The sequence below is a fragment of the Tyto alba genome, unplaced genomic scaffold, assembly GCF_018691265.1.
Source record: "Tyto alba isolate M040663 unplaced genomic scaffold, T.alba_DEE_v4.0 Super-Scaffold_14, whole genome shotgun sequence".
Taxonomy (NCBI): domain Eukaryota; kingdom Metazoa; phylum Chordata; class Aves; order Strigiformes; family Tytonidae; genus Tyto; species Tyto alba.
The window spans coordinates 24,271,447-24,394,972 of NW_024881276.1; the positions used below are offsets into that span (position 1 = coordinate 24,271,447).

Sequence of the window (123,526 nt, forward strand, 5' to 3'; positions counted from 1 at the left end):
CTCTAACTCAAGCAGAGGAGGAGTTGAGAAGAATGAGGACATTGTTTGGAATACTAATTATTTTAAATCAATTGGTATGCCTTTTATGACAAGTTTATGTAATGAAAAGTTCAACACTAACACTGCATTATAGGTGTATACAGACACACTCTTCTTAAAATAAACAAAGGTAGATGTCAGAAGGACTCAATTCAATGCAAGAGAGGCTACCCAGAAACCGGTAGTTTAAAGATGAGAGTTGAATAGAATTCACCTAATATATTTTTCCATTTCTGTTGTGTGAGTGCTGAATTGTGCAATTATGAAACTAAGTGCAACAAAACCTCAGTGAAGCAGTGGCCATGCTGGCAAACGCTCGTAGAAAGAAAACTTAAATTCCTTTATGAAATGACATGGTAGAGCATGCCAGGGACCCACATCCAAGTCAACAACTCATCAAGATGCAAGCAAGAGCTGTTTCGATGAGAAAAAGAAAGGCTTTTATCATGGCTGGCTGAAAAGATAAGGGGTAAATATTGCTCAGTACCTGTGCATCAAAAGCAGAGAGTCAATGAAACCACAATGCTTGATTGCAGACTAGATAAAAAAGACAAAGCTTTTTTGACAATGTAGAGTTTGGAAAGGAATGTTTAGAAACTTCAATTGGTAGTCTCTGTGTTCAGGTGTATAGGACACTAAATACATGAATGTCAGTCAAAACTAATTGTAAGAAGAGACATGGTGGTTTTGTGTTTGTTTGGGTTTTTTTTTTTTAATAATTTTCTTTTCCTAATGGAAAGAATCAAGCAAAGTCTCAAGTGCCTGCTTGAGCTAAGAAGAAAGAGTTCTTTCAGAAGCATAACCAAAATCCTTATTCTGAACAACTTAAAGTGAAACATTCATACAAAGAAATGCTTCTTGACAAGGATGTATGTTTTATCAGACAAAAGGTAGGTAGTCCTCCTAGAAAGGACTCCAATACCAGAACATTGCATTATCATAAGCAGCTAAGGCTTGGGAAAAGATGAAAGGTGGAATATTGAATGTTCCTGAGCTCTGACTATTGGTAAAGTGGCAGCTAGAAAGTCCTTACGTCATCTGAGCACGCTACAGTTAGCGTCATCAATAATTCCTTTTATTCCTCAGCTAGTCAAGAAACACAGCCCTCGACGTCTGAGTCATTGCTGCACATCCTGCCCGGCTTCAGCACTTCCTTATTCAAGGCAGGGGATCCTCGCAGCAGCATAGCTGAATCTCAGCACGTTCAGACAGGATACCAAGAGATTCCACATAGGTAAGAGATCAAGTTTTCTGCCTTGTACTAGGAAAGTGCTAAAACTGCAGTATGTGGGCTACAGCTATTTGGTTAAGGTCTTTTACAGTTGCTTCAGATGACGTGGACATGGGAAAAATGAAAAAGAAACAATACGGGTTTGGCGTTTTTCCTTTGTCGTAAGTGGCAGCTTGTTGAAGAAGAAAAATACAGATTGAGGAGTTTCCCAGTTAAAATGTTTTGGCTCCGTAACTCCACTTGCTTTTGCTGACTGCCAGCTGGGGTGCACTTAAACTGCAAAATGAGAAATGAGGCTAAGACTAAGTAAACCAAAAGGCATCTCCAACTAATTTATTCACTGAGTAGTTTTGTCTCTATTTCTACTCTTTATCTTTTTGATTTTCTTTAGTCCTTAAACCAACACACCAAAAGCTTTGAAGAATGAACACTAGGCTGAAAACAAATAATCACACTGCCTCAAAATGTCAGCTGAGTAAGAGAAAAGACAAGACATTCAGCATACTAGTCACACCAAAAATGAAACCCTAGGTAACTTTTCAGATTCTGAGTGGTCACCGTTTACAAACTGACAGCATGTAATAGCAGCTAAAAAACTCCATATGAGGAAGGCAAGGAGTCCCATTGTGCTGAGCAGCACACAGTCACAACATCAGCGCTGCACAGTACCCAAGGATTCAGTTTGCAGCTAGTGAAGAAATCAAGTGCAAGAGTGAATAGACAAGAAAGAGGGCAAGCAACTGCATAGGAGGATTTGCCCAAGTTGTGAGTCACCATCATTTATCTTACAAGTGTTTGTGGACTTTGAAAGAGAAGATAGCATGATACTGTTGCATAAGTAGGTTTCAGATGAACTTACTGTCTTTGTGTTTTGATGGAATGTTTATGTTAGGTGAATAAAAAAAACCCACAACACACAGCCACAAATGTATGTACCAGTCCCTACAGCAGGGCATTTCACAGAATCATTTGGGTTGGAAGGGACCTTAAAGATCATCTAGTTCCAACCCCCCTGCCATGGGCAGGGACACCTCCCACCAGACCAGGGTGCTCAAAGCCCCGTCCAGCCTGGCCTTGAACCCTTCCAGGGAGGGGGCAGCCACAGCTGCTCTGGGCAACCTGTGCCAGTGCCTCAACGCCCACACAGCAAATAATTTCTTCTTTCTATCTGATCTAGATCTACCTTCTCTTGGTTTAAAGTAATTATATTTCATCCTATCACTACACTTTTTGATAAAGATTCCTTCCCTAGCGTTCTTGTAGGTCCCCTTTATGTACTGGAAGGCCACTATAAGGTCTCTGCAGAGCCTTCTCTTCTCCAGGCTGAACAACCCCAACTCTCTCAGCCTGTCCTCACAGGGGAGGTGGCTCCAGCCACCTGATCATCTTCGTGGTCTCCTCTGGACTTGCTCCAACAGGTCCATGTCCTTCTTATGTTGAGGGCCTTAGAGCTGAACTCAGTACTCAGGTGGGGTCTCGCAAAAGCAGAGTAAAAGGGGAGAATCATCTCCCTGGACCTGCTGATCATGCTTCTTTTGATGCAGCCCTGGATATGGTTGGCTTTCTGGGCTGCAAATGTACATTGATAGGCCGTGTTGAGCGTCTCATCAACCAACACCCCCAAGTATTTTTATTCTTGACATCTTGTCCCTTCTTCACCAGGAACTGTGCCCACCAGGGTAATGCAGATAAAGAGGAAAATAGAAGAGACAGTAGAAGTGGAAAAGTACAAAGCAACTGATGTCATGAAACCACATTTCTCATACTTTTGTATGAACTTGGAAGTCAGGCCCCCCAAGAGCCAGCTCATGCCAATTTTGTCTTTTTGAAGTCTAAATTGACAGCAGTATTTCACCAGTTGACTAAAACTGAATCCTGAGTGAGCAGTGAAACCACACAGCAATAGATTTCAGTTCTCATGAAATCAAACAATTTGCTTTTGTTTTGAGTTCAATACAAGTATAAGCAATGTAAAGGCAGAGATCAGCACAGATTTTTTCCTTCTAGTGAATTTAATTATTTCTAGAAATGGAGAGGGATAGTAGGAAATTTTCATCTCAAAGCTGCCTTTATGTAATCCAGAGCAGGTTACTGACATATTTACCAATATGAGTACTACAAAAATGTCTCCAATACACTGTCTCCCCTTATGAGAATCCTAAAATAAGATTGCATGGATATACACACTACTTTCAAGAGACTGATCGTTTGGTGGAACAGTCATCACTTCCTGACAATTTGTCTGTGAGAGAAACTACTCCAGGTGGGGAAGAATATTTTACCCTTCAAAATAAAAAAAAGATAGATAGATAGATAGATAGATAGATAGACAGACAGACAGACAGACAGACAGATAGATATTAAAAAAAAAAAAATACAAACCAAAACGAAAAACACCACACACACAACCGTGCAGTTGACTCTTTAGGGGGGTTGCTGCTTTTTTCCCCACCTTATCGTTGTAGATGGCATCTACAACAGCTTCCTTCTAGCACATGACAGACATGGAACTGTTAGAGTAGGTGCAGAGGAGGACCACAAAAATGGTCAGTGATGACACATCCTTCCTCTGAAGATAAGGCTGAGAGGGTTGAGGTTATTCAGCATAGAGAAGTCCCCAGGGAGACCTGATTGAAGCTTTGAAATACTTAAAGGGCACTTATAAGATGGAAGGAGAATTTTACTACGACAAGGGGCAATGGTTTTAAACTGGAAGGGGGTAGATTTAGATTGGACATAAAGATGTTTATTATGAGAGCCATGAGACATTAGCACAGGTTGCCCAGAGAAGCTGTGGCTGCCCCCTCCCTGGAAGTATTCAAGGCCAGGTTGGATGGGGCTTTGAGCAGCCTGGTCTAGAGGGAGGTGTCCTGCCCATGGCAGGGGGGCTGGAACTAACTGATCTATAAGGGTCTCCTCTGACCCATTCTATGCTTCTATGATTAGTACTAAAGAATCCTGAAAGAGTTGATCTGGTTTCTGTCTATCACACTCCTAGTTACATTCCTTTTCTGAACTGTTACAGCCTTCCCTCCCACTCAGGATGAGAAGCCTATACAGCCAATTGGCCCTGTGGAAGCTGAGAATTCCTAAACATCCACAGAAGGTGGCAGTCCAGTGCAGGTGACTGGACACTGCAGGCACATGTCAGTGGACAGAGCTTTGTTTCAACAGGTGAGAGAAAGGAGGGGAGGAGAAGGAAAAAATGTCCTCTGAACAATGAGATACTTTTCTGCCACAGTCCATTAAATACGCATACACACACACACTGAATGTGAATATATACACTCAGTGAAATATCTCTCTGAACACTGACAATTTTAAGAGGCATGTGGAGATGTATATACACCACAGATGCACCTGCAGTCAGGTTTTTCAAAGCAACCTGAGCCTCCGAGACCTCCAGTCATTGATTTCAGTTCATGTCTGCCCATGTGTCTTTTAAAATGGCACCTTGGCATATCTTAACTGCACAGCAAGGTGTGGTGCAGAGGTGCCAGTGACAAGAGGGTCTGGAGACGTGCCCTCATCTCCACGTAGTGTGGTACCAGCATGAATTCCCTGTATTGATGGGGGATTTACTAATTGCAACTCCCCACCACACTTCACAGGGCTCTGCTGTGCCTGGACTGGGAGAGGAGCTCAGGCCAGCACAGCACAGGGCTGTGTGGACACCTGTGGCTGCTCAGCCCCGGCCCAGGGCATCTGTACCACCTATGGGACAGAGCAGAGGTATACCAGAACTCACTCTGCCTTGGGGTTTTAACTGGATTTATTGGTGGAGAGGTTGGTTTTGACGGTGGGGTTTGGGGTTTTGTTTTTGTTTTGGTATTTTTCTCTTTGTGTTTTTTCCTTCTTGTTTACATGGAGTACTAAACAAATAGAACTAGAGCCACCTTCAGCATCACTAAAAGGAATCTCCATTTTATGGCTGTAGCTAATTCCAGATTTGGTTGCTCTCTCAGCTGCCCTTCCCTCTACTGCCTCTGTATTTTCTTTTTTCTGAACTCTGATTCCAATTACCAGACTTCTCTATCAGTCCTTCTCTACACTAGTTGCTAAAGTCATCTGCAACAAAATAAAATAAACTGCAGGTATTAGGACAGCATCTTCAAGGAGGTGCCTAATAAGACTAAAGAAAGAAAGTGTATATCCCTTAGTCATTATCTGTTTCAAGATGCCCATCAAGTAAGGGAGGAGGAGTAAAAAAAGTTAAAAAAAAACCCAAACCAGAAATTGGAGAAAATATAATCTATTCTAGAAGGACTAGAATATGTATACAAGTCCTAAACTGCAGAAGTCTCTGTGTGCCTATCAGCCCCTAGGGATACAGATTGTTCAGAACAACTCTCTGACCAGCACAAACAGTTTAAGAACAATACATACATAGCCAGCTCAATGACTCCAAGCTAGAAAATATCCAGTCATGGAAGACTTGTAATAAGTTACATAATTTAACATACACAAACTCAAAGCAAGGAATGTGACCGCATTCTAAATTCAGTTAAAATTTCCTAACAGCCTAGAGCCAACTGTCTTAAAGCCATACTTTTTTTAATCCCCCCATCTGCGGGTTACCACTTTTTGGTTTTGCTTTTAAAGCAACCACAGAAAAAAAAAAAATTCCCTCATGCACAGCAGATGATCTCAACCCACCACAGCTTTTCTACTTGCAACATAACAGCAGCTTTAGTAACAGATACTATTTCAGTTCAACCAACATCTCAGTGTCCACCTCCTTACAGGTATGTGTGAGAGGGAAGGCTCTGAACCCATGTTTTCAGCCTTGCACTTAAACTCCAGCAAATGTTGCTCATATACTATTTGCTTTACCACATCCTCTGGACCCTTTACTCTTAGTGTAAGTGGAGGTAGTTCAGTTGTGCCTTTTCAGCAAGATGCTTGCTCTGTTAGTAGACAGAACCATGTGCAAGCAAGATTTCAAGAGCAGTAAAATGCCATTTGCACAGATCTACAAAGGCATCAAGACCTAACACTAAAACCTGCAGGATTCATATAGCAGTCTACCCCTGGAAAGCAGAATTATTCAACCCACCCAGGCACCTAGCCCACTTATAGAGCAGCAGGCATTAAGGCAGTATAACAGTGAGAACGCTCAGTAGCATCCTGAAAGACAGCACCTACAGTGGATGTAACCACAGGGACTCCACGTCATTTACAAGGATTCATTTCAAGTATTTTACTTTTGGTTACTGGAGTTACCAAAGTTTCACTCTGAATTCACTTTTGTGCTATAAACAGAATGCTGGTGACTGGTGTAACTCAGCTTTTGCCTGGTGTAGTTGAAGATGCAACTTTAATGAAGAGTGGGGAAAATGGAGAAAACAGGCAAATTATTCATCCAGAGAACACCAGGGTTTATTTAATTTTTAAAATTATTTCTACAATTTAGTTTTGCATGCAGGTATTTTCTTCTCATGCCTCCTCATGCATGTATTATTTTAATTCACTTACCATTTCCTTGCAAAGATGCTGGAAAGACTAGGCGCAACGAAATGAAGGAGACTTATTTGCTTTATTTCCACACACACACCAATTTATTCATAAAGTTAGCTAGTTGTAGAGTCCAAATGTATTTCTCAACTAAGTGTGTTTGAAGTATAATCTCTTCACCTCTGGCTTCCCAGATGTCATATCCTAACATCCAAGTTTTCCTGTGTTCTACATTGCCACGTGCTTAGGTTCTGAACCAGAAGGTTTCTGTAAAAGCAAATTTGCTTTCAGCTCCTTCCTCAGTAGTCTTGCCAGAGCAACGTCAGCTCTCTGACCGTGGTAACAGCTATCTGAGCTAAAGCCAAGGAGATCCTTGCCATCATTTCTGAAAAGAGGATTATTTTGACATGAGGAAAGAGCATCCAGAACTCCCTACATTTTCCTTGCTGAGGAAACCCAGCTTAAACTTGGTTGTTCTTTTTAAAGAGTAGACTTACAGGGTCTATAGGGAGTTGCTGCATTTTGCCTTCTGCATCCTTGCATGCATGCATACTGACTACTGTGTACATCTGCAGACTCTGCATGTTCCAGCTACCCAGATTTGGAGGAGCCAGAATTGTCTTTTTCTTTCCCTATTACTGCAAACAAAGAGTGCAAAAAATACTGAACTGACCCCAAAACACATTTGCCTTGCAGTTACTGTGTCTCTTGCACTAACCATGAACTCTTACTTTCTGAAAGGTGACAATTTCCTCTTGCCCAAATGCAGTTTACTACTATACAGAAAAGGACATCTCAAACAGCTATGATGAAGGAATCTGCCCACTAGCCAAATTTCCCCCTCCACCCACTAAAAATACACATTCAGGTCTTCTGGGGGGGGAAAGAGATTCCCAGAAGCATTTGTGAAACCCAAGAGGTGAGAGAAGATGCTCTACTGCATATACAGCAGGGGCCATTCCACAGGTAATTTACTCCCATGCACTCCTCACTCGATCACCCATAGCAATGTTTCTGCCTGCTCAGGCTGCAAGCTAAGATTTCCTCACCGCTGGCAGGATTATAGCTAGCAAGCATCACTGCGCCCAGGGGCGGCGAAGTGTTTGGCACAGGCTAGCCACACTAACTGCTGCCTACTCCAATTCCTACACTGCCACACACTGCTCATCTTTTCATAAAATGCACAGCAGTGTCTTAAAAGCTGACTCAGACATCTGCACATCCTGCAACAACTGCACTGGAGTTGTATTTCCAAGAGATTTTTAAAAGCGACACATGACCTTGTAGGAATCTGAGGCCTCTTTGTGCCAGGCTCTATAGAGTAGAAGCTATTAGAGCTTTTACTGTCTCCTATAGAAAAATTTACATTCTTTTAGAGTGATTTTTTTGTTTGTTTGAGATGAAGAAGGAATCCTTCCTGACAAGAGAGATTGCAACAACATGCAGTAGAGATGGTGGGAATGAGAGCTCTTTGGGGTACCCGTGTTGCGCAGCATCTCAGGTATTTTCTAAGTCCTCTGCTGGGAGAGGAGGAGAAAAAATATTTTAAAAACTTTGAGGCTAAAAGGTTTCCCTGGAAAGGTCTCCTCTGCAAGACAGGCTGGGAAATAGATGTGCCAAGCTAGAGTCAGGGGTCAGCATTGCTTCTGTGACAAACTCAGGTCCCTATACTATAACACTCATTTTACTACCTTCTCCCCCATTTCTTCACTCCTCCTAGAAGAATGAAGCAGAAAAGTGTGTGTTCATTTATATTAGAGCATCAGCATCCACCCAATAAGTATATTCTGGGGAAACCTAACTCCATAAACTGCTCTTGGGCCCACAGTTGGGTTTCATTAAGGCCAAGGACAGCAGCAGCGCCTTGTTGAACACAGACTCCTTTTATGGCACTAGAATGTGGCTGCACTACAGTCTGGATTGAAGCCTTAATATTCTTAAACCAAAAGCAAAATACTAATTAAAGAGCTAGCAGGGTGGTATGGCAGGTCTGGCTGAGGGGGGTCTTTGAATTTCCTCATGGGCAACTTTTGTCCACTAAGATTATCCTCCACATAATTAATTTCACCCTTTGAGTACTTCACTTCAGCTGCAAGTTTCATGTTGGTCATGCTATGAAGCCACTATATTAATTTACAGGTGTCTTCTGAATACTGCTTTCACAGCTGAAGTCAAACATCTTGATTCAGATGCAAAGTGACATGCACAAGCTGATCTAAGACAGTGCAACTCTGCTGGCTTGACGTGGTTGGCAGTGTGTCCCTACCTCACCCCACCTACAATTCTGTTCCATACCTCAGAAGGGAAAGAAGGATAAGTCAGAAGAGCCTTGATTAAAATTCAGTTTTATTGTCTTGGTTCCTATTTTCTCTAACTTTATTCTGTGTTGAGAGAGGCATAAAAAAGTTTCTAGCTAGAAATAGTCTTTGTGTCATCTCCACAGGGTTGTAAAATTTATTTCAGCTCCAATCCTCCTTGCATTTGCAGTCCATGGTACAGGAGATTTTTGGGGTGGAGCAGCTGGGAGAAATAGGGCACAAGTCATGGCTAAAACCACCATCAGCTCACTACCATCAAGGTGCAGATCAGAGACACCCCATGACCCACCCTGTTTAAGCCAGGGCAAGTATTTCATCCTGGGTGGCTCCAGAGCCTTGCGGGCTGTAAGGCTGCAAAGCCAACCCTCAGATATTTTGTCTCCTCTGAACAATTGCTTAGAAATAGGGTTGCTTCAGTTCCTAAGACCTGTGTTCTACTTCAGAGCTGCTCTAAGGAGTTCACTGTCCTTCTACAGCTGCCACTTTAACTTCATTTCTCAAATGACTGTTTATAGCTTGAATGAACGATTATGAAAGAACAACATGTACCACTCTTAGTTCAGTCCTTTAAATAAACAGTCTTAGAAGTGCCAAGGTCAGCTTTGGGGTCCTCAAAACCTGCAGTACTGTAAGATACGTAAATAATGAGGCTCTTCAAAACCCATCTGGTAGTAGGACAGGCATGTAAGGGCTTTGAAATGCAGGCATAAGATCAGCATGTTAACATCTAGAAAAGATTTCAGTGAGTGCTCAGAGGAAGTGCTTCAAAACTAGGCCATTTAAAGTTTACATAGTTTGAATGCTTCCTATGAATGATTTCTCCCTTGTCTTCAACCCATAAGCTTCTCTATTTAACAGTTATCAGTTAAAGCACGGTACCAATCACACCTAATTATTGCTAGTTAACTCTCTTACAAACATGTCAGCAAGGGGAAGAAAAAACCCAGCTTGTTCCACTACACATTCTCACGAACAATATTTGTGTTGACAAAAAGGACAGTTTCAATGTTTAATACCATTTAATTGTGTTCTAAAGATCCAAACAAAATATTTTGTTTGCCTTTATTATAGTGAGTCCTCAAGATGTTTGGCAGCTTGCAGTAAATTAAGTACAATGCCATATCGAATCAATTAGCATGTTGTATTTTTCTGAGGACATTGCATCCCTTTTCCTGTGAGAGTTCGATATGCAGTAGGTTGCACAGCAAGGCTTAAAGTACTCTTCTCCCCACTTCCCCAGCTGGAATTACAAGATGCAGTTTGGATAAGCAGTAGTAATCTCCACATTCACATTGAAGACCAATCAATTTAAGTTCTCATTGAATGCATCAACTGTTTTTACTAGTAAGCAAATAGAAATGGGAGAAGGAATCATGTCTTTCCAAATCAAAGTTTCTGTACAGTTTTGACTCCAAACCTAGTAATTTCTGAGACCCCAAGTCTTGTCATACCTTACCACAAATACTCAGAACTCGAGCTTTGGCCATCTCCAAAAGATGGGTTTTCATTACATGTTAGTGGCAAGAGAGAATGTGGATTCAGGCAGCCCAGCTGTGGGAAATCAGGGTGGCTCAGGGAGCACATCTCTTCCCAGAAGCTGTAGGAAAACTCACTCAGTTGCTTCATCTGTCAAGACTAAAAACAAGTGGAATATTACAGTGACAAAAATCCTTCTGGCTACAGCTTTGTTAGACATCTCCATAGAAGTATCTACTTCCTTAGAATCTGAAGATAAAACAGAAAATCAATCATTTTCTCTAGCAATAACAGTGGTGCATTGAAAAATACTGTGTTCTAAGAGGATTTGACTCTTAAGTACTTTGAAGCGTACAAGACTGGACAACCCTTCAATCCTAACAAAATACCCACAGCATACTACAAGGTGTCAGAGAACTTAGACAGATATGGTCTTGCCTCTATACGCTGCACATGGATAAATATTACTTTAAAGTATTTGGCCTATGATTTTAAATGTATCTTCTGCAAGAACTGAATAAAGGAAAGTAGTCTTTTTTTAAAAAAAAGTGTAACAGGAATTCTTAGTTAGAGTAATTCAAAGACAAATAGCTATCTCTCACATATACAGAAACACAATCCTTTCACCTGGTATTTTACACATCTTGCTCTCACTTATGGAAAGCAGGGCTAATCACTGGTGTTTACAGTTCTCAGAATGCATATATGACATGACAGAAAGCAAAGATCTTGTCTCTGATTTGGGTAAATGTGCACCTTAAGAGATTACTAAAGCAGAGACTATGAGAAGAGCTTGAGAGTAAACAGTTTTTAGGAATTATCACAACTAGTATGCCCAACATTTGTGTCATGGCTCTAGGATATGTGGACAAAGAAACATTTGAGAAGACTGGCCCTGCTACTCTATAGTCATAACCATCTGCTCAGTTATGGGTGGCCTCCAAATTATAATGGTTGTCTTGACGTTCTCAGAGAAGATATTCAAGGATGCAGAGTTGTAAGATGATATTATCAGAGATTTCCACTCACACACACCTTGATTTTTGTTATTGCTGGAACAAAAAGTGCATATTTGTGCACTTTATACTCCAAGGCACACCATGTGCCCAACTAGCAGTTTGCTGCTGTACAAAATACATACGTACTAGTATTTCCAAAATTAGTGGCACAGATTTAATCAATGTAAATCTCCAATCCACATATTCCTGGATTTCCAAAGAGCACTTATTATCTAGGTGATGAAAATCATCATCACTTGTTCACAACTCCAGCCAGGAGCTTGAAAGGTGCCAAAACAGATGCGCCACTGGCACTTGTTACTGTGCAGAAGAGCTTGGATCTTTGTTATGGCACTGTAGAGATCAGACCAGCTCCTCCAGCAACCCAGAGCTACTAGATCACAACCAGTGAAGCTGCAGCCTTTTCAGCCCTTGCAGAAGCAGCTATTGGGCCTGGATCATCCTAGGGGGAAAGACCCTGAGATGTGAGATGCCATTAGAAGGTATTTCACAAGTGTTAGTCAATGGAAGGGAAAGAGCAGGCATTCAAGGGAAATAAGTGTCTGTGGTGGGAGCAGGGAGATATCACACAAGGGGTGTTTCAGCTAGAGCACTGTCAAGACTTAACACTAGTGAAGCTATATGTTTTAGAAAGGAAAGAGCTCAGTCACCCTTGCCACTACAGAGCAACAGGAAGGAGGAAGCAATGGGAAGGGCTAAAGATTGCAGAGATGCCACCTCCATCTTCTACCACCCTCTCCCCAAAGAGCAGCTGCCTATTTTTCCATCTTGGTGGCTGCTGCTTCCTCAGACTGTAGCTGCACCTTGCAGACCAGTGCCCTAGGCAGCTGCCTCCTGTGCCTGAAGGAGGCTATTTGCACAACCAGGGGCTTAGTGCAGATCCCCATCATGCAGGACTAAATCCCTACAAAATTTCAGATGATTTTGATCAGTTCATTGCTTGCAAAGGTGTTTGACTGTACCTATAATTCCTGAGGCTGATAACCTAATTCTTTCACAAAGCTCACCTCAACGAGGAAAGGCAAGGCCTAGAGACCAAACTGGAGGTCACTGCAATGCACTGCTGAATTTGAAAGCCTTATTTGGGATGTGCATTTCACACCTTCAGCTTCCTGTTTGGGGGTAGTTGAAAAATTGTTGTAAATTTTAGGAATTATCACAACTAGTATGCCCAACATTTGTGTCATGGCTCTAGGATATGTGGACAAAGAAACATAGCTGTAAAGCTAAGTTTACCTAAACTTTCATAGGGGGTTTCCTATACTGAACGTGTAGAACCACAGAGAGGTCAGGCTGATCTTTCACAGTGTGAAAGCTTGTGGTTTTGCACAAGCTGCTCCCCTTTCTTTTCAAGTCATTACTTACCAACACGCTCAAAGCAGCATAAACATAAAAGTTCTGCTCAGCCTCTCTGTCACTGAGAAAGATTAAGTTTGGTGGACTCTTGACTACACAAGAAAGATGACAATAGCTACCCATGCACTGCTCTCCTAGCATAGCTGCACCCTGCCTATCCAGCTGGCAAGTTGCCTTTATGGCAGAGTTGTACAAAGGTGATCCAGTGACTCATTGCTAAGGTGCTTTGAGCCCAGGGCTGTATCTAAAGTGACCTCCACCACTACCCTCAAGATGACCCTATTGTCCATGACCAAGTGACCATCACATGCTATTACAACACAAGACATCTGGGTAGCATTCATTAGCTTGACATCGTCTGGTTGTTTTCAGATATTAATTCTCCAGATCATTTTCAGTTATGTCGTACTTCAAATTACAAGTGCTGTGCTCTCTGGTATTTAACACAGTAACTGGTGAAAGCGTTACATGGCTACAACTGAAGCAAGCTCCCTTTGAGGAAATTAAACAATTTGCTAGTAGAGCTCCATTATCATCGAACTATACCACCTTAGAAAAGCAAGCTAAAGACCACTTGGAAACCAGAAACTTTTAGGACTTATCACCCACATAGTTCTTGAGAGCTATAATCAATTTGCATATTGGGTTGTCATCTTTATTTAAGCTCAAAGACTGGCTTATCTTTTATGTTCTCTTACAATCCAGAAAGATCATTATCAGCCAATTGTATGAAGATGCAATTAACAGTTCACAACCTGGTTTCTTGAGAAAAGTAAGGCTTGTGTGTTCAAGCAAAGCACCTGCCTAATTCATCCCTGTTCTCTCCAGTATCCCTTGTAGCCGCTTTACAGGTCTTTCAAACATACAAAAAAGCAAAACAAAAACAACAAAAAACCCCTAACACACCCAGAGAAGATTCTGTTAGCACTGTTCTCAAGGCAAGAGAAAAGACAAAACCAAGACAGCTCTGTAAAGTCAGCTTTTGAAGAGTCCACAGAATTTGTGTTGGAGAACAAAAGCATTAACAGCAGGAGACATCAGAGGATCCATGCCAGAACTCATTTGCCTGTTCCATGCACTTTTGTGCAGTTTTCTTCCAGGAGTTATGGAACAACAGTTTGTTTTCCCTCAACACATCCATTCTACTAGGGAATACAATATCCAACTCAAAGCATTTCCAACTTGACTGCTGTTAACTCTGTTCTTCAGGCATCCTTTGTAATATCACCTGTATTGATGTTGTAGTAACATCAGCTGGACTTCCTAGCCTCACCATCCTAGTTAATTCTTACCTTGTGTTTAAGACAAACATGAGAGGTCCACTCCACAGCTCTTGCCCTAATAAAGAGTGCCCCACTGGATCATACAAGTCGAATCTAGTTCTTCATCTCCAGAAGTAACAACAGGAAACACTATTGAAGGACACCATGGGTGTCTCCAATACTTATTAGGCTTACACTGTGCTTGTGTTCCCCCAGCACCCACAATTCACGTAGTCATGCACAAAGAAAAGTTTACTGCCAACATGAGCTAATTATGAGCAAAGCCAGAGCAGGGACACAAACATTGCCCAAGTCATAATAACAATTAGTATTTGCTAACTTTAAGGATCAGAGGTGTGAGGGATACATACGTTAAATGTACCCGTTTTTCAGAATCACCTCCTATAGCTCTACCTCAGCCCTTTCCTAGCACTGGGTTGCCACTGCAGACTAGCCCAGGTCATCCTTAGCTACATCTTGTGTGCTTCTGAAGTTCTTTGACCTGTTGCATTGCCTCACCTCCATGGCCACATTGCGTGGCTAAATCATACCGCCATCTCTAGCACTACAGTCACCTCTGTGCTACAGGGGAGAAGAGAAACCATGTGGTCTAGCTCAACAGAAGTGGTTTCTCCAGATTTTCCTAGGCTTGAGACAGTGGTTTCTGCTGGCTTTTGCCTCTAAGAGCTCCAAACCTGTCTGGGGCAACGTTACTGACCCAAAACACACCAGAACTTATTGCTTGAAAATAGAAATTGAATCCAACAGAGTATGGGTACAAAAACTTAAGCTTGTTTTCTCACTGCCTCAGCTGTGATAGAGCTGTTAGAGTAACTGTGGAGAAGTGCATGAATTCTAACCCATTATCAGTTCAAAACTTGTTAGTGCATAATCCAGGAGCCAGACTGCTATTAAGCAGAATATTAAAAGAGAAAAAGAGGGAGGAAAAAGAAGAGATCAGTTGTGGCCTGTGAAGATGAGGGCTTGCAAGGCTGCCAGTGCTGATTTGTAATAGAAAAATGAAATCACAGAGAGACATTTCAGTAAGAAATGAGACAGAATAAAGAAATTGTGGCTTCCATCTTACACTGTTCCTCTGCATTCTTCCGGGGGAAGACCCTTCTACTGCAGAGTAGTCCACTGCAAGAAGGGGGAGAGAAATAATGGGAGGAGGCAGGTTTAGATTTTTCTGAAAAACATACCCCAGACAGAGCTGAGAGTCATCTTCCAGTTCTGGAAGAGCAGCACTTCAGCCAAGTATATCCCTCACCTAAAAATCTTTCACAAGAAACTCTGCTGAAGTCCTACAGTTTCCAACAGGAAAGTCAAGACACTGAACCACAACAGCAAAAGGGAAACACACACACATGCCCTCCTCCCACCAAGACACATGCACAGTGAACGATAACAAAACAGCTTGCAGTAGGTTCCCCACATACACCTAAATGAGAGAGCAGGCAACATGTGAAGATTAATCGTACACCTACAAGGCCATAGGAAGATTAGGGTACTGTTGTCAGAAAAAGGTAAGGGGGAGGATGTCACCTCTTTGTGTTATGGTTCTGAATAAAAACACATCTATAGGAAGCAAACAAGTTGTCTTTCAGAGTGTTTGGAAAAAAAAGGAGGTGGGTTTTTTTTCTTCCAAACCCCAAGCTTGCTACTTTGAAAAAAAGAGAGCACCTTCCTGTATGGTCATGATTACAGATGGGGGTAAAAATGTAATGCAATGCTATTGCACTGATTACAGAAAAAGCGCTTTTGCTGGTGAGACAAGAATGAGATACGATCCGATCATGATTACAAAGCTTGAGAGTTGGGCACTTCAGATTGTAGAAACATTTGGCTGAACTAGATCTGAACCAAGCATTAACAACAAAACCTGAAAGCTTCAAGAAGATTGAGAAACATCCCAGGGTAGAGGGCCTGCAGGAAATGCTTATGATTCCCACTCTTCTTTTTCCTACTTACACAAATTGGTTGTTCAAGATATTTCCTTCAGACAACACATACGTCTTCCACAGCTATCAAGCCAATAGTCTTCAGTCCTCTAACACATGGGCAAACTAACTTGGGCATCTCAACACAACTCTACGTTGTATATCTTCTGTATATCCCATTAACTCTATGTATGACTTTTCCGCTTGAAACAATTACTCACAACTTAGCAAAACAAGCATGAAGTTCTTACAGGCATTTTTAGGGGATCATATTTATGTCCATCTCTGAGGGACATTAACATTCTCATGCTTGTAACACAACCACACAACTAGAAACTTTCTGTTTTGATACTAGAACAGCTAGGTTTAAAAGACTGTGTAGGCTTCAGCTTTGTAAATATTTTCAAAAAGCAGTGGTTGTGAAGGCAACTCCATTGGGAGAAGGGGGTGGGTTTAAGCCTGCAATATTTGGCATCTGTCAGCCTTATTTTTGTCACTGGTTCAAGAATCCTTGAACCACTGGGACTTAATTTTTTTACTAGTACAAAGTAGTCCATGAGTACTTTGTGCTCCTCACTGGGTATCTATGGAGAAGGCCAAGATGGGCTCCTGAAGAAGGGAATAGCTCTTCCTTTTCTTAGCTATTTACATTCACTGCACTTATGTTTTTCCTTGCATAAGAAAAGGTGTCACCAGGATATGCAGAAATATCAGAGATATTTTGTTATGACACAGGTGGAACTGGGTACATGCTATGAATTATTCTCAGGGAAAGCTGTTCTATAAACAGTTCCTCTCTCCTCAGAAAGTTCTCAAACTGCAGCTGCAGGTCTGTTTTCAACAATTAAAAGAAAACAAACCACAAATAAACCCCAGACACCTTCACTTTTGCTTTAACAGAGCAATGCTACTAGAGAGACCAGCTCAGACAAGGACTAGCTCCTTTCGGTTCAGTAGCTCTGACATCAGTGAGTTAATATGGTTGATTGGCTCCAGAATTTGTTCCAGGACTATAAAAACTTCATGATAAACAGTTGCTTACAAGCATGTTCAAACAACTGCATTTTGTAGCTTCGTAGTAAAACCCAGGGTGTGATTCAGGTGGTTCCTCTCATTCGGAAGAGCCGTTGCCATGGAGTTTGTCTTCTAGGTGTACAAACACTCAGCAAGGTGCCCTGCACGGGGCTCAGTCAGTTCAGTCACAAATTATCATCATTCTCTAGGGAAGAGCCAAGACAAGTTACACCAGCCTTAGTTAACCTCCGTTTCTTTTTCTCCTCCTACTCTGGCATCCTGAGCTTCCATTTCCAGACCTGCCACTCCCAGTGTTTCTACATTCAATGCAGCAATTACAGCAGCGTTGGCTAGTAATTAGCCTCATTTACCTATGAGGTTCACCACTCTGTTGATGAATACTTGACTTCCTAGAGGACAATAATAAATATTTTCTGAACTTCCTAGTCCTTCCAACTTTCTTCCCTTTCTCACCTGTTACAAGTCAGGGAGGAGATGTAGTGTCTAGTAACAGATCTGATAGAAAAAAAGTAAACTGACTATTGTATCTTACTGGAATTGGGTATATGTATCACTAAGCATCATCTTGTCTCAAAGAACGGTGGTTTCTACAATATGCAAATTAAAAATAGCTAAAAGGAGAGAGGAATCACAGTCCAGAAAAGCAACTGGTAGTCCTTGATCCTGTTGCTGGCAACAGTTGCCAGCAAAAATAAGCATCTGCAGGCCAGGATTTTCCCTGCTTTCATAGTACTGAACTGAAAAGTAATTTTAGAGAATGGAAATTCTCTGACATTTCCTCCTAGACAAGGCATTGAAAAAAAGTAATAAGGACATTTTATTAACTATCCCATCAGCTCAAAGCAATCTCTTGAGCCTGCAATAGTTTCCCTTCTGCTTCCTAGGAAAGCACCCCAGAATTTCCCTTTCTCCCTCTTCCTTGTGACCAGGCTTTATCCACTACACAAATGTGAAAGTTCAAAAGGAGGGAGTTTTCCTCTTTCCTTCTTTGGACTGATGACATTTAACAAGGGGGTTTTATAATCCTGGCACGGTGTGAAAGATAACCGCTGACTGAGAAGAAAAAAACTGCACTTGTAAAATGGATAATATATTGAGCAAGACACAGCTAAAGCCATCACTACAAACACCTATGATACTATTACACTAAATGATGACAGTTTGTCAGTTAAAAAAAAAAAAAAAAAAAATCTTTTTTTTTTTGCATTGGAGCTTTACAAAATAAATAGCTCAATACTATTCTTATTTTGTGTTCAGTAACTCAATTATTGTCAAGTTATGTCCTCAAGTTTTATGGCCCTTCAGCTGAACTCTGTCAAGATCCTACAGATAGGATAGAGAGCAAAGATAAAAGGAATCACATTCATGAGCTTCTAGAGACTTATCACCTGTAAGTAGTGGAACAAATCAAAGATTGCTGAGGTAACATAGATGCTAGGCAGAGAGCCGAGGTCAGACCACACTCCAGCTTCAGCATTTGCAGGAAAGCAGGCCCAGCTTGAGACACAGACAAAATATGCTCTCGCTTAAATCGCCAAGAGCCCTGATGAACCAGCGGGCTGGTGCCTAGATGAAGCTGGGAAGCACGGGGCAGCTGCTGCTCCTGCAATGCCCACCCCTCTGTAGTGGGAGGCAGCACTCTGTGTCATCCACCTCTCTGCCAACCACTCACCCTGCTCTGCCCTTCCCATGATTTTGAGCAGCAATACCTATTTTATCCAGCTTTTCCAAGAGGCCTGAACCAGCTCTGTACATGTGCTGCAGAGTCTTCATAACAAAGGAAGGGTTCAAATAATCATGAGATTTCCAAAGTAGATGCAAGTTGAGGATTTTAGCCCCGTGAATGATGGAGCTGCAAATGCTTTGCAGAAATGTAATCTAGATGAAGACATTTCAGCATAGGTATGATTCTACAAGTAGCAGATTAACAATCACATGAGACAATCCAGTCCTTCAATGAGAAAGAATTATTTTACATAGGAAATCTCTAATCCAGATGGTAGAAAACCCTTTAAAACAAATCATAACTACAGTAGGAGAGAAAGACCATAAGACAGACTTAGAACAAGGAGAAATATGTCAGCCACTTCCATAATATGCAAGAACGTCCTATATATTTCAATCCATTTTGGTTTTTCTTGCCTGTATCTTGTTTATGAGGAACTACATACAGGAATTCATATCACTTGACATACCAGCTAAAGAAAAAAATAAAAAGTAAATGTTTAGGTACTTGAGAGGGCCAGAGGAAGTGCAGTGAGATAAAGTGATTTCACCCATCTTCTCTCCTACCTCAACACAGCTTACAAAGGTTTCTCCTCAGCTTATGGCCAGCAAGAACCTCACACACACTCACAGGCAGTGAAAGGGCTAACTAAGCCTTTTTGAGGTCATGGCAATAAGTAGGCAGCCACTGAGAGCCACTTTCACAGAAGTTAAGCTCTCTACTCCAAAGTGGTATTAGTAACCCAAACTGGATCATCTCTCTCTTCAAAACCAGTTCTCATTTTCATGACTAGGTTCAGATCATCCACTTTAGAAATATTAATATTGGTCAGTGTTCTATTAATCCAACAAAATTTTTTACTGACATCTATTAACTTAATAATGTCTCCAGAACTCCTCACATAAGTGAATCTAAGCATCAGATTAGCAGTTTGATTGTTCAACAGAGCGCTGCAGAATCAGATAATGCAGCTGATTTAAGGGTTAGTTTGAGCAGATGCCAGAGGAAAAAACCCACAGTGAAAAATTAAAAATTAAAGTCCTTATTTTCATGTTAACCTTTTACTCTACAATGCCTTTATCTTCAGAGGTTAAACAGTAAAACAAAGCATAATCCAGAATACTAGAAGCAGATATTCAGACAGGAACTGCCTCCGAAGTCAGAAAAAAATACACAACATTGATTCAGCTGAAGGAACCCTTTTCTCTTTCTGCATTGTCACTTGCGAGCTACTTCTTAAAGGCTACAGTTTTCTAAAAGACAAAACAAAAAACCCCCACACATCTATGCCTTTTTCATGTAACTGCAATCTCTTGGAAGACCAGCTCTTTATTTTGAGAATAATTTATTCATCAACAGCAAAAAAACATTTTGTTGGAATTGACAGATAAAGAGCAGTGGAGACTCTCAGAAGAGCAAAAAGGAATTGAGAAAAAAAGAGGAACTTGGAGCAGGGGGAGCTGTCAGAAAGTCATTACAAAAAGGAACAGTGAGTTTTTGGTTTCTCTTCAGAAGTTTCATAAAAGGGCATGAGACCACCACATACCATTAGTCACAGGGAGTCAGCCTCACCCAGTAAGCACAAGGCCAGGCAAAGGGTGTTATACACCACATGCTGCTTAGGCTGTATTTCCTGAGCTTGCAGCCAGACAGCGTCAAATCTGCAGCACTCGGAAACCCAGGAGGACTTTTGATATGTGAGACAGGGATCTATGGGACTGGGAACCCTTGCTGGGGATTTAGAGGGCAGAGATTTCTCCCTAAGTCAAGAGTCTTTCCAACAGAAAGCAAAGGAAGGGCAGCAGTGTTCTATTGAAAACCTAACTGCTAAATCTATCACAAAAGTTATGTTACATGGATGATAAAGCATGTTTTAAGAGAACGTGATGAGAGCCCACTACTGAAAATTACAGGCAGTTGCCATACTAAACTGCCCAACACAGACCTCACCCACAGCAGTGACATCATCCCTCTGGAATCTGCGCACAGGCATCTTTCTAGTCCCTGGATTGACCTTCACCCAAGGGAATCAAGCAGATGACAGATATTAAATTCCTCAAAAATGACAGCTGGAAAAAGGGATGACATGGGTCTTGACTACCTGAGAATTCAGTCAGACCAAACATAACATGAAACCACTAAATACCCACAGACTGTAGCATCATTTGATCAGTGTTGAATTCTGCTCACTTGCATACCAAGAGCATACTTCCTTCCTTCCGAAACTTGAAATGAAACATACCACATTTAGCATCAGTCTCCTGAGCCATCCAAACCCTTCCCGTTTTGCAAAGCCACATATTATTTCAGTTTAGTCTGACAGATATTTAGAAAGGTTATTCTGAAATCAAGAATAAAGTCTTCTTTCCTGAACATTACAGTTTATCAATTATGCTAGCTCATACGTACTCCCTGTTTTGGCCAGACATACCCAGAGTTTTGCTGTTTTCCTCGAAACCTTTTGGAAGATCTTTGTGTGTTTGGATTCTGGAAACTCTGATCAGATATAAACTGTAATTTCCATTCCCTCCACACATTTTATTTCTATAAATGTGGATGAATTCCCCCTTACCAAAAATATTTGTTCAGAGCCAGGAAAAGGTGTGTAAACTCCTGCTGTAGTAGTCTGTATGGGGCACAGCTTTCCACTGGGAGCAAAGTCATTCGTTCTTTATCCCTGAGGAAGAGTAACTTTTCAGATTAGATATGCACTTGGTAACCTTTCAGTCCCCAGAGCCTGACTATGGCCTAAGATAAGCCTTAAATAGGCAAATGGAAATTCCAGCAGCATGGGGAAACATAAGCAAGCCCAAAGACAGCAACCCCACCCACCACATGCCACCTCCACAGCGTAGGCGGTGTGACTGGAGCACTGGGAGGGAAGAGAGGGAGCATGAACAGAGTACACAACACTCAAGTGCACAACAGATAAGGACAAGTTCAGAGAGCATTAAACAGCTATAAACTTTACTAAAACAAACAAACATGAAAACCAGACCAGCCACCCTCACAAGTGTGTGAAGTTTGCTGCAGCACACCTTAAGATAAGGAGCCCAAGCCCAAGCCCGGCTGCCACCACAGCGCAATTTGCAGCCTGAAGCTCCGGACAGCCCCCTGGGAGGCAAAGGGCACTTCTTCCCACTGCCTTGACCTGAGAGGGTGAATCACACAGCAGTTCACTATGGTAACATTGACTGCCACTGTTCACAAATTCCCAGTAAAATGTTTTCAGATTAGGGTAATTTATTTCAAAATCTAAAATGCTAGAAGAGAAAGCTGTTGTCGTTTTTGGACACATGCCAGCATGTCCCTCATCAAGACCTCATAAATATCTTCCCTTGAACTAATTACAGGACAGGTCTCTAACTGATGCCTCATTTTGTTTACGGAATGCTTTCAGACAAGATCAGAAGTAATCACCCAGTTTCAGTATAGACTGTTGCATCATAAGAACTTTCTCTAAAAAGCCAGACCATAATTTCCGCTTGCAAGCTCATTCATCTTTCTACTACCTATTAGCTTTTACCTAAAGGTAAAAGGACTGTGTAGTTACGTGAGTGGAGAGCATTTAAAGAAATTACAGAAAACTGCCTTCATGTGGATAAGGAACAGTGAGGTGACATTTCTCTGCTCATGATTTCAAAGATCAGAGACAAAGGTCCTCCTGTCCTCCTACAAGCATCAGTAACAGTCAGCTTGCATAAATCTGTTCTCAAAAGCCAAAGGCATGCAAGGGAAAAGGGGGAAAACACTTGAAGAAACTATTGGTGACTAAGCTACAAAGCTTTGCCAGGTGCATAATGAACAATTTCCTTCTTGCCAGTGGCTTTCATTCATCTGCCAGGTGATTTTGGCTAACCCTTTCAAAATTACTAGTGTCTTCTCCAGCTGGTTCCTGTTTCAACTTGTATCCCCATTCATTCAGAGCCCAGTTGCATTACCTATGTTACTCAGACAGTACTGGAGGTTGGCAAATGAAGTGGAAGAGCTGGCAAGCAAATCAATCCCTTCACTATAACAGCCAAATTGTCATGTACACTTAGTTCACAATGACTTTTAAAGGAGTGTCACACTTGGTCACCTCACAGAAGTACCTCCTCCGTGTCAAAAGGGTTCCAGCTCAGCACCTCCCTCACTGCCCAGGCCAGCAACCTACTGCAGCCCATCATCCCATAACAGCATCTCACCATCCTTCTATAGATTTTCAGTTCCCAGGTCCTTTCTGGTCTAGATCCCAAACTGATCATTCTTTGCAGTGAAAGTTTACAGGTGCACCGTGGCTGCAAGCCACTGCTGGACTGAGCACTGAAACCACCTGTTTTTTCTGGCACCATAACCCGGCTGTTCAGCCTCCAGAACTGCTGTCCACTGTATGATCACAGGTGGGTCACGCTCCAGCTGTGCTATCCCTGGTGATCAAACAGCTGCCCACAGAATTCAGAGCAAGGTTTAAGGCAATAGGGAAAAAAAGCAACACAACAACAAAAAAAATTTTGCACACAACATGGGCCTCTGGCTCAGGAACAGTATCTCTACTCATAGCATTTTCCCCTGCTGCCAACCCAGGTGTCCTGACCAACAAAGCTGTTTACAGGGGAATGTCCCTAATATACTGCAGCAACACTATTTCCAGGGTTAACAGAACACATCTGGAAAATATAACTTTCTTAACTTATGAGTTTTAGTGCTCCAAGAGTGTAAAGCCTTCAACAGTAGCATTTAGACCCTTTCTCATACTTCCTGCATTAGAAAGAGACAACCTGAAACAATTTACTTTGGGATGCAAAAGTATTGCTATTCTACAGGCACTGAGAACATTGGGTTACTTGTCTACTTGATTAATTTTATTGCAGACTGAGCTAACATGTTCAGTAAACAGCCTCACACACATGACGCAAAAGTTGAATGACAGAGACATTGCCAAGAAGTTCAGAGTTTTGCAATTTAATCGTATGCTTTAATTATGTCACAAGCCTTAATTATTTCAGGTAGGTTAGTGTGTTTAAAAAGTTATTAATTAGTATTTTAATTCTTCAAGAAGTGATTCTTCATTGCAAAGCCTTACTCAGTTAATTGTTGTAACCTGTGAAAAGTAAGTCCTAAATAATTCCTTTGTCGTATTAAAATGAGTAGTACATGGATCAGCTTTTAAATTGGAAAAAAAAAAAATAAGAAAAAAGTATTTATTTGTTTTCCAAATTCCCATTTCATTTAAACTAGCACTTAAAAATAAGGAAAAAATAAAATATATGAACTACCAAGTAGAAACTATTTTAAATGCTGATCCATGTGGTGACTGAAACATCTTACACCAGCTGAACTACACAGATGGGAACAGATCTCCCCTTTAGTATACAATTCTTCTGGAGGCTGAGTGTAAATATTTTTCTTCTGAGTACAGTCAACTCAATCCAGAAAGAAATGTTATTTCAACTAAACAGCACTGGATTAAGCTAAATTAAGGGTCAAGTGCTCTGGCCAGACCAGTCTGAAGTGTTCCTGCTGTTAGATATTGCTTCCTAAAAGAAGACCTGCCTTGCTCCTTTTAGGTACAAGCTCAAACTTCAGTAGGGAAGTAACAAAAGCACGTGGATGGCAAGAGGGTTCAACATTCACATGCAATTTGGTATTTCAGGTCTGATCCCACTTCCCCCCTAGTCCAAGACTTTTGTACAGGCATATTTGAGAACCAGAAACCTCACAGGGACTCTGTAGGAGTAAGCCAGCCAAAGCCAGAGACACAAACCAGCTGGCTGAGCTGGAACAACCACCTTCATGCGGTTCTTGAGTCAGAATCAAAAATGACTGACATCACAACTAGGAACTCTGACTTTCATGTCATTCCTGTCTCCTGTTATTGTACCTTTACACAGACCTGTTCGCTGGCCACACCTACCAAATTTTTCATTCTTTCTGTGTAGGGAGATACCATAAGGACCTCCTTATTACCTCCAGAGAGAATGGGCATGGCCACAGTGCCACTGCAAAGCAGCAGCTGCTAGGCCACCCTCCTTCAGCCTGGAAGGAGACCTTGCTGCTGCCTAACAGCAAGTTGGCGTGGAGCCCTGGTCCCTCTAAGATCCACCTTGTTCTTGCCCCAGTGCCAGGCCAGAGTGCAGGACACGTATTTTTCTGGTATTTTTACAGAACAACCTTATGTGGAGTGGAACACATGTACAAAGCTGAGAGGAAGGCTAAACTCTAAGGGGCACCATGGAGAACTAGTTGGGCAGATAAGAGTGGCCATCAGTAACTCAGTTTCATTTACAAAAGGCAGGCAGGAAGGAAACACACATGGCATAAGTTCACTTTGTATAAATTTATACACTTGCTTGAAACAATAACCATTACAACAGGGAGGAAGACAACCACAGAAGTTCATCAATGCAGGATGTTTATCAACATGAAGGACACACTGGTTTTAATGTCAAAGCAGACAAAGATGGAAGATGGCCTGCACTGGGTAACATAAAGGGGGCGATAAACGAAGCATAACCAGGGCTTGGCCACAAGGAGAGAGGGAGAAACATAGAAATCCAGCTCTTGGGTCTTGCTCACCCCAGGAAGCAGCATTGCTCCAGGAGCAATAGGCAGAACAGCACCAGCACCTTCCCCAAAAAGAGCTGACTCAGCAAGACCACCACCTTGGCTAAACCATTACTTCCACCATCAGTATTATCTTTGGAGGACACTGGGGAGGAACAATCACTCAGATATTTGTACTCTTCAAGCTACAAGAATCTATGAGGATGGAGAGAGGAAGCCCAAAACCCACATTCTTTCTGCCACCTCCTGCTCTTTTTCCCCTCCTCTTTGAGAAAGTACCTGATCTAACAGTCTCCTCAAAGAAGCTCCTCTTTTAAGCATTTTCCTTATAGGGTTATTAACCATGTCTGTATTTTGTTGGTAGATATGCAGCTTGGGTGGTATTTGTTAATCTGAGGGATGGTGTCTACATCTCTTGATAAATACAATACCCATTAGGTCTCAGCTGGCTATAGAACAAGAATCCCTTCACTGGGTTGAAAGCTCAGGGCCAGTCAAGTGGATGGCTTCTGACTCATGTCCATCCTACACATGAAAATAAACACATCCTGTATATTGTAAGAGGGTATTCAGGGTGTAAATACACACTGTTGTATACATTCTCTGTACTACATACACAGAGTGAAAGAAAACAGACTTAACCACAGCAAATAAAGTACTAGTAAATAATCTGTCCCCTTCTGGAGAAATGCTTATGGCAACAAAAATTAGGAGCCTTTCACTGTTTTGCAGAGACATAAGTAGCACCTGGAGCACCTGGTGAAGCTCACGACAAGGAGGGATTCCTTAGGGCTGGGAAGGCACAAAAATGAAAAGGTAAGATATTCTTTTATTGTGCTGAGAAGCAGCTGAAATCTGGGAGCAGAGGGAATTTAATTTAATTGGCAATAGAAAATAATCTCAAGCGGAAACTATGACTACACATACACAATAAACTTTGTCCACATGAGACTGCAAGTGGGAAATGTGGGTCTGGTGTTTGTGACTGGTCCCCATCCCCTTACAACCATTGAGAAACCTCAGGCCTACAGGGAGGAGATACAATCCACACCAAGACTAGACAACAAAACAAGACAGGGTTTCTACCCCATCCAGCTTTGTATCCAAATTCTCTTCACAGAAGACGGAGTTGTGAAACAGGGCATAAATCATGACAGAGAAAAGGTCTTTGATCTCTGCTCTAGTATTCTAACAAAGCATTTGGTGTTTCTCTCTCTCACTTTCTTAGGGAGACTGCTCTCTGGATGGTTGCCTGCTTACTGTTTGCCTCTCTACCCAGAGGTAAATATACTTTAATACACATCTAGGAGTTTGTCGAAGTATTTATATGTGAATACACAAACTGAAAACTGAGAATCTTGGAGCAAAGCAAAACAAAACAAATACATCCTTTGCTTTGAATCTATTTCATCACAGTCCAAGGTTTGCAAGTACAGGTAATAACCTTCAGATAAACCTCTGTATCTGAAAGAAGCGGTTTCAAGGCTAAAAGTGTTTCAGGCCCACAAACCTTTACCTATAAAGTTTATCCTGCCCACATCCTTAAAAATAACCTACCATTTCCATAATGTTAACAATTACCTGGAATCTCATCCTTTACAACTCCCAACAGCCTTGCATACGTTTTTGTATTTAAACTCATTAAGTTGCTGGACTCGCTACAGGCATAACCAGGTAAGTGAAAGGACTTGAGCCCAGCAGCAGCCTCTCTCTCCCTGATTCTTTGCACATGCTCTGCCAAGTTCTAGCAGAATTGGGTTTCTGACATTATATAGATTAGATACACTCTTCCCTACAAAAGGAATGCACTAGTATGTGCTGGTGAGGGAGTTTTCCACAAGCTGCAGGGGCAACTCCCCTCAATTTCCTTATCTGGGGCTTAAATTCAGCAATATTAAGACCTTCATGTGTGGTCAAGTCTCCTCTGCTTGCCCAGAAATGCCTCACATTTATCAGGTGCTATAGTGGTTCAGAAGGTTAAGCTTTACTTGGAACTAGTCTCCCTCTCTCTTCTGGGAGCACAACTCACATTTTTAGGGAAAACTTTCACGTGGCTCCACAGAGAAGTGTGAAAAGCCTATTACCACTCAAGATGTGTTCTTTTAGTAGCTGGGTGCACCTGCAAGCATACACTCATCTGAGCAACTACCCTTTCACAGTTTTTTCCCCCTCTCTACAATAAAGGAATTCAATTTCAGTGTTTCTGATCAAGCCACTGGGATTGCAAACAGCCCCTACCCTCCCCAAAATATTTTTCCATGTAGGTAAGACATGAGCCTGTAAGGAATCACACAACACTACCTTGTCAGGGTAACACATTTCAATTCGAGTTCCTAAGTAGTCAGAAACACAAGAAAATCCCTGCTGCACTGTTCCTAACACTGGAACATTTTTCTGCTTAACTTCCACTATCAAAACTACTTCATTTACTGCCAGAATTGCATTAATATCACCAGAATTAACTTGGGAGACACTCAAGACCTTTCCACTTCCAGGCCCTTTTCCACAAAGCGTAAACTCTAGATTGCCCCCTAACATCCCATATTCCTCTGATACAAGCAATATATAATTAATAAATGAAGATGATTACCCTAGATCATCTTTAGGGGGAGGAAAAAAGGGAAAAACAAAAAAGCTCAATCTTTATGAGCTTCCCTGCACCACACTTCAGATTCTGAAGCAGCAGTGTTTTCTTGTTACAGAAATCTCACAGATTGGTTAAATTAGCACACTGAAATTCACCTTGATAGACTTAAACATTTGGGCAATATTTAAAACACACGATTAAAAAAAAAATCCACAAAATAAACTCATCTCACTTTACATTTGAGTCTTACGAGTGGAAGCTGTGTGCCAACACATGGTTTTTCCAAGGTAGAAAACCGCACCTCTCACACACAAAGCTTACCGGGCAGATCAGAGGAGCACCACTCGTCCTGCTTCGCACACCCCAGCAGCAGCGGCTGCCGCCGGGGCTCACTGCACAGCTGCTTCAGCCAGGACCCCTCCACTTCCACCCCTCCTGCTGCATCAGCAGCCTCAGTGAGACTCTCAACACAGCATCACTAGTCTTCAGCACAACTTTACTCCTCGAGACTAGGTTCCATAAAGGCACTTATTTGATTTGTACCCAGAAATCTGTTCTTCTCATCTACAAAAGACCTCATACAGCTGCAGGCTCTGTTAAATAACTCGTTACAGCCAGATTTCAGTCACCTGTTCTTGTCTCAGGCAACTTCAGCAGTGCCTCCTTTTTTGCCTCCTGATGCCCTGGTCTTACCAGCTGAAAGCAGCGTAGAGCAGTGGGGAGCTGAACGCTGTGGGTGTTCAAAGAATCATCACGTGTTACAGGGTTTATACACTGTATCATGCAGGAAAGGAATGGTTATGCTAGGCACTGCTGTCCTCCATCTTCAGAAAAAGAACAAAGAGCCAAAAAGCAAATAGATGCACTTATAAAACCAGTATCAAATGTAGAAGTGACTGCAAGCAGGAGATAGGACCAACATTCTTTCTCGCTCTTTTTCTCATCAAACAAATGCTTATTGTCCATTTTTCTAAGCAGAGCTACAACTGTTGTTAATTTCAGGACTATCTTTTCTTCATCCATGTGCAACACCATATGCTGCAAGCACTCTCTCTCCTAATAGCATCCTGTGGACACAACTCTTCCCACCAGAGAGCTCTTCTGGAGGCTCACATCTTCCAGAGCTTACAAAACACCCACAGCAGCCTCCGGCACACTCGCCTCCCCGCTGTGGTGAGGTGAGGCCGCCACGGTCAGCCGTAACCTCAGATGGCGTTCAGACATGGCCTGGCCTCAGAGAGACTCTGCTGAGCACAGCCCATCCCAGCTCCCCAGGCCCAAACAGCTCAGGGACCGGCCTCAGGCTGCTCCCACCCACCCTTCCTCAGCCGGGGGTGGCTCTTCTAGGTGTGCTGGGTCCAGCTAAGGGCCCTGCCCGGGTATGCCACTAATTGCAGGGCTGAGGCAGTCTCCTCGGGGAGTGTAGGGTCATATGTGCTATGGCAGTAAAGGTATAGTGGAGGCTGAGCTTTATTATAAATAAAATAAGACCTTGTTTGGAGGCTGTTGTAATTTAGGTTCCCCTCGAGAAGCAAAATCTGGTCAGTGACTGATACAGTCTGAAAATGGTTGAGCTCTCCACACAGTAAAGGGGAGTCTCCTTCCACCAATAACTATAAAGAGCACTGGGGATACGGTGCTTTTTCAGCTAAAATTTTACATTACTGGGCAAAAGTAGACTGGAATTTTCAGCTGAAAAATCTGAAAACCTAAGGAAAGCAGACGTTTGGTGATAGAGTTCTAACCAAAGATGCTTCCTTGGCTCTGTGATTTAGCTATGAGGCTAAATTATAATAATTATAATTCATAAGAATTATACTTTTCCTTCTGCTTTTATGTCTGTCTGTATAGACACAATGTGACACCAAACAAACCTCAAAACAGACAGTGATTAATATGGAAACAGAGGCCCAAGCATGTAACGAGCTGAGCCCTGGCTGATGTCTCTGACTTCAGGGGGGAACTGGGACTCTCTTTGGTTTTAGCCCAATATATGCACAGAGTTGATGCAGGCCTAGAACACAGGAATGACCACACTGTGACCAAAAACATTTCTTTCTTTATTTAGACTGATTACTTACCCCTTATGGTTCACAGAACTTTGGCCATGAAAACAGATTGAGTTGTTTCACAGTGAATTTTAGCTTTTCTTCTTGGCACAATTGCAGACTCATGCTGCTTTTGTTCTGCTCCCTGCTGCGGACGAGTTTTTTATCCAAATGAATTCATCTGCATTTTAATTTATAAAATAATTTTATGAAACCGTTTTGATCAAAGCATTAATTTAAGCCCACTTTCTGTCCTGAAAATGCCTAGTTGTCTATGCTTCATAAATGCAGAGAAGCCTTCTTCCATAGCTCAGTGTTCCCCCAGAAAACATAACACCACAAACCTAGTAAGAGTTGTCCTACATGATAGTGGCAGACTCATCCAACTTGTGCAAGTTTTAGTATACTTTCAACTAACTTGGAAGAATTTATAGAAATAATTCGTATCAAAGTTATTCAATGAACAGTGTGTATAAGTGAGATGCATCTGGCTTCCCGCCCTGCCTGTCTGCCTGTTTGTTCACCAGCAGGCTACCCTCACCCCTCTTCTTGCACATGCTGGAATTGGTTGGTAAGGTTGGTAGCATCTCTGCCCGACGTCCTGGCCACCCGTACAAAGTACCTGTCTCCCCGAGGCCTTGAAAAAGTCATTTACCTCAAGTGGGAACGACAGACCTTCTTTCTGGGGTACTGAGAGTATAACTATACCAAAGACTATGAGAGGCCACAGGACAGGTGTTAGCAAGCTAGACCTGCAGAAAAAAGCATTGTCAGACCCTCTGCAAGATGTCACAGGGGAAGGGAGATGGGGGCCTCTAGCACATTATTTACAAATCGGGAGCCATGATCTGATAGGCAAGCAATGGGAGTTGGGGGAGATCAAACTTATCTAGAACTTTTCTCCTGCTGATATAACACCCTTTTCATGCTTTTCCTTCTTCAGTCAGAATTCCTACAAAACCAAAACTTGCTTAATCATGTCTGCCCATCTTCACTTCCTTGCATCCCCTTTTCCTCTTGTGAACTGACCGACTATTTATAATCAAATCAGGCACTTGATCTCAAAGACTTAAGATCCCCAGAAGCTGGGAGAAAATTCACCAACTAAGGAGACAACTTCACGTAGCACCCACACGGACAAAGAGAAGGCAACCTGCATGCAGCAACATCTGTCCTGCTGCACCGCTGGCAGGGCACTGAGCAGACATGGCCCTTAGTCCTGGCATAGCACATAGTGCCTCCTGCCTGGCTGGGACCAGGAGGACACGGGCAGAAGAATGGAGAGGAAGAGATACCACAATGATGCAACGAAGCCAAATTACAGGAAACCTGGCGTCCCTAGCTCTGCTGCACACTGAGAAAGCTGTCTGTTTTTTATTCCAGGTCAACCAGACACAACATGCCATGCATTTGTTGGAGAAACTGTTGTTTTGCCTTGCACCACCACCTCTCCTGGAGAGCTGATCCTTTCCAATTCAATGCTCTACTGGCAGATAGACTCTGTCTTAGTGCACTTTTTTCACAATGGGCAGGATTCGCTGAAGTTGCAGGACAAACGCTACCATGGCAGAACTAGTCTTTTTTTGGACCAGATGAAGTATGGCAACCTTTCCTTAAAGCTCTCCAATGTCCAATTACCGGACACAGCTGTATACGACTGCATCTACAAACAGACTGGGGATCATCCCAACGAAACACAGAAATCTAAAATTAAACTCATTGTAACAGGTAAGATTCCTTTTTTAGTTCAGAGGGAGGGAGTTGAGGGCAGCATTTCTTGTTGACAAGCCATATAATATGGCCATCGACTGGCATGACTTCAATTTTTAAAGCAAAACTTCACTCAGTTTCATTGTGTTCCTTGCTTTTGCTGAAAAAATAAGTGAGAAGGAAAAAAACTCTGCATCTTTGTTAAGCTTCAGCACAGCATATCCACACAAGCAGCAGGACTCCTGAAGGCAAGTCGCCTGCCTCTTCCCCCTCCCTTTGCAGATCTTAATGAATAATGAGGTCTCCCCCGACTTTTAAGTATTTGGTTATTTATAGGTTCATACCATCCTGGATCCACCTTGTCCCAGAGGAACAGAATTTCATTGTTTGCACTTGGGTCTGTGAAGCAGGATTAGTTTCATCTCTGGCAGTTGGATCCAAAGTCCAGGCTATATACACTTTCAGATGAAAGACAGGCAGTTGATAATTTTCTTTTCCCTTGCAGCTGGAAAATCTGGATCTGGTGGCAAGACTGGACACATGCAACAAGAATTATTATTTTTCTTCCTTAGGAAAATGAGACCATCACACATATTTGAATAATGCCAAACTGAGCTAATGAGTTTGAACTACCTACAAGCATGGCCAGCAGAATGATGGGGCATTGGGTTTGACCAGATGACCAACTGAAAAAGCAAATTTTCTAAGGTGGCTTGCTTGAATAAATCAGCTGGAAACTTTTATTATGGTCAACCACACACATTTAATTCTGCTTAAAATAGAAAAATTACTTATTGTCAAGTAATATAAACCCTTTAATATTTTTGTTTTAATGCACATCATTCTCATGTGAAAAAGCATTTTAAAATGTACAGTGAAATACTGTTCAGAAAAAAAAAGTTCATAAAATTTCAAAGTGAAATGTTTCACAGTTTTCTAAATGAAAAAAAAAGGGATTTGAAAATGCACAATCAAAATGTTTTCATCATCTAATTTTTGGGAGCAGTAAGGTATCTTTTACTCTGATTTAATTCTATGATCATATTTAAACTTTCAATTTGTTTGACAAATCTATACTTTCTCAGAAAAAAACCACCAACCCTTAGATCAATTATCAGTACCATTTTTCTGTTCTACACTCAAACAAATAACTTTGATTATTTTTTTTTTTCCAGCTCCACCGAGCATAGAGGAGGCACCTTCCCCTTCTGGTAAGGCAATACTCCTTAACCTGCTAAGCGTTTAAGTGATTATCCAGTGCTTTCATTTGAATTTGCAAGATTGGTAAAATGTGCTGAATAGAGAAAGTCCAACAGACTTATGGTGCTTGTTCTCTCTTACTAAGTAACAAAATGCACTTGTCCCAGACAGGGAAAAATTTCTCCACCACTAAGACAGACCTAGACTGCAGAAAGAATACTACTGAAGTGTCAGCGGTTACTAGTCCATAAAGCTACTCACCATTATGGGCATCATAAAAATAAATAAAAATGAAGTAACATGGAAGCCATTTGGCTCTGGGAGTTAAGACCTTTGTAAATTACCTTGGTACGAACAAAAGATTTGGGGAGGTCCTTTTGGGTAAATAAGGTAATAAGTATTCTAAGAATACACGATTAATGACTCCACATACGCTCTTCTGGGAAGATTAAAGTAGATCTCATACAAAGGCAATTCTGAAGTACAGTGCAGATGCTAATGTCTAGGTTTAATCATTACAGAAAAGCAATTACATTAGGGTCATTTGTAAACACTTCTGGAGTGAATGCAGTACAAAAGGGCTATCCAGCTCTGACATGACACTGTCAGTAAATTATCCCATAAAAATCCTGATTGTAAACCAAATTATTCTTATTAGCTCTGCAAAATCTTACACTGGTATCAAACCTGTATCATTTTGTCATATAAAACCCAAGAGCTGCAATTTGTATTTTACTCAGTGTAACCAAAAGATATAATCCATTACGTAACAATAATTATATTACAGTTAACATGTTAAATTCAGCCACAGTATGACGTTACAGCCAGATTAAGCAGCAATAAACTCAAATAGAAACTACGGAAATGTTCCAGTGTTTTATCTAATGACCACGCAGAAAAAAATCAGCTTTGTACTTTATAAGTAATAAACAACTTGAAAATTTATAAGAAGTATCCTTTTTAGACCTAAGATAGCCTCACGAGCTGGCTAAAAGGTCTTTAAAAAACATGAAGTTAAATTCAAGATGGTATAATGTGCCTTCAGTGACACAGCACCGCATTATAACATTATAAAGGCAAACAGAACAGGAGCTAGAATATCTCTAGTTACCTTCCACAAGAAATAAGAAATTATTAAGGGTCAAACTTTTTAATGCAGTAGCAGTGGAAGCTTCTCAAAACCAACAGGTAATTAGCTGTATTTAAAGAAGATAGCTGTATATATGTTTGACTCAGACAAAATCTTTGACAGTTTTTCCTCAATATAAACTATTTCTTAACATGAAAAGGTATTTTAATTAAAAAAAAAAAAAAAAAAAAAAGCAATTGGGACAAGGGGGAGTGTTTCACCTTTGCTATAGAAGAACAAACTGAATCACACACTTTAGATACCTGAAGGTTCCTGTACTGCCGGAATTGGGGGGGCTTGGGGATGGAGAAAAGAACAAAAGCCTAAATTTTGAAACATAATTTTTTGAAAAAAGGAAAAATATTTCCTGTTGGCAACTTCTTTTAAAGAAAACCACCAGCCACAGCTCCCATTTTTTTTTAATTTTAAGCAATTTCTTAAGAAATGGAGGAAGAGAATCTGTTTTGTATTAGTTGTTATTTTGCAAGAGACTTAGAAAAGCTAAATGACCTGCTAGAACAAAGACACTGTATGCAGAAAGAGTTCTCACACTTCACAGTCATCTTAGCCAGATCAGCAGATATTTATTATTTTTATATAAAACAGAAACAGTTTTGATCTATTTCACTTCTTCTTAATTTATGTTTGTTTATTTGCTGGATTGATTATTTTTCCTAGTTATTTTAAAGAGCCTAATTTTACCATCACTCTGAGTTTCTTGTAAGACTCCTTCTGGGTCAACCGGAACTTGTTTTAAATTTTTTTGGGGAAAAATGAAAAGTTCCTAGAGGCCTGAAAGAGGTCATGAGAGGCCAGGAGACTTGCTATAATCCTATATTTCTTTCAACTTGTTAACAAGGAATACCTGATGTTTACTTGCTTTTTACATGTTAATGCCACATAACCCTTCTAGGAAGAGGGGGGGAAGCACCCCTACTAGCAGTAAGTTAACTGCACCAACATACTGAAAGCTGATACCACAGCAAAAGGAACAGCCTAGAATTGATGTATAAAACAATATACACCCTGATCTTCCCAGAGAAGGACTTGGACCTAAACACATACAGGAAAAATTTCTCTACTGCTTAAGCCAGGGGTTCAAAATCTTTTTTTCACTTGTGTATACATCCAGCATAGGTTGCAGGTACCATCTGTGGCAAGGGTAATCTGTGCCCTGCGTCCACACTGGGGCTTACGTACCAATAGTGGTACACAGTGCTGCTACCACCTCAGCGTCTGTGGCCTACACTTCTTAATAGTTACTACCATTATTTATGGACTTTTGATCACAAAGCCTACCTCAGGCCTTGAGTAGGGAAAATGATAATGTATTTTATACTCTTTTAGTTGTTGTTCTGCCACATTTTTAAGCAAGTATTCTCAGTCATCCAGAAAAGGAAGTCGTATTCATTGCTGCTAAGTCTCTGTGCCTTTTCAATGAAGGAGAAACAATGATGTCACAGTACCTCAAGACTGTTTTTTCTGGATGGTACACACACACACACGAAGAATTTTGAAAATGAGCCAAAATCTAAAAACAATCTTTCATCAATGCATTCATGTAAAATATGAACAAACTTCAAATACACTCCTTGTAAAGCCACCAGTTACATGCTGACTTTCTCTTTTTTTTCAGGACACAGTCAGATTTCCTCCAGAAGCCCTGCTGATGTGCCATATCTGGCAATGCTTCCCCTCTCTTTCCACCTCTTGGTCACACTCGGGGTTTGGCACTTGTAACTGGGGAAACCAACTTTCTCTTTGGAAAGTTCTCCTCACCAGAGGACCTCGCTGGGCAGAACACCTCTGTAGGGTTAGCATGACAACTGTTCCAGAATCACATGAAAGAAATACTGAAAACTGAAAGAAAAACTGAAATCGGACCTAGCACTAGGTGTTCATGTCCTGCATTTTGGTGTTTCAAAAAACCAAAGGCAGCAAATTCAGAGATGGCAAGTCTGCTTCTTCATTTGTTTCTTGGAGCTTAGTTTTAGTGCTGCCAGTATGAACATTTTATTTTGGATTTTGTGGTTTTGCGTTAATGACAGGATAAAAGACTCACAAAACTACAAGGTCACATTGCAATTGACCCTAGTGAGATCTTTCGCCTAGTATCTCACCTGCTGTCCTTCAATGGAATTGAAAGGAGAAGAGGCAATTAAATTCTGTGTCCGCTGAAAACTGGAAGTTGGAAGACATCCGCGTTTTGTGAAATATAAGGAAACCTTGTGAAACTTGAGCCTGTGGAACTTTAGCGACCATTTTTAACCTTAAGCGTCATAGGCTATCAGCAACAACTTTTTTTCCACAAGAAATGTAGTATTTCTTCAGCGGAAGGGTGAAGCTGACCGAGAAACATAATGCAAGTTCAGAAAACAACATAAAGGAAGGAAGTGATGTATTATTACAAAATCCACTTCTAATTAAGTCAAAAGCTTTAGACAGCTGAATTCAGTATTTTTTGTCATGAAACACAGCAAGGTAAAAATGATCATCCTGCAAAAGCTGGATTCTTGGGCTAGAACTGTGCAATAGGAAATTGTTACTGTGACAATGTTACTTCTTTAAAAACAGTATCTTTGGAGGAAAAAAGAACTAAAAACCTGTCAGAATAATTGTAACTGATACCTATGCAAATTAAATGGGCTTAGTTCTGGACACATTTGATTCAGGTAGCACAGATGTCCTGTGTAAAACTAAGATTGATAGGATCCTGTATACCAGCAACATCAAGAAAGTGCATAAGTTTTGTTTCAGGCCAGAGCTGCTGCAACCACCCTATTACAGAACCGAGAAGCATCCGGAGAACTGCTCACCCCGGCTGGTGAGCAGCGGTGACTGCAAGGCACTCCTCCTGGCTGAGCCCTCAGGCAGAGGGAAGTGACTCACAAGGATGCATATAAAGCCGTTTTGATTTGGAACAGTTCTACCCTCTTTCCAAAGAAAAGACAGGATTGTTTTTGCAAGGAAGGAAGCAGAATAAAATATAGCTTAAATGGTATCCGTTGAGGTAAAGGTGATAGTTACCTTTGACTTTCTTAACAAAGGGCCCTTTCCCCATGGTGGGGCAAAGAGACAAAACTCCAAGCACAGCCTGTGCTGCTGCTGTGGACAAGCTCGGTTGGTACTTAGGCTACCCTGGGTACAGAGCAGCTTAGCATAACTGCTGGGGTCCCACTTCACGGAAAGATTTAAATATAAGAATTGTACATACTGTGATTGTCTTTTTGTGTCCTACCTTCCAAATGTTTATCAGATTGCATGTATTTAAAAAAAAAAAGGTTGATTAAAACTTAAAAAAAAAAAAAAAAAAAAAAAAACTATGAGAGCAATTGCTTGGTCTCTAAGAGTTCTTAATTTGTATATTCCAGTTGTTCCTACAGTTAGCTAGGCTCCTGTACAATCAGAAAGCCCGAAACATGGAATTTGTACACGTCCGTCAGTCCCAAAAGTCTGAAATGCTTGCCCTCATCTCAAGGACCATATGACTTCTAAAAATCTAATAGCCACTTAAGCAGTCCTCTGCTTGTCAAAAGGTGTCAAGGCACGCGAACAACATGAGCGCCTTCAATCACAAGTGCAAGCTGTGTGACCATACAGCTGCAAAAATTTATTGGGCAAGCAAATGAATAATTGCTTAAATATCTTCATGTGGGCACGCAGGGCTAGAACTGAGCCTCGCTGCTGTGGAAAGGGTCAGCCCAGCTGTACATCTAAGAGCAGGCCCTGTGCTGGCCGACGCCTACAAGGAATGCCCAATTCCCTCAGTCATCTGCTTCTTTCACCCTCAGAAGCAATTCTCCCTCCTGATGCAAACTGTCATGAATCTCAGTAAGTACATGAGCAGATGAAAGTAGAGGAATGAAGGGTGGGGGGAAGAAGACTGGATGACCTCTAAATGTTGCTTACAACCCTACTGTTTTATGACTCAGATTTGCAGCAGCACTTGGGATGTTTAAATGTCCCTGTTTATTATATTTTCCCAGAGCTGTAGTTAATGCCATTCCCAGTAGTAATATACAACTGCCATTCTGTTTTCCTGGGAGACTGCAAGGCAAGATTTGAATGACTAGCTGACCTTGATTTGTCCTCCCTTGCCTGGGTGATGACACAGCAAGCACATGTCTTAAAGTTCACTCAGTGTGCAGACATGAGCAGCACATATTTCTTGTGTTTTCCAGATTTTCATTGCAAACAAGAAGGATAGTTTTTAAAATTAAGGAGTGCAGTAACAATTCACACATTTAGGAAGGAGGTATCTCCATTTCTCTCACTTGTAGTACTTTGGTGGCCCACACCTACGTATTTCATGTGGCAAGAGCATAGGCTGATAATCTGCTACATTAAAGAAATTCTTAAGAGATCCTTGTGCATTATTCTTGCAAAAGAACGGCTATAAAAGCAAGTTCATTTTTTCACGTTTGACAGTGACACTGGTAAAAGACAAAAAGTTAGATAAAACTACAAGATGAACAAACCAAGTTTACAGTGAGGCCAGTTTAACTGGTTAATGCTTTCTTCTGAGCTCCTTTCAGTTCCACACTATGCGGGAGAAATGGCCCACAGAGATCATCAGCAATAAATGAATGTAGTACACTTGATGCAGAATTTTCACCACTATTTCAGTTAAGCCTGAGGGCAGTCATTCACATAGCATGATAATCAGCAGTTGAACAAAGGATACAGAAAAATATTGAAAATAAGTGTGGAAGGTGATTATTTTTAAATATGCAGCACATAACCATACTGCTATGGGTAATGCAATCCTTACTGCAACTTCTGTTTCAACTTCTGGGATTGTCCTAGTTTAGACTCTTCTCTTTTCCTTTCCATCTCTTTCCACAGAGATTCTGACCACCATTGAAATGACCTTTGAAAAGATAACTAAACATCAGTTCCTTCTGACGGCTAAGGCTGACCCATACAACAAGCAAACTTCCCCTCAGCCCCTGCAAGCCCAGGTAAGGAGGAAGAAAAACAGATCAAACAAAAGACTCGAGCTCTGGAATGCAAGCTAACTCTCAATTATTTGCAGATGGAGGATTGTGTGAAAAATACGTACGTATACACACACGTAAGATACCACTACCTTGCAAACACACAGACCCTTCAAGAAACAGTGTGTTCCCTTTCAAGAGCATTTCTTGGCCTAATAAAAGCCCCTCCCCACAAACCTTGTTTTTAGGTCACCTTGGCTATAATAGCATTATTATTTAAAACAAACCAAAACAAATCAAAGATTAAACTCCAAAAACACAACAACAAACACCCCACTGTGCACTTTCATTACTTTATGCTACACTTTTCCTCATTTTTCAGTGATAATTATATCACAGGAAGGCGTTAGAGATTAATGGAAGAATATTTGATATTATACTTTCAGAGGGGTAAATAAGAAGTCACTGCGTTGAAGAAATGAATCTTGACAAGACAGCAGGACAAGTGCATTCATTGCGATGAAACTGGATTTCCTATTTATTTTTATTAAACAGGAAGGAGCATTTGTTTGATTCCCTTTATGCACCCAAAATGTCAACACAAAAACGTCCTACAGAAAACAACAGCTGGAATATTGTGCCTGGGTAAGTGAAAGCCTGCACGGAACATTGTTCACAAAGTGCCCCCTGCTGACATTTTATTCACCCAAAGCGTGTCTCTGTTGTAGCCACAAACTGAAGTGTAAAAACAGAAAGTGCATCTCAATCCCTAACTTGTTTCTGCTTTCAGAAGAAAAATGCACTGCTGTCAAATTTGTGAACACTGCAACAATCCACAGAGAAACATTCTGTAAATGTTTTTTGGGTCTAAGCATCAATGAGGGCAAAATAGTGCAGGCAGAAACACAACTGAGAGGTAACAACTCCTCCCCACACCCCACAAGTTAACCCCATCACATCGCTAGAAAGCCAGCACAAGCAGGAGGGGCATTTATTACCACTCCCTTTCAGCAGGACAAAGTTCTTAAATGATTTCTGAAGATGAAAACCGGCAGGATCCATAAGCCAGATATTGCATGCCTCCTTGTGGAGGCTTGAAGAATACACATTCTTTCCCTTCTTATTTCTGATCGTGTTTAACAAAACACATTAATCGTGAACTTCCATCCACTTGGCTGAAACTAGCAAACCCCTCAGCAGCTCCAAACAGCCCTGTGGAAGGAAGGGAAAAACCCAGCTTGGCAGATGAATGTCTCTATTAACCTCTAAACTCACGTGGAATTTCCCTCCAAATTTACACTGGCTGAAAGCCAAGATGACAATCTTACATATTCCACGAAAGTTAAAAGATCTTCTATTACTAAAAAAAATATTTTAAAATGTGTGTAACAAAGGTCTGTACTCAGCACATTATTGTGAAATCAGAATAATTAAAAAAAAAAAAAAAGGCAATTCTGGTGCATGATTCTTTCTCCCTTAAAAATGTTCTGACTGAGGGAAAAAAAGGCAAAAAGATGCTCCAAAATGTGGCTGTTTCTGAAAATAAAATTTTCTCTTTGATTTCCTCAGTGCATATCTGTCCCATCCCCGCTAGATGCCCAAGCTTCCAGCACTGACAACACTGTATGGGTAGATCACTTTTTGTAACCACCTTGAAAAACGTTTCAGGTGCTGAGAAGGAGCTGGTTCCTTAGTTGTTCCTGTTACAACTCACAGTCCTAGCCCTCAGTCAGTCACTGACATGGAGACCAGTATTTCAGAGTACTGCTGGTACTTTGCAGATGAGATATCATGTCAAATTAGGTGAGCTTTCCAACTTGCATAGTTGATTCTAAGCATGTGCTACTGTGGTAATCCAACCTGGAAGTCACCAGCTCAGGGATCCACATGATCACCACTGCATCTGCTTAGAAAGGTACACAGCAGATTATTAGTCATCTTTATTATTTGGGTATCTGGACTCAAGAAAGAATGTCAGAGGACTGTATAAAGAGGCAAAATCTGGATGATCTACCAACAAACTTGCAACAGCTTGTCACTACATGTTCATAGCAATTTTTTCAGAAAATCATCTTTTTTCTCAGGACACGTGAATCCAAGATTCAGAATCTAAAACAGCTTTATGTCACCACAGCTGCACTTAATAGGAACTGCAGGTATGAGAAACCCTAAATAAAAGATACAACCTGTTGTGGTGGTGGGAGCTAATGGAAAGATTTAACTCCAAGTCTCTGATGGGAAGAGCTGAGCTCAATTTAGTGGATTGCTCTTATAGCAGAGGAAGGTACCATTAACACCAGCAGCAGCTGTTCTCCCTCTGTTCCGGAGATTTCAATATCATTCCTGTTTTGTGATACTTTCTTATGTTAACAGATTACTTTAAAGTAATGCAGATGTAGGAAAGACACACATTTTCAAATGTCACTACATTTTATATGAATAATGACCTCCCATAGTCTGCTACGCATCTGTGTATAAAACTGGTACTAAAAACATCCATTTATGTACAAGCAAGGCTTATGGAGGAAAGGCTTTATTTGCACTGAATTACATAGTGGCAGTATTTGAAATTCTCTTTCTTACCAACTTGATACTGAAAAATTCCTAAAGAATTTGATGCACAAGCAAAAAAGTTTCAGAGTATGTCCAAAATCCACTTTATGACGCATGCCTGCTACCATGATGACTTGGTTTCTGTGTATCATTTCTTTGTACCTACACTGGAGTTTGTGATCTGCAAGAGATCACTATGAAATCTTCCAAGAAAATAGTGCCATCTTTGAAATACACATTCAGATCTTCAAAAGCCTAATGTGATTTTAATGACAACAAAATAAATTGCATACTAAGAGGCTCCAGAAGCAAAAACACTTCTACCATGAACACTGACTGAGCAAGATAAGCATGTTCACCACTCAAATTCAAGATTTATTCCCCCTCTTGCTCCCTCCAATAAAAAAAAAGTAATTCCACATCCTCAGCCAGTCTTCAGCCACAGACAGTATTTACCATACTCGAACCCAATCTACTGCTTGTAGATTTCATTTATTAAACACACAATTCTCCCTTAAAAATAAGGGTTCCCTTCAGCATGTCTGTCATGTAAAAGAAACTTTAATACAAGGTAGGGGGTGTTATTTTGTTTGTTTTAGTTTGAGGAATGTTACTTCTTGTAGAACAGAAAGTTGATAAATAACTTGAACGGGGGGAAGGAAACTCTGCTGGATTCTATATGGCAAAAATGTCTCAGACATGAAGAGAACAAAAAAGCAGAAAAACTGCTGGAATATATCAACCAGTATAACTTATCAGAGGCAGCTTTCAAACAAAAGTGAAGGGACAAGGATGAGATAATACCAGAAATTAATTTATTTATACATCATTATTCCAGACATTCAGTATTTCTTTGGAGAAAGCTTTAATACCCTAAAGCAGAGAAATTAGGGATAATTTGAGATTATTTTTTCCATCCACAGCTAGTCATGCAACTACTTTAACATGGACATTATCCTTAAAAATTGTGTGTCACATCAGCAGATATTTCCTCCTTCATTTCAAGACCTTTTTAGTTATAATGGGCCAATGGATGAATTTTTCAAAGTGCTAGCATTGTGACAGTTAAGATGTCTCCTGCTGCTGACTGATATTCAGAATGGCTCCTTTGTGAAAACAGGATTCTTTGAAATGGAAAACCAAAACATTAATTTGTAATTAATACCAAACTAAATTAAGAAGTGGAAGATGTCTATTCCCTTGACAGCAGATCCTGGCTTTTAGTTCAGATACCGGCCTGAGCACATAAACCTTGAACCACACACTAATTCCTCTCTACTCCCATTCTTCAGCCACTATATAGAGTGAGCGCCACTGCATGTGCTGTATCTCTACAACGCATCTGCCCTCAGCTTCTGAAAGGGCCTTTGGTCTCTTTTTGCCCCCCCCCCCCCCCGAAATGATTTGACACTGGTGCATTGGGAGGACTGGTTTCAGAATACATCCACACAGCTCTCTCCAGTTGAAAAAGCTCAAGAAAATGCTCTGTATCTCAGGCCAGACTGCTTGTAGGCCATAAGCCCTTCTGCAGGCCCCTCTCAGAAAGGGCATGGAAACCCTGCAGCTGGGAATCAATCAGCTTCATATCAGCGTTTACTAGAGTGTGAACAGGACAAGCAGGTGAAAATGTTTCCATTGATGTACATTATATTTGACACTAGACCCTAAATTTTAATATTTCGGGGGGGTGGGGAGGTGGGTTTTGTTCTGTTTCGGGCTTTTTTTTGGGTGCAGGGCGGGGAGGGAGTTACTTGCCAGTTAATTTTAGCACATTCTTTACCATGGCTCCAATACCATCGAAGATATTATGTAATTCTGTTTCACACATAAATGCTGGGGTAGTCACGACTTTGTTTTTTGTATCCACATGTGCTTCGTAAAAGGGAGTTAAGGAAAACACAGCCTGTGTCTCACTTGCAGATGCTGTGTGCAAAATAAACCATCATTGACAAAAACCTCACAACTCCACTATTCTATAAAAAAGCATCTTCAAATATAACATACCATCCAGCTGTAAAGACAGCTGCGAACTATAATCCAAGATACTAGAAGCTATTTTTGACAGAAATACAAATACTGCAAAAGCAATCTGTGGGAACGCTCAGAAACACAAGAAAACCTAAGAAATGTACTGACTGTAATAAAATGTGTCAGAGTACAGTTTGATTACAGAATTAGCCTTCCAGAAAAGGAAAAAAAATCTGTGAGAACTGATCAGTTGCAACTCATGCCAGTTTTATGTGAGAATTCACTCAACACTTAGTGTATTACTGGGTGTCCAAGGGAGTTAGTTCTATGGCAATGACTGAGAACAACTTCTAACTACACAGCTGTGTACAGAAGACAACGTTTCTAATCGCACACCATATTACATGCTATACACTGTAGGTGGAAAAGCACAGATCCTGCATGTATTCATTACTGTAATGACACATTACTAAATTGTTTCTCAACATGGAAATTAACAGGAAAGGATATAGTTACTTCTTTCACACAATGCTTTCCTCCCAGTTCTTTAATGGCTCCTGCAGTCCCAGCATAAGGCCACTTGCCACCTTCCTCTTCTTCGTGGCCCACAGTTACTTCAGCACCAGAGAGAACCTTTGCTGCCAACACCGGAGAAATGCAGCAAAGACTGCAACAAAAGGCATTATAAGAGCGATTCTACAATGGCACTCTTTCAACACTTGGTCATAATTGAAAAGATTCAAATGGACATGATCTTACAAATCTGAAAGACATCACAAGGCAACTTCCACTCAGCATTTTCTTAGCCTCTTGTCTGACAAACGCCTACATACACATACACATCTTGAAAAACACATTTAAAAAACATAAGCTACAACTGATACAAAAGAGAAGATGCTTTTTCTAGTTCCAACAATAACAGCTGCACATTTCCACAAAACATACTTTGTCTCCATGCACACACTATCAAGCAAATGCCCCTCCAACTAACATACATACCCAATAGGTTTGCCTGCTTTGTGGAAGTCTTTCAAGACACGTTCAACTTCACTGTTCACCTTGCAATCTTTCCCATCAACAGCAAAGGTAGATCTGCCACAACAAGAAACTTTATACATACTTCAGTATGAACCTAAAATAGAGATGCCTATCTGCCCCGACACGGGCTCTCAAGGGTCAACAGGAACTCAACAGCTTCTAAAAGGTGGTTGAAAATGCCTGTAGCTGGCCATAAATGCTTTAGCCAAAATGACTCACTTCTAAGGCTTTGGTATGTCAGAAAGTTCCTTACTTGATATAAACATCTAGAAATAAGAATTACCAAATCAGCTTTTTGGAATTACTAAGAAGTGGAACAACAATGTTTTCAAAGAAGAAAAATACCTAAGAAGAAAAGGGAAATAAAATTCAGGTTGCTCAAAGACAACAAAATGGCAGGTCAATAACAAGATAATCAGTATTCAACATGGCTCACACTTTCTTTTATTTTTGAGCTAGCTGTTGTTTTATGGTTACTAATGCAAGAGGGGACTTTTTGCTAGGTACACAGGAAGAAACAGAATAATAGCACTAGGAACACCTGAAACCATTGAAGTTTTAATTTCACTTCCCTTTCACAGGCCCCAAAAGAATCCCCACAAGGGTGGGGGGAAAAGGACTTCTTGTGCATCATCTAAACTCCAGAATTCTCACCAATATCATTTGGAAAATTTAAAATGTGACTATGCCACCAAGAATTATGACTGGAAACCATCATGAACAGCAGAACACTTTGAAAGGAGTTTTTCTTATTAATTAGTGGTTATATACGTAGTAAATAAGGCCATTGACTGCCTTCTGATTTTATTGTGTGAATCAGTTCATTATGAATAGTTGATCATGAGTATTTATTTGAGGAGTCTAATGCTTAGTTGGCACTCACAAGTTTTTAGCAGCTCCAAATCCACCAGGGAATATCACAGCATCATGGTCTGCTGTAGTAAGCTTAGACAGGCTTGCAATTTTACCACGAGCAATCCTTGCCGATTCCACTAAAACGTTCCTTGAAGAACCAGAAATAAAACAATGAGATAAGCATTTGAGCACAGAAGAGCATAAATAAAGTTTTGGCAGAGGAAGAGGAGGGAGAGGAAGGGAGGAAGCAAGAAGAACAGTGGTTCTCAATAACTGAAGCTATCGATGTTTCTGAAATACTACTATTGGGAAACGTAAGCATTAAGAGACTATATACAATCAAGTCCAGAAAACTCATTTAATATTTTCTCTCCAATCAAATACCAGCTAGCATAAAGCTACTAAAGCCAGTTAGTAAAGAGCTACAAGTGCAGTTAAAGGATGCTGTGTCTGAAGAACAAACGCCTAAGAGACTGAGACTCAGCAGTCATGGAAAACACATTAAACACAGGCTTTACCTTGACTCTGCTTCAGCTGGTTGCCCTTTACTGTGGTCAATGACATGCATCTGAGGAACATCTGGAGCATACATCTGAACCTCAGCTCCCCCACGACTAAGGTGTACCAGTATGCTACAAAAACAGAGATAAATGTGCTGAAAACCTTAGAAGAGAGGCTTTATCTGGGCCCTAAGTCTTGCTACAAATATTCCACCACCTGGTTTTGAAAGAAAACCACACATCCTACCAAAGCATACTGAGCACATAGCAGCAAAATCCCTGTACGTAACACCAAAGTGCAGGGCAGAACAGAAAGCCAGTTTGGAGGCAGGGTTGGGTAAACCAGAGACAAGTTTCTTTGTTCAGTGCTCTTATGCCATAAACAGGAACAATATAAACTTCCTTTCTCACTGCACGCCCCCAGGTGTTATGGAAGAGTCGCAGAATTAACATACCTGTGTGTACATTTAATCTAGGTCTAGGTGAAATATCTCTTAGCAATTAACACTGAGAGTTAATAATTCAACTTGAGAATTAACAACTCTAGTGTTAGACTTAGCCCCAGGAACTCAAAGTGACTGTGAAATGAAGTCTTTACTTAACTCTCTTGAAATTGATTCTGGAACTCTGAATTTCTGTTTCTGAAGGAAAGACAGTCTCTAAAACTCACTGCTCTGGCATCGTGTGCACCGTGCTGCATTTTTGGACAATCACTAAGAACTGCAAGAATGCGGCCAGAGCTCCCGCTTATGCTGTGAGAAAACTGTGAAGCTTCACCATACATCTTCCAGGGCATTTTTGATGGCCAGAGAGCACAAAACTGAATTCAGTCGACTGTTGTAATCTAAATGAGACTTATTTGGAGCCTATAGTTTCATAAAGGAACTTACGCTGAGGCCTCATGGATTTCTGTGCCATCATAGACACCACAACCAGACAGGACCTGCAGTAAAACAACCAAGAGCATATTTCAGGTGATATAAAACTTCCTACAGGGTCTTTCACAAGCCTTGTAAGATTTAAAAAACAAAACAAAACAAAACAACCCGAACAACAACAAGCCTCCCTCCAGGCCCCTAAAAAAGCAACTTAGCAACAAGTTCCTTACTAAGCCAGTCAACATCATGCTACTAGCACTGGTGTTGCCATTTGACATACTGCAGAACTGACATTTCCTATTTATAGCTGCCCATCACAGACAGCTCTCAGAAATAACTAAAATTTATTTATTGGCTTTTGCATTTATTCCTCAGGGTTAATAAACTGTCACGATATCTGTACACTGTAGATGTGTTTTTATTGTGTACAAAAGGGGTGTCATATGTCTATTTATGAGGTGTCCATATCTGTGTGAAATACTTTCTCATCCACATGCACACCACACAGAAGTGGGATAGAAGTACACTCTGAGGTGGCAATTAGGATAAACTATTTTACCTGCTGCTGTATTTGTCTAAAGATCTGACTCTGAGCTCAATAGCTAAATCACTTTTGATGCAATTATGCTATATTAGCCACACTTTTCCTTATTACCATGGTAAAAATACTTTTCAGTTTGTTTAGACAAACTGGCGAATAAAAAGCACAAAGCAATCAGCTACCCGTGGGTGGGTGGAGGGAGTCTTTCACAAAGTTAAAGAAAGGATAAAAAACAACTTTCAAAAAACAAAACCAAAAAAAATTTCGAAGAATTATCTAGTTCCTGAAAGTAAATATATGAACTCCTGTGGGTTTTTTTTTGTTTGTTTGGTTGGTTGTTTTGAAAGAAAAAGATCCAGTTAAAGAGAATCCATTTATTAACTTTACTCTCTTCCCTCCTGGTTTTATCTCAGTTTTTAGAAGCTTGAAAGTTTTTAATCACAGTCACAGGAACAGAAACTCCGAACTGAAACTGTCTTAGAAATCCTGGACTCAAAGGGGCTTTCAGATCACAACACCCAGTCCTCTGCTCTCACAGGCATGACATCTTAGCATCACTTCAACAAATACGTAAGATCCATGAATGTTCTTCTGTCTGTGTTAATCCTAACTACAATTTTGCTGCTCTGATATTTAAAAGCCTCCTTCTACTACCCAATTTTTTATCTTTCATTTAATTTAGACTGAATAAACATACAAGCAACTGTGCTGAAGTTATCTTCCATAAGCAGCACTTTTAAAATGTTTTTGAAACTCACTGAAACCGAAGTACTATAACATTATCCTCTTCTGTTACTTCAGTACCTGCTTGGTGACAAATCTGTCTTTTACCATAGTCAGAAATTTATGTCACTAATGTCAACAATAACATTTGTTTTCCACACTCTATTTAAAAAGCTGTGATTTGCTGAAATGACAGCATTCTTGGTAAGTTACCTTTTAGGCATTTGGACCAGCATTCTGTCCATTCCTGAGCCAACTCTGCCCCAAACAGATTTAATCATGCAGGTAATGCTTTCTTATTTGTTTACATTTTATGCTGTCAAGACTAGGCAAAGCTCAAGCTCCAAAGACTGTCCACTGAGCTCCAAAACTGTATCCATTTGAGATGCTATCTACAGCCTAAATTTTCCTTTGGCAACCTGTAGCTCCTCAATCTCCTCACTTTCTTTTATATTTTGAAAATGCTCCTCCTCCTTCCTGCAGAAGGGCATAACACAATTTAAAAATTTTCCTGTTGTCTTGGTTTTGGCTGGGACAGAGTTAATTTTTTTCCTAGTAGCTGGTACCCTGCTGTGTTTTCGATTCAGGATGAGAATAATGTTGATAACACACTCATGTTTTAGCTGTTGCTGAGCAGGTCTTCCACTAAATCAAGGACTCTTGAGCTTCTCATACTGCCCTGCCAGCGAGGAGGCTGGGGGTGCACAAGGAGCTGGGAGGGGATATGGCTGGGACAGCTGAACCCAACTGACCAAAGCGGTATCCCACACCATATGACCTCAGGCCCAGCGTGTAAACTGGGAGGAAAACTGGCCTGGACCACTGCTCGGGAACTTGCTGGGCCCCAGTTGGCGTGTGGTGAGAAACTGCATTGTGCATCACTTGTTTTGTATATTCTCCTTCTTTTATCACACCTTTTATCACAGGTATGCTGCCGGTACGTCCCCCAATCTCACCGTAAATTATTCCAAGTTCAGCTCCTCCTAACTCAACTCTAGGCCAGTAACAACTATACAGAAGCCAGTTTTTACGCGCTTCCCGCTCCTGGTCTGGCTTCCTCCAAGTGACTCAATTCTAAACAGCTTTATTTTCTCGACACCAGCTTCTCCCAAGGCTTCCCAGCTGCCGCGGCCATCGGGCGAGTCCTTCCCCGGCCCGACGCCACGCCAAACCCTCCCACCCCCACAGCCAACCCAGCTGCAGAGGCGCCCTGACGCTGGACGGGGACAGACTGACCGTAAAAAAGCCCCTTTCTCCTTGGAGCTGCGGCGCTGCCCTGACTCCCCCGCCCCCCGCCAACGCCGGCGGCCGTTACTCACCACAGCGACGCGGGCGGGGCGGAGGCGCCGAGCGGAGCGATGGAAGGAGGCGAAGCCGCCGGGCGCTGCCCGCCGCAGCGCGGTGCGCAGGGCCGGCCCGCAGGAGGCCACCGGCATGGCGGCGGGCGGTGGGAGCGGGGAGCCGGGCAGGCCGCGGGGGGCGGGCCCCGCCGCGCCGGGAGAGGCCGCTGCGCCCTTGGCGGCGCCGGCGGGGGCGCCCCCTGCAGGCGGGGAGGAGCAGGGCCCCCCCCCCGCCGCACGCGCTGGGGCCTGCAGGCCCTTGGTCCCTTCCCTAACCTCGTTTAGCCATAGGATGCGTAGTAGTAAACAAAATAAAACGCGCGTGGAAATAAATCCTTAGGACTTCAACACAGGCCGCGCAGCACTAGGTTCCTTTTGCAAGCGAGATGCTGCACCGTAGCTGTGCACACCCATAGAGAAGCAGCAAGAGGCCACTGAGATGACAGCTGTTCATCCTGGGTTTATTAACAAACCTGCGTACAGGGACAGCTTTGTTTCTCTCTTTCTAGGATCTCGTGAAGCAGTGTATTGCTTCTAGAAGAGAAGGATAAAGAAAACATTACACAGGGCCAAGTTTCATTTAATCCTCTCCTTTATTAAGGAAACCAAGCTAGATGTAAGAAAGACAGTCCTGTTGAAATACATATAGACATCTATATACAATCAGATCTAATTAAGCTAGGATGCAAGTTTGCTGATGTGGCCTCAACCTGCCCTGGAGGAAGACAGGGAAAAGGTACAGCTTCAGAGCCTCACCCTAGCCCCCACGGGCAAGTGTCAGACACGCAGGTTGTGCCAACAAGCACAAGGCTTAAGCCAAACCTTGGACCTACCAGACTTAAAACCTGAGGTTTAGTTTTCATTATTCTTCCTATGAATATGGAAGGGCCGACTGGAAAATTGTATTGACTTTTGTGTATCACAATATTTGCCTTGATTACCTAAAAGCTTATAGCTCAAGCAAAATGACTAACACAAGCAAACACATCCTCATCTCATATACAAGAACTGGTGATGCTACCCCTCCCTCTCACCTCCTCTCAAGGCTCTTACACTTTGTAAAACATACTTTTTGTGAAGTTTTCATCTTCAGAAATGCTTTGAACCTGAAGAGTAAAATAACTCAGAAATGCATTTCTAAGATGTCATTCTGAAAGGCCACGTTTTCTCCCTATTCTGTGTTTTGTAGTACTGTAACCCCAAGAGACAAAACACTTCAGGATCAAGTTAGCAGTCTTCATGAAACAGCACAACTCCTATTTTACAGAGCACGAAGCTACTGCTGAGACAGTCCCAGAATGACTACAGCCTGTCTGCTATTGGTCATAGTCATATGGTCTTTAAAAAAGCATGCAAAGACAACGTAGATGAAAGACAGTAAAATGGATTAAGAAGTAACAACTATGTTACATGTCAGGTGACACGGTCATGTTTTTCATATTAGCTTAAGCACTTCAGTTTTACAAGGATCCCAAGATGGATTTTTATCTTCTTGGTGTGCTATTTCTTCCCTATCCACCTATGCCTCCCCTTCTACCTAGGGTAGAAAGCCAACTTTCCACCATGGCAGGAGGCAGCAGCAGAGGGGAGAACAATGACAAGCAATTCCAAATCCCATCGTAACACCACAGAGCATCTTCTGCAAACATTGCTCCAGCCCAGCTACACCTTCACACCTCTGAGACCCCAAAACACTGGCACAACCATGAAAATGTTAGGCAAGGGGGCACCAGCAACTGAAGATACTTTTAAACGTTTTATCATAAGAAAAACAATTCACTTTGCTATGTTTTATTTATGTAGCAAGTGCATCTTTATTTCATATACTGAAATTCTACAAACTGACTATACATCTGCTGTATATTTTGGACTTACTTTTTTCTTCAGCAGTTTTAAATATTCATGTCTCCCCTATGCCAAGAGTGGAAAGTGACCAGAAGCACAGAATATGCTAATAACAAAAAAAAAAAAAAATCAGTTCTGGCTCATCATTAATGTTTGCAGTATCTTCATTAACAAAGCCCTTTCAAAATGTAGCTTGAAAGTATTAAAATATGGATATAGTTCTTTGTGTTCAGGACTACTTCACTGTCACAGCCTATTCTCACACCAATTCACAAAAAACAATAAAAAGTTTCAGTTATTAATATGTTAATAAACAACATTTTAAAAAAAGACAATAAAGGGCTTTCATTAGAAAAAGAAATGTTTGTAACATTCTCTTACAGTTTAAGTTACATTACTGAATTGGTAAGTTCCAAACGTTTACTACAGTATCTCAAGATTATTAATTAAACCTCTGCAGAACTTGTACAGCTCAGTAAATTTTCTCCCATGTTCATTGCTATGGGTATATCATTTATCCTCATTATTGAAACTTCATTGGGTTTGAAAGTTACAGAACTAAGAAGAGTGTTGCAGTAGTAGGTACATACTAAAACCAAGTAAAACAACATTTAAAACAAGTTGAGAGTAATACGCAGACCTCCAATTAAGAATTTTTTTAAATGATAAAAGAGTCCAAAGTATGACAAGACTGTATTACAAAACTCACAATTCTTAATCTATGTACAATGCTTTTTAATAAAGAATGCACTTCTTCCAGTCATACTTCTAACTGCATTGATATAAGAATACATTTTTTTTCTTACTTGAAAATCAGGAATAATAAAAAAAATAAATCAATTAATTAAGAAATCATTGCAGTCATTACAGCCAAAGGATACACCAAATATGGCATGGATGGCACTTTGTCTATCCTGTATTTCCCCCACCAACTCACATGTAACTCCATCCATACTGTTAAGACCACCGAAGTTATGCCACTATGAGGGCCACTCATTCTCAGTGAATACCACTGCATAAAATTAGTCTCAGTTTTTCTCCCTCTCATATAGAATAACTAGGAACTAAAATTGTTCTTATGATCTTCTTGCATAAGATAATCATTGTCAGAATCCAAGTTGTCTTCATCTACTGATGTTTCTTCTGCCATGCGCTTCATGCCCCGCTGTTGCGAAATGGCCAACGCATATTTAATATTGTAGATATTCCATTCACAGCTGTAAAAATAAATAGGAACAGGTTAGAAACAAGATTCCATGTTCCTCCTAAAATAAAAACACCTCTAAAAGATGATTTACTCAAAAGTTCTAATACCACACTATCCATCCCCCAAATTACTCCATACTTTGGTGCAGTGCTTTGATTTAAACTTTTCAATATAACAATACATACAGTTTTGAAACATCTTCAAAATGACGTTGGATGCTCTTCTGAAGGAACTGAATCACAGGGAGCAGCTTCACTGACCTTGAATGGAGAAAATGTGCAATTTGGAATACAATTTATATTTACATATGGAAATCTAGAACTATACTCTCAAAATTTTAACAAGCATACATGTTAACTTTTCAACAAGAACGTTTTAAGATAATACTAAACAGACAAAAGTTCTTTGCTTTTGACTCTCCCCTTAATGATTATACGCAATACGAGTAATATATTGCCAGAAATAATTTTTTTTCTAGTGCCAAACTGCAGCTTGAAGAACTAATTCTGCTTGCTGTAGTGATGGCAGTTCCTCCCAGGTACTACAATACTTTCTGAACAAGAAAGTTTGTTTTAAATTGTCCTCTTCTACTTTAACAGCAACAAAAGAAGAAAATTTGTTCCAGCCATTTCAGTAACCAAAACACTGATACCCATGTTGAAGACAAGGAAAGAGTTACACAATCCACTGGTTTCTTAACCTGCAGGACTCATTCTCAGATTACCTCTCACCCTATTTTATATTTGTAAATTTGCCTATTTTTGTTCCTAAAAGTCCATAAACTCTATACTGTGGTTGGGCTGAATATAATTCACAGACCAGGCCCATGTAGTTGTAAAGCATTATGTAGGAAAGCAGAGCACTAACAATCTAGGAGTGCATGCTGTACTCACAAGCTAAGTTATAAAAATGCAGTCAGTACCTGCACATTACCCTTCAGTTATATTTAATATGCATAATTGTTTAATAATACAACTGCCAAAATCCTACTATAACTCTCGAAATCTTTAGGCATTTATCGTTTAAGCAAGCTATGCGAAGTTTTACCTGTAATATTTGAAAAATATTTTTGCAATTTATTCTCACAAATCCTATTATGCATTCCAATTCTATCATACACACTTGTTAGAATCATAGAATCATTTAGGTCGGAAAAGACCTTTAAGATCATCAAGTCCAAACCATAACTTTTACAACTTCTTTGCTAACAGTAAAAATTAAGTAGTTTTTTATTGTATATGCATTATCTAGAATGTCAGTAAACGTTAAGTAAAAACCTTAAACTGACAGGTAAAAAAAATTTTGAAATGCTTGACAGCATTTTGAATTTCACAAGATCTCACCTTGTTTTCAGTTTCTGTCCATGCAGCATGAGCAACTTATGAGCCCAAATAAGATAGAACTCTAAATGACAAGTTATCTCAAATGCAGAGGCCAGGAACTCCAATACTTTCTCCACGTACAGGTCTGGGAGTGATGAGCAGACAACATCAACTGTGCAAAAAGGAAAAAAAGCCCATAGATATCAGAGTTTAATTGCTACTTAGAATAAAGTGAAAGAGACCACAGAAAAGCATAAGGGGAAGGAGAAGAAAGCACTGCCTTGGAAACTATTTTATATTTAATATTGTAGTTCAGGGTAGGGTACCACAGTCTCTCAGGAGGCAGTCTTTCCTCTTTAAGCCTTCCAATCACTACTATATTTAAAAGCAGCTCTCCTTCAAAACTTTTACTTCCACCCTTTCCTCCTCTTTCAGTGTAACTAGACTGTATTGAAGTCTTGTTGCTTCTGACTTCATACAAATTTCTGTATTCAGTGAAACTAGTTATGTGTAATAATCAGAGGCAATAAAGGATACTTGAAAAGATAGCAAAGTCACCTGCTCACAGAGGAATTGTGTGGATGCTGTTAGCAACTGTGCAGCACAAAGAAGCACAGTTTATAAGCACTGAAAATAATCTCACCTGTAACTATGATGACCTCATTGTATATGAAATTCTCTCTCAAAAATAACCAACTCTTATTCTCTGCAGCCATCCCAACTGGCCTATGTAACATTCAACTGTGAAAAGTTTTCCCTTTTCAGGGAAAGACACACATTCATTCTGTTAACAGTGAATTACAACAGCTGAAAGTTCCCTGCCTCATCCTCTACTCCCAAGGTTTTGGCACCTGCCTACTTACCCAGCCTTGCCTGTGTACATGGAGTTTTGGTTAACATCAGTAAGAGAAAACTAAGCTTTGCCAGAGGCAAGCATCATTATGCCAACACAGGTATGCAAAAGACGATTTACCCTGACATGCATAATTATCAGGCTTGCTACCTAGGGAATAAGGTAAGAAAAACCTACAAAGCAGTTGGCTTGCAACACATCTGATTTCAGACTAGTGCATGTTTTGATTAGATAAAAAGAATTTTTATTTGTTACACATGAAACACTGGAAGGAAACAAATACCTTTTACTGCCGTAACAACAGTGAGATAAAGCTAAGAAAATACACTTCAAAGTTACTATGATGGAACTGTTAATGGAGTTGTGAAGTTAAGTAGAATACACTACTGAAAGTTTATTTTTAAGGTCTTGTCTACCATATATACCTAACCAATGTGCACATCAGTTATCAAAATGATAAAGAGTGCCAAAGAATGACTTCAGTAAATGTCCTCCAAAGCTAAGCAACATCTTACCTATTCCTTTTGTTTCTGATATCACAATTGTCAAAGCATCTGTCTCTTGTTACAAAAAGCTTGGCACATAACTAATAATCTGTTTGGTTTGCGTGAACACAGCCCTCTAAGAACCATATTTACATTTGTTTAGAGGGATGAATTTAACAAACACTATAACTAAAGGAACAAAACTCATCAGACCTTCTAAGGGCTGACAGTTGCAGAGTTGCTCTGAATTTTGGCAGTCCAAAGAAAGACTGATTTAAAGAAGTTGGCACAGAGCTTTATCTAGTCCAGTACTGAACATTCCCAAGGATGGAAACTCCACTACCTCCCTTCTCAAATCTGCTGTATTATTTAACCAACTCCAACATATTATTGCTTTTAATATCTAGTTGGAATTTCCCATGTTGCAAGAAGTCTGTTGCCTCTTGTTGTATCATTGTGTAACTCCAAATCTGGTTCTGCCTTCTTCCTAACATCCTGTTAGGCACCTGAAGACAGTAAAATATTCCCCTTCTCTTCTAAAGACTGAACAAATCCAGCTCTCTTAAGATTCCCTTAAGCTGCTGCACACTCTGGCCCTCCAATCATTTTTCAAGCCACCCACCAGATGCTCCGGAGTATCAACGTCTTTCTGGTACTGCTGAGCTCAAAACTAGGCACTATACTCCTGACGTGGTCTCACAACCGCTCAATAAAGAAGACTAATCACTTCCCTCAAACTGCTGACTACTGCTTTGGTAGTACAAGCCCAGTATCCAGTTAACTCCCTTCAAGCAGGCACACTGCTAACTCATGTTAAACTTGTTGTACCCCTCTAACATCAGCTGCTTCTGAGAACTGACATCCAAAACCTCTACCTGCATATTCAGACCTGATCAAATTCCATGTTCAAAAGTCACTAGATGAGCGTGCAGTAGACTTAACATGAGAACATAAGTTAACACTGAAAAGTTTACTTTTTTACAAAAGACCATTCCTTCCTCTTTAGTTTTCAGCTACAGGAGAAAGTCCTTAAATATCAATGTTATGCTCTGCCCAGCCCAATAGCTAAACTCTGACCTTTACAACTCAACATATTTGGTTTACATATCTCTCCTTACAGCTAGCTCAGCCAAATTTCATGGATGATCTACTCACCTTCATTGCTAGGTACAGCCTCTATGACCTCCTGAATTAATTTCTTTTCATTCAGCTTAAAAGCCATGATGATAGCCATAGTGTATTCCTTCTGATGCAGTGTTTTGTGTATATTGCTGGGTGTGACATCAATATCCAGCTCAAAAGGATCAAAAATTAGCCCAGAGTCCAGTGAATAGATCAGAAGGCCCTCTGTGGTGGTGGCTGCCCAGCTTCGCCCTAGGGGAGAAGTAACAATATTTAAGAACAAAACTGTGTTGTCTAAGATAGAAACAGAAGAGTAATGGTAAACAAATGACTCTTCACTGTTTACAAGTAGTGGGTAAGACAAAGCCATGCATCATTGCTGGACCTGTCAGCAATGACAATGCTTGTAAAAAATAACAGCTGAAAGTGATGTACGCTTAAGTTTCCTAATTATCCACTGCATAGGAAACGAGACTACAAACCTACCAGCACTGTGTAATATCTGGAGAGACCACCTCCCAGGCATTTCTACTCCATTACTACTCCTCCAGCGGGTTTCTATTTTGCTTGGTTTATATGGAATAAAGAAATCCTACATTAATTGTCAATACTTACCTGTAGGACAGAATCGCAGGCAAGTGACTCTTATTTCTGGCTTAAAGTGTCGATAACTCATGTCACCTGAAAGAGAAGTTTAGATGTGATTTAATATATTCACCAAAAGTTCACGATCTAGCTATCAACTCAACTATGCTGTTATCATTATGCTGAAAAACAACACAAAGCATGACAAAACCTGGCAGAATTAAAGACAGGGTAAGGAGCACTCCAAATCCAAGAGATCCTACAGCTAAAAGTGATGGGACTGAATTTCACTCTTTGAAAATTAAACCAGGACTGCTGAGTTCCGTATACAGGAGACCACAGTATCTCCTCCTCCCTGTTACTTCTACTGTGCAACAGGACCCACCATCAGCTGAATACTGGAGTAACAACAGATCCCTGTGGCTACAGAACATTCAGGTAACCCTAATTTTAAAAGTGTCTGAACAATTCAAACCCTTCTTATCTGCATCAAAGGTTCTGAGCCACATAAAACTAGTAACAAGACGGCAAAGACAAAACCCGTACCTCTTTTTACTCCAGGAAGAGGAATGGCAACACCATCTTCACCTCCTGCCCCGTCATCAATCAGAGCCATGCTGCCAAATTCAGTCATTTTTCTCCGATCTAAGTACTCCTAGAAAATCATATTAAGTTCCATTCATTGCACTGATTCTCCTCTTAAACATCTGCAGTGATTGAAATTTCTCCCTAATATTCAGGAGTTATCTAGTGATTATTTCTCTGCACTTTCTTCCAAAAGCTTCTCCAAAATCATGGAAAAAAACAACAATTTCACAACAGCAGGCTACCGTGTCCAACCACAGATAAGAATCAGGCTGCTTTAAGGCCTCAGAACAACACAAGTCAGGTTAGACAGTGGTTTTATATTATTATAATGTTGTTCTATTTAAGAAATGCACTATTTCCTCACATACAGCCCTACTCTCTCACCCCTTTAAGTTCCATAACTGCACTGTAAGGGCTGTGTAGCCAGACAGCTATGCAAATTATGTTTTAGGGAACTCCCTTTCCCTCATTTTTAAACACCCATCCCCCTCCAGGATTCTTTTCCAGCTGGCTCACTTCTGGTATCCTTTTAAGCCACATGTTGAGCTATGGTAGCACAGAGGGCAACAGAGAAATGAAGGCTGCTTCACAAACCCCTGTTAGATGTCAAACAAATATTCCTGGAACCACAATCAAATACAGCCCAACATGAACACTGGAACAATCATAATTCCTCCAGCTAAAGGGATGTTAAAAAGGGTTACTGGAATTTTTTTTCTTTCTGATGCTTTTCATCATTCACTTTACTTTTAAAGGAATTTAATTTTGCATTTGGCAATATTCAGAAACTGAGACTGTAAAGGTTGGTAATGTTTTTCTGTGTCCACAATAAAATCCTTCATTTCTTTGCTAACACAAGCAACTGACACCCAGGGAAAGTTAGCTTAGTACAAAATTTTGATAATTCAAATTTTCCCTTCCATTTTAATTTAAGTGCCAACTGACAACTATGCTTAAGAGTTCTGCTCATTCAGTACAAACACACCGCAATCTGGCAGAACTTTAGTTAGCTGAGTGTCAGGAATTATTTGTGTTTTCTGACAAACATTTCCTAACCACTCTCCCTCTCCTGCACAAAACCAAGAAAATGAACCTGTTTTTAACAAAACCTTCATGAATAACCATTTAATGAGATGTTATACCAAAACCAAAGTCTTGCAGGGGTGGTGGAATGAAAAAACTTGACTCCTGTGGTCACTTACCTCCATTGCATCTAAAGAAAAGTTGCAAGAGATTTCAAACTTTTTCATAAGAATCTGTTCCTTGACATTATATATACAGACAAATTTTGACAATCCACCTGCCAGAATAGACTGACCATCTGCCGAGTAACACAGAGTAGTAAAAGATCTAGCAAAGAAAAAGAGAAAGTAGTTAATTTCACTGCAACATCCAATCTAGAAGATGTAAATACAGTGTAAAGACACAGAAGAATAACCACTCCATGGAAAAAGTGGAGATCTTCATTCAAATATGTACTTAACATACAAAAGTGTTTACCACAAGCGAGTACTTGGTGCCTTATTATGAATCACAAACAATTTAGAACTTCAACAGCTTTAAGTACTTCCATACTTCTGATTCTGAGTCACAGCTCAACGAATGAACTCTTAACTACACCCTGCGCAACACTAAGGATGGTCAGAAGAGCTACAGAAAAAACAATGTCATGGCATGCTTTAAAGAGATGGTTAAAAGCTCATCACCAAAAAAATACTTTTTTTAATTCTCCAAAGTCATTGCTTCCTCTTTTTAATTTTGTTTCAAGTGGGGGCAATATGGAAAGAAAAGTGAAGCTCAAGGGAGAAAGAGAAGAATGAAACACATGACTTCTACATAACAATTTTTGACAGCACACAAATTCAACTTGCCTTTAAACATACTTCATATGCATAGTAATGTGTACTAAAACTCATAGTGTATTTATATTTTTTAAAAAAAAGTAACTGTTTCTACACACTAATGGTTACATACCACTACCTACCTAACAAGATGTCCACTTAAGAACCTACCACATTCAGCAAACTAACAACTTGTCATGAGAAGCTTAGTATGATGCTGGCTACCCACGTTTATAACTGATGAAAAAGAAGACATGCTCAGAATGATGCTGGCCAGTGGCTGAACACAGGAAAAGACAAAAAGGATCCATCTAGATGTCAATTCAGGCAGTCTTTGAAAATACAACACCAGAATCAAAATATTTCGACAGCAGAGGCACTCTTAAATCTTCATGTTAAAACCAAATGGAAAGAAACCATTCAAAAGCAGCCAGTGTGCCCCCTCTTTTCACTGCAGTCTCATTTACTTACTTTCCCTTGGCTGCCTGTTTGGCAGTTATTTTATCAAGCTCCTTCCTTCCCATCTGAAGATCATGCTTTCCCTCAATTGAGCCAGTCTGCACTGCATTTTCATGATCCCAAAATGTTATCTGTCCATTCAAAGCAGCAACTGCAAGCTCCTTGCCATCAGGACGGAAAACAACAACAAGAACTGCAAAGAATTTAATTAACAGTTAAAAACAGAGTCAGATTTTTTTCTAAGAAAATACCCTACATTTTTCTAGGATCTTATCTCAACTACCAGAAGCAGCTTAAGAGTAACAAGTATGACTGTACTTCTTCGCTGGACAACATATAAATGTTCAGCTAATTATAAAGCTAGAGCTAGTATTAAATAAAAGTTTTCCTGCACTGTTATCCAAGTAGTATAGAAACCTATCTCAACTTTTGGTTTTCATTATCAAGAATGAGTCTTTGAGATGTTCTGTTATTCATCCATGAAATATTTTTGACAATACTTTTGTATTTGATATGATGAAATAAAAGTTACCATCTGAGTTCAGTATTAGTGTCTCCTTAGTTCTCCAGCTGTCTAACATATCCCATAACTTGACAGTTTTATCCCAAGAGGCACTAGCTAGAACACACTTCATTGGGTTAAATGATAAACTGCTGATGGGGCCCTCATGACCTGATAAGACCTAATAAAAGAAGAAAAGATAACGTGGAATTAGGCAAAAGAAAATGAAATTCATGTAGTCTGCATTCATTAAACTCTAAATACAACAATGAAACCATGCCTAACTTGTCCATACATGCTTGAGGTCACTTTTGGATACGTGGCATGACACACACCACTGATTCTCAACTTTTTATTTTCACAAGTTTTAAAAAAATTCACTGAAGTGTTACCACTGCATAGGCATCTACAACCACTCTTATGTATGCACATAGTCTCTTTAGAGACCAAAACCTAGGAATACGGTGCCCTTTTTTCCCCTCTCTTATCAGGGCAATCAGACCAGCTGTGAAAATGCAAGTCATTGCTCTGAGAATTGAGTATGTCTGCGGCTGAAAACTTTTAAAGAAAAAACACTAATAAAAACTGTCAATAAGAGTAACACAGATTTTTATAGCATGGAGCTTCTACTCCTCTCAAAAGAAATCAGGGACAGAAACAACTCAAACCTCTGGAGATCCACTCAAGTATATGCTGAGTTACTACAGTGATCTGTATTCAATAACTAGGCCAAATTAAATACATGAATCACCGAGTTCATCTACTTATACAAGATGCACAATAATGCTTAAGAATTGAAAATAATAAGAGAGTTTGATTTGCTTAGAAGTACTGTGTCCCTCCTCTATTACATCTACTCTGAAGAGAATGCATTTCAAATTAGCAGCAAGGTAGTGGGGGTTTAACTTAATAGTTTTCTCGCCCTACATGATAAAAACCTTCTACTCAAGAAATCTTGCCCTTGCTCTGGTCCAGCAAAACTGTCCATGGAATCTGTATCAATCTTAGGACAGCACCTACAGTTTCTTCATTACCTGCAGAAAATATGTGGAAAAGAACATCTATGAACAACTACTGGAGGAAAGACTCTCATGTCAGTGTGTTAGCTCAGCAACACTGGTGTTATTCCATCAGTTGGAAAGAGCACATTACTCAAAAATTCTAAAAACTATTTCCCACACAAACCCAGGATAGCCTCCATGATATAAATCAAAAATTGCTGAGAGTAACATAGTGCAGCTCCAGCTCTTGAATGTAACAAAACACTTCGTGTTGTATTAAAACCCTCCGACTAATCCCAAAGTTACTTAGTGTCATCACGATTTATATGACGTGTTGAATTCAAGTCCTCCAACACTGTAGGTCCTTACATCTAGCAGCCTCCCACTCTGCATTGACCAGATGAATATTTCAAAGGAATCCTGGGAACCAGCTGACACAATCTCACCACTGGAGTCCACAGCTAAACAAGAGAACTGACTTGGTCGTGGAGATGTAAAGGTACGGAAATTGCGGTATCTGTTGTAAAAGTGAAAATAAATTATGAGAACATTTTAGGTAGACTTAAACATGTGTTTTACAAACGTATTTTAAAAAGGATTTCATTTTACTTGTAAAAGTCTAAGTTAACTACAGAAAAAATATTCTTTGTATAAAATTAGATGCAATACCTCAGCATGATTCCAAGATTCAAAAAGGTATTAACAACTCTGCAGAAATAACAGCCAAGAATACTCAAACAGAAGAGCCTTCTTCTATATCATATGTCCATTCTTTAGAAAACACAGGCTTGTTTACACATCCAGTTCTGTACACAGTTGTATTATAATGGCTGAACTACTAAAACTATGACAAACGTTGTTAGACAGGTGCCTTCTCCCCATTTGAGTAGTAGAGCCAGACAATGATCTTACTGGATTTCCAGCTTCCCTGAGAAAAGTTCTTCCAGACTTTTCTTCACAGAAACTGGATGGAGTGACAGGATTACTGTCTAAATTTGAATCAAAGGCTGAACCAAAAATCAGTGAAGCAGTTGTCGCATTGTGCAATTTCAACGTGAAACAAGCAATCAGCAGTTTGCTGTATTTTGGGGAGTGAAAGCTGAAGACTAAACAAGACAAAATGGCTTTATGAAGAGTTACCTGTGCAGATCAAAGGCACGCACAGTTCCATCTAGGGAAGCACTCAAAATGACGTAACCATTGGAAGTGAAAGTTACAGCAGTTACACCACTGGTGTGTTCTGTAAAAGTGACAAAACAAAAGCTGCTCGAAGTGTTCCACACTTTCACCTGCAAGATAGACAAGAAAAGCCTTTTTAGAATCTCCATCATCCATCAGTTCAAGGAACAAGTAAGCATAAGGCAGCAGCAAAAGAGTAAAGTTAGGAACAGAACTCCGCAATAGCATAAAGGACTTTCAATGCTACCAGTAAGGAATTCTGTGAAAGTGAGGCAAACAGGCCACTTCTTATCATTAAACCCCTAAAGACACCTATACAACATGAAAACTAAGCAGAGATAGACAAAAAAATTTTGAAACAAAGTTAATTTTCAAGGAAAGCTACAGCTCTGTGAGCATCTTGGGCTCCCAAGCTTTGTACTGTCCACGGATAAGACAACTGTCAAATTCAAAACCAACTGTGAAGTCATTTCAGAAGTTACAACTGAGATGGTATTTCAATCTTTTTTTTCCAAACAAAAATGTTATGCATTTAGCTATCTCCAGTTTGAGACTTCTGGGGTTTGGCCTATTTTGAATCCAAATGGCAAAAACCATTAAGCGGCAGGTCTTTTTTCTGACATTCAGAAGTTCTGATAGGAAATAAGATACTATCTTTGTCCCACTTACTTGCTAAGAGCTTGTGGAATTACTCTACAAAATATCTTTAAAAAAAAAAAAAGTACCTGTACATGTAGTCTATCATTTCAATATAAGTCACCCATGAGAAGCTAATTTTTCTTTCAGATAACAAGCTTCTGTAATGGTACATTTCAGAAAACTGCTTAGGAATTGCATTTTTATAAATAATCTGAAATTAATTTCACATCAAAATCAATTATTAAAACAGCATGAATTTGGGTGACTGAAGTTCATTAATCCCAAACCATCATGGAACCACCACAAGCATATATAAATTAACATTTGATGAATTAGATCTCTGTTTTTATGGCATGTATAATAATTAAAAAAATCTTCTGCTAAAAGCGTGATACAGTTGGCAGAGGATACCCATAATAATAAAATCAAAATATGCTCTGGAGAGAAAAATCAAAACATTTAAGAAAAGTGAGGACAAAAAAATTACATAAAAATATATTGTCTTTATATAAAGAAAAATATTTATCAGTTACAGTAACAGAGCTTTCCACATAAAATGGAAATTCAAGCTGCTTACTATGTTATTATTTCAGTAATACTGCCTCACTTACTTTCCCATCTTCCCCTCCAGTTACTATGTATTGTCCATCTGGAGAATACGCTAATGAAACCATGCTGTTGAAATGTCCCTGCTGTTTCAGCACGTAGGACTCACTCTGCCATTCCCACACCAGGAGCTGACCCAAACCTGTAAACACATGGGAAGGATTAATCAGAATTATGAATACAATGACCCTGCAAATGCAAGCCACAAAACATAACTACAGGCAACGTTGAAAAAAATAAAAAAAGTCAACACAGATAGCTTGCACTATGCAGCTATGAATCCTAATAAAAGCCCTTTCCCTTTTCTAAGTTCAAGGTAACTTTCCTCAACAATCAGGAGCTGTCACTTGGATTAACATTCTCAATACTACAACAGCAGTGCTATCAACCAGATGACAAATGATCTGGAAGAAAAGCAGGGCTGCATATAAAGGTGTAATCTTGGTTACCATGCAAAACACTCTGGACTGGGTAGGGATGCTGGAACACCAGGCAGCTTTGTAAAACGGCACGTGCGACAAGCAGCAAAGGAAGAGAGAATGAGCCCAGAACGAAAGCCCATTATGAACTACAAGGCATATGGGCTTTATCTTAAATCTGCTAGAGTTTTTATAAATGAAACACGTATTTTTTTCCTTTGTCAACAAAATATTTTCCTGAATCACAAGAATTCTGTCAGGAGAAATTGATTAGGAATACTTGCTTTACTATATCTAGACACTACAGAAATGAGACTATAAATTATTAACAGAACTTTATCATTTGGAGTCAAGACAAGAAAGAGGAACTTGGGCTTGCATCCCCACAACATTGCTCATTTCTCTATGAATACAGACAAAATTTACAAACCTGAACATCCAAAGGCAATCCAGTCACCGGTACAGTTGATAGAAATAGAAGCTATCCTTTGGTCTGAAATACTGAAGGAAAAGAATTACCCAATAAAGAAACTTGCGTTTTCATACCTTGTGTGAAAACACTTCAAATCTAGGGTTTATTACCTCTGCTCAAGAAAGTTCTTTGATTACTTTACTGAACTTCTGTATCACTGTAACACCAAAAGCCGCATATAAATTCTTTTATTATACTAAAAAATATCTAATAGACAATACTGCCTTATTTGGAACGCAGACAGAGTATCTACATCCCAAACAAAGATGTACTTGCCAGGAGAGAATAAAACTCCCCACATGTGAGGAAAAAGAACCAATTTTTCATACAGGTAAATGATGCGTTCTTTAGCTAGCATCATTCTAGTTTTATTTTTAAAATCAGAGACAATTTTCAGATTGTAAAATAATAATAATTTTGCATATGTAGAACTTTTTTTTTTTTTCAGATATTGCCTTTATTTTGTTCAAACAAGCTGAAAACATAGAGCCCGTAGCACTGAAGAAATCTATAGCCAACAACTAACTACTCAGGAGTTCCACATTCACGCTTCACTTTTCCATAAGCTACAGAATGGAGTCATATGGTATGTATTACATAAGTCTAACAACGGTTCTGCCTTTCCAGAAATCACAATACTAAATAGATATTCATGTTTTAAGATTTCTGTACTCTGATTATTCATCTTTCACTTCTAAGCATTCAGTCAAACAAGCAATAACACTGCTTCCCCCTCCCCCCCAACATACCCCCACCACCATGAAACCAAACCAAAAAACAACCACCACCCGATGACCTTACCTCAAGGAGTGGATCAGATTGAAATCTGGAAGCTCATGGAGATGAAAGATTCCAGAGGCAAAACCAGTAACTAAAAGGTGTGTTTTCTTGTGGTAGGCTGCAGATGTCAGGTTATTAAAATCTCCCTCTTTATTGAAAAAATACCTGGCATCAAAGAAATAAGAAACAAACTGGATGCTACACTTCTCCAAGCAAAGCTAAATGATGCAACCATCTTAAAACTCAATTATTCTTTGTAAGCCACATCTCCTTTGATGTAAACAGATAGGGAGATCTTTCAAGAAGGCACCTCCAAGTAGTTCACCAAAGAGGCTGATGAGCTTTCTTTATCAAACATTGCTGTCATTTGTTGAGTCAACCACTCTCTTCTTGCAAGAACTCAGCCTCTAGGCTTAGAGATACTGTACTGAAGATCTAATTACACTTTCTGAGTTTCAAACAATAACATGTACACCATAAGTCACTATTATGTTATTAAAATTACACTGACTTCTTATTCTGAAGGTGAAGGGTATTGCCATTCATATAGTCAAGACAAACACATGTTCTACCAAGACTATTTAAAATGGGATCTATAATAAGTTTCTAAACCCTGGGCAGTTTTACAGTGCTCTGACTGAGTGCTGAAGGGTGAAAAAAGCCCAATATAGTAAATCCCTAACAATTCTGCCTTTGGAAAACTGAAAATCACTTACTTTGCAACACGTGAATATTTAACCTTATGTCTAGTCTCTTGTTCATTTGGATTGGTTTTTCCATGAATTTCTTCACCCTTCGGCTCTTCAAGAAACTCTTCATCATTTTCTTCTGCATGCTTTTTTGTAGCTGCATCTTTAGGGGGCATGGGCTTCAAGCCATCGAGCTCTGTATCACACTGCCACACACAGAGAGCTGCATCCTGGCTAATTGTGTATAGCTAGAATACAAACACACAAACATACGATTATTGTGTAATACCTGTGTTCTGTACTCTGCTGACTTGTTATGAATATAGAGTTGCAGAAGGGTTAGCAAGTCTGAACTCTATCATTAGAATAAGAAGTTACTTAGTCCTCTAGAATTCGCAGTACTTTGATCTGGAAAATTCACTTGTCCTGAGAATTGGAGATTTACTTTACCACTTTACCTCAGATAATTTTTGAACAGACCTAATGCAATTTGATTACTAGTTGGCATTAGAGCCAAATAGTTATTTTATATTTACAATTATAACTTTTTTTGTGGAGCATTTTAAAATAACTATCTTTCTAAAGTTGATTTCTTCAGATGTTCACAGAACTGCAAACTCGCAATCACAGCAGGAGTCAAGAGCCATATTATTTATATATTTTTTAAATTCTAAGGTATTATCAAAATAGTCAGCATCTTTACCTACAGATAAGATTCTGCTTCAACTAATTTAATACTAAAATTCAAGAATATTGTGTGATTATACATACATCTAGACTGTTCTCTTCAAAGAAGCAGGCCACTATTATATCCTTATGCCCTCCAAGTGAGTAGTAGATCAAGTTTGCCCATCGTTCTGCTCCAAACACCCATGTAGACATGTCCTTGCTCCCTACTGCAAAACATCTACAAAAGAAAAGGCAATTTGAATTAGAACAGTGGTTCACAAAACCCTTTGCTGGGTGAACATTCTGAGCCGGAAGACAGCAGTCATCACTTTAAAAGTAATTGTACTCATAACAGCTGTAAACTGAGTTTGGCAACTCTAACAGAAGTAGAGAGGATTAAGTAGATTCAAAAGGCCAACCATGCTTACGTTCCTAAGGTATGTTCCTTACAGGGATAAGTAGGTACTTTCAAGCAAGAATACCTTGTTGATCCCGAATACATGTATATATTATGCTTTCTAGTCTACCTAATTACAATATTTTTAAAAATCGAGATAGAATGAGAAACAGAAGAGCCAAAAAGAATTTTTAAAGCTAGTACAAAACTTCCAAGAAAATGGACTACAGCATGCATACAAATATTAACAATGTGAGCAGGCAGACAGTGCTTTAGGTTAACAACTCACTTGGAATCATCAGTCCAGTCAATACAAGTTGTTTCATCATATGGACCGTAGTAAGTTTTGTCCAGAACAAATGCATTAAATTCTCGTTTCTTCCCAGGAGCATGGTACATAAGAGCAACATTGTCTTTTGTAATCACAAATTTCCTGTCATATGGGGGGGGGAGGAAGCATAATTGCACACAAAGCTGTTAAAGCAAACAATTGTTCAGTACAGTCTGCAACACAACAAAATGAAACAATGTTAAAAAGGTTTCTGAGTTATTGAAATTATAAATATGGAATTTTTTTAATTAAAAACAAAAAAAATCATTTGCTGATTGATATTATCCCCCAACTTCATGAATGTAGGTATACCTTACACATTATAAGACAGAAAACCTTCAGTAAAAACCACCTAATAATTAAATATTGATTCTTTAATTCTCACAAAGGAAGGAAAAAGTTTAAACATTCAAAACAGAATATTCTATTTCAACCTCTGTTCACCTCCATATATTGGTCATTTTCAAAACACAAAGCACCTCCACCCCTGTTACACATATCCTCTAATCTGGTCCCTGGTGCCAGTATATTTGCCTAATACAGAACCGCGACTCCAACTTTCAAACAAAAACTCATTCATAGTCACTTTAAGTCAATCAAAAGGGAAACTCCATACTTTTTCCTCGCACCCTTCTGGCGCTTCTAACATTGATGTCACCACACTCTGGATCGGTGACCATGCAGTTAAAGTATAGAGGACATAAGATGAAGCATTCCATTCAGAGAACTCTCTCTTTCAGCAGCACAGCTGTTTAAGACTAACCCAAGTCAGCAGTGAAACTGCACCGCCACGAGTGTCATCATGCAACTCTGCCGCACTGACTGTGCCCCCCCCATGTGCACTATCACCTTACCTGTGATATGTAAGAACAGTTAAGACTCACAGCAAATCTATGTTTTTAAGAGTTCCACTATAGACAGATAACATCTGTGACAGGCATCTCTCTAGCTAGCATCTGTTTCCAAGGCTTTGCTTTTCGTCTTTTATCCCCTCTTGACTTTACATATAAAGTGACCCTGATCAGCTCAAAATCTCCCCTACATTAATCAACAGGCATCATCCCCAGATTGGTCAGAATGTCTTAATAATTACAACTAGTTTATACAACAACTTTCTGTGGTTTTATTCTAAACATACATGTTTTACATACTTGCCATCAGGGGAAAAGCTGACACTGTGAACTGGCTTGTGAAAATAAAATTGATGTATCACACATTTACCAATCAAACTGACAAGCAAGGCAGCTCCCTCTGTAAAGGAAAAAAAAAATGATAATGGAAGTAATCAGTTTCTAAAGAAATCATAACCCTAGCAAGCTCAGTTTCTTTCCTTAAAGAGGGAGGAAGAAAACAAACAAAAACCTCCACAGAATCTTTTCAAGATAGTGCTTAATATTATTAAGAAAAATACAATCAAAATTACAAGTCAACTTTCTAAATTCTGTAAATAAGTTATTTTTAAGTTCTGTAAATAGACATCTTTCCTTGAAATTCTAACATAATTTTCAAAGCAGAGCATTTCTAATTCGTGTTAAGGTTGAATACCTAGCAATACAGACTTTCTCCCTCAGCCTGTATTTTTATTTCATTCTTTTATAAAACAAACGCCTCCTTTATGAAAATACCTTCATCAATTAGTATGGCAAGATTTCCATCTGGAGAGAGCCCCACACACACAATATTAAGCCGTGTAGCCAATGGGAATGTCTCACACTTATTACTGCAAGAAAAAGATAAAACAGTAAATTGTGTACAAGGATGTAGAAATAACAGCCATCTTCAGTATTAATGAAATATAGTTTGATACCTATGTTAAAGCCACTGAATCAACTTAAATGCAAAACCCCCAGGAGCTTCTTTAGCTGCCACAATCCCATAAACACCAACTACGTTAAGAGATGGGCTCCTGACCAGAGTAGCTGCACAACGAGCATCCATCACAACTCCGGCCTACGGGAAAAGGCAAGTGACAGTCTAGGCTTTGCCATATACAAGAGACAGTACAAGACGGAAGCACGCAAAGAAACCATATGACTAAATCAAATGCAAACTATTCCCCCCCCCCCTTTTGTTTCTAAAACACATCTTTATACCTTTCTTATGCTGTTCCGCCGACAGACCTACGTACAGATAATCTGCACCGTGCAACACCTCAATATTCTACTAGGCAGGCTCCTACCTTTTAACGCTAAGCCGGAACGTTCTCAGGGTATTTCAGATGGCAAATTATTCTCAAGACCCCCAGCCCGTGCCAGCTGCACCCCCACGCCACCCACACACTCTGGACAACGCGGACCCGGTTGCCGCCGTGCACCCCCTGGGGTCGGGCTCCACAACCTCCCGTGAGCTTCACACACCCCCCCCCCCAAAACGTGCTGGCAGTACCAGGGCGGCCCAGGCCGGGGCTGGCGGAGCGCTAGGCCGGCGACCCGAGGGGGGGAAGGAGATGGCAGACGCGCTGGGGCTCGCTTACTTCTTCAGGTCGAAGACGGAGATCCTGTTCCCAACGGGGCTGATAAGGGCGCTGCCGTCGCGGGTGAAGCTGAGGTTCCCGCGGCGGTACACGGTGCCCAGCAGGCCCGAGAACTGCGAGGGGAATAAGGAGACGGAAAAAAGAAGCGGGGTGAAGCGGTCAGAGGAGCAGGGGAAGGGCGGCAGGGGCCGCCGTCCCAGGGGGGCGGCTGCCACCGAGCACTCACCCGGTACGCGAACTTCATGGCGGCGGCCCCACGTGGGGAGCGCGCGGAGCTCCCGCCGCCACGCACAGCCACCGAGCAACGGCAGCGCAGCGGCCGCCCCGCGCATGCGCCCGGGAAGGGGGCGGAGCCGGAGCCGTGACAGAGAAGCGGTGGGAAGCCGCTGTCGGGCGGGGAGAGCGCGGCGGGGGCCGGCCGGGCCCGCCCTCTCTCCCTCCCCTCCCCTCCCCTCCCCTCCCCTCCCCTCCCCTCCCCTCCCCTCCCCTCCCCTCCCCTCCCCTCCCCTCCCCTCCCCTCCCTCCGGCGGAACGGGGCGGGGCGCGGCGGCAGACCGGCGGGCCCCACGGTGAAGCCGCTTCGGTACAACCGGTCTCCCCTTCTGCGCATGCGCGCCTCGGCAGGGCCCGCGCTCGCTGGGGCAGCTGCTCCCGCCTCCCCTCAGCGCTGCTGCAGCAGCCAGCGGCGGGACACGCGTGTCCGTGTCCTTCGCTGGTGGCAGCGGGGCCACTCGGAACCTGAGCGGCAGCAGCCCTGACGCGGCTCCCCGGCGGAGGCAGAAAGTGGCAACCCCGTGCCGATATCCGAAGACCACGCTTTAGGCCGCTATCTTAAATAGGACCCCTCCTTTTGAGTTTAGAAAATATTTTCCTGTTTCATCGATTTTGGCTAAGGCTACTTTAACAATCCTTCAAACGAAAAATAACTAGGAGAAGTCAGAGCAGCAGCAAAGTCAGTTTCTTTTTAAAACATGTATATTTAGAACTGTAACGCTTACAATTTCATTAAACAATCTTAGTACAATGTGTTTAATCTAACAGTATATTACAGAACAATGTGAAAAATGATTTAATAGCAAACCATGAAAATGGAATTAATTATAATACCTGCAGTGTCAAAGTCACTAACTTGTTACCTTTTCCAGTCAAAGAATCCCAGCAGTCAGTCACACTAAACGATGCTTTGGGTTTTATCCAGAATAAAATGGTATGATTTCCACAGAGAAAGGGCATTCCTTCACAGAAAGAAGATGCATAACAAGAACATTTTCAGCTAGCAGGTCTACTTTATACATCCATTTAGACATACTGGGGTTTTTTAAATAAAAAAAAAAAGTTAAAAAAATGAGACCAGTGCAGGGCACCTATTGACTTTTCAATTTAATTGTGATTCTTTTGGGAAAAAGGGTTTGTTTTTTTCTTCTCCTTTATAATTTAACAGAACCTGAGTTTAGAAAAAAAACCAACAAACTTGTCTAATGAGCAGTTCCTCACTTTAGGTTTACTGACAAGTATTTGATATGGGACAGTTTTCCTCTGTGGAATCTGTTGACAACGCACCATTATAGATCTGCAAGTAGAAAAGGTCATTCTCAACATTAAATGCACAAGTTTCAGTATCAGAAGCAGAACATCAGAAGGAGTTGTAATTTTTCCAGTCACAGGTGGATTTGCAACATTCACAAAAATTACACTTTTTTTTTTTTTTTACATTTTTTGTATTTACATTTCAGATATAAATAATGAAATTCTTTAAGTTACATGTTTTAACTTTGTTTCACAATTATTCTACATCTGCAAGCTTTCCTATATCAAACCAACCCCTTTCTTCCATCATGAATGCGGAAGTCTGGCCTCTAATCAGTAATAATTACACTAAGCCTTTATGATGAAAGGTTGACTGTTCAAGTATCACATCATACTGAAATTTTTGCCCCAATTTAAGAATTGGGGCAGCAAACCAAGCCACTTAGAAATGGTAATAAAAGAAATTAATCTGGGAACTCAATAAGCCAAATAATTTATTATTAAATTCTATCAATATCTTTCTTTGGTAAGAACTATGCAAGAGGATGACCCAGCCCCCACCCCCAAAAAAATCATATATATGTGACATCACAGTGTCTACTCTGTGAAGGAGAAAGCCTCAAAAAATCAAGGAATTTTGTTCAGTTAAGATTGTTTATAGCAGTAGCTCTTCCATGCATCTAAGTATGCAAACAATGGAAGTTTTATATTAAATTGCAATGACAGGAATTAACAATGATAAAACAAAACAGAACAAAAAAAAAGAAAACAACAGAAAAGCAACTATTACACCAGTGAATGTGCTGTTGTATGCTCTGTTGTGTTTCTGGCACATGTGTGGAAAAGCCTGTAAATAATTACATAAAAATCCAAGATTTGGATAATTATATCATCCAACTCTAAATTCTAAAGTATGTAGGAAGCATGAAATCAATCTCTCAGCTGCCAGACTAAAATAAAGAAGTGGTCCAAATATTTGGATGTTTTATTTTGGTTGTCCGGTGTTGTGATGCAGGATGCGACTGAAGGGAGAAAACCCAATAGCTTACACAAAACATACTGAAGTGGCAATATAAACTAGCTGACACAAGCTTCACTGTGCATTTAAATTGATACAATTGTCTGGTGCTTCCATGGCCAGTACCTGTTGAGTGCCATAGGTCTCCTTAGAGTTAGAATGTTACAACAAAGACTAACCAGGTCATAATCCTTTAAAGTGCTTTCATATCCAGTTTCTAACGGGTTTTGCTTTCCTCATTCTCATACCAAGTTGTCACGTGATATTGACTTCCAGAACATGGTCATCCTTGCTGGGAATGACAAGTATTTGCATCCCCGTGCTGCAGTTGAAGACCTGACCAGATGAAAAGGACTGCAGACGGGGCATTGGTAAACCTTTGTGTTCCCCGCTGGCTGCGGAATGCAAGCTACCTCTGCTCCTTACGCTGCTGCTGTCAGCTTGATCATCCACATTCTTGTCCACAGAGAGGTTATCGTTTTCAATCCAGCTGTCTGTTTAAAACAAAAACCCACAGTTTTATTCTATGGAGTGATAAAACAAAAAATGTCAGAGCTCAGGCGCGCAGTCAACGTGCCACATGTTAACAGTTACTGATCATCTCTGCTGAGGTAACACTCTGTGCACACTTTTGGCCAGCAGCAGATGTAATGGAGTGAATTATAATGGTTTCTAAGGAAAATTGAAGTAGCATTACCTCACATTTGTCACAGGCTAGAAGGGTGCACACCGGCGGTTCCTGGAGCTCTGCTAACAAATGGTAAGTTGCCTGTATGAGTGAATTCTCACTACAGCTCTGGGACTACTTATTGATACAGATAAATACTCTAGGTAGTGGTGGCTGTGGTAATTTAAACTCTTCATCTCATCTGGTTTATATGCCACATGTTTTTAGCAGTTCTTTTATTTTGTAATTAATCCTTTCAAAAACTGGGAAAAAAACTCAAAGCTAAGGAAGACACAGTAGATGTGCGGTTTACAGACAGTGAAACCATGGGACTAGAGGGTTATCAAGTAGTTTTCACTTGATTATAAAGCCAGTGGCAACTAATTTGCCCAGTAATCTTTAAAGGAAATATAAGAAAGCAATGCATTTATTATTCCTCCTCACAGATTAAGGCTGCAGCCCAAATTCAAAGTTCTCATAAGAGCAACATTTCATAAGTGTCAAATGAGAACTGCGAGCGAAGGTAAGTAACAAAGATGCCTATGAGTACTTGGTCAGTATACTTCCTCTCTTTGCTTTTCTCTTTACACAAGCACACAGGAGAAGCAGAATCATTTATGAAAGTAGCCATGTAGCCAAGAGAGCTTTACCAGCATCAAGTTGCATGGAGTGAGCAGAATGGTGAGGGAGATATTTAAACAATCTGACATCAGGAAAAGGCAGATATCCAGCAAACAGCGGCATCACTTCCATGTGGACTTTGTGAGTTGCTCGAGCTGCTACAGGCATAGATATCACTCCAGAACTTTTTCCACAGACTGCCCAGTTACTACTGTTGTCAACAACTGCAAGAGTAAAGAGCAAACACTATAAAGATCTTTTCTGAAAAATTAAGAACCCTCGGTATAATTTTACAGCACTTTTAAAATCAGCATTTTAGCAACATCTAAAAGTCCACCAGTGTGAAGAGCTATGCAAGGTAAGAAAATAGCCCTACACAAAAGGGACCATAGTTGGGCCTCAACAAGTATCCATCCAGTCTGAACAGCATTTATATTTTACTTGAAGACAGATTAACGTGGAAAAAATAAAATATTCTCAGTCTGGCAAAATGAAAACTGCTTTACTGAGTGTAAAGTCACTTCAGTGAGTGTACTCACAATACAAGAATATATGCCATGGAAAGTCTGGCAGATGTCATTATCAGAACAAAACTACTGGGGAATTTTGTCAATATGCTTAAGGAAAATATTCTTACCTTCATACATAAGTTTTGTTGTGCAATATCCATCTGATTCTGTTAATGCTTCATCTCTGTCAACCTCTGAGAGGTCAACAAGTCGGGTGATTGACACTTCTAAAGAGCAGAGTGAGCCTGTTTTACAATATTCTGCCCCCAGTGGTGGAAAAATTTCAGTTTTCACATGATACAATGTCTGTCAGGAAGAAAACAGTGCTGTTATCAAGAAAAAAGGGGTGGTTTACTTGCGTTTAAACTGAACTGGACAAGTGATACAGTACAAAACTTCACATTTATAACATCTACAACCTATTAAATCTTTGTAATGCAAGATTCAGTTGTAAGTAATGTTCACTTCATTATCTTGCTCAGTTTGAGAAAATAATCAAATCAAATTTGATTCAATCTATTGTTGATACTAGCAGTGAGCATATCATTTTGACCTCCATTTCTGTGCTTTAACTCAGTTTTTCAATGCTCCTAAATGGACACCAATCTTCTTACCATTTAAACAAACTTTTATCACTTTCTTGGCTCCTCACTTTTCAGACACATTACTCAAATTTTGAGTAATACGGGAGAACTACTTCATCACTCTTACCATCATAGTCCCCAGAATAACTGTGCCCACATTATCAGAGCTAATTTTTAACTACTACAAAACTAAATTTCTACCAAAAACCCCCGGTGTTTAACACAGTTCTCTTTAAAAACTTCAGAAAGATGCTGATACAGGTGTCAACAAACACTAGTTTCATGCTAGTAGGTAAACAAGTAGCTAAAATATTGCTGAACACCAGTTTGTAATAAGCAGGTAGAAAACACAGCAACACTGAAAACAGACAAAAGGATTTAACCAAATGAGAGTCTTCTCATGTTGCTACTTTCTACCCAAGCATCAAAAAGGGTAACACAAGACTGAATTTAGAGATGAGATTAAATAATGTTGATAGAATTCCTTTAATAGAAAGTTGTATCTAGCCTATATGCATGCTTCCTAGCTGATAAAAGGAATAAAAAGTTTGTCCATAAAGGGAAAGAAGAAACATTTAAGATAATGGCCTAGAAAACCCTGAATATTTCATCAGAGGACCTCATCTCAAGCACTACAAAAACCAACTCAAATGCTTTCAATAGCAAAGAGTTTTCGGAAATTGCGATTTGTTCTGGAGAGCACAGTCTTAAGCCAGCAGGGAAAAAACAGCTCAGTAATCTAAGGACAGTCTCCATGGCACAAGCCCAGGAAGGTAAAAACACATAAAAAATTAAACAAAATCAAGGACACTTTTGCAAGTGTTATGTCCCTCCCTGTCCCCTACTCCATTCCAGTGGCAAGCATGTGACTCCACTATATCATATCAGGATTCAGTTCTATGGTTCAACAAACTGGCTTTCCAATGATTCTAAGTAGATATCAATCTCATTATTTCAACAGAAGTTTTCTAATGTATTTCTTGATTTTCTCTTTCCATATACTAGGAAACCAGATTCAGTTAATATATACTACGCTTAGAAGAGTACATACAAAAAAATTTTCCACTTGGAATTCATAAGTGAACGGCTTCAGGGTAAGAGACTGTTCTTCAGAGGTAGCTGGACAAAAGCTGACTGAAAACAGGCACTGCAAGGAAAGAGGAAGCTCTTTTGTCCACTTCAATTCCCATACAAAGAATATTGATTGCTTACTGTATATGACCTGAAAGAGAACGTTTATAGTATTAGCTCCTTCTCTGAGAAAGAAGTGGAAATGCACATATATATGTTTGCTTGTTCTGGTGTTAATACGGTTTATAAAAACAGATTACCTATTTAGTGTTAAATAAATCGTTAGGGAAAATATGCAACCAAAATAACTAATAGTGAATTTTTTAAAAAATGCGTGTGTAATTAAAAGGAGGGATACACTTCCCAGTCAGAATCAGTGTTTCAAAAGGGAACACTTCACATTCAAGTACGTGTGAAAAATATTTTATTCAAAAGTTACATTTAATAAAGATATTAATAATGTTTGTATATACTTTTCCTAGGCACCAAGAATGACCAATTTAGTATCTTGTTCAGACAAGGCTAATGGAAACTTCAAGGGGACTGTTTTGCAACTTAAGTAGTTTACAGCTGCATTTAATTGGAAAACAGTCTCTACCTAATTTTTTTCCTAAAACCTAATGAACAAATTAAATGTTAACAGTGATATTACATTTATATAGCTGTTGTTCAAGCAGGTATGTACTGCTTTGCATGAGTCAAACGGACAAGTCTGAAAACTTACCTAATAATCTGCAAGTTTTAAGAATTTAGTCTGAGATCTACAGGTGTAAATGCCTTTTAAAGCACCCTTAAGATTCAAAGTTACTCAGAGGACAACAAAGGTCTGACCTAAGGCTATCAGCCTTAGTCGCTATAAAATCTATGTGCAGAAGTGATAATGATTTTGCTAACAAGAGCTTTCATCTAGCTGTTCTGCCAATGAGCTCATAAACAACCAAGTGATTCTTTACCTGTTGAGATTCAGTGTTCAGAGGTACCAGCTTCAAATCTGTACAGCCAGCAGAATTTTTTAGACTGTTGTCTGAAAGCTGGAAACAGAGTTCTGACAAGTTCTGTACACAGACTTGCACATATTTCCTGGAAAACATGACACAATAGTTACATTGAAAACATGTATATCCATAAAATTGTCTTCAAAGTGCTCAGCTCAAGCAAAACCAGAATGGCAGGTATACTTGTTTCTTTCAATCATTTCCTCAGTACTTACAAGTCTGTAGAAACAAGGCTGTAAAGCATCCTCTTTCATATGAAACAAAACCAAATAACTACACAGAAATAGGATAGCTTGGTTTATCTTGTGGTTTTATTTCCAAAATAGCTGAAACCACAGATCTGTTTTATTGTTATGAAAGAACACTAGAGGAAATGCACAAGCTTCCAATGGGAAGCTGTGTAAGACAACAAAATCCCAATTTAAAAAGAAAAAGCTACTATAAATATTACTTATGAAACTCCAGCTCCATATTTTGTAAGAAGAAAGAAGCAATAACTACTTAATGAGTACATTACCGTTTGCCAGCTGACAATAAGGAATGCTTGGCATTAAAAGGTATGCAGAATGTTAATGCAATAATAGTGGAGTAAATCGACCAAGGACAATCAATGGTTACCTAAAGGAAAAAGGGAACAAAGTTCTTATTCATAATGGCCTTTGGCATAATGATTTTTATTTTCTTCTCATTTCTAAGCAAAACTTTTCTCATCAAGTGTCTGCATCTAATGCATCCAGAAGCAGTGCAAGGAAAAAAAAAATCAATATGTCAAAAACTAATCTGACAAAATATTGGGGTTTTGTTTTCATGTGAGCAGGAAATGAAATCTCGAAGTGGAAACTGACATACCCCGTTCTGAAGACTAGAAATAAAGGGGAACAGAAGAAAAAAAAAAAAAACAGGACACAAACAATACCAATAGCATCTTAACACAATAATCTGTTAAGAGGTCAATATCAAATAGATTGCTTTAAAATCTATTACTGAAATGTCTTTATAATACTTTAATATATTACATACAAGCTCAAAATATTGAAAAATATGTATTTAATGTATATTTGTTTTAACTGGAAGCAGCACACTTAACTGAACTATTTCTCCTTAAGCAAATGCTGCCATTCTTCCAATTGTAAAGCATATATATTTAACAATATAGTTTTATATGCAGAGGAAAAAAAAAACGTCACATCACATTTTATCAACGCTAGTCTATAGCTATCCCTTTTACCCAACTCTTCAGACTCTTCATACACAAGGATACATGGCAGCACACTTGGTCAATTTTAACAAGGAATTAACACTGTGAAAGGTGATGGTTTCAAGATCATTTTGCTGTCAGCTGAGGAGCTTTCCATACTACTTATTTTATTCACCCTTCATAATGAAAATTAAGAAGAAAAGTTACCTCAATCTATATAATGCGACAGCTTAAAACACTGCAGTGTTATGTACCTTAACCCAGCACACAAATTCTTTGCAAGTGGAAGAAATATCTTTCCCATGAGTCAGAAGGGAGAATTTAAAGACCACCAAATTAGTATCCTTCATCCTATATAAACTGTGTTAGAACATTAAAACTCAGATTACTACCCAGTGGAACAGTTGGCAATATAGTGTATATTTCTGCTTATATTTATGTTCTCGTCACAATACTTGCAATGATTTTCACATGTACATCTTCTAAGTGAAAATTAGTTCAATGCAAGCAGGTTTCCCAGCCCACCATCACTTCTATTTTGTGAAGTGTATGCCCCTGTGATCAAATAGATTTCATAATAAAAACGTTAAATTACATCTTACTTTTTGGTCAACAGTAGCCATACAGTTGTCCTGTTTCTGCTTCTCTTTGTTTTTTCTGTGAACTTCTTTATTTGTAGTATTTTCTTTGTCCACTGCAGATTCTGTGGCTGATGGCAAATACATAACTTCTAGTTCAAATTCAATCACATGGTATGCGGGAACTACTGGCAAACTGATGCTTGTGATCTTTTCAGAAGACTGAATCCTTAATGATGATTCTGAGATCTTTTCTACAGTTGTGTAGAATGGGGAAAAAAGTAGTTTTAAAACAACAAATTCATCCCTTCCCAATTTTCTTTTTAATCTGTAAGTAATGGAACTAGCCTAAAAAGCAATAGTGTCATAGAAAAATACGTGGTGCCATAACCATTTCCTAGCAAGATCTCCATGTCTGCAAAAACAGCAGCAAGAAACCACGTTATACAACTCCACGGTAACCTCTTCAAATGAGCTATAATCCACACATCTTAAATACCACTGCTGTTCACAACTTCCCAATAGTAACGCTCTATCCTTCTTAAGCCACAGGAAGGTAACCACTGCATTCTGTCTAGTAGTCCCTTCCAATGTCTGAGAAAGAACTAAGAGGACAATTTGATAACAAGCTTCATATTAGCTAAAGAGCTACTTTAGTCCATCATATGACACATACTGAACTTTTTACAACATCCTGCACTCCTTAGTCTCGTAATTTCACTTCAAGCAAATTTACAACTTATTGAACACACACACATCAGTATTCTTGGTTGCCATGCATCATCTATCTTTAAAATACTACACAAGGTGCCTCTGTACTGTCTATTTTAATCTTAATTTCATCAAGTCTGTTAAGACTGTTCTTCCCATTTATGTAAAAGTTGGCTGTGTTTGAGCAACTGAGAAGCCTATACAGGACTTATGCTTGGAAAAAAGGCAATTAGGATGTCATCTGTTTAAATGAAACATCAGCCAAAGGAAATGTTCTATTTACATAGAGCACTACATAAAAACCTACTTAACAACTACTTCACAATAAAAATGGTCTAGTCAAACTAGAGCTCACATAGTAATAAAAGTTCACCATCATTCACTTAGAAATCATGACAGATAGTCATTTCAGCAGCAGTTTCACATCTACTGAATCTCATCAATGGAAGTAAAAGTTGTCCAGCTATGTTTGCTGAAAATTTCATACTATTTGAGGATGAAAGTTCAAGACCTTTCTTGGACTGAAGTACTCTGTTCCAAGTCCCTAGAATTGTTCTTAATAGTGACGACTGAAAAAGACAGCATCAGTGTTCTTAATACTGTAAGTACAGGTTTACTTCAGGATTACTGAATTTTCAGCCGTTTAAAGATTATTAATTTTTACTTCATTGCTTACCTCTGGTGTTGGAATAGATCACTGCCTTGCTCTCCGGATGGTACAGAATAGTCATGGCATCCGCGTTACTGAGCTGCAAAGTATCCCCATTCTTCATGGTGTAGTGACCAGTAGTCACTGTGAATTTCACCTTCTGGGGGATGCCAGCCAAAAGGCTATCTGAAGAAGAAAGCAGAAATTTTTAACAGATTCCAGCATCCATCAGTAGATGGTTACAATGCATTGCTAAGGCATGTTAGCAGTATCGCCAGACAATTTGTCACACATGTTAGTGTAACTTAGAAGTGTGGGGTTTTGGTACTATGCAACACATTAAATCTAGTTCAGATACATCAGTGTGGAGAAACTGGTTGTTTCAACTTAAGTGACCAAACCCACTGTTTCATGGATGGCTTAGACTAGCTGGCTCACATACTGTGTAGCTCTGGCAGCACAGAATTCAGAGAAATAAAATAATCCCAAAGAATTTACTAAGCTTTTTGTTAAATTCTCCAGACTGTAGGCAGCTTTATGTTTTTGCACCTACAATGCCAGCCATACCCACACACTGTATTTACATAATCAGGAATACCAGTATGCACAGACTCTCAAATATCTGAATCACACCCATTAATTTCATAGGGGTAGCGAATTTGATTAATGCCCACTATGCTTGTACATCCTTCACCACAAATTGCAACCCCTGTAACTGGAATGATAGCATAAAATACATATTAACTTCTCAACTACCTCAGTTAATAGCCTGGAAACAAAATCACTATTTCCTTCCATTTATAAATGAACTCTACAATAAGTAATGCTCAGCCATCCATGAAGCCAATGGATTTATTCAGTATTAAATTTTAGTTAAGTTTGTATTATCACCTCTAGTAGAGGATCCCAGTTCTTACACATTTCTCGTAAATACCAGATACTGCAGTGTCACAGAAATAGCGAATCAGGAACTCAGTCAATTACAGATTTAAATATTCACTTATCCTAATCAGTATGGCAACTCAAATGATAGCTGATATTTAAGTAACACTACATGTTCAAATTCATGTTCAAAAGTGACACTACATGTTTCAGAGCCAAGCACTGGAAGCAGTTGTTGAAAACTAGCCATCATTAACAGAGCATATTTGAGGGACAATTTGAAAAATGAGAATTTATTTTAGACTCAAAATTAAGAGTAAGGCAAAAAAAATGTGAGTAATAATCAAGCCAGAAAATGCTTTATCTAGTCCCATGAGAGTACAACAGAAATCATTAAAACAATTCCATCACAGCAGCTGTACCTACCAGTCATCGGTTCCACTTTTAGCTGGGGCTCCTGAGAATATACATCATACTGCACAACTGGGTAAATATGAAGAAGGACAAACTGTACTTTTCCCACTGAAGTGCACAGTTGCCTGAGTGTGTATGTCCCAGGTTCTTTGGCCTTTGAAGAAAACATTTGAATGGATTTTTCAATTTAGGAAATGCTTCTAGAACAAACCCTCTACTAAAGAACAGCATGTTTTCAGCTCATTTTTATCAGATACTTTGCATTTGTAAATTAAAATGAAGGACTTGTTTTCTGAGTTGGTGACAAGATTTTCAAAGGAGCACCTTTTGACCCATTAAGACAGAAGCCATAGAGTGCTGACTGATTCAAGAAAAAAAAGTAACATGTACCAATAATCATAATAACTAATACAGTAGCTATGCCATCAAACTGCTATTTTGGGGTGCTTTTTGTCTTGTTTGTTGGTTGTTTTTTTTTCCCCCCCTCCAAGTGCCACATACATTAAAATATAATCATATTTATTAATTACTGAAATGCTATTTAGCAAGCGGTGAAGTGCCTATTTGGCTAACATTCATAAAATCCTACAACATTTATATAAGGCACAGCTTTCAGCTCAAGCTATCAATTTCACACACTCCTCACCCCACACACTGTGTGAATGCTTACAAAAAAGTAATACATACATATTTCATTTCAAAATATTCCCTTACCCTGAATAATGGGATTCTGAATGTTTTTCGGTAACATTATAAAATACAAATCTGTATCATCTGGTAATACATTTATTCTTGATTCTATTGGCTCTTAGCTACTAATCCTAGGGAATGGGAAATGTTTTCTTTTTCCATGTGCCATTTTACCAAGTGTAATACATAAATATTGATGCTAGGTATAATTAAATATAAAGAATAAGATTAAAAGTTATGGAGAAAAGCTGTAACAACTTAACATTCAAACCTCACAGTTATTTACTTACAGAGCAAATCCTGACTGAAATTCAGTATTATGCATTTTGACATTAAAGTCATGAAATTTTACTCCTTGAATACTTTATAAACAGAAAAGCACGAGTAAAGTATTTCATAATATATATATACTTTAAACCTCAACATGGGATGGGAATATCAGTCTGGAGAATTTAGATAATGCTTTCTGATCTCTTTTAAAGCTTGAAAAAAATACACTGGAAGATTGCTATCAGCATAAATAACGCTAATCATCAGTCTAAGATCTACAGAAAGAATCAAACTACCTCTGCACCTTACAAGCACAGTCAGTCCTCCTCCAGCAAAATTAGTGCAATTAAGCATTGCTGTAAGAAAATTTAGAAAACAAGTCAGCAGTTTTAGCCTCTGGCTAGCTATGTAATTCAGTAGAAGTGACACAGTATACTACTACAATGATAATAGATTTTTAGTAAACGTTTTGTAAATACTGCATCTCAAATCTAGAGAAGCTTTCACCACGTTACCTAGTAATACACTGTCAAAATTACAACATACTCAGATTTTCCCTTTAAGGACAGCTAAGTCATGCTTTGAATAACTGTATGAAAATTCACACTGAGCAATCTTCCCGTGCAAAGTTCTTTCAAGCAAGAAAGGTTGGAAAAATAGGAAAGTTATAAGCATAAGGCCCTCCATCCTCCAATAGTCACCAGAAGCATATAGAACAAGGGAAGTCTAATGCAGAGCTATTATCTAGCTTTTCACCCATATCTCCTCTTCTGTGGTTTCAGATTGCTTCCTGATCCCACTAAGCCAAAATGCCTGCTCAGAACAGTCTCTAACAGCTTTCTTCTAGTAAGGCTCCTTCACCTGAAATCCAGTTCTACATACATGTTAATTTATTTTTACAGAAACCCACATTTGCAGCCACTAAGACATCTCAGTATCTCCAAACCCCATTCATTTGTCCCAGTCATTTGAAAGAATGAGAATTCTAAAAAAATCAGGTCAGTAGGTAGTTCAAATGACATTACAGCAGTGTCACACTGTATCACTGGGGACTTGAACTCAACTTCCATCTGGAGATACCTGTTATCCACGATGTTATTCTATGATGTGCATGTGCACATGTAACAAGCACATCTCTCTAGTGCTTTCTGCCACAGAGCTGGAGGAATGGAAAGACAGAGTACCTAAGCCTACAGAAAGCTTCACTCTATATAAAGTTCTATGACAAGATAGAAATTAACAATTAAAAAAAGAAAAGAAAAAAAAAAAAAAAAAAAAAAAAAAAAAGAAGAAAGTTAAAATCTCAGCTGTGGAGCACCTAAACTGTGCTATGAATGATAAAGAAAATTCCTGGTCAGCTCTGTCTAGCTATCAATTTTTACTCATCAAAAGCAGACATATAGATTCTTATTTCAAAATTACTTTAAAAAAGGGACCAAAGCTAATTGAAACCAATTATAAAATGGCAAAGCTAGCAGCCTTATATACCATATGTGGCTGCAAAACACTTTCTCCCTCTTCATAGCATCCATATACTTTCCAATATAGAGGATGGATAATGCTCAGAAAATGAAGCAGCTATAAAACACCTGTTGCATTCCTCACTGTACTACTCCATCTCCTGTTAATCATTCAGATGCTGCACTGAATTTCTCAGCATTTTCTCTCACTCAAGTTTTCTCTGCTCTGATGTTCATTGCTGTAGCACCAAACTCTACTAAACACTATGAAGGGTTACAGAGGTGGAGAGGGAGATAGAAAGTATTTAAAGAAACTCAAAGAACAGAACAACATGGTAATCGAGGCCAGCAGCTCCTACTCGTGGAATGCCAAACAGATGGTGAAGTCTCACTTTTGAAAATGCTTGGCATTTCACTTCCTAGAACTAAGTCAACAGGTAAATGCCTTTCCCCATTTCATTAATACAAGTAAACAAACCACAGATCAGCAGAGTACAATGTCACAGAATGAATTGTAATTTAAAAAAAAAAAAAAAAAAAAAAAAGGCGGGAAAAAAACCCCAACCACCAACTAAAAAACCCTCCCACAAAAAAAAACCACCACCACGACCAACCACCCAACAGGACTGGTACTCAAGGTCTGCTGATTTCCAATTACTATGCACTTCATAGTAATGCAATGTGAACAGAAGTGACAAGCACCACTGCCCTTAAATATTTCAGCAATTACTGGGAGCACTTAGCTTTCTTGGCTAAGAGTAATAGGAAAAAATGGGTTACTCAAAGTATTAAGCTGATATAGAGCACATGTTTAAGATGGGAATTCAGGGAATTTCATATATACACTATATGGCAGAAGCAGGATTGTAATCCATTTTCTGAGGGTGGCATTTAGATGGTGACATGCTATTTTCACATGTGTTTCCTCATGCAAATTTAGTCTTCCTGTAGCAGATAATCCTTATGTTCTTGTCTTCCAATACCTTATGTGATCAAAATGAATAATGGGGGCAACTTTAATTCTGACATCTTCTAAATTCAAATATTTGAAGCTGAGATTAATTTTGCCATACTTCTTGCAAGTAGGTTTACTACATCCACCAAGTGAAAAAAATATTCTATCACCCTCCACAGTGACAGGCTGTCAAACAAATTTAACCACACAGTCACTTACTAAAGGCTAGAAAATGCATTTCCATCAACATTTTTAAACATTATTCTCAATGAGCTCAACAGTGAAGGCAGACTTCATGAGTAGTACATTATCTTGTATATGAATTTATCAATTTAATTTCTGGCAGTAGTAACCAAGATGTTTAAAATAAGTTTTGGAATGCTGACTCAAATGATTCCAAACAGGAGAGTCACCTGTACATTTTGGCACAAACACAACAGCCTTCTTTCAAGAGAAATTAAGGTCTAGAACAACAAAAAAAGAAAGCCACAAGGGGAATGGCATCACCCAAGCTGTAACAAGAAACAATACAGGTACCACTTGCCAGCACTATGCTCTTCCTTGGCCAGTGCTTTTAGTTCTTCTTTCATGAGTGCTACATTCACTCAGCTACAAGAACATACCTGAGTACTGAATGTTATTTTATTGACCCCTGGTTCCAGTATTAAGTTGTTGCATTTCAACACATGAGCCCCATCTTCTAGAGTCACCCCTGAGGGTATATCCAGTGAACTGCTGCTCTCTTGCCTTCGTAGCAGCATGTGCACATTTTTGCAGATAATTCCTGCAGTGTTCAAAGAATTGTCTGAGGGACTCCGTTCATACATTTCATATAGCTCCAGTGCTGGCAAGTTGTTTCTTGACAAAGGAAAGCCTGCAACTTCATTTGGAAAACTGATGACACCGTTGGAAGTTTTGTGCTTTGTGAGCCACTCAGCTGTTTTTCTGTAACTATTTTTTTCAATGCTGAAGTGAACATGGATGGCAATCTGATCCACTTGGACAGGGATGGGCATTTGGCTCAGCAAAGTCAACTCAATAAACAACTTTCCACCCACATGGACAACAGCATTTGGAGGGTCAAAATGTAGAGTTTTCAACTGCGCAAAGGAGTGCATAGGCAATATAACCTTTTGACCTGGAAAGAAAAACAAGGATTTTATTTTTCTCCAGTGCTGCTGGTGATCAGCAAATCTTTTCTCTTACAAATTTAACCCCTAGAACTAAACAGATCAACAACTTTTCACAATTAATCCTTTCACAACAAATCAATACTTTAATATTTTTGTTTTATCTTGCATAGAAATGAGACTGAGGAATGCTGAGATTTATTTTCTAGCAGTTACATGTACTACAATTTCAGTACTCAGGCTATTAAAGACAGCTAAACTAGGAGATAGTGTCTAAATAGAAGTTTAACATTTCAATACTACATAAAGTGTTCTAGACAAACACAGTAGCAAAAAGCAACAAAATTCCCAGAGCACATAAATTAAGAGCAAGTACAAGTTTAAGAAACTAATGATGGGACTAGTGCCTTGAGCCATCAGCTTTACCATACAAGGGTTTTTCATTCTCTTTTCTAGATTCCAAAAACCAATATTGAGGCAGTACCAATTAAGAAGCAAGTCTAAAATAGCATATTACTTATGATATATCTATCCATCAAGAAAAACTTCTGCATAAAAATGAACAGTCTTCAGATCTACAGGAAGTATTCTGTATGAATTTGAATTATGGTTAGTATCAGAGGACAAGGTATTACTGAAGCAGCAGGAAGAATAGAAGTAGGATGGCTGAAACAATAAGGTGCAAGTGGATGGGAACAGATCTAACATCAAAAGAAGCATCATCACAGAGCTACCATCTGCGTGCCAGCAATGTAGAGACAAAGATAAGTTAGGAATTGAAAAAAATCCAACACAAGATCAATTATGAGCTGTCAAAGCAGAGAAACAGATAAGTGAAGGAAAACAAAGACTTTCCAGAACTCAGGATGAAAATGTTAATTACCCTTTCATCTTTGACTATTCTTAATTATTGCAGAAGTTTTATAAATGTACTGGAGATGACAAGAAATGAATCATGTTGGTTCAAGAAGTCATATAAAAGGTAATGAAACAATCGGAAAAAGCCTTCCAATTTACTTTTAGGGAAAGATCAGATTAGAGCAGCTGAAGTTTTAAGTATTTAAGAACCAGACTTACCTTGGTTCTCTGCTTTCTGATTGGCAAAATCTAGTATTTCTTGGCAAAATCTTTTGCGTTCATCTTCCATTAAGTGATTATCACCAGCTAAAAGGCTGCTTGTTTGAAGATAACTAACAAAGTTAAGGAAAAATGAGGTAGAAACCTACAACATTCAGAAATCTGACTGAAAACAAGACAGTTCAAGTACTGCTTTTCTAATCTTTTAATACAAGACCCGCTTTTATCATCACCACACTCTTCCATCAGAAAAGGAACAATGGAAGATTTACTATCATCTGAGAATATTGCAGAATCTCTACTTTTTGCAGACCTACTAAAATATGATCCATTATTAACCTGTGCAATCTGCCCCCACCTAAAAAGATTAGTGAGCACAGAAAATTAATTATTTAACAATAGATAAATGCAGCATGCAAGTTAAAGACCCAGTGTACTGCATTATGCTGCCCAACATTTAGAACTAAATAATAAGTACTTGATTATATTCCAGTTCACTAGGCTGAGAATCTTCCAGCTGTTACAGCATCAGTTACCATAACTAAGTCATAAGACATTCTTTATACTTTTGAGTGCTGGGGCTACAAATGCTCTTTTAAATATTTAGCTAAGTCTGCAATATTACTGTCTCAGATTCTTTAAAATCATTTGCACTGAAACAGAAGAATGTAAGTCTTTAAAGGCAATGTAAGAATTTTCAGAGGAGTCAGACATTTACAATGTCTGTCTAGTTCTAACCCAAACAAATAAAAAACAAAAAAGAAAAAGCCCAAAATACACTACAAATTTGAATTTAGCTCAGCTTTTCCAATCCCTAGGGAAGTTATGGAACCAATCCTCCTAGGAGCTCTCAAGGCAAATAAAGAACATGACTAGGAAAAGCCAGCACGGATTCACTGGGGCAAATCATACTTGGCAAACCTGATCGCCTTCTATGACAAAGTAACCTGCTGGGTTGATGTGGGGCGAGCAGCAGACATTGTCTACCTGGATTCTCCAAGACTTTCAATGAGATTCCCCACAGCCTCCTTCTAGAGGAACTGCTGTGTTACGGTCTGGACAAGTGCTCTGTGCGGTGGGTGGGGAATGGGCTGACAGGCTGCAGCCAGAGGGTGATGGGAAACAGTCCTTATTCAAACTGGCAACCTGTCACGAGTGAGGTCCCCCAGGGATAGATATTGGGCCCAACACTGTTTAGTATCTTTATAAGTGATCTGCATGATGGGACCAAGTGTACCCCGATGAAGTTTGCTGATACCACCAAACTGAGTGGGGAAGTGGACGCCCTGGAAGGGAGAGCCACCCTGCAGGAAGGCCTGGACAGGCTGGAAGAGGGGGCTAACAACAACCTCATGAAGTGCAACAAGGACAAGTGTAAAGTCTTGCACCTGGGAAAACATAATCCAGGAGTGCAGCACAGGCTGGGATCTGCCTGGCTGGGGAACAGCTCTGTGGAAAGGGACCTGGGGGTCCTGGTGGACAGCAAGCTCAGTGTGAGCAAACAGTGAGCTGCAGCGGCAAGAAAAGCTGACGGGATGCTGGGCTGCATCAACATGGGCAACACCATCAGGGATAAGGAAGTCATTATCCCACTCTGCTCAGCGCTTGTCAGGCCACACCTGGAACAGTGTGCTCAGCTTTGGTCCCCGCTATACAATAAAGATGTGGAAAGGTTGGAGAGGGTCCAGAGGAGGGTCACAAAGATGATAAAGGGACTGGGAAGCCTGCTGTGTGAGGAAAGTCTGAGAGAAATGGGTTTGTTCAGCCTTGAGAAGAGAGGGCTTAGGGGAGACCTTAGCACCATGTTCCAGTATTTAAAGGTGGCTACAAAGAAGATGGAGACTCTCTTTTTACAAGGAGTCACATGGAAAAGACGAGAGGTAATGGGTACAAGTTAATCCTGGAGAGATTCTGATTGGACTCAAGAGGACAATTTTTCACACAATCAGCCACTGGAATAATCTCGTCAGGGAAGTGGTGGATTCCCCAACATTGGATGCTTTTAAGATTCAGCTGAACAGGGTGCTGGGCCCTCTTGTCTAGACTGTGCTTTTGCCAAGAAAGGTTGGACCAGATGATTCTTGAGGTCCCTATGATTCTGTGATTTTCATGTACAGTAAGATTCTTAGTACTGTCACTTAGGCAAATAAAAAACAAACAAAAAAACTCCCAACAGCTTGGAAAAAAAAGTTAGAAGGGCCATTCAAGAAAAGCTGTCTTTCCTTGCAATTTTCATAAGAACAGTCCTGCAGAAAGTACTCTGTTCACTAACCATTCCCGTCTGGAACACCTAGGGGAATTCCATTTATAACATGGCACCAATGAAAGCAGTAGTCTTCCCCCAAAACACTAAAAAATAATGAAAATCTACCATTTTGCTATAGTACATAATATCCTGCATGCAGCACAACAGTTCAGATTAGAACCAAGTTACTTAATTTAGCTAACAAATTTAAGCAACAACACAAGGCTAAAATGAAAAGCAGAATTCAAATAATGCTGTTTCTAATGCCAAAAAGAATACAACAAAACACCCAAGGCCAGTCAGTAGACTTTTCCCTACACACACACCTCTTATCTTGAAAGTAGGAACAGTATAACACAGACAGATTTAATATTTAAACAAGTACAGCTGTAGAGGATAGAACTGGTGTGTAAAAATAATACAGAGTATCAAAGTGAAAAATTTGAAGCCTGTCAAACATTAGAATGGGGCCAAAACATTCTCTCAAAGTATTACTTAGCATTTATGTGGCATTTACAGAGAAGATTTCATTCACACACTGAAGACTGAGCTTTTATACAGCTTAAAAGCAAACAACTCCTACTCCCCTTCTGAAGCAGAGATCAAAGACAGAAATAAAAAATAAATTACATAAAAAAAAATATTAAAAGACCACACACCACACCAAACCCACAAGATTTTCATCTTCCAAGCCTCTGTTTTAACTTTTGGAAAAAGCTATAATTACAAATACCAAAAGAGTCCTTGCCAGGTCAGAAACAGGAAAAAGGTAGTAGCAGTTATAGAAAGAAAGCCCAGGAATTAAGCTTCTTAATATAGGAAGGCATTATAATGCCATATTTACCAAATGAAAACCCAGTACCACATAAAAGAGGATACTTTTCTATTTGCCCAAGGTATTTCTGACATTCAGCTAACTGTTTTCTCGTATGTGTGACAAGCAATGCCCAGCCCTCAGCAAGGTAAGTTTTCAGTGCCCCTTGAAGATAGACTTCTGCCTTCTGTGGACCTTTCTTCCTCCTTTAAAAATACAGGAATTAGCAGAGAGTAATATAAGAACTTTTGCAGCCATGAAAACTCTCTATACATTTTCAAAAAGTGGTGATGGGAGAGCAACATTGCATATGAATGCAGAAGAAGATGCAATGAACCATTATGCTCTTTATTTTGCTGGTAACAAATCAACACACTGGCCTACCTTTATGCAATTCACTTAAGCAAGCAGAACTGTAATTAGTGTAAATATACCATGTCAATGAAAGGCTTCATATACAGATCTATCTCAAGTCAGAGTAAGTGAGATGAAGCTACCTCCCACAAACACGATAAAAGCCATCTCAAGCTTCTCACAGTTAACTAAAAATATGCTTACTCAACAATTTTAAAGCAGGAAAATGCTTCAATGAAAATACAGTTTTATCACTACACAGCAGTTCCATGGTAGTCTTTAAACCTAACATTATTGCCTCAGGTGAAAATTTAAGTTCATTTAGGAGAATCTGTTGAGGCTAGATAATCAGACTGCTTTAGTGAACACAGGTGAGAAGCATGCCCCAACATGTTCTCCCAAAAATCCACTTAGGACTCCCAAATTCTTCTAAACAAGAAAAATAAAATGCAACGGAAAACCAATGCAGGAGGTTCCTTTAGTGGAATTTAACCGCAGGGATAAACACAAAAAATGTAATTGGAAATTAGGAATAGAAATCACTAAGTTTCACAGTAGGGGAGATAAACATTTTGCAATCACAATCTCAAATATGAAATTGATTACTCTCCAAAGAACACGTTAACTGACTTTTCTTAACTATAAATGTGTCTAAGTATACTTAAGATAAATATAAACTTTGAAACAAGTCAGAAGCCACATTACAAAGCAGGCTGTAGCAAATGCAAAGTTATCTCTTCCCTCCCTCCACCCGGCCCTTTTCTCTCTAGAAGAAAGGATCAGGATAAAGAACATAGGTCAGTTAAAGGCAAGAGTACTAAATCATGAGGTGTGAATTAGGGTTTGATATAAAGAGATTGCCGGTATTCTTTTTTTGCTGAAATACAGCCTGAAAATTAAGGTATGTTTACATTTTTAAAAATACTTTTAAAAAAATCCTTCTTAAATACACTGTATTTTCCTCAAGGATTATATTCAAATTTCTCAAGGCTAATGCATTTAAGACATTTTAAACATTCATTTACATATAAAACTCTGCCAAGTCCTTTCCCACAAGCTTAGCTGAGCGAATTCTTCCAATATTTGTGTACATTTCAATGGTGGCATGGGACAGATCCTGTTTAAAAGAAAGGAAACTATTATAAGCTTTATATATATTTTTAGTAGCTATATCATATTTCACACAAACTCATAGCCAGTAACTAAGTTACTACCACAAAAATACCAGAATGAGTCACTTTTTAGATTTCCCCTTGCCCCCAGCACACAAATACAGCAGTTTGTAACCGGTCATCTTCACTTTCTACAGCTGATCGTTACCCCATATCTGTGTTATAAATAGCAGAAGAAAAAAGCCTATTAAAAATTAGATAAGGCAACTCAAACTCACCAAAATAATACATGAGATACAATTTCAAGCAGTTCTTTAGCACCTATTTCTCGGTGACTATGTGACATTAGATTATCATCGCAGGATTGTATAGTGTATAATTCCAGGATACACCACAGCATAACTATTTAGAGCAATATTAGAGCTTGCCACAGAGACTCAACTAATACTTCAAAACAAATCAACTACATACTGAACGTGCTACATGATTCTTTCACTAAAGCTGCACATAATACCAGTAAGTATATGAATGTTTGTACTATGTAAACACACAATTAAACACAAAAATGCTAATTTAAAATAGGAATAAGCATTTTCACAAGAGTGCCTTAAAGGAATTTTGCTTGAAGTTATGCAATCCCAAACTGAAGTTTCTCAGTCATCTTTAAGCTTAATTTCCAATGCAGCCGCACTGTCTACATGTCACCTTTCTCACCTTGCCCTCATCTTGTAATAGCAGTGACAAATCTTTCTCACAAAATTAGCAGTTGCAACACATACTATATACCACCACCAAACGTTTTTTTTCAAGTATGTAATAATCTCTGGCCAGATACATAAAAATATTTCAAATCGTATTTACATACCAGTCTCTTCTGACTATCAACAGCCTTCCACAGAAGCTCATCTTCCTTCACTTAGCATATTAAAAACTACTCTATCCTTCAAAAGAAATTGCTTAAGAGCTTCCAAGTGCCTAAATATTTTGCAGTGTATCTGTCAGAAAGCATCTATTCCTATGGGGCAGGAAAATAACCTAAAATGAGCTTCCAAAGCCTTTCATGGGCCATTTTTGATGTTTCCTATGGAGAGCCTAGAAAAATCACTTCTTTCTTTAAGAACTCACAACAATATCCTACAATAAACTAAGTGATCACACCTTAACAGATTAGTATAAGCAGAGAAGTCTTAGACATCAGCTACACATAAAAATGAAAAGCTCCATTCCCCCAAAATTAAGGTACAAGCCAACATGCTTGTCGAAGATTTGACAGTGTTACAAAAGATTCTGAAGTTGTTGCCTGAGACTAGTCATTGAATGAGAACAAAGCCTTTTCAGGTAATAAAAGTTCATCACTGTGCTTTCAACGTGTCTGAAAATCTGCATTTTACTTTCCAGACTCATTAAAATTTTAAATACAAATAAATTATCTTAGCTGTGTCTGGAAATTTTAACTAATTCTATGTACTTCTCCACTGAATACATGGACAAAATAGGAGTATATATAAGTTGTATATATTTATGTGACAACTACATAGAAAACAATATAGAGTATCTGGTATCTGAATTTCTCTTGCATAAAAGTGCAGTCAGAAATACAAGCGGGAATGGCAATTCTTTCACTGACAAACTCTGCAGATGCCACTTTGTATCTTAAATTAGGGAGATACCGCTGAATTTAGTGGAGATCCTCAGGTACAAGTTGGAACTGAGTGTGCAAGAGCAGCTAGCAATTCTGAAGATTTTAGTTTTGGTCCAGCTATCCAACTAGTCATATAAATAAATGAAGTATAAAAATGAAAGATGGTATATTCAGATGAAATCTTTTAAACCTTTTGATACTTTTTCTTTCAATAAAACTTTGTAAAAATAAGTACCACCTAGTTTCCAGATTAAAAAAAAAATATTTGCTCAGTTTTCCTCCAACTTTTCCCCAGAAAACTTTAATAGCAGTAGTGCAAATATAAGAAATTTCAGAGGAAAATTATTTAAGGGAAAAAAAAAAACAAAACAAAACAAACCCCCAAACACACCCTTGTGACAGTCAGGGTTGGGGTTTTTTTGTTTTATTTAACAATTTTTTATTAAAAACACAGACCATACAATGTCTCCTCAATAAGGGAGCTCTAAGGAAATAAATATATATATTAAAGCACAATGAGAATTCTGATGTTTCAATCTATGCCAGCTCCAACCCTATTATCCACAGGTGTTCCACAGTTTATATAAAAAGATTAAACAGTATAACTTAAACCATGCAACATCCATTGCAAGATGCAACTCTAAACCATTCAAAATGAAGTTGAATTCAGATATCAATAGTCTTCTGGGGAAGATTCAATTAATTCTGAATTTGGGGTAGCAGAATATGATAGCCATGACATTGGCTTTTTTAATAACTAAATACACATACTTACAGATAATGACCTCCAACTCGTAACTGTAAATATTAAAAGTTAATCCAAATATTTGAAACTTGGAGCCCATATGGGGTTCCAGTTGCAAAACAAATCAGCCTTGTTGTGTTCAGTGTGCAAGCAATAACCTTTCGTACCAAAATACAGAAATACAGATTTACATTCTCAATGTTATCTTCTCAGGTTTGCAAATTTTGGCCCTATTCAATCTATAACGTAAGCACACAAAACTAACAGAAATAACCAGAACTCATACTTACTAAGTAGTGTTTTTCAAAAGCTTCTACAGATGATAAGGCCTCTTTAAGTTTCTTATAAGGGCTCTGTGATGCATTGGCTTTAGAAAGAACAGAACAAGAGGTGACACTTACAAATACAGTCCTATTTTAATAACACCGCTCCCCGCTCCTTTTTCCTTCAGTAGAAAGTGGAAGAAAAAATTCATACTAATTTTATGTGGAAAACGTCAATAACGCTTAGATACAGATCATGAGTTTCTTCCCCAGGCTCTAAAATAAGATCAAGAAGGGCTGTTTCACAACTCTCTGTGTGCATGCACATGTGAGTGATGTTCAGGGTAGCAGGGTAAAGGCAAGCAGCAATACAGTAACTGTACTAACTTCTCCATACAGAATTTCATAACGTTTATTCAACCTAGAAACACACACAATTGTACTTAAATACCACATTATGCCATGAGTAGTATTCTCACAACTGACTACTGCTGACTTTATAAATCAGTATGAAAGAGTATAGTGTAATTTAAAGACATTTTACTACTTTAAACGATGTACTTCAAAGGAAAATTATTAGCAAGACCAAGTTTTTCCTGAAGTAGCTTGCTCAATTTAAAAGTCTTTGCCAGACCAAATACGTGTCAGTATTTCAGAAGAAAAAAGACCCCATTTTAGATCGATACGACAGGCACCATAGCACTGAATTAATAATCATACATCGTCATACCTCCAGGAGCAGTTAAAGCGTCAGCCTGTCAGCTAAAGCTTCAAAGATACTAATTGTTCTAGTAGATTTAACATCTGAAAGCTTATTCTCTTCAGAAATATCTTTGCAAGTGTTAAAATCCACAAGGAGTAAATAAATTTGATTGTTCAGCAACTCAATATCACTTCAGCTCAGATAATATCACTTTGTAGCTCCAGTTGCAGGTTATCTATTTGCATCAGATCAAGGATGCTCCACTTCCTTTTTCAAATAATTTTATTTTCAATACTTGTCAGAAAGTATTAAAAACTTTATTCAAAATCAGTACTGTCCAAGCCTATTCACCTAAATGCTGATGAGTATTAATGGAAAAACTTACACTTGAAACAGTAAGAAGATGTATTGATAATTTTAAGTAGTAGACACACAATAAAAGAACTCTTAAGAGATAACAGAGTTCTATAAATGTTTATATATATGTAGGGATACTTGGAAGTTACTACTACTGAGGTATTTAAAACAATGTCAGTTAGAAAAATGCATACATTCCTGATAATACCTGTTTCAGGGCGTTCTGCTCCCAGACCTGCTAACAGATCAACAGTTCTGTTAAGGTCTTCTGAATTGGGTCCCTTCTCTGACACAAGTCCACACAGATAACCCAGAGATTTTAACTATAAGATAAAACAGAAGTTTGTTTTCACTAGGCTATAAAATCAATATAAAACTCCTTTTATTCTAGTACATCATTCCTACAATACATTTCCACTGCTGCCATATTATATTGCTTGTAAGACCTGTATTAAAGTTGCTTCATGGGAAGAAAGTAGCCTTTTTAAGAAACTTTAGCTTTCAAAAGTAAATGTTATCTCACAGTAGAAACTTATTTTATTAATTACATTGCGTATAAGTTACTGACTCAAAAACATTAGAACACATGCATATATGCACACATCTCTATATGCATAACACCTATTTAAAATAAATCCTTCTGGTTTTCTATATAAACATGGACAAAGCTTGAGATGTTTGGCAGTTATTGCCAAAGATAATTTCTAGTAACTGTGTCTGTATTTTTGAAAACTATATAATCAAGAAATGCAGGCAGTCCCAAGTACACTGGTTAAACAAGCTTGCAAATTTACCCAAAGTATTGTATTCAGGTGAAAACCTCCTTGAAAAGAGAGATGATTAGCATAGCTAATGGTGTTAAAACAGTGCCACATGACTACCATAAAACCCCTTCTAGACAGCAGCTGGTACACTTGATACCCAGAAATCTGTACAGGATACTGTCTTAAAGAAGTTCAGTTCTGTTGGTCATTTGGTTAATTCATTTAGAATAACTCAATCAACTACCCTGGTAAGCCTGCAAAAATAAAAAAGGTCATATATAATGACACCATATAAAAAGGAGATGGCCATTAACTTTTTTTTTTAATTCCACTTAAATTTGTCACTAGTTGCTACATTTGTTTCATGTAGTCTGTTCCACCATACTGCTACTCATTATCCTACAACTTTTCCCTTCACCCTTTGTGTAAGAAGAGCTATGAATGGGAGGAACATTTCCAACTCAGGTACACACCTTCCACAGAAACATATAAGGAGCATGGTAAGAATATGATGCACACATCACCACTTTAAACAGTTCTGCTTCATTAGTTCTGATCTGCCCCCTCTCTTTTTTTCTTAAACAGTAACTGCTCAAGGTGAAATTGTCTTTCTCTGCTTTTGCAGTAAGACAAGGACCTCCTAGGATCAGTTAGAGGATTCCTAAATCTACTGAAACATGAACAAACTATGATTAAAATAAATAGAATATATTCTACAGGCTATGCAAACAAGAGGATGAGCTTACCCTGGTCTTCAAAAACATCCACAAAGATCACAGAATGCTATTTCAGTAGTTTCTGGAATCTGTCATCTTTCTAAACTGTTTTTCAACAGCGGAAAGCCATAGCAAGCTTAGACACCAACTCTTATAGAAACGGAGTAAGTGGAATTTGAGTAGGTATTAATGTAATTAGGGAAGGGAATTAACCAAACTGAAAAGGCCACTTTACAAATTTTACTTTATGGTAAGGAGTGGTAACTGAAAAATGGCTAATTATTACTTATTTGCCTTTTTCACAAGCCGTTAAGGGTAACATCTTCAGTGAAGTTAGATTACTACCATACTAGCACACCAAAGAAATAATGAACTATGTAAACAGACTGCTGTATTCTCTATCTATACCAGTAAATGCATCCAAATCTGGGCAGCTTCTCCTGCTATAACTGAAATTCATGTGCCTTTTCTCAGTCAACATGGGCTAAGTTTGTTCTGGAGCTTAATGAGCTAGTCATTATCAAACCAGTGGTGAGGGAGGAGGGGACAGACAAAGAGGTGAACACACCCTAGTTATTCCCCATGGAAAAAGTGGATATCAACCTCCATGTCTCATCTAGATTAGACTCAGGACAATACATGGAACTCCATATTAAATTCCACAATAAAAAGTGTAAAATCTGTTCCACAGATGCAAATGATCTACTTCAAAATTGTAATACCACAACTGAAACACATCATTTGCTCACCTTCTCCGTGGCATAGCTCCATAAGCCAACTGTGTGGGAAACATTTGCATCTATTTGAGCCCTATCACAGCAGCCTTCTATTCTCTGTAAGACTTCCAAACAACTCAAAAATACCCAACAATCCAAAGCTCCAGGTGGAACAGAGACCTGAAGATGAACAGATAAAATTAACTGGAAAATAAACATTAGTCAGATGAGAAAATACTTCAGCAAAATACTTTCATTGATACAATGTAGCAGAGCCTCTTGGAAGAGCTTACTCTAAGAATACACAAAAAACAGGCCGATTCTCACTACCTCCTGAATAATTCATATATAATAGCTCATGAAACAAGGACAGCTAAGCAAGTAAGCAGTGATTATATTAACTAGATTTGATACATTCACCAAGATGAAAGGAAAAGACTAATAGGTACTAGTACTTGGAAAAATTCCAAAAATTTGGAAACTAAGCCTAAGGAAAACAGATTTAGGAAAAATTTCTGTGAATTTACTACTAATTTCTTAAGGAGACATGAGATCTAATAGAGACTGAAATTAAAAGTACACTAAGAAGTAGATTAAAAAGCCTGTAAAAAGAAATTAGTCTAAATTTCCTTTGCAACGGTAAGTTTGTTAATCAAAGAATAACTATCATGGACAATTAATTAGAGAATGGAGATAAAAACAAACAAAAACAAAGAAACAAAAAATGACCAAGAAGGGATTATCAATCATGACATGGTAGAGAAAGACAGGAGAGTTTCATACTAGAGTATTTCAAAAATCAAGATAAAGATGAGCATATCTAAAGGTCTGGAATATAATCACAATAATGGTGTCTCAAAATCCTGTTCATAAACAATGCAAAAATATTCCTTTTAGAAAAACTGTGAAAGTCTTGAAACCCATATAAACTAGGTAACTGACTAATGTGATAGCAAAGTTCAACATGCACACAATGTATCTGAAATAAAAATAAATATCTGAATTCTGAAAGAATTTTCAGGAAGAGAAAGATCATAAGAATAGAGTAGTTTACATTTCTGCCATGTGTTCAGTGATGTGAAGCCACATGGAGAGGTTTGCCTGTATTAAGAGAAAGAATCACAACAGGGATAACTACATAGTATGCACAGATAAGTGTCACTGTCTCACAGCCTGAACACCTGCATTCAGTTTAGATCACCTCACCTAGACAGAAACAGAAGAAATAAGAGACAGTGCAGAAAAGAGCCCCAAACACTGGAGGCACAGGGCAGACTGAGTGCAGAAAAAGGGGAACTGCAGGAACTACCTTCAGAGATTTAGAAGGCTGCATGTATTTATTTGGGGAAAAAACAAACAAACAAACAAAAAAAAACAAACAACAAAATAAAGCGGGGTAAAAAAAACCACCACCACAAAACACAGACACAAAACATACTATCTGTGGGAATTACATGTTAGTTTTAGAATACATTAAGGTATTAGTAATGCGTCTGAAGTAGATCTTCTGGTTTTAAATACCGATGAACAGATGGAACTTACGGAACTTGCTACCACAATATCAGGCAGAAGTTAGCAGCTACTGTTATAATAGCACAGATAAAACTAACAGAGACCCAGACACCCATGGGATTTAGGACATGGAGGAGTCACAAAGTGAAATCCAGGAATATTCTCACACACACTATGCTGTTCTTACAGATATATTTCAATTCACATATATCTGTGATCATATGTGGAGGATGATCAGTGTACAACATCCCTGATAAAGCCTCTTTAGAGGATTAAAAAGCATCAGCAGAAACTAAAGTATGGAGGGAGGAAGGGTAAAGCATGGAGGCATGCAACATGACAAAAAGCTTTGAGTGCTGTCACTTGTTTCTATCTCTTTCTTCTGTCATTGGATGCGAGCCAGAGACAGGTGCATAACACAGAAGAGCACTACTGGGCACCAAAAGGAATCGCAAAGTAAGAACCACAAAAGGTGATCAAAGAAGCATCCAACTTGCATGGCAGTAACAAGTCCTACTGTAGATACTGTTTCTAATTCAAAACTCCTTTTTGTTACAGACTACCAGCCTGCGTATCAGGATATTAACCACTCTGCCTTATTTTCTCCAATACAACACTGTTATAGATTTTAAATGATGGGAACTATAGTTCAAGAGACTGGTAATAAATCCAGGAAAGAAGCAGAGAAATTACCTACCAGCTTAAGAAGTTAACTTTCCAGGTGAAGACTAGAATACTTTAACTAAATAGAGGTTTGGTTTTCCGATGTGGTCTCCCATTTCCTTCCAAAGAAATCCTCATGATGAAACATTCAACCATAGCACTATTATATCTGTTATTACAGCATCATTTTGATAAGCTACAAGCAGTGCTTACTGTATTCTGGTCACCAACATCTAAACTTCAAAAATCTTGTTAGATCATCATTGGATAAAATCATTAACATAATGGAATATATTACACTGACTCACTTCTAATAGCTTGAGTTCTTGCACACAGTTGTGAAGAAGCTCCAGTGCTCGCTGGGAAACCTCCCATGGCCTCTGCAGGAAGATTAATAATGTGCACTGACGAGAAAATAGGTAACTACGCAAGTCCAGTAGAGTAGCTTCTTGATTCTGAATTAGCTCTCTCTTCTCCATGTCTATTGGTTTTCGGAGAATTAAACCATTCCAGCTCCTCACTGGCTGGCAAAAAAACGTCAGCCAGTTTGCACCATCTAAGTAAATAAAGTTAATATCCAAGAATCAACCACTGCTTTCTAATCAAAACCACTTCTTCCTCCCTCTAGAGACTGCAAGTTGGCTTATTCTTTCAAAAATTTATCATGTGGATAAATGGCTTACTGTCTTAACTTCAAAAAGAAAAACAAAAAAAAAAAAAACAGCAGAACTTCCATAGCTAAGTAGATAACTAAATTTCAGGACATTCAAACCCCACAGGCATTTTGTCTTAATTGCATATTTGTTATCTGCTTAGTGGCAATCAGTGTGTAATGCATTTCTTAGCAATTAAGCCTACCTGAAGTTCAAAACAAACAAGCTTTATCTACTTATGTATTTCTTATTCATATATCATAGACAATGTGCCCCCATTTTCAGACATAGCATCAGGTTCAGTCAGGGCAAATGTATTTCACTGCAAATACTCCTGCACTATATTTTTACCAGATTCATAACACATACCTGATTAAAACTGTTATATAACTACATATGCTTTAGCTCATCAAAACAGTTTAAAGTTGATACTTCTTGCACAGTAATTTTTCTTGAAGAGAAATTTAAATTTTCTGTAGTGTAGATTAAGCACCTATTTCTAGTCAGTTTTGTAGTGATTACCAAATGTCTCATGTAATTCGAGGCAAAACTAAATGTGTTTCTCCAGGAAGCTCTTTATTGAATAACTTAACAGTGAGCTGTAAAAACAGCAACTGTATCTTAGCCAGATCGATACTTACGTAATTATAGAGTTTCAGGGCTCCCTTTATTACAAGCACAGGTTTTCATTAAAAATTGCTTCTAAGCCTCAGAGATGAAAACCAAAACTTTAATAGACTACGACTGATATACACTAGCATAAAACAAGAACACAAACTGCACAGTGCATCTTCACTGCAACATACCACCTTTTTCTCCCATGTACACATACGGTACCCAAAGCGCAGGGTTGTTTGGTGGAAGCATAATGAAGAAATTAATACACTTAACATTTATTTAACATTTTAAGGCACTTACCACCAGCCCCAAAGTTGACAACATACTGAGAAAACAAGGCATCCAGTTCATCATACTGCACTAGTGCATCCTCAAATTGCTGCAGCATCTCAAAGACAAAGGCCAGTTCTTCCTTTTGACACACAAGCAATACAAGGAGCATGTTACTAGTATTAATAATATCTAGTATTACAGCCTGCCCCCATCCATACATAGAGCTCCAGGAACTACTGTTCCCAACATTCTTTCCCTTCCAGTATTCACACATATAGGAAACCTGCCATTGTAGCATATGCACCATTTCTTCCTAAGGCAGGGAGGTTCACAAAAGAAGATGAAGTCATACAGCTATGCCTGTAAATTCTGTTCTGTATCCAGATCCTGATTCACTAGCAGATATTGTTCATACATCCATTAAAAGTTCAAGTTTAAAAAAATAAAAACTAAAAGAAATTGCTGAAGACTCATTTCCCATAAAAGTAGTAATTTCCTCTCCCCTCTGTTTACACTATGAAGGCACCAATTTCAGTATCTATAAAGGTTCAGTTGTACACAGAAAAGAGATCCAAAGTGCTAAGTAGAAAACGTCTGAGAATTAGATATATCACATGCACTAGGTAGTGCACAAAGTCAAAGCAGACATGAAGAAGAAGAAGTAGAATTAGTCTGGAGAACAGCACTGTACAGGGTCCAGAAAATTCAAAATCAAGACCTTTAATTCTGTCAAACATGAGTTTTTTGCTTTTCTCTATATCAGCTAAAGCACATATTTAGAAATATAAAATAAAAAAACTATATATATATATATCCAAGGCATTCTCTATATGGATTATTTCAAAATAGACACTTTTCTAGAAATCATCTCCATACATACTGATAATAATCCAAAGAAAGCATAGTAACATTCATATTAAATACAAATTACAAGTTTGAGTATCTTGGCACAGGCACAGTAATGGGACACTTACTCAAAATTCAAGAGTAACTACTAAAACACTTTCTAGATGCAATTTGTTTGATTCAGTTGAGGTTTATAAAACTGACAAGTCTGAAAAGATTCTGCTTCTGCAACAGCACCACTGTGTTACAACCCAACCCAACCCTGCTGCAAACAAGATTTCAAAAATGCTGCTTTTATACCAGTCTTCATATTTCTTGCCACAACCCTCAAAAGAAGATGCAGAACGTTATACATACCAGAAAGCCAACTATGAAAAAAAAAAAAAAAAGCCATTATTAAAACTAGGTCTCAAGTACTTTATTCAATAAAAAGAGATTTTTACCTGGACCATGAAATACTCGCAGAAGCTCCACCCTGGCTCCGTCCTTTTCTCTCTCAAAGTTCTCATGTCATCTTCAAACTTGCCTAAGTTTTTGGTAAAAGACATGAGAAGCAATGTCCTGAGTTTGGTCAGGAAGGCATTCCAAGATTCCTGAGAACGGGAAGAGTCTTTCAAAGGGTCAGAAAGTACCACACATCTGTAAAGAGATTGACAAAAAAATATTTTTGAAGAGGTAAATAAAAAATTTACATATAAATTCACAGTAGAATACTGTGCATACCTGACAGATTCAGAGTGAATAATACTTAGTTTTTCATTCAACACTAATCAGAGGGAAAAAACGAGGTTGAGGGTTACGCTTGTTTGGGGGTGGTTATGTTGGGGTTTTTTTTAAAAAGCCATCAAAAACCAACCGAACAAAAACTTTTCCATGTATGTTTAAGTCTATGACGTAGTTTATGAGAAGAGTTAAGTGTTTTCCACAAAATGAGTACTATAAAGCTTTACTTTTTTTAAAGCAACTAATGGATACATTATTCCAAATACTTAAACATAAGTAATGATGTAGCTATCCAAGAAAAAAAAAAGTCATAGCAATACAAATCAGCAGAACAGTAATTACAGCTACTCCTGGCAAGGATTATGCAAGATAAAAATCAAGATCCATTAGATCACATATATTCAGCCTTTCCTAAATCACTTAAAATAATCCTCCATAATATATTCTTACAGTATCTCAATTTGGTTTTACACATCCTATGTGCTAAAACTTTCACTGCTTTTCTCAGAAAATAAACCAGAACCCATTAATTCATAAATAAATCAGTCTTTTTAGAGCATTTTCTTTCTTCACTTTTTCTATCACAATTTAGTAACGTTCAAAAAACTACCAATATCTCTAAAGGCAGGAAAATCTCTCATCCAAGTAAAACACTATTTCTCATTAGAAAAGTCATCTTATCCCATGGCAAAATGATCAAATCAAGCCAATCGCTCCGTTAGAAACCAAAAGCAAACTGAATCAGAGTTTTTCAAACCATTTGCCCAAATAATCCTGTAATATATCAAATACTGTTTAGGTACGAAGAAGGTGCTGCCAATGTACAGGGTGTTATAACATGCTGACCTGCCAGACACTGTCAGCTCACACCAAAGTACAGTAAGTGCTTCAATCTACTCTTGAACTTCAAATGTTTATCCTGTCACTCATTCTTAGGGGGAAAATCTCCTGTTTAAAGTTAACTCTCAAGGTTAAAAAAAAAAAAATGTAACATATAATAGATTCAGTGTAGTGTTTCAGAATAAGGAATACAGTATCTATTAAAGTTGGTTTCAAATTAAGATTTGTGTATTTTGTTGACTTTTATGAAAACAGAAACGGTTTCCTATATTCACTATTATCTTCCTTAGAATAAAAACAGTTGAAGAAACTGGCTTTAAATCAATTATAGCAGAAAGGTGATTAAGTGAAAGGCAGAAAGTAAAATGGTAAAAAATAAGCCCTACCCCTTCATATTCCCCTCTTACCTCACTCCCACTACCTGTAATTCTGGTAACACTTTTGCAACCACCTAAGCAAACAAAAAATACTGAAGTTTTAAAAACTGATTTATTACCACACTGTTCCCTGTCCTGGGTTGAGTGAGTGGTGGAGTTTTTTGGTGGCAGGGGAGGGGGCTATAGGGGTGGCCCCCTGTGAGAAGCTTCTCGAAGCTCCCCCAGCTCCAAGTCAGCTCCACTTCTGTTTGGGAAACTGAGCCAATCAGCTGCACCTCTGCGATAACATATTTAAGAAGGGACGTGGTGACAGGCAGTCGGACTTGTGAGGAGGAGTTGATGCAGCTGCGTGAACACCAAGGTCAGTGGAGGAACGGAGGAAGAAAGGAGGGGGGAAGTGTGCCGGAGCAGAAACCCCCCTGTTCCCTGTGGTGAGACAGCAGGGCAGCCCCCCCCTGCCACCCATGGAGATCTACGGTGGAGCAGACACTGATTTACGGCCTGTTGTTCCTACTCGGATGATCAAGGTTCTGTGCCCGAAGAAGGCCGGGGTCTCATGGGAAAAGGCAGCCCCGCTGCTGTAATTCAGTGCTGGGAGGATTGCAGCATGCGGGGGAGTCCCACGCCGGAGCAGCTCGGGAAGGGCTGCAGCCGTGGGAGAGAATCCAGTCGGAGGAAGTTAGTGACCCATGACGGAGCAGTGTGGGGAACGCTGCGGCCTGTGGGAGGAACTCATGTCGGAGAAAGTTTGTGGAGGACTGTCTCCTGTGAGAGGGGGCCCACGATGGAGCAGGAGGAACAAGTTTCAGACACTCCCCTCACCGAACATGAAGGAAGTGGCAGCGCTGACTGCACCCCCCATTCCCTGCCCCTGCGCCACTGGGGGAGGAGGTAGAGATATTGGGAGCAGAGCTGAGCCCGGGAAGAAGGGAGGGGTGGGGGGAAGGTGTTCTCAAGATGTGGCAATGCTTCTCACTGACCTACTCTGTTATGTGTTGTTAGTGTCTGTAATAAATGTGTTTTTTTTTTTTTTCTTCCCCTAACGAGTCTGCCTTTTGCTCATGATCATAAAAGGGGGATTTTTTTTCCCCATCCCAGTCCTATCTCAAAACCCAAGCCTGGCTCATCTGTCCCTTCTCATTGCCGGAGGGGAAGGGAGAGAGAGCTGCTGCGTTGTGGTTGGCTGCCAACCAGGCCTAAACCTGTCCTAGCCAGGAGAAGATAGTTGAAAGCTTTCTGAAACACATTTCAAAGCCACCACAAATACAGTAAGAACTGCAAATAAACTTCTCCCTTTATTGCTTGTGTCAGTCTTCTTCAAAGCATAGGTCTTATGGTACCATCGGTTTGAATGCTGGACATCAAGAAAAGTCCTCAGATGAGCAAGAAACCTGTTACATAGGGAGCTAAGTTTTCAAAAAAGTGAACTAGTCAAAAGGTTAACATGTTTGCAAGTAAAAGAATGCATACCTGTCACTTTGTTTGTTACAGAAGTCATTTCTTATTTTATCTACTATAGAGGTTCGGGGAAGGATATTTGTTTTGTTCTTTTTCTTGGCATCACTCTCAACTACCACAATTAGCCAGTCCACCGAGTTGTGAGCTTTGAGAACATTCTGCCACTTGGTGATGTCATCCTTGACTGTAGTTTTGTACACTTCCGTGTCCTGGGATGAGAAGTGGTGAATCATCAAATCAAACAGACATTCTGAACAATTTCAAAAGGCAAATTTTGTTCCAACAGAAGACAAACAGAAAAACATACCAAGTAGAATTAGTGACAATAAGTTCACTTACTGAAAGAAATCAAATGAGGTAAAGTATAGTAAGGTTTTAGTCTTAGAATTTAATTTATTTCTAGTATTTTGGTTAACAGTAAATGTATCTTAGTATTTGGTAAATTATCGCTCTTTAGATTACTGAAATTAAGACTTTTAAACAAAAGTTTTTTACACATTTTTGAACTCTACAACAAAAACAGGCTTGAAATTACAAAGCTGAGCTGTTTTATTCTCACATAGTAACAGAAGTGTGATATTTGTGCCTTCTAACACCACTCAAATCTTAATCTGTTTAAAAGCTTTTTCATAAAAATAAAAATACCCACAACATTCTTTGGCACTTTTTTGCCTTCTGGATTGGTTTTAAATGGATCAATTTAGACAACTGTTAAGGTTGTTCTGGATACTTTTTGGTTGGTCACAGATCAAATGTCACCTTCGTCCTTCAACTGGATAATTAATTCATACCAGAGGCCAAGCAAAAAGTAGTGAACTGTAGATAAACAGGATTAAGAAATTCCAAATCTTGCCCAGTTTAGATTGCTGACACGTACTAATACCTGACACATATGGAAGATGAACTAAAGAAAAAAATACCTTAAGATTTAACCTCATGAATAGATCATAACTAAAATACTCTGGCAACATTTCTGTATTATGAAGCAAGTGTGCTGTGCTACATCAGTAACACTGTTAGATCCTGGGGTTTTTTTCATGATAAAGTACTGAAAATAGCTTATTCAAAAGCCTGTCCTCTTAAACAACACTACAAAGAAATACTGCTTATGGCAAAAATGTACTCAAACTGACTAAGTTTTGCTTCCGATCATATTGGGTATGCATGTTTATACAATGCAGACTTAATTGTTCAAATAAGCATGAAAAGCAAATGAAAAACACAGAAATCACAAGCAAAAAGTTAAAATAATTTCATTTATAAATCTGAGTACTCAGTTTTTCACAGTGTTTTCCTAATACTTACACAACATTCTGTCCAATAAATATGAAGAAAGGGAAAAGTCAAAAGAGCCTTATTCCCCTCTTTGGGTAGTAGCTCCTCTTTAAACTGAACAAAGTTAGATTCTAGATGAATCATCTTTGGAGCACGGCCGTAAGACCTATAAAGGTTAAAAACCAAAATCAGTGGACAAGACATACATAGCAGAATACAAAAATGAACATGTATTTTGGGGAAGAGGAATAAACTGAAATACTCTAGTATTGGAAACTCATAAACTACACTTACTGCAGTTTGTATAAAGTTAACTAAAACTGGTATCACTTGAAATGAGATAGAGGGTCCTTTTTGCAAGAACAGGAGCTAGAACTTTTTGGCTTTGATTAAAAGATTTTCTGTATCTCTAGGAGCTCTAAAAGTGGAAAATTCCATATAAGAAATTTCCCAAAATATTTTTTTCCAATCAGAAAACAGTGTGCCATAACAAACTTTTTGCAGGAAAGCACATCTAATTCCACATAAATTCTACCTATATTCCCTTCAGAATATGGCTGTCAAAACACATCAAAGGACAGACCAAGATAAACCCACAAACCACAAAATCAAAAACAGAAACACAGCATTGCTATCATTTTTCTTTAGGTGAAGTTCAACATAGCTGAGTGGAAATGACCATCCTGAACAACATTTACCTGGATTATCCAAATTCTCCTTTCCTTAAGTCAGTTGCTATATTCAGCTCAGTTTATGGTAAAAGCTTCTCAGAGCACAACAAATACACACCTTCCCAAGTCTAAAAACACACACTGAAATAGTATCACAGAATAAAACATAAGTTTACCTCCTCCATTCCATGGGTTCTCTAGGAAGCTGCTGAGAGAGTGTAGGATATAAGGAAGTAAATAAATTCTGATCTCCAGCACCTAAAAGTAAAAGGCATTAATCTATTATCATCTGCAAATTATAGCAAAGAGATTAAGAAACTATATAATTAACGGTTTGTTCTTTCAATAAAAAGATGTAATTTTGTCTGCTATGTGGAAACTGAGGCCTAGCACTGAACTAAACTTTTTAAAATCACACGTTCTCAAGATCTAATACAACACTTTAACAAGGCACATAATACATTTACTGTTATAACTTCCTATTACGATTCTCCACATAGCTACATAATCCATATACCAAAGAAAGTATCATCCATGTAGCCAGTCCAACTCTAAAAACTAAACAAGCAACTCCTTAGCTGGAGTCATTGGCTAAACAAAGTGTATATTAAAAAACCCTCAAGAATTTAGCCTTCGCAAACCAGACTAGTTAGACAGTGGTTCACATCCCTTGCGTAGCTGGGCCTACCATGAAAAAATAAGCATTAGCACATGTTCTGTGCTTTAGTGGGTTTGATTCCTCTCTCCCCATTATCTGGGGGCTGCTGTTAGCACGAAGCAGCTCTGTGACCACCACGCTGTTCTTGCTGCCTCCAGAAACATCAGGTCTGTTAACACAGTGCAGGTCTCCTAGAGCTGCCCCTACACTGGCACACAGATCCGTGGTTAGGCTTTATTCACTTGGGCTTTGAACAACTTCATTAAATGAAACACCATTGGAGTAGCTACTTGTATGCAGGATGGAACAAAATGTAGGGTCTACCAAACCAAAAAAAAAAATATATTATCAGTAGCCTATGAATATCAGTTCTTAAAAGCCATTCTTTTCCTTTAGGTACAGGAAGAAAATGACAAGGAAAAAACAAGCTTAAAGTAAGTTCTTCCAACTTCTATTGGTTGTCAGCATCTCTGAGCAAAGAGATGTTAAACTCTGGAGAGAGGTACTTTGTCAGATATCTTGGAATCCAAACCCATCGGTTGACTGTACTAGGCAAAGCATAATGCCCAAATAGTCTTTCATGATACTTAAACAAAAAATATGGCATGATGTCTGGCAAACAGACACATCCAAATGAAAAGGGAGTAAGATCAAAAATATATTTGCCACTGTGTTTGATCATTGTTCTAAAATCTGTTATGCCATGTACACTCTCTAAATCTGAGAGAATGAGCTGGCCCATACTAGTTTAACAGTATCTCTTATTAAATCTCTCATCTGCATGTTGCCCTGAGTTATTACAGCTATTGCTCCCTTCCCTGCACTTCCTCCTTCCAGCCTCATCTTTGGCTGGCTGCATTCTCCTCTACCAGACACTGCAATGTAATTCTAAAAAAATCCTTTATTTTCTCCTACAGAGACTCTACTCTTGCCCCTCCTCCCCTCCTCCGCACCACCCCACCCTTCCCCAGGATCTCTTAAACTGAAGAGCTACATTTTTCAATTAAGATTTTAATAGGCATATGGGAAATTCCTACTATTTCCTGGTAGATTGCCATTTGTTTCCTTTTTACAATCATCTGACATTGTACAGCCCAACCTGAATGGAAAAATTTTCTTCTTGACTTCCTGTGGAACAGGGAGCTATTATGGCTGGAGAAGTACCTGACAACCTTTCTTCCCCCTCCCACCACAGTCAGGCATTACCTCCAAAGTAGCTTAGCACCCTTTAGTTTATCTTGGAAACCTTTTTCTAGTTCACTCACCTTTTCCCAGTTTTCTCATATATATTATTTTGATTACCGGTCATTAGCATAACTCTATCACCACATAATAATAATAGTAATAATAATAATAATAATAATAATAATAATAATAATAATAATAATAATAATAATAATAATAATAGTTAATTTTAAGTAAATTTTGTAAGTCTGATTAAATGCCAGAACAAGTAAAACCAGCTCTTCTGATGTCCTGATCACAATCGCTACTATTCAATGATACAATTTCCTAGAATAGTTAAAAAAACAAAATACAAAAAAAACCCTCCACTCTAGCAGTAGTGCTTTATCCTTAAGTCTCCAGAAAGCAGTTTATTCTTGACTCTTCACCTTCATCCTGTTCTGTCAGAATTAAATGTACCATACAAAATCTTAAGGCTATAAACAAATGCCTAAAATGAATACCAAAACAAATGTTAGTCATATTGTTAATGCTGTCTTATACCAAGCTACAACATCTCTATGCGCTAGGCCATGGAAAACAGTCTATTGATTTGCAACTCATTACCGTCCATAGGAAGTGAAATGTGGCTTAGTGATTTAGCAACAGCATGATGACCACATCAAAATGATAGCCCATGAAGCCTGGAGTCTGACTGAAAGAATGAAACACATATTTTACCTCTGGAGCACAAAGTGCTCCTTCTGTACTGCACCTAAAAATCCAATGCATACCACAAAAAAAAGGTCTCAGAATTCAAAATCTTGAGTAAAAGGACTACTCCAGAATACAGAGGAAATACTAAATGATAATGTTTAAGCACCCTGCTATGCGAGACAACCATATCACATTACCAGTTTAAGAAAGGTATATTTGTTTTAAAACCAGTTGATTTCTCCTCTTGCATTGGTTTTGAGGGCATATAAAATACACATAAGTACGCGTTTTATAATCAAGGCAGCTAGGATTAGAAGGAAGAACAGACCTTCAATGCAAAATACATTGGCTATCTTTTGAAAACAGACCAAACACTGCTACCACATATTACAAACACCCAAAGGGCTACAACATTTCAGGTTCCACTCAACTAGACCCTGCATCTACTGTAATCAGCATGTTTGAGCTGCTCAAGTCAAGAACACCAAAAATTAAGCTAATCAGCAGGCAACACTAGCACGGCACTGACACAGAACAAATATCAGTAGTAAGGACTTGTAAGGACCATAAGACTGGCAAGGTGCACACTGATTTGTTAACTACCTGCTACTAGACTGCGGGGAGGGAGGGGAGCACCTCACAGCAAGTAGACAAGTAAGAGCATAACCTTCGCAAATAACAGAACAAAAAATCCTGAAAGATCACTCATGTTTTAGAGTGATGTTGTGCAAGATTCCTATGACTCGAGACCTTAAGCAGGGTAGAAATCTCATTGTCTTCTGTACATATGTCTCTTAAGCATTTGTAGTTGCTGTATCCATTATCTACTTTCCAAAATATTAAATTAAAAAGAAAAAAAAAAAAAAAAAAAAAAAGGCAGCCAAACCACACCACTACAGGGATTTTTGCTTGTATCTTGCTGAATGCTACAAATTTTGAATAAAACATTCCAAAAAAAACAAGTAACCCTGGAATTCAAAATTAAAGCAAACCCCAAAGGTCTGCACAAAAGTCTGACAATTGCTTCAAAGACTTTGTTGTAGATTTTTTGTCAGGGGTCTTTTTGGGGTAGGGATATGGAGGTGCTGGTGTTTGTTTTGGTTGCAGTCTTTTTTTGTTGGTTGGTTGTTTTGGGGGTTTTGTTTTGTAGGTTTGAAAAAACAAAACAAAACAAACTACAGACTAACATGGCCAGATGCCCAAGTACAACTTATCACAGCAAATTCATTTCAGTGGTTGGGTCTCAACACTAAACCCTCGCTCAAAGGATCCTCGGTAACAGAGGAAACCCACTCCTAGCCAAGGTGTAAAGGATGGCCAGATACAGCTGAAAAGAAGAAGGAATGATGTGCATATATGGGAGAGAAAAGTAATTCTGGAATCCTATCATAACTAAAACCAAGCAGCCTTCTAGAGAAGGTTTTCTTCTTTTAGAATAAACAGAATTAACTAAGACCTAAATATCCAATAGAGATGATAACTAGAGAGTAACATTAAAGGTGCATCCTTTATCACTTAAAACACAGTAAGAAGTGAACATTTTGTGCTTAATTATATTAAGTTTGTCTAATAAAATTATTTTATAAATAATATTAAGATAATCAGATTTAACAGATTTAACACATTTCAAATTTATTCCTATTTTTACTATCTTAAATTATATTCTACAACTTCTCTAACGTATATTACAAATCTAATAAATCTTTTTGATTGTCTTATTTTAATACTTGATTTATTTCTTTTTTAGAATAGGAAAAAAATGCTAATCCCAGCCTCTGGAGCATCTATCTCAGCTTCTACAAAAACCTATGTCTGAATTTATCTACTCCCCATCTGGATATCAACACACACACCAAATACAGAAAAAACACAGTAATTCTTTAAGTGCATGACACTCCAAGTATAGGGTGGTTCTGCATGTGAAGTAGTAATACTTATTTTAACTAACAAAATAATAGAAAGCATTAATGTTCAAATGATATACATTAGAAGGAAACACTTCTGGAGAAAGGGAAGAAAGGAGAAAGCACGTATCCTTTCTTTCCACATTACAAAGTTCAGAAAGTATGCCCTTTGCCACTTACCTAAACACTTCACAAACCAATAAAGACAAACAGGTACCTGTCCAGAAATCAAATGCAAATAAAGCAGCAGAACCTTAAAAGGGTTTTACGATAAGCCTAAATCAAACACCAAATCAGACATCATTCAGTTAAAAACATTTCTATGGCCTTCAAAGACTCAATGTCCACCAAATTGACATCCAAAATGTTAAGATGGCCAGGTCAGGCAAAGGAGGACTAAAACTTACTCAAATGAGTCTTGACTGTGAACCTGGCTGTAAAAACTCATCACATAAACCAAATAAAGAATGTCTACAACTTTCATTCAAGGACAGGCTATATCTCTATATAGAAGCTCATAACCATAAACCTAATCCAGGGGAAAAAAATCTGAAAATTACTTTAGCCAAGAACTGAGACGGACATCTAATGTCAAAACACGCCCTGTTTAGGTTACAGCATAATGCAAAGGTGACTGAGTATCCTAGTAAATCCAGCTCCAGAAGACCAAATGAATGTTCAAACTATTAATTTAAAAAATGTTATGCTCTTAGTCCCATATTTTCTTTTTCTCTCTTCTCTCCTCCTTGCCTTTCTCCCTGACGTTCTGGTAGATCAAGCCAACGCAGCCGTCCTCCCTTCCCTCCACCCCTGTCTAGCAACTTGTTCTGTTGCCAATCTGTACAGAAATGATACCAGAACCAGAATGACCACCTTACCAGGACTCCCAAGATAAACATGTACTCTTTGTGGCATCTGTCTGACACAAAAGAATCATAAAATACTGACAGTTCTTAGTTTGATGCCTGCCTAAAAACCACCAAAATCCCTAAGAATATTTTTTTTTTTCCCTATCGCTTTCCAAACTTCCTAGATGCTTATAGGCTTTGTCACTACAGTATCTGAATATCCCACAATTAATTTTTTTCCTCTGGAGGAAATTATCCCAACCCACTAACTATACAGGCAATGTAAAACAAAAACTCCTGAGGTCAGATGACTAAAGCGGACAAATATTTTCCTTTGATACCAATGACAAACCCAGTCAACAGAGATAAAAGGCTTCAAATACCTTTAAAAGAGCTCAGTGCCAAGACTACCCTTTGGTGTGGTTTTGCTTAGCTTTTATCCCCGAATATCAGTCACAGCTAACCTTTCTGATCCCACTTATTTTTCCACTGGTAGAGTTCTACTATGAATATTTTTTCATAACTCCCTAGCCTATCATAAGCGGATCCACCTGAAGTTTGGAAGGCTGGTGGGTTTTTTGTATTTGTTGCTTTTAAAGGTCCTCCTCCTCCCCAACCCAGATTCATGTTCAAAAGAGGCCTAGAAATCGAAACACAAGACAGCTTAATGGCTATATAAAAATCTTAGCTGATTCACTAGTAGCCTGTGGAAGAAAATCCTTTTAGCAAAACTTTACATCTTTCTTTACCTCTGCACTACTAAATCTGTAAATCAGGAGTTAGCACTAACAAGAATACGCTGCGTCTTCTCATGACAAATGTAATCAGAGATTTAAGTACAGAATTATACTGCATCAACTACATGATTGTGATGACTTACAATGCAGACAGGAGTCCTGTTTGAGAACAGGGAAAATGCATCTACAGGATATAGTTATTTAAAGGGTCTCACTAGCAGCAAATCATTCTAATCACTTGGGCTACATGCCATATCTTGTTGGCACATTTTTTGTTACATCTACCCACTGGTAACTGAAGAACTTTTGAAACAAACTCTTCCAGTCCCAGAACAATATTCTTAACTGCAAGCATTTATTTTCACTCCAAAAAGATGTAAATTCTTCCCACCTCTCCTTTACTTCTATTAACATTTTCTGTTTATGCTGCTCTTGGCACGTATTTGCAAACGTTTTCTATTCTCAGTCCTACAATGATTTTGCTGATGGTTTTGCTCTTGCTGTATCACAGCACATTATGAACATGGACCAGATGAAAGCAATGCACCCCATTCTCTCTAAAGATTATACATAAAGTTCATTGTACTAAGAGTACTGACAGTGAGAACAAATATGCACATACACGATATATAAAAAGATACTACAAGCTGATAAGGAATGTTCAAGAACTGCATGAAGATAACTACAAAAGAACAGCTTGGTGGGAAAGCTCTGAAAAACCTATTAATTACTTCATTTAGCAGGATTGTGTTCAATCTTCAACGTCCTATTCATACAGATAGATAGAGCTAATAATTTAAGTGCAAACCAGCTACATAAGGACAAGTTCTTTCATCAGAACATGTGGTTAAGCTATATGTGCAAGAACATTATATTAAAGTTCCAAAGACTTTCTTAAATTAAAGTTTCAAATAGGGCTCATGAGAATGAAGCAACATTGATTAGGTTTTCTAGAAAACTAATCTGCATTGTTTTAAAGATTACGTCAAGTCAACACTGCAAAGAAACTACAGAAGTTCAAGATGTCTGATGCAAACACCCAACTTGCTTCTTCAAATAAAAAATAATTAATATTGCTATAAATAATATTTCTACAGCAGTGAGAAAGCTTGAAGCTGACACAAATGCTTTGTAAACATACAAGGTCGAGTAGCAATGAAGATAAATTGCTACAAACTTGAGGGTTTGCAAGGTAATGTGTGAGAGTGAGCATAACCACAGCTGGACAGTGAAACTCCCCAGGGGGTTTGTAATCTAGTAAAACCCACGGTATAAAAGCATGATTCAAACTAATTTGGAAAGGAGTCATCATGACACTCAGTCCTAACTGACAAGAATGATTTAATACTACACAGGATGCTGTCATCTTGAGAAAAAAAAAAAAAAAAAAAGAGAAAAAAACATAAAGGAACAGCATCTTTCCATGAATATACTACTTTTTCCACGCTTACAAAACATGGTTGTCTGTCTGCCTGGAGCAAATGTCTCTAGAATTTTTTGGTTAGACAGTTTGCCTAGCTGAATTCTATTAATCTAAACTCTCTATGAAGACTCTGGGGTTTTGCCAGTAATAAAAATACTGTAAATATAAGGCTAATGCATCTACATACAAATTCTGAAGACAAAATTATTAAGTTACAGTACTAATGTGAAAATAGTAGTGACAAAAACTGCATTTCCAATTGGCATCAAATATACAAGCCATGTGGAATCTGCCATTTTTATTCTATAGGCCAAAGTCTATACATACATAGGGCGCTGAATTCAGGATTGTACCAATATAGCAAATAGCTACTGTTACAACACAGACTCACAGACTTGGAAACGTAACTCTGTTCACCAAAGAAGCATTCCTTTCAGAGTATTATCAAATTTATTTCAAGTAGATAAAAACATTTGTTTACAAAACATCTCCAGTACGCACAGTGTTGGAAATAAGTTTCATTCCAAACAAAACCCTCTCTTCAGTTCTCCCTTATCAAGGATAAACCTTAAGAGTTAGCAGGAGTATTTTATGATACAAATGTCTACCTGACAGATTAATCTAAATCTTGTGGCAAAAGGAAATATTTATGTTCCGAGACACAACTTTATTTAACCTTCACTCTTCCTTCATATAATGAAAAACTAGCCGTCCCCTTGCCAGCCTGTTCTCCCCTCAGGTGTTCCTGTTAGGTGGGGCAGCTACCCCAAATAACTCCAACTGTCTGAAATTAGAACCACAAAACAAAAGATAAACTGTATTTGTTGAACAGATTCTAGTATCGTGGCTTTGAATGTGTTTTCCAACAAACCAATACCGAGCCAACAATTCTTTCCCTGGAAGACCAAGCTTCACCTCCTCATAAATCATTGGCAATATAATGCTTCAAAGAGCTTTCCTTCAAGTAAGTAATTTTTGTTGAATGCATTTGTTTTAAATACTATGGTCTCTAAGTACTCCTCTGGACAGAGAAAAAAGGAAACTAAAACAGCTAAAGCAAAACACATTCCCCATTAAAAGTAAATGTTTTAGTTTAAAAATGGTAGCAAGTCACCCTTACTACATTCACCAGAGATGTCATGTCTGAGCCCTTTTGCTCAATTAGCCTTATTTTCTGAATTAGGTTGTTGTAGACCAAGCCATTCTACCCCATATCAGTAAAGATACTACTGTCATGCTTGTTTACATTACCAGAAATAATTCCTTTAGTCCAGGAGCAAGGCATACAAATGATACATAATGTCCATCTCATATCTCATTTGTAAGTATGCTGCTACCATATTGTATGGTGATAAGTCCAAAACATTTTGCAACCATAACGTATGCTCACTAATTCAATTTTATTTTATTTTAATATTATTTTCAGTATCAGATAATTGAGCTTGATTGAAATCTGATTAAATTTAATGAATTTAGAAAATTTCCTTGCACAAAGAAGCCAGAGTTGCTTTCTGCATTTACCAACAAAAAAGCAAGCCTGAGGTAAAACTGCATGTACTTCAACAGACTGAAAGATATGTTACTTACTCAAATCATACTGGAACAGTAAGGACTGACATGCACCACCACCCCATACACACACACAGACTCTCAAATTCTGAATACAGAAATAAAGCCAGCACATCTGAAAACCAATCCACCACAGCCTGAACACTAGCATAACACCAACAAGGAAGGCAACGATATCCTCCAGATGTTTCCGATATGTGCATTTTTCTGACTTTAAATCTGAAGTGAAATGGATTTCAAAAGTCTTGAAGTAGGTGAGTACCGAAGATTCAATACAGATTCCACTGACTTCTAGTTTATGAACTATATCCAAAAAAAAAAAAAAAAAAGTTTAAGAAAAAAGCACATTTATAAAATAGTCTGAATAAAATACATTTACACAGAGTTCCACAATTAGTTATGAGGTTACAGTTGGATATTTTTTCTAAATACCAGTCTCGGTCTCAGACCTTAATCATCAATAAATGCTTACTTCATAGTAAGACAACACACACCTGTGAAATAGTTTCTATTTCACACACACATAAAGCATGCCCAGCATTTTACTGATAAAGTGCAAATATGAAGTTTGTTGTGTCATTGATATACTTTTGACTGAGAATGAGTATCACTAGTTACCGTCTGTTAAAAAAAAAAAAAAAAAAGCTGAATTCCACGTGCTGTTCTCATGCACTTTATTATTACAAGCACTATAAATGTGTGAGATATTCTAAGACTAGAATAGACTGTTTCAGTTGGAAGGGACCTACAACAACCGTCTAGTCCAACGGCCTGACCACTTCAGGGCTGACCCCAAGTCAAAGCGTGTTGTTAAGGGCATTGTCCAAATGCCTCTTCAACACTGACAGGCTTGGGGCACCGACCGGCTCTCCAGGAAACCTGTTCCAGGGTTTCACCACCCCCTCGGTAAAAAGATGCTTTCTAATGTCCAGTCGAGTTCACTTGCAGGTTTTAAGTGAACTTTGTGTGCAGCCCCCTATACCTGTAGGAGCATAGCAGCTCACTCACACCAGACCGGCGTGCGCGCATCCCCGCCGCCTGCTTCTGACACCCGAAAGAACAAATTCATCGCCGGAACCACGCGATCCGGTTTGTTAAATAAACTGTCTCAGAGATAAAGCCGAAGTACAGTAGTTACAGATTAAATTATAACGTCAGTGGGAATCCATCAGTGGGAATCTCTCCTCACCACAGAGGGTGTCTTACTTCTCGTGATTTATTTTACCCACACAAAACTACACAAAGCTCGCTGGCAACAAGTTTGGGGGTTTTATTGTCCTATTTGACGCTCTTCCCCACAGCACCTGTAAGCATGACGTTTTATTATTTACCAGAGCCCTGAAGCACACAGAAACAAACCCAAGTTTGTCCAATGCTATTAAAAGGGGACACGGACACACACACACCCCCACACACACACCCCAGTGAAAAAGACAAAACCCGCCACCGGAGCCCCTTTGCCGGCGCCGTGTCCCTCAGCCCCGGGCGCCGGCACCCAGCGCTGCGGCCAGCCCGGCCCCTCCGGCGGGCCTCTCCCCCCGACCGGCCGCTCCCCGCCCCGCTCCGGCCTCTCCCGCACAGCCCCCGGGCGCCGCCGCCGCCCTTCGCCCGGCCCCGGGGGTGGGGGGGGGGAGGCACCGGCCAGCGCCCCCCGCACCGCTCCGGCCGGCCATTGCTGCCCCACCCCCCCCCCCAACCCCCGGCAGCGACCGTTAACGCCCGTAGGAGGGCGCGGGGCGCACTCACAGGTCACGATGGGCTTGTTCTCCATGGTGTAGATCACCGGCGGCTTCTCCCTGCCCTCCTCCTCGGCGGCCGCCGCCGCGGCGGGGTCCATGAGCGGGCGGGGTCCTCAGCCCCGGCTCCCCCGCCCGCTCGGCGCCATGGAAACGCCGCCGCCGCCGCTCTCCCCCCCCCCACCCCCCCCGCCGGGGGGCTGGGACGAACCGCTCCGCCTTCGGGGCCCCCCCCTCCCCAACCCTCCCACCCACCCCCTTTCCCCGCGTCCCCGCAGAGCCGCTCCGGACGGGAAGGCGGGCGAGCTCATCCGCTTCCTGGATCACCGGCTGAGCATTACCGCTTCCGGGGGGGAAGCGCCGCGGCCCCGCCGGCGAGGGGGCGACGCCGCCGGGGCCCGGCGCGGCCGCCCAGGGGTTAACCCGGAAAGCGGGTGGAATAAAGGGGAAGCGCGGGGCCGGGGAAGGGGCAGCGGGGCGCGCCTGCGCAGAGCGGGCGGGGCGCGGCACGGCACGGCACGGCACGGCACAGCCCCCCGCCCCTTCCTTCGGGTCGTCTGTGGGGCAGCTCTTCGCGGGTGGGGGCGTCAGGGACTGGGTGTGCGGTGCCTGAAGGGAGGGTGACCGGGCCGGGCAGGGGGAGCCCCAGGGCGCTGGCAGGGAGGCTGCCGGGCGCTCTGAGGCGGCTGTGGGGAACGAGCCCTTCCCCGGGTCTGCCCGGTTCAACTGACAGCCGGCGCGAACGACGTGAATCTGTATTTAAATTTGTGACGGGACTTTAGCGTAAAGCTGCTGGCCAGGGGGCCGGGAGAGCGGCTGCCGGGCTGTGCCCGGGCTGGGCTGCCCCGGCGCCCGAGGGTAAGGGGGGGCGGGGGGGATGATGCGGTTTGTGTGGCAGGTGCGTTGCTAATTTTCACAAGTGGATTTAAGCCTCCGTTTACCACCTTCGACTAAACCCCTGTGGCAGCCTGGAGAGCTACCGTGCCTTCTGCCCAGGTAGGGAAAAGGAAAAGGGACGTGCTCAGAGGAGCCTGTAGCAGCACATGGTTCATGCTTGAGAGCCTGGGTCATTCCTGCGGCTGCTAGCCTGCAGCTCGGCTCGTTTAGTGGGAGTAAGTGCATCAGGGATCCTACTTTCCACTGACCTCCAATACTTCAAGCAGTTTTGTTGCAGGCCATCTTGAAGAGAGGCTTTACAGATCATAGCGACTCAGGCAACAGATGGCTGGCCTTATAGTTCACTGTTTGCGTTCTTGGAGAGTGGAAACCGTGAAGAAGAAAGGGTGAGAAGTTGTGTGTATGGAGTGTGAGCTCAGAGAGGATTGTAAGGCACAGAAAAGGGCACAGAGCATGGGCAGGCGAGTAAGTGGAGGTGATGGAGATGCAAGTGCACAACTGGCTCGTGCAGAGGAGGCACAGTCATAAGTATATTTCTGTTCCAGATCAATGCATAGCAGTTAGAATGTATCAGTGAATATAGACCTTAAAGTTTTAAAGTTTAGGGGGTTTAAATGCATAGAAATAATACACTATTACATTTCTGTTGAGTCTAGTTGTATTAGACTTCAGTACTCATAGAATTGAGCCTTGTTTTAGTGTAGACTGCGATCCTAGTCCTTTGTTTTTAACAAATCTACTGTTCACCCTGGTCACCTGCAGTTTTTCCGAATCAAGAATCCTCAGTTTAGAGAATTTTGGCTTACTGTTTCAAGTAAATAAGATACAGAAGAGCATACTGAGAGTAGTCTACCATAAAGGGTAAAAAATGAAAAACACTGCATACATGTGTAAAACCAAATGTAATCTGAGGTAAGACTATAAATAATCTGTGTATTAATCATAACTGTTTATTGCATAGTGACATGGTGCTGAGGTGGTTTGGGTGTTCTGTTCGAGTATTTCCAGAAGTGAATTTGTTTAGAATTTTCTTTCAGCAAAACCTTAACCCTATTTCCTGGGCTTATAATGTTGTTTCAAAAATAATCACATCATCCTTGTAACGTGTTTCATCCCATACTGCAGATGAAAATTCCCAGGTTTATCTCTACTGTTTTGCTTTGGGATTAATGGTTGTTTCCAATTCTTTGAATATTTTCATCAGCATTTACACAGAACTTCTCTTTCACCTTGGTTTTAACAAAACTTGTTCCCTTGGCGCAGTCAAAACCAAAATTCCTTACAAGGACAAAACCTTAAGCATCTTATATAGCACAATAAAATGTTATATTTGATTTTCAGGTTTAGGTGAGCAGCTGGACACCAACATTTTTTCATTACTTTTTTTAGTGTTCTGAGATTTAAGATGTACCATGGCACAATTTTATTTTAAAAATGAGAGCACTTACGCATCATTTCACAGTATAAGTATTGCGCAAATACACTTACTGAAACAGAAAAGAAAAACACTGTTATATGCATGTGTAAAAAAAATTAGAAATTCCTTCTAGTAAACTCCAAATTAACTCATTTCATGCATCTGTCAAATAGTCCATCCTGCACAGTCCTAGACAACATAGATAGGAAAATGGGCAAACCCAAGTCAGATAAGCAGGAGTCTATTCCAACAATCTCCTCTTACTGTAGAGTGCTTGTCCCCTTTTCTCAGAGATTAGAGCTAAAGTCAATAGTTCATTGGGATTAAAGTTTAAATATATATATTCAATCTCCTCTCTCTAGTTTTTATAGTTGCAGTGTACACAGCTGTTTCTATTAAACAATAACAAAAAAATATCCTTGCCTTGCTGGCTGGTTTTGCTAGCAAGTGAAGCAAATACATGTGCACTTGTGATTTATTCCCATACCATCTCCACCCCACCCCCCCCAAAAAAAAAAAAAAAAAAAAAAAAACCAGACAAAAAAGACAGACACATTAACATAGGCAAGATGATCTAGGAGACTAAAGAAAACATGTTTTCATTGTGTTCTCAGGTGTTTAATTGGCAAAAATACTTGAAAGTTAATTTGTCTGGGATGTGAATTTGAGTGGTTTCTGATGAAAAAAGTAGATCTTTTCTAGCAAACTGTACAGAGAAAAGGCATTTGGAAATTGGGATTTTGACAATATTGTGCTTTTACCTTGCATTTTGAAATGAATGGATGAAATTTTCCCTTTGGGGAAGTTGGGGGGAAATGGAAAAAGGGATCACTTGAGTTGCAATTAGAATTTTTCTCTTTCCTTTACACCAACAATGTCTAAAATACTCTCTGTCTCTACTGGAAATCATACATGTCTTACGTGAACATTAATTTTGTATCCACAAAACTCGATCATATTATAGACATCAAGGCATCATGGTTCTACAGTACTCCAATTTTTCAACCTTACATGCTTGGCAGGATAAAATTACATTCACACTTACAAAACATTCCCTTTAGCAAAGCAATTAGCAAATTCTCTTCATCGGTTCAGTTTGTTGGGTACCAGGTGCCTGACACTTTTCTGTAAGCACATTAACAGAGCAGAATTATACCCGCACTTTAAATGATGAATCAGTGAGAGGGGGGGAGCTGAACTTGAGGGAGTTTGTAGCCAGCCGGAGCCGCTGCCAATGCTTCTCCTGAATATCAGCATTACCGTTGCTGTTACAGCAACAGGCTCCGTGCCCGAGTCGGTCGCGGCTGGGATGGGTCTTAGCTTTGAGGTGCAGCACAGAGGAGCAGATTAATCTGGGAGGCATCTGTAGGGCTGGATGAAAAGGCTGCCTGTATGTTACTAGACCAGGAAGAGTTTTCTGGTTTCCAAATCTGCGTGCATCTCGGCTTCCTTCGAATTCCAGGTTGGCGTGGACAGAAGCGCGCCCCAGCCCTTCCTCTCGTCCCTGCTCCTTGGTCTGGCTTCTGCGCGCAGCCACGGGAGGGGTGCTGACCCACCACAGCCCCGGGGACAGGGCTCTGCCTGTGTGAGAACACACTGGCAGGAGAAGCAACCTTGGGAAAAAATGGCCTCTCTCCCTCCCAAAACAAGATGCACGAGCTCACTCCTTACATTTGAAAATGAAGATTCCACTCTTCATGCTAGCTTTGTTTAACTGCCCTTCGTTAACTGTCTTGATAGCAATAGCTGGTATTTATTCTTCCTACTTTTGTATATGCACTCTGATCTTGCAGCCAGGTCTCTTTACCCTCATTTCACAACTTCTCTCTGCAATGGGATTTAGAGGATATCAAAGAGAATTTAAAATTTTCTCCATCAAAATTTTGCATGGTTGCAGTTGTTAATGTTCTGCTATTATGTTTCTTCTTATTGATGACTTAAAGATTTATACACCCAGTAGTCACTGCCATCAGGCAATCCCATCAGAATAACGTGAACCATGTTACCTGGCTCGTTGTGGGTTAGGACAGTTTCGTGGGCAGTTTCTGGCTTTTGGGAACTCACCCTCCTGGAGGAGGAATGAAGTCTGACTTGAAAGGTGGGGATTGTTTCAGAGAAAAAAAGTGGTTTCAGAGGTGTTGTATGTGTATATTTTACGGTGGTTAATGTAAATGACTAAAGGGTTACATTTCTCATTGCCCCCTTCTATCATATATCATATGTTTTGAAGCACAAATCCACATGGCACAGGTGTCAAGCAAACAGGGGAAGTCAGCATATCCCACACCTTTTTCCTCCAGCTCATCTGTTATTGGTTTGTTCAAATCATATTCTCTGTAAGGCAGGACAAGGAATTTCATTATCTCTGTAAAATATTTAGCACTTTAACTTGACCAAAATAAAATACACCTGTAGCTAAGTGCAGTATTAGAGAGATTAATGAGCTCAGTAGCTTCAAGAGAAGCAGCAGTGCTTTTGTAAGGAACTGGATCCTCTGTCTCGGGTCTCCCAAAGAGCTAGAAGGTTAATTAAATGCTGTCTCATTGTTATAACACTAAATCCTAAAATACCGTGTCAGTCTTCAGGTCCCTCCTGGGACAACCCTTGTTGAAAATCTTTCAGGTGTTTAAGAAGCACAGAAAAAGGAAGGAAAGCGGTTAAATTGTATCCCTAATTGCCTTGTGTTTTGATGGAATGTCCACTACAGGGTGAAATCCATGTTTTAAAATCTTCCTGCTGAGTTTGAAGATGCTATCAACTGTCCAATTTTGGGGAGGCAGAGAGAGAAAGGAAGACAGAAAGAAAAAGGTGTTGAGGAAGGGAAGTGATCCCCAGCAGGCACGGGTGTGATAGGGGGGAAATACAGTTCCTGCGCCAGGTTATGATCAGAATGAAGACAAAGCCAGCAGTGTCCACAGTGTAGTTTGATTCCCTTTCTCCAGTGCTGTCTGACTGCCCGAGAGCCTTTAGCATAATGGAGGCCCAGGAGTATCACAGTAGATCCCAGGATCCCAGGATTTGCTAGCAATGACTGTCATGACTATAAAATTCCTTGTTCCCTCTAATCCACATATCCCACTGCTCCCACTTGGTGGCCTCCAAATAAAGTTTTTTCATTAAAAAGCATATCTTTATTCCCTTCATCTTACCAAACTATAGCATTTTTTTCTGTTTCATGTTGTGGGTTGACCCTGGCTGGCAGCCACACAGGCACTCGCTCACCCCACCATCCACAGT

At 39.4% G+C, this 123,526-nt stretch overlaps 4 protein-coding genes across 7 annotated transcripts; 1 reads left to right on the forward strand and 3 right to left on the reverse strand.

The window, feature by feature from the left end:
• Positions 1-1,192: 1,192 nt before the first annotated feature.
• LOC116961954 (V-set domain containing T-cell activation inhibitor 1-like) lies at positions 1,193-37,333 on the forward strand. 2 transcript variants are annotated; one of them, XM_032994489.2, is made up of 7 exons: positions 1,193-1,273; positions 4,296-4,444; positions 26,135-26,218; positions 26,631-26,683; positions 31,421-31,765; positions 32,923-32,958; positions 35,713-37,333. In XM_032994489.2, the coding sequence occupies exons 3-7, from the start codon at positions 26,211-26,213 to the stop codon at positions 35,814-35,816; spliced, it is 546 nt and encodes a 181-aa protein (XP_032850380.1). In that variant the 5' UTR covers positions 1,193-1,273; positions 4,296-4,444; positions 26,135-26,210; the 3' UTR covers positions 35,817-37,333. The 2 variants fall into 2 exon arrangements, with proteins under 2 accessions (XP_032850380.1, XP_032850381.1); XM_032994490.2 differs by lacking the exon at positions 4,296-4,444 and having other exon boundaries at positions 1,219-1,273.
• A 5,031-nt stretch (positions 37,334-42,364) lies between these two features.
• On the reverse strand, positions 42,365-49,572 carry GATD3 (glutamine amidotransferase class 1 domain containing 3). The gene is made up of 7 exons (XM_032994472.2): positions 49,389-49,572; positions 46,818-46,870; positions 45,946-46,059; positions 45,456-45,575; positions 44,534-44,626; positions 44,045-44,201; positions 42,365-43,442 (listed from the first exon to the last, which is right to left on the reverse strand). The coding sequence occupies exons 1-7, from the start codon at positions 49,503-49,505 to the stop codon at positions 43,314-43,316; spliced, it is 783 nt and encodes a 260-aa protein (XP_032850363.2). The 5' UTR covers positions 49,506-49,572; the 3' UTR covers positions 42,365-43,313.
• A 1,622-nt stretch (positions 49,573-51,194) lies between these two features.
• On the reverse strand, positions 51,195-70,198 carry PWP2 (PWP2 small subunit processome component). 3 transcript variants are annotated; one of them, XM_032994496.2, is made up of 21 exons: positions 70,100-70,198; positions 69,874-69,986; positions 69,026-69,120; positions 68,552-68,651; positions 67,359-67,502; positions 66,775-66,910; positions 66,031-66,251; positions 65,336-65,479; positions 64,493-64,563; positions 63,649-63,785; positions 62,360-62,508; positions 61,589-61,736; positions 60,249-60,399; positions 59,729-59,909; positions 58,619-58,766; positions 57,375-57,483; positions 56,859-56,924; positions 56,277-56,495; positions 53,805-53,955; positions 52,647-52,721; positions 51,195-52,471 (listed from the first exon to the last, which is right to left on the reverse strand). In XM_032994496.2, exons 1-21 carry the CDS (start codon positions 70,115-70,117, stop codon positions 52,312-52,314), a joined length of 2,736 nt encoding a protein of 911 aa, XP_032850387.1. In that variant the 5' UTR covers positions 70,118-70,198; the 3' UTR covers positions 51,195-52,311. The 3 variants fall into 3 exon arrangements, with proteins under 3 accessions (XP_032850387.1, XP_032850388.1, XP_032850389.1); XM_032994497.2 differs by lacking the exons at positions 69,874-69,986; positions 70,100-70,198 and adding an exon at positions 69,786-69,867; XM_032994498.2 differs by lacking the exons at positions 69,874-69,986; positions 70,100-70,198 and adding an exon at positions 69,208-69,211.
• A 632-nt stretch (positions 70,199-70,830) lies between these two features.
• TRAPPC10 (trafficking protein particle complex subunit 10) lies at positions 70,831-118,174 on the reverse strand. Its single transcript, XM_032994485.2, has 23 exons — positions 117,986-118,174; positions 107,396-107,477; positions 106,579-106,714; positions 105,286-105,482; positions 102,319-102,514; positions 101,057-101,168; positions 99,794-100,041; positions 97,344-97,490; positions 95,323-95,437; positions 94,082-94,158; positions 91,318-91,409; positions 90,004-90,144; positions 86,880-86,992; positions 85,296-85,810; positions 81,310-81,451; positions 80,029-80,187; positions 78,666-78,895; positions 77,383-77,483; positions 76,824-76,950; positions 75,851-76,021; positions 74,344-74,521; positions 73,736-73,930; positions 70,831-72,912 (listed from the first exon to the last, which is right to left on the reverse strand). The coding sequence occupies exons 1-23, from the start codon at positions 118,074-118,076 to the stop codon at positions 72,674-72,676; spliced, it is 3,804 nt and encodes a 1,267-aa protein (XP_032850376.2). The 5' UTR covers positions 118,077-118,174; the 3' UTR covers positions 70,831-72,673.
• Positions 118,175-123,526: the final 5,352 nt, after the last annotated feature.

Coding starts and splice junctions, on each gene's coding strand:
- LOC116961954 (XM_032994489.2), top strand. Junction 31,766..32,922: donor AATTAAACTCATTGTAACAG/GTAAGATTCCTT, acceptor TTTTTTTTCCAG/CTCCACCGAGCATAGAGGAG. Junction 32,959..35,712: donor GGAGGCACCTTCCCCTTCTG/GTAAGGCAATAC, acceptor CTTTTTTTTCAG/GACACAGTCAGATTTCCTCC.
- GATD3 (XM_032994472.2), bottom strand. CDS start 49,505: ATGCCGGTGGCCTCCTGCGGGCCGGCCCTGCGCACCGCGCTGCGGCGG. Junction 44,202..44,533: donor AAAGCAGGCAAACCTATTGG/GTATGTATGTTA, acceptor CTTTTGTTGCAG/TCTTTGCTGCATTTCTCCGG. Junction 43,443..44,044: donor ATTGTGTGAAAGAAGTAACT/ATATCCTTTCCT, acceptor ACTCCCTTTTAC/GAAGCACATGTGGATACAAA.
- PWP2 (XM_032994496.2), bottom strand. Junction 65,480..66,030: donor AAATATTCACGTGTTGCAAA/GTAAGTGATTTT, acceptor CTTTGATGCCAG/GTATTTTTTCAATAAAGAGG. Junction 57,484..58,618: donor TTTCTTTAGATGCAATGGAG/GTAAGTGACCAC, acceptor ATGATTTTCTAG/GAGTACTTAGATCGGAGAAA.
- TRAPPC10 (XM_032994485.2), bottom strand. CDS start 118,076: ATGGACCCCGCCGCGGCGGCGGCCGCCGAGGAGGAGGGCAGGGAGAAG. Junction 105,483..106,578: donor TTTATTGGACAGAATGTTGT/GTAAGTATTAGG, acceptor TTCTCATCCCAG/GACACGGAAGTGTACAAAAC. Junction 90,145..91,317: donor GACTTGGCAGAGTTTTATAT/GTAAATGAATGT, acceptor GTATTTTTAAAG/GAGGAAGAAAGGTCCACAGA.